The 144,179-nt window shown below is 36.5% G+C and overlaps 2 protein-coding genes across 2 annotated transcripts; one reads left to right on the top strand and one right to left on the bottom strand.

Annotated features, from left to right (window-relative positions):
• Positions 1-35,241: 35,241 nt before the first annotated feature.
• On the bottom strand, positions 35,242-96,563 carry LOC133522996 (spondin-2). The gene is made up of 8 exons (XM_061858490.1): positions 96,364-96,563; positions 68,633-68,895; positions 56,065-56,264; positions 46,597-46,701; positions 45,746-45,925; positions 42,583-42,803; positions 41,395-41,579; positions 35,242-38,456 (listed from the first exon to the last, which is right to left on the bottom strand). Exons 2-8 carry the CDS (start codon positions 68,820-68,822, stop codon positions 38,254-38,256), a joined length of 1,284 nt encoding a protein of 427 aa, XP_061714474.1. The 5' UTR covers positions 68,823-68,895; positions 96,364-96,563; the 3' UTR covers positions 35,242-38,253.
• A 3,495-nt stretch (positions 96,564-100,058) lies between these two features.
• LOC133523128 (uncharacterized protein K02A2.6-like) lies at positions 100,059-103,898 on the top strand. Its single transcript, XM_061858639.1, has one exon. It carries the CDS (start codon positions 100,059-100,061, stop codon positions 103,896-103,898), a length of 3,840 nt encoding a protein of 1,279 aa, XP_061714623.1.
• The last annotated feature ends 40,281 nt before the right edge of the window (positions 103,899-144,179 follow it).

Here is a 144,179-nt window from a genome sequence, read left to right as displayed (position 1 = left end):
CCAAATGTACGTTATTAAATATTTGGCATTCAAAATTATCAATTAAAAGTCAATTCTGTCAGCCAAGCTAAGGTACCTACCTACTCAAAATTTGAATCACATTACTTTTTTGTCTCTCTTGTAGATAAAATGCAACTTTCTCATCAGTTTTTGAACAATCAAGAGAGCCTTTCCGAGCTGGTGCCGTGAAAAATATTTTTGGAATTTACAGACCGATTCGAACTTTAAGATAAGTCAAAAATTTCCTAAAGATACGATATGGATTGGATATGTCAGTATCAAAAGTGACGTTTTTGTTTAAAGAAACATCACTTTTGACAGCGTCGAGCAAGCTTCGGAAGGTAGCTCGGTTGTTTGACCGGTATTCCAGAATTTCCGCTATGCGAGTTAGAGTCTCGTTCAAGGCATTCCTTTTCTCTCAAGACGAAAGTGGACGACGGCTCGAAACCACCTATACATACAAACGTAGTCCCCATTTTCCTTCTCATTATCATTATATAAAATATTTTATGCAATTTGATATATATTAAACATAGCTATGATAGCTAAAATCGTTAAAAATCGAAAACACCTAACCAAGGGATCGTTAGGTTTTTTAGATTTTTAACGACTTTTAAAACGTCACTTTTGACACTGACATATCCAATCCATATAGTTTCTTTAGCAAATTTTAATATTCTTAGTTTGAATCAGGGGCCTACCGCGAAAACCGTAATTCGCAAATCGCGGGGATCTTTCTCTTTTACTCTCAGTAAAACGAAATTAGAGTGACAGGGAAAAATGCCCGCAATTGATGAACCTGGATTTTCGCGGTTAAAGCCCAGACCGGTTGTCTTGTAAAGATGTTTGTGATCTCGACCGCACTAAACGTCAGAAAGTCAGACAGTGCCGATGACCGCTACATCCACAATGTGTTCTAGGCCGTATGTCTGATTCGAAAAATATCACACGAATGTGGAATGTTTAATAACAAGCTTTTATTTGACATTATTATTGAATTCACGGTACTTTTTCTATGAAATTTCCATTTCAGGAGTAAAGCGTTTCCACTAACTAAATTTTCAATCACTTTGATTTTGAAGACGATACCTAAAGCATAAACCTATAAACGTAGTATTTCATTGTGTCAATAATATAAAAAGTAATGGGGAATGGAAAATATTTAGAAGTGAAAAACATCTTCTTTTTGTATGGACGAGTTGGAGAAAGAAAACCACGTGGTTTTCATTCCTCTAAAAACGTATTTAATACGCTGTTTTCTTGAAGGTTTGAAGGTAGTATTTTAAGAGTTTATTTGTATAAGCTAGGAGCCATCGGTAGGTAATATCTAATTAGGTTTTTACAGCGTGGGCGAAGAAAAGCAATTACTCTGTAGTAAAAGAACGAATCGTTCTGCGCCCTTTCGTAGTTCTGAGATTTAAGGTTATACGGCTCTATTTTTAGATCTACTTACATATGACTCGGTCATCTAAATCGGTTCAGCAGTTTTACCGAAAAAAGGTAACATACAGATACAATATAATATAATACAAAATATTCTTCATTGCTCACTAATATGAAAAATAACATGACATACTCCAAAAATTATCGTAGCCGTACCGTTCTTATCGCTAAACGGCAATCTCTTTCAGACAACCTTAAGGTAGTGGAGACAAGGCAAAAAAAAAACAAGTGATGTGAGTAGATGATGCAGTGAGTGATAGAAGTTGAGAAATAATAATGCAAAATTATACACATACAACAACAAATAGTATAAACTACATACTCTATAAGACATATATAACACATTTCCGAATATATAAAATTACCACAATGCGTCGAACAATAAAATAACATTATGGGAGTGACAAAGTGCACACAGCCTTTACAAAATCACTTCAATGCGAATGGAGATACTCGTACCTACAGACGAAGTATTCCACACCTTAATAGAAACTATAATGACAACGTTAACACCATCTATTTTACAATATTTAGGGATTTAATATTTTTGAGCCTTAATATTGCATTAGCATTAAGTTCATTAATATTTTACATATCATTGTGGTTTCATTGGGTGGCTATCTTAGGTGGTTGGTATTGGTTGGTTGGTTGGTCGTATTGGTTTTTATATTTATGGATGAATTGCATGTTTGTGCCCAAACTTCTATGAATTATGGATTATCCACTTTCAATTAAATACATTATGGGAATAAATGTAATAAACTCGCTAGCAGTTTAGACTCTCCCATAGACACTGGAATAATCTGCATGTAATTAATTATTAGGCAGAATTTTAACCATTATTAATATTTATTTTGTGATTATATGTAACGCTAAAATGTACCTTTTTATTTGTATAGGATTTAAATTTAATTTTAATATTTTTTTTTTTTAAATTTACGTTATTTTAATCATTTTATTGTAATATGGATCATTTGTTATCTGTAATAAAGAATTGAATTGATTTGAATTAAACGTAACATGTAGTAAGAAAAATGAAAAAACTTAAATAAATATATAAAAACAGTATCTCTAAATAACATTCAGTGAAATTTAATGTACCTAACATTCTTATGGTTGCTAAACTAGCTTGGTAAAATCCATATTATTAGGGACGTTAATTTTGATGTAAAGCGTTGAATAGGACTTTGAATAGAGTTATTAGAATGGAACATGGCCCTTTCAACAGGAACCCGTACCTATTAGAATTGATTATCAAGCGCATGGTTTCACACGAACCAAGGTAAATGAGATCTAAGGTTGCGCATATTTATTATGGATCGGGATGTCACGTTATATAAGCTGGAATACAATCGGAGCTTAATGGTTTTGGAATTGAGTAGTGGCTCATTTGTGAGCGGAGCGTAATACTTTGTTAACCATTGTCCAAAGAGGGTCCTATTCGGTTAGCTTTTGGAATGCAGATGAGTCGAACTTTGAATCAAACTGGTGTTAAACCATGACCTCGAATTTTCTAACAATCATGATATTAATCATGAAATCATCCCGATGAATCATCTTCTTCTTCCTCGCTTTTTCGCGGCATTTTGGCACCTGGGGTCCGCTTGACAACTAATCCCAAGATTTAGCGTAGGCACTAGTTTTTACGAAAGCGACTACCTTCCAACCCAGAGGGTAAACTAGGCCTTGTTGGGATTAGTCAGGTTTCCTCACGATGTTTTCCTTCACCGAAAAAGCGACTGGTAAATATCAAATGATTTTGAACCCGCAACCTCCGGATTGCAAGTCGCACGCTCTTACTATCTGCCAACTGGAATCGTTATGGAAACCCATACGAGAAATACTAGAACTAGTATTATACTAGTTCACTAACTATGAAATCGTATGGGTTTCCATAACGGTTCCAGTTGGCCCCAAAAATTGGCTCCCCTGAGCGTTCGACTCAAATACAATGGGTAAGCGATAGAATAAAAGTACCTTTGCGTCATTGAAATGTCATGATGATGAGCTATTTTGGTACATTATTGTGTCGAATTGTACCGTTAAAACTAAAAATAAAGGTTTTATCAAAAACGTTCCAGAAAACGGACGCATTTTCTGTTGTTTTAACATGCCTATAATGCTTAGAACGCACTGCGATTAATTTCTTGCGTTTTCAGTCTACGAGTAATATCTTGCGATTTCAATCTTGTAAGTGCGTGCGCTTATGAAGAATGCTGTATGTTACACTTTTTGCGGTTCTGAAACCGCATGAAATTAATCGCGGTACATCCTAAACCTAAGGGACTAGAAAGCGTATAATGATTGTATTAACAGGAAATGATTTTAATCTGAAATAAGTAGTTATGGATATGATCTGTTATAGATATAATCTGCTATTACATCTGCTAATCAGTATACGCCTCTAGCAAGAGATTAGAAGAAAAGACGCATTACGTATACTCAAAAATTTTTGGCCATCTCATTTACTTACCTAGGTACTATTTATACCTGTCGACCCGAATGTATAAGATAATACTTAAGTATTTCTTAAGGATTGTATGATGCTCATTACAACGTATGACACTTTGTTTTCATATTGCCCACATTGTGATTTTAAATCTCTTTGATAAAAATTGTGTGTGTAAAAATGCACTAGACTAGCCAGGATGTAGGTTAATTGGTTTGGCCGCCACTAAACGTAAGTGCATCTCTCATCGAGTTAACGAACTTTTTAATTCATCTTCCATTGGATATGTGTGAAGTGCCTGGTAGGGAAATTGAAAAATTAAAAGCGGCGAAGTGCGAGTCGGACTCTAATTTATGACGTATTAAAAAAAAAAACTACTTACCAGATCTCGTTCAAACCAATTTTTGGTGGGAGTTTGCATGGTTATGTACATCATATATTTTTTTTAGTTTTATAATTCTCTTATCTTAGAAGTTACACGGGGGGGGGGGGGGGGGCACACATTTTATCACTTTGGAAGTGTCTCTCGCGCAAACTATTCAGTTTAGAAAAAAATGATATTAGAAACCTCAATATGGTTCAAATTAAAGTTTTCGGGTTGTATTGTTGAATAATACATTTTAAATTTAGAATTCTCATTTCCATACTCTTTATAACTGTGTGTGGAAATTCGCCGCAGCTCTCTAAATGGCGGGACCTTCTTATACGTATAGTTGCTAGCAGAGGAAAGTAACCGCATCTGCATAGAACTTACCGCATTAATACGCTGGCTTAGCAGAGATGATCTTTCTCATCTTAGCGTTTGTAGCGGTTGCACCCTCAGCTACTGCTTTTTAGTATTAAATTTTCATTTAGAATTCCAGAAAAACGGCAGGAAGCCAAAAAGTAGTTCTTAAGTAAATGGAAAGTAGTTATTTGTAGCACTAGGCGTATTTGACCAACTAATATACACTATAACAACGTTGTACTGCTACGTGCTAACTATTTATTTAGGTTATTTATTTAGTCACCTGCAATTATTTACGGGCTCAATTTATTGGTCATAATGAGTAACTTTTACTTTGAGACGAATCCCGAAATCGCGAAAAAAGTTTTGGTAGTTTCATACATTTTGGCTGACCCTGACTGTTTCTAAGGGAGAATAATTTTTTTTCGCGATTTCTGGTTTGTTTCCGTAGTAAACGTTGCTCAGTATAACCTATATATTCAGTCCGTAAATTATTGCAACATCCTGTAATTACTTTTAAAACAAAAATAAAAACATTTAATAATAGTTGTTGTAAGGAAAATATTAATTCTAAAAACATCAAACAAAATAAAATTCAATCCAAACGAACGTACATTAAATATGTATGATTCAAAATCGTTATTTCAATATCAATTCTACCAGCCATCTCAACATTTGCATCGAATTACTTTGCCACTCTTGTGGTTAATATTAAAATGCAACTTTCTCATCATGTTTTGAACAATCAAGAGAGCCTTTACGAGTAGCTCGTAACAGCAGCTGGTTTGGTGAAAAATATTTTTTTTTGTTTTCTAAGTTGTATAAAGGGTTATTTTGCTCGCCGCACGTTGTGTCAAAAAATAATATTGTTTTCCAAATCACATAACATGGCTTTTTCTAGAAACCAACCATAACAACACAATTATAAACAACATTATCATAATGATTTATTAATCCTATACACAAAGTAACTACAGTTCAAACATATTTTGCCTATATTTCAAGGATTCAATTTCCGTCTTGTCAAAAAAATGTTATGAGGGAAGACTGCATAGTATAGAGTAAAACAAATGAAGCAGGTAAGATTTGCTTATAATAAATTCATTATTCAGGTACCGCGGCCCAGTCTATTTATCACTTTCGGATAAATGAGCATTCGGGCGTTGGCGTCGCTTCCCCTACGAAGTTAGTACAGGAGCGAGTTTGTCATTCTCAAGCGGATTTTTTTATGTACCTTGATAACTCAAAAAGCCTGTTGTAATGGTGGTATATCTTTAAAGTGTTTATAACTCTACAACACTTTTTAGACATGAATTAATAAAAGTAAAACTTAATATTGGTGGGCATGGTCGTTTTTAAGAACATGTCAGGGTAATCGATGAATTAATTTTATCTTTTGATAATATTCACAATGACTTATAAATCTATTATTTGTACCTATTTTATTTAGTCAAACCAAACTTACGAGCTGATTTTCCCTAAAAGTGTTGTACCTACTTAAGAGGGAAGAATAGCTTTGCGATCCCAACGAAATAACTGTACTTTTTCTATGAAATTCCATTTTGGTAGAAAACGGTTTACATTAACTAAATCTTAACAAATCACTTAGATTTTAAAATCGATCACTTCAGAATAATATATTCCAATAATATATTATAAGTTTCGTTTTAAAAAAAACCTATAAACATAGTTTTTTTATTGTGGTAATAGGGAGAATGGGAAATATTTAGAAGTGGAAAAACATTTTCTCTTTTTGTATGGATGAGTGGTATTCTTCCCTCTTAATAATGTACTGGCATTTTTCAAAAGTTAACTCACCTACAAACTTGTATTAGATTAGATATTGTATAGTTTTATCTAATTTTAGAATCTCAGAGATTCTAAATTAAATAAAACAAACATCATATTATTCCTTTTTTTATGTAATAGGCCGTAAACGAGCAGACGAGCCGCCTGATGGGAAGCAGTCATCGCCGCCCATGGACATAAGCAACATCGGAGGAGCCATTTATGCGTTGCCAACCTTTGAGAACCCTAAATACCTGCTTCTTGAAGAACCCCATGTCATAGCGCAAGGGGAACACCTCAGAAGGTAGCTCATTCCACAACTTGCACGTTCTGGGCAAAAACGAGCAAGATGCCCGCTTGTTCTTGGTTTGCCACGTGTCGAGAAAGTGAGGATGAATTTTGTTTCTTTGGCGGGAGGTGCGGTGATAAAAACGCGACGGTGGCACCAATTCAAAAAGTTCTTCAGAACATTCCCCATTGTACAGACGGTAGAACAGGCACAGAGAGCCAACGTCTCTCCGAAAACTGAGAGGTTCCAAACCGACTGTGAGATCGGGGTCACCAACAATACGAACTGGACGACGTTGTACCTCTTCCGATTATTAGCATTCATTCTATTTCTTACACTTTTGACTACATTTGGTTCAATTCAGTAGTTAGTGCGAAATGAGTCAAATTTCCCATTCACTCCCACTGAAATTGGCGGCGCGGCGTTATGGGCGGCGGTAATTTGATCGGCCAATTTTAGCCTAATTGGCGGCCGGCGAGAGAAATACAATCATAGCCGCAGGGGAGCAAAAGTAGTAACGAGCTCTAGTAATGCGTAGCCACTGTAGCATCTATTTTCATGTAAAATGTTGTCAAGACGAAACGATAAGGCTCGCACTCAAAAAGTTATCAGATCTCTTGTAGAGCCAAGCTTCTAACTCTACAAGCCCTAATTTCACAAGTTCTATACTTTAGTCAAAATATGTGGCGTTTCGTTACTACAAGAAGTATTGTACAATAAAAAATAAGTTTTTGGCAAAAATTTAATTATTGGTACAAGCTTTTATCGCTCACTGTACTTTTTTTCCACAGGCAACTAATACTCATCGAGACAATTCTAAAAACCCCAAACACAATTAGGTTGCGTTGTTTTATTACAGAGTTCATATCAGCTTGATGGTACCATAATATTGCATTGTCACACGATTTACATATGTATTGTTATTTTCAGCTTAATCGGAAACCGGGAAGTGGGTCAAATTTAACTTTCAAGATTCCAGGACATACAAAGCAAGTAACAAAAATACATACACGTGAAGTTAAATAAAAGTTTGTAAAAAGCTTGTAATAATAATGAATAGGGAATACATTTTTCACCTTACGTCAATGTGACTATAGCGAAACGGCAAAGTCATATAATTTGATTTAGCCATTGTATTTCTGTACATGAAACAACTCCCGTGCTACAGAAGTGTGATGTGTAGCTGCACGCTATCAGTCAGCTAGCGTGATACCACTAGATGATACAAACACGGCCAGGCTCAATCGATAAGTCGTTAGCGGCTACGACTCCAAATACCAATATTCGGTTAAGTACCTATTGTCGATGGACGACGATAACGTCAATTTCGATCAATTCTAAAGGCCTAAAATTTGTATGCTTCTGAAAAAATGACTTTAAGAAAACAAGCAAAATCCTGTAGCGATAACGCTGGTACAGTCTGATTTCGAATGTAATCTATCGATACTGAAATAAGTGTATAAACGTTGAAGTTCAGAAACAATGAGTGAACAACTACATACTAGATGACACAATGTAGGAGAAAGGCCCTCAGCTATCTAATTAATATTATGTTAGGAAACAGAGAAGCACCAGTAAGGAAATGGTCCTGGAGAGAGATATGAATAGTCTTCTGGATCATTGCTTACCGCTGTAATGGGCCGTGCGTTAAGTACGGAATTAAGCTGTTCATAGGTGAGGAGACTTTTACCTACGACACGTTTAAGGTGGTGGTTCGCACTCTTGACTCCGCTTTCCTATATACCGCCAAATACCGGACTATAGCTAGGAATAAAATGAAATTGTATGCCCGTTTGAGCTACGAATGAGGTCACAGTTTGTTTATGGGTTTGAGAAGCATGCAGGCGATACAACTCAGCTAATTGATTCCTTGCACCCTTGAATGTAGATGCATTATCACAAAAGACCTCGCTGGGCATGTTACGACGCGCTATGAAGCGTTTGAAGCAAGCGAGAAAGCACTCGGTCGTTAAATCACTACAGACTAGAGCTCAAGATGAAACATATGAACAGAGCTATGTACCCCTCTCCAATGACTATATTCTCGAACTATTTTTGACTCCTTCACTGTTTTTTTTAATATTACTTTATGTCATATTTTATATTTCCTATTTCAATCAAGTGCGAGTAGTTCGAAAAAATCGGACAGCTAAAATAGAAGATGTTGATGTCAACTTTAGCCAGTATTTCTCCAGGAAAAAGGTTTCGTCGGGAATCTTCGGGTTTTATCGGGGACAGGTTTGAAATTGTCGATCATGTTATTTATGCAAATTATTATAGTAAATGTATCATGGCATTAAAATAGTGTTTTTTGATGTGCGTTAGATAATATATATATATATAGTAAAATAAACATATGAATTTTAAAGGACATTAGCCCGTATAACCAACGTGCTAATCGTTCACGGTAGTGTAGCCTAGTCGTCTCTCTATCACTCTTCCAAATTAGTGCGACATAGACAGTGACGTGACAGTTTCGTTTACTACGGAGCGTTACCGATTGGCATGTTGGCTACGCGGGCTATTGGTAAAAGTTAACAAAAACTCGACAGATTGCGCATTAGGTACATTACAAGTTATAAATTGTTTTAAATTAATTTTAAAACATATTTAAAACGGGGTTTCGGTACATCACGAATTTATATTGTTACCTTTATTTCCAACGTTTCAACGCAGGGTTTCGCCAGAATAAATTCACGGTAGACCTGGGTTTAAATATGTTTTAGAATGTGTTCAAAACGGGAAAGTTTTGAATCCCAAATCAATTTTATTTAAAATGTGTAGGTACTTTATTGTTTAGTAATTTATCTCTGTAGCCCGAAGCAATGAGTTGAAACCTTATAAACGTGAAAGTGTATCAAAATTTTCCATATTTGTTATTAAAATTACGATAGAATTTGATTTCATCAGGGATTTGACTTATTTAATTTTATAAATTTCATCAAAATTGTAATTTGTTTTATAAATATTACTTCTCTAAAGATTTAGACAAACACAATTGTTATACCAAATAACAACTTTCAGATGAAGTCGCAAATATTTTATTCGTAAATTATATTTATATCATAGAATGTCTACCTCCAATGAATAAGTACTGTAGAATGATTTCACGTCGTTGGCACATAAAAGTGTAAGCATGGCGGCTATACTTCGCACAAAATCAAGCAAAATGTTTAAATGTGTTTACTAAGCTATATCCCAAGTCACACACTACATTTCTATCACCTCAATTTTCCCGTATTTCACAGGCGAGTACACCCGCGGGCAAACGCAAGCGGCCGACACAACGAGGTCACGTAAGTCATATCTGAACCAGTCAACTGTACGCCATCACCGAGTCTATCTCTGAGACGGATATTATGTACAGCGGTGTATATAGTGTGGGTGTATTGAGATTTATTGGAAAGAGCGTGGGTGGGTTAGGTATATAGCCGGTGCCAGAGTTTAAATATGACGTGTAGGTTAATTGTGATACCAGTAGCAGTAGTTTCATATTTTTATAAATTTACCCCAGGGGCCAAAATCGAGCCTTATTAGTCACTCGAACCCGCCGTCAAAATGCCGTTTCCATACAATCGAACTTACGCTCTCATTAAATAAATAAATACTATGAACATTATCACATAAATTGACTAAGTCCCACAGTAAACTCAATAAAAAAATAACATGCTTAAATTACATGAAACTTGGCATTAACATTTACGTGGTATTAGTTTTCGTTGCTAAATATTGTTATCTAAAGAAATTAGAGTGAGTAGAATTTCTGTGTGTAAAATTTCTACTCGTTCTTATTTATTTATGCCTATTACAATGGGGAATTTTATGCAAAACTCTGAGTTGGGGGCGCCACTAGCACAAACTGTAAACAAACCGCCTTGATGTATCAATGTCATATTGTTTAAGGTACAGTATATTATAAGTTATGGTTTACGGTTTGTGCTAAGTGCTGCCTCTGGCGGCAGAATATTGCAGTATTACCAGGGAGGCGAAACTGATCCTTTCCGGCAATCTCGGCCCCGTTCGGCTCAGCATTGCTCCGAGGAATTATTAGGGTTGGCACCACTTGAAGCCCCTTTGCGTGCACAACCACAGATAAAATAATTACTTGAATTTATATAGCCCTAAATAGCCGAAAGGGATAGTGCCATACATTAGAAAGGGATATCATGATTCGTCCCTGAATCACTGTCAAACTTCGGTTTTGTAGGAAGTTTCTTTTCTGTACGGTAGTACTATTACTTATTCTTTGGTATTACTCTCTGTTTCTCAACGAAAACTATTACCAGACATATAGGTAGGTACATGTTACTTGAATGTTTATGTCAAATTATGTTATTGTTTCAAAATGAAAGCATAACTTCAACAAAATGGCGGCGCGGCGGCTAGGTTCATGTGAATTTTAAAAGGTTAAGAAAATACATCATTGATAACATGTTCCACTATATAAAGACGCACTAGTACGAAAAATATTGTAACTATATTTACTGTACAAAATTACGTTACAGCCTTAAGTAAGAATCACCCTTCTTCAACCCTCTCGATACCTTGAGGCGCAATTCGTCATAATTACCATTTATTCCGCTTTTGTAAGGCGCGTTAATAAGTAATTAATTATGATTTAGGGCCCGAGTGAATTATTCGCGAGTAAAACTAGTGATTAATTATTTTCAAAGTAATTAGCTACGTGGAAATGAATCGAGTTCATTAAAATTTGACTATAAGCAAAGAAAAGTGAGTAATGGTGTTTTGGCATGAAAATAAAACCTTTTTTTACTCGTATAGACAGTTCTTATTTTTCATAAAAATTAATTGAGTTGGGAACACAATTTTATCAGCAGTTACACGCGAAGAAATTTTGTACCTAAGATGGACTACTTACCTACCTAATATTTGTACTTATGAACTCATGTAATCATTATAATGAAATAAACGTATTTGTATTTGTAAGAAATTTGTCACTCAATTTGATTAAGTCAGGTAAACGAATTCTCGTAAATGCCACACATCGATCTAACATATGTAACAGTTATTAAATTTGTTAGATTAACGCACGAAATCCAACAAGGAACGTTGATTTGTGTGGGACGTGTGAGTATACAAAAATACGCTATTTATTTGGTATGTAAGTAAATGAATCTTATGAAAGCAAATCGGAAAGCTCGTTTATAAAATCGATTATTTCTTCCTTCCAATGTATGTGCGTAATAACTACTCACAGACATAAGTACTAACCAAATGGAAAACGCTCTAATACTAAAATAAAATGGAAAGTAACCTTCCGTGGTTCAAGATGAAAAACATAACATATTTTTCCTTTTAAGTACATACTTATATAGTCGATTGAAAGGTTGTTCATATGCGCCATATACATAATTTCAGGCAAACGACTGTCCACGATTTTGCCTCCATATATCTCCTAGCATTACGCGTCAAAGGAATATCAGCTTAACCGTTGACAAACGAACTCAGACTGTTTTGAAACGATTTAAAGTAGAATTTAGAATGCTCGTGGAGGTCTCAGGTGTAGTCCGCAGTGAAAGGAAATGATAATGAACCGGTTTCTTTCAGTCTGTATGGGGACGTCTCTGGTGAATACGGTGAATTAAACAGGGCTCAATTTGAACGCACTTGTTAGTGTTGATTAGTGTGTGTCTAATGAGAAGGTTCTGTTTTGATTTGGGCACTAGTTTTCCAGTCCATGTTTATTAAGCTTGAGTAAAATACACCCAAATTGTGCGTGTAGGTATTGAGTTTGCGCAAATAAATGTTAAGCAAATTAAATTGTATCTCTTTTCGTTCATTGGAATTCAATAGTTATAAACAATTCTTTGAATTATATTAGATATAGATTAGTTAATTCTGATGTATTTATGGTAATAGAAACCTACATAATCTTGGATCTCTTAGAAGTTGTAATCTAATTTCAGGACTCAACGATCAAACGCGAAACCTAAAATAACAAAAATACATCGGTAAGTGAACAGGACTAATATTTTCAAGAACCCAAATACTGTAAACTTTATTATACTTACTTATACAATCCAATATTTTTATTTCACTCGTAATGGTTTTTTTATATTTAGTCACCTGCAATAATTTACGGCCTGAATATATAGGTCATACTGAGCAACTTTTACTATAGGACCAACCCCGAAAACGCAAAAAAAAATGTACACTCCCATAAAAAATGTCAAGGTCAGACAGCCAAAATGTATGAATCAGCAATTTTTTTTTACGATTTCGGGGTAGGTCCCATAGTAAAGGTTGCTCATTACGACTTATATATTCACTCCATAAATTATTGCAGGTGACTAAATAACCATCCTGTATGTATATTTGTTAAAGTCTAATAATGTTATATATCTATTGGCAGATCCAAAATATGTACTTATAGCTAATGATATACTTACGTACAAATGTGTTTGCCAGAGATCATTCTCATCCCTAGCTATAATAATAAATTCATTTATTCACGACCAACTTGGATCATTTTGTTAGTGACAATTTTATCTTAAATTTAATGTTAGTGTATACTTACCTAAGTATTTATTATAGCCCGCTATATACTACAGATCGTGTTAAATACGTAGATTTTCTCAATAAATCAGTTTATCAGTTTATTGAAAATCCGCTTAGGTTTTCCCCCCTTCGGCCGCGTACGCAACCAGAGCTTCGTAACCAGATGCGATCGAAAACTATTTCTGCCTTGTACGAAACCGGTTGCGATCAAAAACTAATTTCGTCTTACCCGTAACCAGTTACGATCGAACACTTCTCGTTCTTATACGAAACCAATGTCTGGGCCATCTAGCTATAGGTTTCTTTTTCAAATATTTTGTCATGATACTCATGATAATTTCTTATCCTGAATGTCAGTGCTCCATGTCTCTTAAGCCAGTGTCTTTTAAGGAACAAGGTTACATTGTATTTGCCACCAAAGTATTTGAATATTATCAACTGGTACAATTTTTGTGTTCTGATTTTTGACTGATGATATAACGTGTACAGTACTTATACTGTATAACAAGGTGTATAAATATAATCTTAGCTGACTTTATCAACGGTCGAAAGGTTTCGTACAACAAAGAAAAGTGTTCGATCGTAACTGATAACTAGTAAGACGGAATTAGTTTTTGATCGCAACCGGTTTCGCACAAGGCAGAAATAGTTTTCGATCGCATCTGGTTACGTGAAAATGTTTTATTAATTTATTATAATGAAACAGGAAAATATTAAATAAAATGTATACGCGAATAAGTTCATAGTTAGCATAGGTAATTTTAAGTACTTATATAATTAAGTATAAACTAAAAACAATAATAACCAATCCTTCGGAAAATGTCTGTTCCAAAGAGATAGAACTAAAGTAATCCCATAAGGAAAACTAGGTGCGGAGGATAAAAATATTTTAATTTTCTTAAGTCTACGAGTATTTCCACATTAGGATTATCAAAATATTTTTAATTCAAGTTGAACTCATTCTAACAAAATTTAAACTCTGTTTAACATATTCAACTTCATGATAATTTTCATTACCCGCGCCTCCACTCGTGTCTCATGAATATCTCGACATTATCTTACTTAGCACAGGTAAAACGAAACAAATGACTACCTCCACCAACAACTAAAAGATAATTTATAATGGCAAATCCGCTTCAAATTTCAAAACGGGCAAAAAGATCCTCAAGGACCCGTCACGAAACAACGGGACGGACATTTCCATACAAAAGCTGCGAGTTTTGTTCGCGGGGACATAAATCTTGGAGCTGACAGCCCTCCAGGTGTGCCCCGCGCTGAATACAAATGATAATGAACACGCTGGATACTGCCGCATTTAAGTTTAAAACGCTTCGTTGTTTTACGTCGTTTTATCAGGTGCATTAATAAAGTTTATATAGGCACGTGTTAAAACTCGTAGCCGGGCACCCGGGCAGTGAGACGTTCTGGAAACTGGAGATTGTCGTCATTATTTGAATCAAATCCTGGACCAATGCCTTTCTCGGGACTTATGTAAGAAATCTTATTTATTGTTTAAAACATACACCGAAGACCGAAGCAATTGAAAGGTGTGCGTGAAGGCCTCAATTCTCATTGGGCTACTATTTATAGTCTAAATTCTGAAACCTCTTATGAGAAGAGGCCTGTGTCCATCACTGGGACGTACGACGATGACGCATGATAAACGAATTGATTACCCTACTTTTAAATTGGCATCTTTGAAATTATACTGTTACGTATACGTTCTCGTTAATATATATGCAGAATTATAGAGTTATACAAATAATTTAAGTTAAATAGTTTTTTTTAAATATAGCACTATTAATACCTTTAGAAAACTGGGCACAATATTCATAAGAACTTTAATGAACAGCACATAAAACCGCCGCGTTTTTTCACCTTTTGCGTAAGCGCACTTTTCCTGTTTATATTAATGTTTTCGGGAAACAGAATATATCCTAATGAAGGACTGCGCGCCGCATGCAGATGAGCACGTGAACTTGAACGTATGATGGATTTTTGTAGGTTTATTTGGAAAAGGTACAAAGTGCTAAATGATTACAAAGGAATTTGAGATCTTTTGTGTAAAATACCGAAATCGTCATGTATGTCTTGGTGTTGATGTTGTTTGAATTGAATGCGCTATTGTGGTGTCTTTTTGGAATACTAATACTTTGAGGATTTTGATTTTTTATTCATTTTTATTCTAGAGTTTAACGGTATCCAAAATCAGAAAGTATAGTTTAGAAATCAATTCCCAACTAAATTTCAATAAATACTTTAATTAGTTTGAGACTTTATATTTTTTAAATTTATTATTGTAAAGTTGTTGAATAAAGATGATCTTTTCTTTCCAGCGAAGACAGGTTAAATGCATTTTTGCATTTAGTAACTGTAAAACTGTACACCAAAATGTACCGTTGGCGTTCAATTATAAAGAAGTTGCAACTGCGATGGCGATGTAATACGTCTCTCGGTCCTTCGAATACTGATGTGGGAACATTTTTAGCACAACTTTTTAAAGGCTTTCTCTCTACAGATTCCATAACAATAATTCATGATTGCCGTGTTAACATGATACAAAGACTTATGGACACCAACACGACAGCCAAAACCAAACATATAAACAACTCCTTTAGACAGGTGTACAAACTTAAAATGTGCAGCTCTTCCAAGCAAAACCAAGCCAAAATGACCCTTGGGCACCAGTCATAGAGTAGTACCATTTGTTTATGGGCTGTAGAAAACAATACTTGATGGAAGGTAAGCCTTTTTGATTTGTGGCCATGAACAAGACGCCATATTTTATGGTTTCCTGAAGAACACAAAAGAATAATGTTGCACATAAAGTATCTAGGCTCACATTTTGCCCTATTTTTAGCCCATTGAAATGCAGGTTGAGGATACTATATATTCACTGAAGCTGTAGTTAACACTTTTGTTCAGTTTGTATCTTTTTACTTAATGCGTACCATTAACCGAATAACTTTGTCTTTTTTTTCGAATAGCACGTTGCTGAGCTTAAACAAATGCTGTACCTTTTAGTCAAAAACGTACTTACTTATATAGTACTCTGTCAAAAATGGAATTACAAAGTAGGTACTTTACCAGCCAAAATATTTTTGTGGCTACCACCAGTTCGGCACTGACATAAAGGCTATCGAGAACGGAACTTACTTTCTATGCATCTCGCTCCTACTCGCATATAAGTGCGAGCGAGATGTATAAAAAGTAAATTACGTTCTCGATACTGTATATGTCACTTTTGACACTGTCAGTGACTCATGGTACGGGTATAGGTGTTACCTTATTGAATATTAAAAACACTAATTAACCTAGATCTTGTGGTTGTAGGTAGATATAAATCCATTGTCTACATCTTTTACTTAAAAAAATTGCATTGTGAAGGAAAAATGTTAAATCATATATGTAATTAATACAATGATCACAAAAAGAGTTTCATGGTAGCAATTGTATTACTCGTACTATTATATAATTAAATTTGAGGTACCCAATAGGTTGAATACTACCTACAAGGATGACACAAACATCAGAAAATTTACTGTAAAACTATAATGTCTTAAGTTGTGAAGAAAATACTGGATACAAAACCGTTTTAAACCTAATGGCACATTTGAAACTCGAGTGCTATGTATAAGGCGCCGAAGTCACGAGCGGTGACCGGTTTCGCGAAAGCTTCCGTTCCACGATCGGCATTATTCATGCTCCCGCCATGAATGAATGAATGAATGAAAACTTCCGCTCACTCGGGTACATGAGCGAAGTTCGCCTTGCACAGGGCGAACATGTTTTCATAATGCTTCTAATTCAGGGTCTTGTTTTTGTGGCTCAATTGAATCAAGTAATTCTTTAAGAACAATAGCTTGATCTTAATTCAGTTATCATCTAAAAGTTAAGATGACAATTGAATTAAAATATATAACTAATAGTTTTATGTTTTATGCATGTTTGACGTAACGTAATAACGTTTTAGCATATTTTTCACTGCACCCACACACTTAGCAAATTTCTGTTTGGCCCATTGGTTGACTGGTAGAGAATGCCTCAAGGCATTCAGTCCGCCTATTGTACGTTATAATTGTATTTGTGCAATAAAGTTTAAAATAATAAAATAACAATATTTTATTTGCAGCGAAAGTAAAGAGATTGTAAGATTTTATAAAAGGTACCATGTCAGATGCGGCCGTTTGGGTTTAGGTAGAGATAAAACGTCGGTGCGAATAATAAAATCGCTATGTATTTTTGAGCTACTTTTCAGGAGACAAAAAAAACTATTTAATTTCCTGATTGTGATAAATTTGTTACGCCTGTATTTTTATTGTAACAGATCAATGGTTTTTACATAATACTCTTGAATAAAATAAACAGTTTTTTTGTAAAATTTTAAAATATCAATTAATAACCAAAATTCTGCTACATAGCGACTTAAATTTGGTTCACTTAAAATCGCCATGTGTGTAGTTTACACATAGCGATTTGTTCCCAAATTTATGAAGTACAAAAGATGATACATAGCGGATTTTGAAATAAAATGATTTGGTTTCTTTATTTGTTTATTATATATTTTAATGTACTTTAGTTAGTAATAACATGTCAACGTGTTTTACTTAACAGGTAATAATAGTCTAATTATAGAAATTTAATTAGTAAAGACTTCATGCACTAAATTTATGACCTCCACGGAAAAAGCACATTATTTTTTTACGTATAAAATAATTACGTGTGTAAAGTCAACATTGAACATTAATTAACGTCACAGTCAAATTTTAACATTAATCGTATGAAACATTAAGATTGTCGTAAAAGTGGTGATAATCTTTGTGCATATACATTTTTAATGATTGCAAGCTATTATACTTCGCTGGATCAATTTTTGGACGATTATCGTATAATGGTACTGATTCATTAGCTTCATTTTGTTGAGGTCTTCGTTGTGGTAAGAGCTTGAATATGTCGGTGTGTCGCAGTTTATATTTGACAACGCCATCCTTATACAATAGGCTTCTTAGGTCGAGCACTGTTGGATCACCAGTTCGCTTACCAGGTCGGATACTTAAAAAATTACCTGGCACAGTTTCGTAATTTTTAAAGAATGTGTAATCTAAATAATTTATTATATAAGGTTGAGTCGGTCTTGCCTGCCCCATTCGAGTTATGTAGTCAGTAGGTGCATAAATTGGAGGCTTAAATTGACTTTCCAATGTTGAATGGACACTGTCAACTTCCATCATGGTGTGACCTTTCTCCAATATGAGTTGTTCAATCTCAATACTTAACCCTTTATAAGGCACAGGGAATATTCTTCCCACCAAACGTTTGAGTGTTTTTTTCTGAAACTATTGCACCGATCGGTTTTTTATCTATGGCAACAATATTTGTGGACATCCCCTTAAAATTGGTATACGACTTTAGAACGGTCGTTATATGTTTTTTTTAGTCTGTGGCGGTTAAATAAGCTGAAATATTAGACAGTGCACTGCTCAAAACTTTGTTTCTGTTCTGGGACGAACAACCATCAGATATAAGGTAAACTTTTTTATAAGCAGTGCAGTGCTCTTTTAGAAAATGTACAATACAGCTTGTTATGTTAACGGTCACGCCGCCTTCTCCCTCATGCCATACATATAAATAAACATTTTTATCATTTTTAACATAGAATGTGTAGTTGTGTATTGCTAGTTTCTGTTTATAATATTGCTCAGACACTAGGAGTTTGGGGCAGAGAAGGACACTTTGCATGTCCATCGTGACCACGAGAACCGTTGAAGATACTTCATTTGCTGCATTTTCTTTAGCTTCTCTGGCTTCATTTTTTTTTATTATGTGTAAATCGTAGGTTTCTTCGGATACATTGCCTTCTTTATAGCCTACGCATGTGTCACACTGATCTTTCCTTGGTTTAAAAATAGAAATTTTGTTATCCTCTAGTTTCTCAATAAATAATTTACGTGTGACAGCTCTCAAATTATTCTCTTTACACCACTGCGTGTATAAGCTATGCATATGGGTCTTAGAGTGGAAATTATCTTCAACATATGTCCTACTACTGTCTCTTCTACAATAATGACTAGGTACAACAGGCACTTGTTCTAACCACAAGTCCACTGATCTAGATTTTGGAACTTTAGGAGTTGATGTTGAAACAATACATCTATCAATTTTACGTATCTTAGAGGTACTTGGGGTGGAATCGGCAGCGCTAATACTCGTAGTTCTAATCCATTCCTGAAACACATCGTTCTTTAAATCCAAGGTAGCTAAAAAGAATAACTTGCAAACTCTTATTTTGGTTCCAGTTTGATTCGGCAAAAAGCAATCGAAGCCATACATCTTTTTTGGGCTTGTATTCTCTTCAGTTGTATCGAGTCGTCGTTTTAACGTTTTTCGAATTTGTACCAAGCCATTTATGTACGATTTTTTAGCTTCCCACGATGGTAGTTGCCAAAAATATTGAAAAATATCGCTTCGAATTTCGTCACTAATAGTCGCGCAAAGAAAACTTCGATCTGATTTTTGTTCCGTCCCATGTATGCAAGGCTTTTCTGATATGGTACGATTATGCCTAACAACATCAGTACTGTATACTCTTGATGTAGATGGATCTCGCTGTCTTTTAGAACCCTTGTACGGTAGTCCAAGAAGTCGCAATTGTTGATTTTCTTTAATTTTCGATGGAAGAGTCGACGGATCTACAATTTTACTGACCGCTTGCTCTACGCCAATTTCATCAAAATTACTATTAATTTTATGGTTCAATATAAACGTGACATTTTTTTCGACAATAGGGTCTTCAGAAATATTTCTTTCAGAACAACTTGCCTGTTCATTTTGATTAAATGTGCTGACTATTGTTTCGATGGTTGGTGTATCTAACACATGATTTATGTCCATATCGCTATTGTGATTGTTAAGTAGCATAGAAGTCAGTGTAGGATTATTTAGAGAGTTATGCTCAAGCCAAGCAGCTGGTACACTTAAATCACTTTGGTTTGTAACATTTTTTTCCTGATCACTCGGTGTATAAAATGACTGGTCACGGTCTTTGATGTTTACGATCTTCTGCGTGGACTGAAAAGATATGTCTGTAAGAGTCTCACCATTAGGACCCTTAATTAAATCATTCAAAGCTTTGTTCGGTGACGTTTCATAAACTCGCACAGGGCGAACAGGACTAGACAAAATGTCCATGCTATAGTCATCAGAAAATAGAATATTTGAGTCACAAACGTATTCATCCCTTTTATTGCTTCCTGATGTGCTATAACCTTCATTTAAAATCGATTTTTCTTTATTTAATGCATTGATCTCACATAATGCAACTAATTTTTTTCCTCTAAGAAATTGGTTCGACGCTATGTCTAGAAACATAAATTTTATATTATTGCTCCTTATATGTAATATAATAACAAGTGTAAAAAAGAAAAAGTGCAATAAAGATACCTAACTAGTGCAATATAGTTCAATTATTAAAAAGCGGGTACGTAGGTGATTTGGTTCTGCCTTAGTGCAACTAAACTAAAATATGTAATGATGATAATTTAAAATTATGGGTCGTATTAATGGACTTTAGATCGATTATTAGTCACCTTCTGTTATTAATGCAATTTGGCGTAAGTTTCGGGACAATGACACATCGATTTAAAATATCGATGTTATTACATCGATTAAGTATTTTAAATCTATGCAATAACAGAAAGTAAACACATCATCAAAATAATACTTAACTGTTTCCATATCTACCCGCTTAATAGGTAGGAGGTACCTAGTATGTAACAACATTAACTCAAAGATAAATTTACTACAAAATAACTGCATTTTCTCACGAATAAATAAATACAGATATAGAAATGAAATTGTATTAACAAATACTTACTTATTTGATCCAATCCAGCAATTTTAGCACTATTTATGTTTTTTTGTTAATGATTAGGGTCAATGTCGGGTAATCCACACCACAAACATTCGCCATGTGCAACATTATGGCCATCGCCCTTAACGGAATACAAGGCTTTTAATTTCGCTATGTGTTAAAAACCACATAGCTATTTTTTTCTCGCAAATGTTGTTCTGTGTGCACATAGCGGAATTCGTTATTTTCAAAACTAATAAAGATATCAAAAAAATTGTTTTGTGGGTCGACGGGGAATTAAAAAAGGAATCAAAATATGCAAAAATCAAAAAACCGTAAAAAAACACATAGCGATTTTTTTATTCGCACCGACGCATTTAATGCAAAGGTGCGTTCCCATCGCTGACTAAGCATAGCTGAATCTAAGACCAAGGTAAACCAGTGCAAGTGCGGCTGCCGCGAACTTAATGCGGGCGTTGTAAGACTTGTAAGTAGCTGTTAATTTTCTTGATATAATGTATGACGGTCGCTTCCGCATTACTGCTGCGATGACGTTCGATCTGACACTCATTTAATTAAGGCAAATAACAGATACAACGGTCACTCATTTAATCAATTCATTTGCTGCATCAACGCTGCCGATGACATGATGATGACAGATGCTACCACAAGTAACTTGACTCTTATCATACATTATTTAAGTTTTGATTGGCGTTTCCTATCAACGATTGTCATCTTGGCTAGGACCCCAACACTTCACGTCTTCGTTTATATATGACGTATACTTGTCATGGATATAGAGGTTATATTGCGCTGGTTTGTGCGAGAGTTTGACTTTCCGCACTCATACCATACTCATACAACTAAAGGGGAACTGCAGAAAGGAATGCAAAGTCTGTACAAGTTATGACGTTTCCTCCCGATTAGGGCGCCCCGGTAATAACGTGATAAAGGAAAGGGGAAGTTTAGGGGAAGCGTTATAAATTAAACATAACCCATTTGATGCAGGCAAATGGGTTTGCAGATCGTTCTTTGTTTGGATGATAATTTACTCAATTGCGTGAGGTATTAGATTAGTATACATAGCTTATATACAGTCATAATCAAAAGTAGCGGATCAGTATCTGCCATTCTGTAGCAGCTTAACAGACAGATAAGTCTCTATATGTAGAAAAAAAAAGCTATAATATGTAGATCATTTTGAATTAGAACTGTAGAGATTTATCACTATTTGGAAAAGTATTCTGGGGTTGCAGATACTTTTGGTGCATTTTTTCATCTGCCACAATTGATGCTGACTGTACCTAACATGAAATCAGATGACTTTTAAGTAAGTGCATATAGTAAACACCCCTATAATGAAACAGGCACCAGTAATAGGATGGTATAGACAAATGCTGTAAAATAAGTATTTATCATCCGTTTTTAAACACTGGCAGCATTTTACCATAAACAAAAGCCATAGAGGTGCTTAAGTTTGATGTTTTATTGATTTTTATTTATTTTAAAATTAATGGCGCCATACATTCCATGACTGGAGCAAAAAAAACAGAGTTTTTATTTGTTAATAATATTGAAACCAGTTGCAGTATCTTTCATTAAATACATTCAAAACATAAAGGACGAATAGGACATTAAACTTTTAATGCATAATGTCGTAGAAATTTTGCAGGAGCCGAGAAAATATCAAAATACTCAACATTTTCTCTTAAATGTCCCATGACTGGTGCCGTTAACATAGGCACTTTTACTTTTTGCAGCAATCACACCTTCCACGAATCGTCTTTCCATGATCTTAAAATACACATTCGTAATTTTATAAAAGAAATAATAAAATAATAGAAAACTACCGACTTCACAAAACACATTGAAATTATATTAATATTTAAAAAATACAATAGGCAGATAGGTATCCCAAGACCTACTAGCGGACTTCACCGAATAGCACCATTTAAATACAACTACTTTGTTTTAAGATGAAAATAGTAAAAAACAATCGCTATAAGTATGCTTATAAGATTTGAGGAGTTCCCTCAATTCCTCTTGTTCAATAATTTTAACATGGTTGAGTGATTCGAGTGTTAAGATTGTTATAATAATAATAAATAAATAACGGTCGGCAACGCGCATCGAACACCGTGCATGCTACGGTGAACACTTTCCATCAGCCGGGCCGCATGCTTGTTTGCCACCAACGTGGTATTGAAAATAATTGAATGGAAATCAATGTCAATTAGCTGGCCCTCAACCACATTACCTTTTCAAGACGTCAGCCTCTCTTAACGGCCATATTAATTATTCACGATAAATAAACATCCGAAACTCGGATTTCAGAGATCCACGTATTATTTATTAATTAAAGGACCGCTATCAATGTTTATGACAGTAAAATGGTTTCATTCAATCTGAGACACGTAAGCTGATTCAGTTGTAACAATTTGATATTGGTGTTCATCTTGTTTTGAAACGACTTTGAGTTATGTCACGCGCACCAATAAGTGCGAGCGAGATCGAATACGAGAAAAGAGACAATCCCTCCTCCCCCGGGTCTCCTGGACACATTTAGTGACTATAATAGGTGTATTTAGCGTGAGTCGCTAGCAGCAACATTCCTCCTTTAAGCTTTTCTCGGCTCTATTCGGCTCAGCATTGCTCCGAACAATTATTAGGGTTGGCTCAATTAGACGTTCCTATGCGTGCACGACTACAGGTAAGACTTGAATTTTGCCAACCCTAAATGACCGAAAGGGATAGTGCCATACTAATGTAAGGGACAGCATAATTCGTCCCTGAATTGCTGTCAAACTTCGGTTTTGTAGGAAGTGTCATTTCTGTACGGTAGTACTATTATTTGTGATGGTCCATATCAAGATGATATCATGTCTTAGCGGCGCTCCAATACTAACGCAGTACTACGATTGATGTGGACGTTCACATTTATTGTGGGCTCTAGCGCTGATCTAGGTCGTATCAAAATAAGACGAAAACAATATAAAATGTTAATAACGAATCGGATTCAACATTTTGGCTCTGTCGGTCCTTGATTAATTCCCAATGAGTCTCCCTAAGATATCCGAGGTGGAATCTTTGTCCATTGTTGTTTTGTGGATAGCCGGGTCTAATTGGGGTACTGGAAATGGAAATGTCAACAAAACGCTACGGAGTGAATTTGTAGCTTTAGTAATTTAATACTAAGTATAAATTAATACTATAATTATTTTGCGTTGCCCCCTTGTTTGTTAATATTTTATAGCTCGCAATTTCGTTTACGCAATAACGCATAATTTTAATTAAATTAAATCTTTTGCCCTTATAAGATAATCTCTTTTTAAAACTATTCATTTTGATTATCCATTCAATAAGTTTGATTTTTAAAATACAGTTAGGCACCATGTAATGTACTATTATTTCGTTGGTACCTTTAATATTTTTCTTACTCCTCTACTTGTTATCTGTCATTTATACATTCATTAACATGAATATAAGAACATACATAAAAGGTTTCAAGAAAAGTCTATATTGTCTATTCCTCATAACAGCACTTGTGCTTTAAAATCGCTATAACTTTACTGCGATTAATGGCTACCAACCTAAAAAAATCAAAACTAATACAGTTTAAAACTGCATGGCTGCCAACTTACAAAATATTCATTTGGTTGCATAGTAGAAACAATTGCTTCATAAGTCAGAACCACGCATCTGACAACCGTAATATAGCAACACCCATAGACTACGAAGACCGCTTAGCGTTGCTTGTAAGTGGCCAAAATCGATAAAAAAGCTGTCCAAAAATTTAATTAAGCAAGGAGCAAGTACCAGGGCCTCATTAGTTGCGAGAAGGTGTCGCTGACCAGCCGGGCCGCGGCGGGCCGGGCGCGTAAGGTATGCTCGCGTATCTTAGCTACATACTTTTGCTTTGTTTACCTAAATTAAGATTTATTTTTGTTGACTCGTAGGATAAGTGTATGCAACATTGTATAAGTAGATCAAAAAATTCTCGTGGCGTATTCCTTTTGACCCTTCTTATACAATGGTTGCATAAAATACTATTATACATTCTTAATAAGGTACCAGTGTTTTTCGCAACTAAGACGAACCTAGCAACATAATAATTCATGAAAATCAGTTCAGGCATTAAGTTATGAAGAAACATAGGACAAGAACAACATATAAGGATAAAACGGGTAATTATTGTTGGGCATTTTTCGGGAATTTAAGTACTTAAAAGTCATAATTTCAAAGAAGTTTGACGTTTAAAATAACACTTGCACTGTCTCTGAAAATCGCTGTCAACTTATCTTGGTCTAGAGGGTTTATGATATGTGTGTAGATAAACATTTCTCTCTAGAGGAGAAATTCAATAACTCATATTAGTAATTAACTAAAATGTAAACATCACTGAATATATTATTATCGTGAACTAAAATATTGGAAACGGTTAACCGTGTCATAATTGCTTCTACGAATTAATATTATATTAAAATTGCCATTCTATATTAATGTAATTGGATAAGGCCATTATGTGGTCGATTTTAATCGCTGTCCGAACGTAAGTGCACTTTTTACATCTGAATTAAGCTATTAAGTATATAAATAATGTAATTGCTTCCTGAATAATATATGCAATTTTATTACGTTGATGCATGGAAGTAAAATAGCCAAGTTTGCGTGAAAATACATATTTTATAGTTTTGTTTGACAGTTCGTGGGATGGCCGATTGATACTTTAAAATTAACGAATCAGACGTGGCACAGTACAGTCGCCATCAGATATATCGGAGCGGCCGAGGTGCTCAAAAATATCTGAACACGCACTCTAATACCTTGACAATAGAGGCATGTTCAGATATTTGTGAGCACCTTGGCCGCTCCGAAATATCTGATGGCGACTGTACCTCTATATAATATTGTTATTTGATGATACCCCCACCCCACCTTGTTCTTACAGGGTCAACCAGGGTATGACTCCTTACAGTTGCGAAGGTCGCTCTCCTTAGCCAAGTTTATATTAGCAATCTTTAGAAATAAAATTGATAGTATAAAACTTGTCGAAGTCTGTGTGCGCCTGTTTGTACCTAACCAATACACCCGCGCGCGACGGCACCCGCTGCTGGCGGGGGGCGCGGCGCGCACGCAGGCGTACGCGCAAGCGCCGGTCGCGCGCGCTCACGCACTGCTCAACTCCCTGCTCGAGGCGCAGCCACAGTGCGATTTGTTTTAGTACGGTCGCCAAATCTCAAAAGCCCTCTAGAAACACGATTTAATTGACTCGGCTCGGCCTTACCCACAACCGGTATCAATGTGTTCGGACAGTTCTCCTGATCACCGTACATGCGGTAGTAAAGCGGAAAAATGGTGGAGGGGATAGTAATGACGTCACAAAGATGGCGGCCGGACCTATTCTTTTTGGCGGTGTATCTCGTAAACCACTTAACCGATTTTAATCATCGAGGTGTCAAATAATAGCTTATATTATGGAGATTATTTCCTTTTCTACAAACATTCACGTGAAACCTATAGGAAAAAAAATAATCACAAAAAACAGTTTTTTTATAAAATTATTATTTTTTATTTTGTAAAAATCTCCGTAAATATTAGCATTTCGCAAATTTTGTTTAATATAAAACATATTGCTTCATTATCAAGGAATATAATGAGCCTTAAAACATACAGATCGAGTAATAAACAATGAAGCTACACTCATTTATTTGCGCATGGGTAACGATAACTGGCTTTTACCGGTCGAAACTGTGGTGACTGTTACGATACGTATTGAATGGAATTTATAGAGTATCGGTTTTAATTACTGAAATTATAATTAAAATACACAATAATGTTACCTTACTTCGACGTTTAGTCTCTTTTTTCGTCTTAATCATAGGTAGGTACATATTTCTTTTTACTTAAAAATTTTATACAGGGTGAACTTTTAACCAAGCCGCTCCGAGGCCAGATTTAATTGACTCAGCTCGGCCTTACCCACAACCGGTATCAATGTGTTCGGGCGTTTCTCCTGATCACCGTACATGCGGTAGTAAAGCGGAAAAATGGTGGGAGGGGATAGTAATGACGTCACAAAGATGGCGTCCGGACCTATTCTTTTTGGCGGTGTATCTCGAAAACCACTTAACCGATTGTATTCATCGAGGTGTCAACTAATAGCTTATATTATGGAGATTATTTCCTTTTTACAAACATTTACGTGAAACCTATAGGAAAATAATAATCACAAAAAACATTTTTTTTTATACATTTGGTTGGTAGGTTTGTCTTATGTTTTAAAGCAGTAAAATCTTTCAAGTCGAAACACAGTATAAATATACATTTTGTTGTCTAATCTAAAAGTATGATGTTCATTGTTTAAGACTGATTAGTGATTACTGAATTAAATAACATGCTATTTGTTATTTTTGTTTTATTTTTTAAATCAGGTATTAATTTATTCACTATGTAACACTATACAGGCAAAATGTGTATCATAGTTGGTCTGTAAGTACTTACTACTTGTGTCGAATATAGGTATAAGATGAAATTTTAACCACCAGCCATACTCTGTGCAGTGACTTTACAGGTCATACTGAACAACTTTTATTATGGGACTAATGCCGAATCACGCAAGAAAATTTGGATCTGGAATGACACCCACTGGCTGTGCCCTACCACACAAAGCGAGATGACATTCACAATGCCCATACCTCTCTTTTGGACGTAGTTTAAGGACGTACCCGGGTCCATGACGCATGCTCGCCACACCGCTGCTTAAAATAAGCTGACGCACCGTAAATTGAACTGCGTAAAAATCGCAAAAAATATTACACGGAGATCTTATGGCAGACACCGTACCGGTGACGTAAAAGACGCAACTGTTTTGCGAACAAAAAAGATTCGCGTGAAGCACGTCACTGCGATTCCGTACCGTCACCGTTTTTTAAACAGCGATGTGGGGAGCATGCGTCAAAAACGGTACGCATACGACGCGTCACTGCGATTCCGTATCGTGACCGTTTTTTAAGCTGCGGTCTGGTCGCACCTTGTATTGTATTGTATTGTATTGTATTCGGGCGATTTTTCCGCAACTCGACGACTTGCGCCTATTTTGCGTGATATGTTGGGGGTGGGCTAGTCCTGCCAGCCCAGCTCCTCGAGGAATCCTATCAAACCTTTGATGTTGAGTAGGACCTCGGGGAGGTCTCTCGGAGATCCGAGATGTTTAGCCCTGTATGGAGTCACTCCGCTGCATTCCAGCACCACGTGAGAGGCTGTTTCTTCTGTCTCCATGCAACCTCGGCACAGGGGACTGTCTGTGACACCTGTTGTGAAAAGATGTTTGTTAAATAGTCCATGACCTGTTATGACACTGGTTACCATACTCAGTCGGACCTTCCCTAGTTGCAGGAGCGCCCTTGTGAGTTTTCCGTTGATGCCAGGCATGGCTTCTTTTGCCTGTCTGCATCCAGTCTGGTTCAGCCAGTGTTCTGTGTGTAGTTTCCCTGTACGTGCCAGCAGCATTGAGCGTACCTTGCTAAATGGTATCGGAAGAATCGGTTCCGGACCAATCGCCCCCGCATTCGATCCTTGCCTGGCAAGCTCGTCCGCAGCATCGTTACCTCGGGATCCACTGTGTCCCTTGATCCATTGTAGGGTGATCTTGTTATTATGACATACCTCCATTAGTCGTTCGTGGCATTCGTGTATAAGTTTGGATGTAACTATATGGCTATTTAGAGCCATTAAGACTGCTCTACTGTCGGAGAGTATGCGGATGGAGGATCCTACTACCTTCCTTGCAGTGATGGCAGCCGCCGCGTTTATGATGCCCATGCACTCAGCTTGGAATACCGAGTTATGGGCTCCTAGCAGAGTGGTGATCGACATGTTCAGGTCTTCTGAGAAGGTTCCAGAGCCCGATCCGCTGTCTGTTTTGGACCCATCAGTGAAGATTCTCAGCTCCCGGGGATTGAGTCCTTCATGATTGTCGTCCTCATATAACTGTATTTTGTACCTTTTATCGAAGATAGCTTGTTTGTGAATCCGGTCCGTGCCTGACCTAAGCACTGGAAATTCGTCATACACCTTTTCCAGGCATTTTGTGTGAAGAGCTCACTGTGATGTTAGACCATATCTTGAGGGTTCGCAACCTTACCACTGAGAGACTGGCCTCTTGCTGTAAGTGTAGGTGCAGCGGTGGAAGGTTTAGCATGACCTCCATGGCTGCAGTCGGGGTAGACCTCGTGCAGCCAGTGGTGGCCGCGCATGCGAGCCTTTGAAGTCTTTGTAGTTTGTCTCGTACGTTGCCTAGGTTTGTTCTTGGCCACCAAACCAGAGCACCGTAACAGAGTAAGGGGCGGATTATCGTCTTATAGAGCCAGAGGGTAATTTTCGGGCTGAGTCCCCACCTCTTACCAATCATCCTTCTGCACTGCCAGAAGACAACTCCCGCCTTGTCTATCCGTTTGTTGATGTGGTTGTTCCAATTGAGTTTATTGTCGAGAGTTAGTCCTAAGTACTTAACTTCATCGGACAGCTGTAGCTCAGTTTGGAAAAGTGTTGGTCTGGTAAAGTTGGTCGCACCTTTATATGGGACAGTCAAAATTTTTTTCGCGATTTCGGAATTGGGCCCATAGTAAAAGTTGTTAAGTATGACCTATAAAGTCGCTGCGCAGAGTATGACTGGTGGTTAAAAGTTCACCCTGTATAAAATTTTTAAGTAAAAATTAATATGTTCCTACCTATGATTAAGACGAAAAAAGAGACTAAACGTCGAAGTAAGGTAACATTATTGTGTCTGGTTTTTATAATTTCAGTAATTAAAACCGATACTCTATAAATTCCATTCAATACGTATCGTAACAGTCACCACAGTTTCGACCGGTAAAAGCCAGTTATCGTTACCCATGCGCAAATAAATGAGTGTAGCTTCATTGTTTATTACTCGATCTGTATGTTTTAAGGCTCATTATATTCCTTGATAATGAATCAATATGTTTTATATTAAACAAAATTTGCGAAATGCTAATATTTACGGAGATTTTTACAAAATAAAAAATAATAATTTTATAAAAAAACTGTTTTTTGTGATTATTTTTTTTCCTATAGGTTTCACGTAAATGTTTGTAGAAAAGGAAATAATCTCCATAATATAAGCTATTATTTGACACCTCGATGATTAAAATCGGTTAAGTGGTTTTCGAGATACACCGCCAAAAAGAATAGGTCCGGCCGCCATCTTTGTGACGTCATTACTATCCCCTCCACCATTTTTCCGCTTTACTACCGCATGTACGGTGATCAGGAGAACTGTCCGAACACATTGATACCGGTTGTGGGTAAGGCCGAGCTGAGTCAATTAAATCTGGCCTCTGAGCGGCTTGGCGACCGTACTATTTGTGAGTGCGATGGGGCGAGTGATAATGGAATGCAAGAGGATATTAGAAAGAGAGATGCCTGAGAGTACTATACCGTTATGAATTCCTGTGTTTTAGCTGCTCATGTGTTATTCCTTTATAATGTTAATGCTTTATGTTGTTAATGTATTCCAATTTTAGCCGCTTTGGCATTAGAGAGAAATCATAAAGAATGAATAGGACATTCAACTTTTAACGCATAAAGCGGTAGAAATGTTACAGGTGTCGGTGAAATATCAATAATACTCCAATAGCACATCCGACCCCACTAACTTTAGACCGATATCAGTGTTACCAACATTCAGCAAAATTTTTGAAAAAATAGTTTTGAGTCAGTTATTGAAACATTTTAACATTAATAATCTAATGCACAACAAACAATTTGGTTGTACACGGGGTCGCTCAACAACCGACGCTGGTGTTAAGCTAATTAAACAGATCTTCGATGCCTGGGAGGAGTCACAGGATGCTTTAGGTATCTTCTGTGACTTATCTAAGGCCTTCGATTGCGTCTGTCATGAAACATTGATTAGGAAACTGCACTATTATGAAGTAAGAGGCTCGGCACTGAATTTAATAAAGTCTTACTTACACGGTAGAATACAAAGGGTTGATGTGAGTGGACAGCGATCACCGGGGTCATTGGTCTCTATGGATGTACCGCAGGGATCAATATTGGGGCCGTTCCTGTTCCTTATCTACATTAATGACCTGCCTTACCTTGTAAAGACCCACCATGACATAGTATTGTTTGCAGACGATACCTCACTTATTTTCAAAGTCAAACGACAGCAACAAGCTTGCAGTGATGTAAACAATGCTATTTCTAAAGTAGTAAATTGGTTTAATGTTAATAATTTATTGTTAAATGAGAAAAAGACTAAGTGCATTAAGTTTGTTCCAAGTCACATAAGGAATGAGCAAACAAGTGTCATTGTCAAGGATGAGGAATTGGAACTAGTAGATAGCACAGTTTTTCTTGGTTTAACTTTAGATTCTAAACTACAATGGGGTCCCGATATTGCTAATCTCTCGAATAGACTGAGTTCTGCAGCTTTTGCAGTGAGCAAGATCCGTCAGTTAACAGACGTGAAAACAGCTCGATTAGTTTACTTTAGTTACTTTCATAGCATTATGTCATATGGTATTTTACTATGGGGCAGTGCTTTAGAGATAAATACCATTTTTGTTCTGCAGAAGAGGGCTATTCGTGCAATATATAAAATGTACCATAGAGACACACTTAGAGATAAGTTTAAGGACATTAACATAATGACAGTGCACTGTCAATATATTTATGAGAATATTCTGTACGTACATAAAAACATTGCCAGTTATAAGAAAAACTGTGAAATACATAATATTAATACTAGAAATAAGCTCGCAGTACCCTTCACTAGGCTCCATAAAATTAAGAAATCATTCATGGGTAATTGTGTAAGATTTTACAATAAACTTCCTAATATTATAACTGAATTGTCTGTTAGTAAATTTAAAAATTATGTAAAATGTAAGCTTATCTCTAAAGCCTATTATAGCACACAAGACTACATGAATGATGAAACACCGTGGGATTAAGTGTGATTGTAAAGAATGAATTATTTATTGTTATGTTTTTAATGATGAAATATGGATGAAATTGATAATTCAATGTATATATGCCGTATTTTTTGACATTTAGATTTTATTCTAGAAAGGTTCTAGACTAGTATTTTTATACAATTTTGATGTTTGACGATCCTTTTGTGAAATTCTTATTATTAAGTTTACCATATCTATAATAGTTCAATGTTTTTTTTAGAACAATAATAACTGCATCAATAAATTGCTCTGATATTTAGATTAAGATGATATTTGTACAATTTGACGATTTAAAAGTGCTTGTTGCTAGGCCTATTTGAATAAAGAATATTTTGACTTTGACTTTGACTTTGAAAAATGCTGTTCATAAATTCTACGTTTCTATTCGTTTCACTCCACTTTATTGAAATTTAATTAAACCTTATTTATTATTCAATATGATTATAAATGCATGACGCATTTTAGATAAATTATGAATCATTGCTGCGCAAATTTTTTTATTTTGGCCGAAAGTGTGATTTGTCTTGATTGCATGCATACTTAAGTACATATTTTGCAGCAGTTTAAATTAAAAGTTCAATAAACCTAGTTTTTCTTGTGTTCATGTTATTAGTAAGTAGAACAAACATAATTATGGCATTTACATAACAGTGAATGGGATATATATCACTATCACTACACCTTTTAAAACAAAGTGCCCCGCTGCGTCTGTCTATGTATATGTATGTTCGCGATAAACTCAGAAACTACTAAACCGATTTTCATGCAGTTTTCACCAAACAACAGAGTGATGTTTGATGCCTCAAGGTTTAAGTGTATAATTTGTTTGTTTAACGCGTGCGAAGCCGGGAGGGTCGCTAGTTAATAATATAAAGTATCTTTGAATACCATTGATATTTTTATAAAGCTAATATCTAACTCGTACGTTTTCACGTATAATAAATATATCCGTACCCCTAGTGTAAATAAATTCGATTTTGAAACGTGACGTACGCGTTTGCGTTTAGTCTCATTTTGTATTGGATTTAGAAAGAGCGCGCCAAGCGGGACGTTTTGGAAACTCAAAATCCTATACAAAATGACACTTAACGCAAACGCGTACGTCACGTTTCGCTGTCGAAAATATTTACACTAGGGGTACTGAAGTCTCAGTATATAGTTAGGTACTTATCCGTTTAAAGTTAGGAACTTAGGTGCCTGTCACTCCATTGCTTGTAACTTTACATTCCATGCGATTTGAAACAATTTTATTACAGTACATCGCGAATAAATTCAAATGGCTGCTGTCAGAAAGGGTTGTTTAATGTCGCAACTTTTCTTTTCCCTAATAGCACTCCGCATAATTCTCACTTCTGAGCGATTCTAATATAAACGACCTTTTGTAGAACGAATGACAGTGACACAACTGGAGGAAATTAAAGATTCTATCTACGTAACGAACTCGAGTTGGCAGAGCATTAAACAAGACACAACTTGGAGATTTGAAACGTGCATGCCATTTTGAAGGCTGGGCTCACATTTTAGAGTTTATATTCGTGTAGAGATTAAAGAAAGGCTTGAAAGTATAAAGTTTGACTACGTACGATTGAACGAAGTCGTAAAGACTCGGGTGAATTGAGCGGTCAGGGAACGAGCGGTCTATTGAGAAGAGGATTTTATCTCTTAGTCATCTCTTATGTCAACTTTTAAGAAGTTATTTAGGAGGCAGTTTATAATACATTAAATAGGCACTATTTTATTCTAAATTACATAAAATACAATTTGGAAGTATTTAGGAATGTGTGTTTTATGTGTTTTTTTTTCTTTTCTAATTTCTAACAATAAAATAGGGATTCAAACTTTAGATTAACTTTAAACAAATATACAATACCTTGAGAATGCTTAAAATTTTCAAGGCTTGGTGTTTCTCGTTTTGTGATTATAGCTACCGTAACGGCTATCTTTACGCATTATTTACCCCTGAACAATACGTTTTCGTAGATCATTACATTTTTATCACCCATTTCCTTCTAAAGAAAACCGGCAAGCCGCGCCCCGCGAGCTCGAGTTTGGCAACGTAATTATCCAACCTAATTTTCCTCAGTGGCTCCGAGCGAAGTAGGTGTATCACTGACCTTATTCTACAAGGAGATTATTTTGTCATTTTACCTGAGATTGTTTTTGTAAGACTTTTAAATGAGTACTGCCTGCTGCTTGATAGGTATTAATTTCACATTTATAAGAAGTTTTTCGGAAAACTATTTTTTTATTGCATGTTTCTGGGCTTTATTCTTAATTTTACAGATAAATTGATATCAGTTTTGCAGCTAGATGTCAGCAAATGTCATTCCAGGTCTAGAGCAGAGCTTAACTGGGCAAGTACCTCCGCCTTATAGAAAACCACAGCCAAATAACAATAGACTTTACCTAAGTGTTGTGTACCTTTCGGTGAGTACGGTTGCCAGAGCTCAACGAGGTGCGGAGTGTTAGGGTCGGCAACGCGCATGTAACACCTCTGGAGTTGCAGGCATCCATAGGCTACGGGGACTACTTACCATCAGGCGGACCGTATGCTCCTTTGCCACCGACGTAGATAAGTGACTCAACAATGGCACGTATTTGTAGCTGTTAATATAAATAATTGCTATAATTTAGCTAAAGTTATGGCACAGCTAAAAAATCAGCGGCAAGTAAGCATACTTTGTAATTATAATCCGTAATACCTACTTTACTATAAACCAAGCCAACATGACAATCGAACATCGACAAACGCCACACAAAAGTAAACATATCGGTATAACAGAGCCCCTAGTGTAAATTTATTCGATTTCGAAACGTGATGTATGCGTTTGCGTTAAGTCTCATTTAGTATGGGATTTAGACACAGCGCGCCAAGCGGAACGTTTTGGAAACTCAAAATCCCATACAAAATGAGACTTAACGCAAACGCGTACGTCACGTTACGCGATTGAATAAACTTACACTAGGGGTACAGATGCTGCGAAAAGTCACGTGATTATTTCCTTACATTATTTTTATGCTTCGATTGGCGTTTTCTATCAACGATTATCATTTTGGCTAGGACTTTACTACCACCTGATTACAATGGTATGTATGGGACATCGGAGATTTTCATTATCTGATAATTGTATAATCATCTTATCACAGGCTAAATGTGTGAACTAAATGTATGTCCAAATAAAACTCGATTCATGTTATTTAAGATTTTATTATTGAAATGAGAATAATTTACATTGTAAAAAATACACGGACTCCAATAGTTATTACACTAAGGTTAACATTTTAGCTTTAATTTTTGGCTCTATTTTACAATCTTCACTATAAATTAAATATAATTTCTGAATAATCTAGAATTCTTTGACATTACAAGGTATTTTTGAGTAATTTCTAAACTAGAATTGTGTATCAACTCACATATTAGTGACTTCGTGCTAAAGTATTGCCCTAAGCTGAAGTGAAATATAATAAAACCGGGTCAAAAAAAAAACGCCTCTCTTTGTCGCGTTGCGGAGTTCGAAATGTATTGAAGCCACTGCGTTACGAATAACTCACGCTTGAATAGTCCGGGTCCGGGCCCCTACCGGGAAAATCGAAGTTCGTCAATTGCCGGCATTTTCTCTGTCACTCTAATTACGTCTTAGTAAGAGTAAAAGGAAAAGATCCCCGCAATTTGAGTATTTCGGTTTTCGCGGTAGGCCCCCTGGGCAGAGGCGTCCAACACTGCATAGAAAACGAAGTGTCAGAAGCCTCGGCCCGGGCCCGGACCATACCAACGTGATTCATCCTTTAACTACAACAATGGGTAAAATACAACCATTGAAAGTTGACATTGCAGTTCTTTAACCATGATACTGGTGCCTGCAGTATTTTTTGTATATATTAGTGTCACTTCAACTTTTTTATCATGTCAATATCAGTCCTGGGCCAAATAATAACTCGTATTTTTTCTGTAAGTAAGAACAGAAGCAGTAGGTACATATGCAAAACATCAAAACGCTAAGTTTATAAATAGATTCGGCCATAACTCTATCCATTCTAATCCAATGATACGGTGTATGAGCGTTTGGGCGTCATGAATTTACCGGACTAACGTTAATTCCCGGCTGAAAACCACTTTAAATTTTATCTCTCGGTGCAGTACGAGTACAAGTCTGATATCTCATCAAAACTATGCAATTACAAGCATAAATTACTACTACCATCAGCATCTATTTACCACGACTTCATATAAATAATTTATATGGCGTTGCGGTAATTAGACCGCTCTCTTAGAATTGCTGACGTTTTTAGTTTAAATTATATAAATATAAACGAACCATTCAATTTTATCTCGTTTATTTTTATGTTTTTATCCAAGAAACGGCAGCCAGCTGTTACTCAGGATGTTCGAACAAACAAGACATATTTATCATTCATGGTCGAGATGGATTAGATTCTCGAAAACTTTACCAGAATTTGCCCGGATACATTGGAAACATTTGTACGGACGAAATCGAAATATGTGAGTTGACTTCAAACAAAAGTTCCTCTCGAATTTAAGCCTAGATTTTTCTTTGGCATTTGAAAGCGACTACGCTGTTTTGGAATCGATTCGGATATGTTCTAACATTAAAATAATGGATTCTTAGTTTAAAGCATGCATTGCAAAAGGTGCAATTTACAAAAACAGACATAGATTTTAAAGGTACCAAAATATAGAACCACGCAGAAGGCATTGCTGATCTATACATATATTAATCTAAGTACAGACTTAACTAATACGAGTATCATTGACGCTTGCACCAAACCATCTGTGTGTAATGTCATTTCTTAACAATTCAAAAAACTACTCGAAAATAAGCAATAAGTACCTATCAGAACTTCTCTCTCAAATAAATTTTCATCGTTTAACGGTCGTTGGATGAAATTCAAAAGTTAATTATTTGTTTAAGAATTCAGAGTTTCTGTTTTTTTTTAGTAAAATGAGTTAGTGCAAGAAACGTCAATTTCTTTAATTAATATTTATTAAATAAAAACTGCATCTTTGGAGCTATTTCCCTTCCCTGAACCCAGTAGATCACTATCATATTTATTATTGAGTTGCTGTCACGAGTGAAACACTTAAGTAAACGATATGTTTATTTTATTATTTAACCCCCAGTGTATATTGTCAGGATACCTTAATAAAAATATGAAATCGTTACAGCTAAAGACAGAATTAACTTAAAAATGTTTAAAGTTTATTTATAAGTCTAGCATAAGACACGATATTATTTTGTACTAGAGCTGAAAATGTAGGTACGTAATGTTTCCGGAAGAAAATGAACATATCCAGATAGAAAATAGATTAAAAGAAATACTATATTTAATCATTCTTATGATATATATTTTCTGAAACTTAAGTGAAACTTATTTCTGACTCTGCTTATCCTTAACTTCACTTACCCTAACAATAATTGACAAATAAATGAAAATGATTTATACGAAGCTTTATGTAGGTACAGCGAAAAAAATGATACCTCTATCTAATTTCGAACATCGACAGTCTCTTACTAAGTATTTTATACAAGTCATTTTTAATTTATTTTTACATCTTTCGAATTTACACTGAGGTGAAAACATCGAATGAAGTAAGAAGTGAAACTGAATAGAAAACAATCTCTTTGGACGGACAGACACAGACATAAAAAACTAATAGGTACACAAGGGGAAAGTCTGACTAAACAAACGTACTTACAATGCAAGTATAGGTTTTTACTAGACAGAATAAAGTCTCAAAGAACTGGTATAAACTTTTATCTATCATTGTGATTTAATATTTTTAGCATTATGTTTGCCAACAAGAGCGACGTCTATAGCACCTCAAGACAGATAATTTTCAGAGACTAACATCTTAAAAAAAATATAGTGATAGTTTTGATGCGGGCGCTGACTGCAGCTGTATGCCTAAGGGAGTCTAGACAGCGCTGCGGCTGACGTCGTTATATCCGTATATATGTTATGCCTCACCCACGTACGTGCATTACGACTAAATATAACGTTATCCATTCATGTTATTATATAATAAACAGCGATCATATAAGCGAATGTTGAGTTTCTGCACGTTTTAATTTAAGTTGCATTCAAATTTCGTCTCTAAAAAAATCTACTCGTACCACGGGCCGTTACATTCTATAGACGTCGGTGCCATAAACTAATAGACAATCTGCATCAAAACAAACAAAATTACGTGAGATTTTTCCGCCAGTCGTCAGTGTTGGTGCAGTTGGTGAAGCACCACCGGGACTGCGCGGTAGGCGGGCAGGGCGCGCCGCCGGGTCGCTGGCGGCGCAGGACGCGGCGCGTGCGGTGCGCCGAGCCCACGCAGCCTCCGTCCGTGCGGCAAGAGCTCCACTCGCCCCAATCCGACACCCGGCAGTCCAGCAGCTCTGAATGGAAACATAAGTATTTGAAGCACGTAAGGATGTAATAGTACATTACTATAGAGGACGGGAAACGAAGGGTTGCAGGCCAACTAGATATAGACGGCGAATAGGGATACGCAGCCGGCAACCCCGTTTCTCGCCGAGAATTGAATAGTGCTTATGGCGTTTTTTTTTTGAAGGTTTTCCTGTTCATTTCTAGTCAGGTAAAAAAAGGTTGGCTATTAAAATAAGGCAAATGATTGAAATCTGAAAGGCCTGTGAAAGGGATTCGAGCTTTTTAATCTTGTTACGAAACGGTTATGGATATGATCTTTGTTATTCATCACTGTATTATATGATATGATGTTTATTGGTAAATATTTACAAGTCATTTTATATACAATTATCTTATGATAGATTTTACATTGGATGTCTATTACATTATTTATTTACTATACTCATGTATTAATAACTTTCGACTCGTATAGCATTACAAATATTACAATACATAGTAAGATAACGAGATATTATTATATTCCTATATAGTTTAGTAGGTACACGATTGAGCCAATGACCCGTGGCCATCGAAAAACTCGTCAATGGTATAGCAAGCCATTTCTAGTAGTATAGCTTTTAGTTTGCGGACAAATATTGCATCGCTAGAAGCTTGCTTTATTTCATCGTCCAGTATGTTGTACAGTCTGATTCCCATTACATGCATAGACTTCCTAGTTTTCACGAGGCGACACGCGGGCACGACCAACTGATTACGCCTGCGCGTAACGCTACCTCGGAGTTGGCTATGAGTAGGGATCTAATCAAGATTTTGTCTCACGTATTTGCATACTTCTATTATGTACACACTAGGTAACGTAAGTATTTTACATTTTTTAAACAGTTCTTTAGCCGGATGGTCGAGTGGTTTTCTAGTCATAATGCGGAGGGCACGCTTTTGTAATTTAAATAGCCTCTCACGGTCCGCAGCAGTACCCCATAGATCTACACCGTAGATTAATATAGAATGGAAGTAACCATAGTAGGCCTTCCTTAGGTTTTCCTCAGAAAGACTGTTATTATAATGGTATATCATGGACTATTAGATATTTAGAATACATATTTAGATTTACCATCAACAGCATAATCAATGCCGCCTTGTGAACGTTAAATATATTGTAAAATGTACTGTATGCCTAACCGTGAACCTAACATAACCGGTTCCAGAATGGACAGCAATCTTTCAGTATCAGATAACGTTTAACAAAATACCTCTATACTTTAGTATGAATTTTATGAAATGATTTTTTCGTCTGAAAATATCATTTCATAAAATATATACTATAGAAGTAAGTAGGTAGATAGGAATCACAATAAATTTGTGAAATGAATCGGCTTGGCGATTGAAGTGGAATTCACATATCAATTCGATACTAAAACGTGCATACACAATTTAAAATGGACTACATTTGTTTCGTAAATAGATGGCAAGTGAGTAGCATTTGGTAGACGATGTTAAAATACGCAACAATTTGTTACGTTTGCTGACAGTCGTGTTAACACTGCTGGAACACATGTTATTGTCTGCTCGCGTATACATATGTAGTTGTTTTAATGGTTACACAATTCTACTATACTGTGAACGGAATGGTTTATGGAAATAAAAACTATTCCAATTCGTCGTGAGTATGGATACATTATCAAATCAACTTTGAACAGTAATCGTCATTTTTTATTCCCTACCAAATAATTTTCACGCGGCGCGGTTAAAGTTTATTTATGAATATAAAGTGTAGGTACATTTTTGCTATTGCCAAAAATATTGAAAGAAAAAACGAAACTATATTTGTTTAACCATCGTCTAGATTTTAAATAACCCACATATAATATTGGACTAATCTGTAAGCCTAAACAAAAAAGGTTTCGTAATTCTAACTCGTGTTTTCTCATTTTTCCTCGCGTTAAGCCAGTCTGAGGTTGCGGTCGATGAGGGGTAGACCGCCAATTGGCAAGAATTGTAAAGCACTTGTTTTATTTAAAGCTGCTTTTTTTTAAATGTTGTAACAATACATCGACACTTTAAATGAATCTCTTTGAAATAAAGTTTAGTTTTTTTTATGATACAGGAGGTACGAGCAGACGGATCACCTGATGGTAAGCGATTACCGCCGCCCATGGACACCCTGCAACACCAAAGGGGTTGCAAGTGCGTTGCCGGCCTTAATTGGTTTGATTAATATCTGCAAAACGTAAACTTTAAAACTAGCTACTTATTAACGTTGACGAAATAAATTATCCTGCTCATATTAAAAAAAAAGATTTCTAATTTGTATAAATGAAGTACCTACTTTTCATAAAGACATTATGCAGAGAGTAATCTTAAATCCTTGCACCTATTTTTGTGCACCCATGAAATTTAATCGGCGGCTGGAGCCGTATTCAAGATCTTTATGGGCAAATGCATATCAAAAAGTACAAATGCATCAGGATGAAACATGCAACGATAAGTTACGTCATTATTTGAGGTTCGATTAGCGTTTTCTATAAATGATTGGTACTTGACCTTACTATGGCACCAGCCCAGGTGTCCCATACATTGGTCAAAACAACTGTATGGAAATCGGCGTCAGGGGTGAGCCGTGGCCTGCTGGTAAACGTACTTACTAGCTCTTTTTCGCTTCCTCCGCTCAGCCTGATGTAACTCGCTGACTGAGTATGGCTCTTTCGTTGAAGATCTTACTAGCTCTTTTTCGCTTCCTCCGCTCAGCCTGATGAAACTCGCTGGCTGAGTATGGCTCTTTCGTTGAAGTTCTTACTAGCTCTTTTTCGCTTCCTCCGCTCAGCCTGATGAAACTCGCTGGCTGAGTATGGCTCTTTCGTTGAAGTTCTTATTAGCTCTTTTTCGCTTCCTCCGCTCAGCCTGATGTAACTCGCTGGCTGAGTATGGCTCTTTCGTTGAAGTACTTACTAGCTCTTTTTCGCTTCCTCCGCTCGGCCGGGTCGGTATTGTCGGCGCGCAGCTTGCGCCGCCGCCGCGCCCGATACCGGCGCGCTAGACTGCGGAGTGCCGATCTCTCGCTGGCGGTCGGGCCTGATGTGGGCAATTCGTTGGCTGAGCGCGGCTCTTCCGTTGTACTTGTTGTGGTATTAACCCTGAGAAAATCGTTATAGTGTATAGCAAAAAATATCGAAAAGATCAAATTTTACCGACTATTATTTTGGTTTGAGTTTGACGAATTGAAGTGAAAGTTTAAGATGCACCATGAAAGCTATTCATGTTAAGAAAAGAAAGGCCTAATTATCACCATAGCAACTGTCTTATTACATTTTAAGACATATGTTAGGGTGTTGTCTCAACTTTTAGGCCAATCATTAAAAAGTTCGATCCTTTCGTGGCTTAAAGGATGACTAACGTTGGAACGGCCGGGGTATAATAGAAAGCATCACGCAATCACCGAACACCCGTCATAGGAAACGAAGTATCGGATGCCCCGGCCCGAACCCGGGCCGTTCTGACGTGAGCCATTCTTTATCTTCGCACGATTCTTCCTTTTAAAAACTTACAAAAATTAAGATTCGGTAAATATTACCAGGCGTAGTTTTACCGTCACATTCTGAATAGATTTTAGGAATTTGTTACTCACTCTCCACCTATTTTTCTATGGACAACGCTGTTTCCCTCAAGAACGACGACGCTGTTTTCGCATAAATAATTAAAGTTAGATACTTTAATGTTCTAGGCGCTCGTACTTTCCTCTCCACCTATTCTGTTTTTTATTTTATTTATCTTCCGAAATAAAGTCTGGCCCATTGTTTTTAGGATTCCGTACCCAAAAGGTAAAACGGGACCCTATTACTAATACTCCGCTGTCCGTCCGTCCGTCCGTCCGTCCATCTGTCACCAGACTGTATCTCATGAACCGTGATAGTTAGGCTGTTGAAACTTTCAGTTTTGTTGCCGCTATAACAACAAATACTAAAAAGTATGAAACCCTCGTTGGTCGAGTTCGACTCGCACTTATCCGGTTTTTTTTTTTATTTCTTTCGCCAAACATAGTGTTTATTCGCCAAACACAGTGCTACGAGTATGGACAACGCTCTGTTGACATCAAGTGCGTCGATGCTGTGTATTTATTAGCCAAAAAGAGGCACTTACAGAAAATAATAGGAGTACGCTCCATCTGGTGTCGTCATTGCGCCTTCAGAATAAATTCTAGGCGCCTGTTCTTCTCTCTCTACCTCCTCTGCTATGGACAACGCTCTGTTCCCGTCAAGAACGTCGATGCTGTTATGGCTGAGCTTGTCCAGTTGGATCACGTCGTATCGTCGGTCGTCGCTGTCGCGGTGGAACACCTCCGACAGTTCGTATTCGCGGAGCTGTGGAAGAAAGTATTCATGAGCTTTTACTTTTCATTGCTTTTTAGGGTTGTGTAGCCAGAATGGCAAAAACGGAATCCTTATTGTTTCGTTTTGTCTGTCGGTCTGTCCATGCGTCTATTACCCCAGTTTTAGGTCTGAAAAGCGTGACCTAGAAAGACAGATAATCTTGGGTCAAATGGATGGCAAGCGTGCGCAAGGAAGAGCACCCACGAGATGGTCTGATGCTGTGAAGAGGGTGGTTGCTGGCAACATGCAATACGTGTCCCATATGGCTTACTTATGACCGCACAATATGGAGACGAAGCATACATGGTCACGATCCTCAGCAGTGAGGGACCGAGGAAGAAGAAGAAGAACATAGTAACTTGTGAGCGGCTACTTAGTTAAGGTAAGTTAGATTTGAAATATATATGTATTTATTTATATTTATTGTATTTTATTAAATACCTGTTGTTGTGTGTTTGTACCTACAATGAAATGGCACAACTACCTATAAAAGCAGGTAATCGGTAGTACCTACCATTTATTTTAGTCCATAAAATATCTACAGCATAAAATTCAACTATTAGAATACTGTGCAATTAGCCTATGCTAATTAAGTATTTAAGCGTGAGATGAAATACTTTTGGTCTTCATTGGTTGCAAAAATATTTCAAACAAAATATTAAATTACTCCAATTTAATTTTCTGCATTTAAGAGTGATGCGCACAACATTGAAGCGAACTAAGGATAAATTACCTGAGCACAGTAGCCGACTGTAATCTAACTCTTAGCAATTCAGTTTGTTCACGAGACCAAAGCTCCTTTGTCTCCAAAGAAAATTAAAAATAAAAACAAAACAAATGTTATTAGGTTAACAGTAGTATAATTTGAAACAGTACGTCAGTAGCAGCCATCGGTACGAGTAAGGCGAAGACTTAACGTTACAAATTACGCAATTTGTATCTGTCTAACGCAGGGCTAATGTGTTGTCAGCTGTATTGCGGAACTCCACTCCTAACGGAACCGGGATGTTAACGAAAAAATATTTTAGCATAAGTTTTTACAATTAATCAATCTTGCTTTAGATAAGCGCTGGACACAGAACAAAAACAATAAAACATATTTATTGTTTAAGACAAATGTGGACGACCGCGCGAAATCGCCTTTCCATTCATTTCATTTCATTTCGTTTATTCATAACAATGTACATTGTGATGAATTTTACATACTTAAACTAATACTTACCTATTAACTACTAATGACTAAGCCATGATTCGAAATTGATGACATTCAAACATAGTCACATTTTCCTCTCTGTTAATATCCACATTATAAATATTTTGAAACAATTTAAAGGAGTCGTATGATGTTATTTAATTTTTTTTAATTTCATATACAAGATTTAAATGTATGGAGTTAGTTTTTTTGCTCCTAATTTTTATAATAATAAAAAATACCTAAAAAAGTCAAACGAGGGGGCATATCTATGGTTAATATACATCAAATTATGGAAAAATATGGCAATATCCCGAAAAGAAAATGGAGACTACATTTGTACGGAGAAGCTGTCGTCCCCTTTCCTCTTAAGTAAGGTAGTTAATTTAAATGTCAAAACATCGTAGTAGATAATGAAGTATTGTCTTATTTCATCATTAATACTCAAACCTTAATATGAATGTTATCTACAAATTAAAAGTTGCCATATGCAGATCAGCTAGATCTAGATTGAAACATTTTTTATGCCATCATTTTTGTTTTAAGCGTTAACTGTTAAAAGGTAGAATTAAAAAAATTGGATTTTGGATATAAAATATATTGCTGTTTGAATTTCATGAAATCATACAGTGAATTTTACGGACTCTTGTACGTTTTTTTAGGATACTCGTGTTTTACTGCAGGATTACTGACGATGAATTTTTATAGTCGAGCGTAATAAAGGCTTTATATTTTAAAACTTTTGGGCCCAATCCCTTAGGTATAAAAAAATAGGTACCCTATACATAAATCCAGGGTTAATCGAACTAATCTTACGTTAAGTCTAATTTACTGTTGTTTTATATGTTTAAATTATATCAATTGTTTGTTTTAGATTTATTTATTTATAACAAAAAGAAAAATAGATATTCATTTTAAAACGGTATTTTAAAAACATTCGAATAGGTAATCTTAGAACGAGGTAGAAGAAACCTGCAAGGATAAGGCTGAGACGCTAACCGTTTGCAAGCGATACATGAGAATGTTCTTTGCTTATTACGTAATGATGTTACTATTATCGTTTGTCTTCTTACACTCAGACATTTGAGAAACGACGCAGATCTTACAGCATTGATATAAACGCTCGCATTGCTTATGTCAAAATTGTAATAAATTACGGGATGTTTATAAGTACTTGACATTTAGAGAGAGGTAAATTAAACAAATGACAAATGAATGGAATTACACACATCAGGTAAAATAATATGGAATTTAAGAATTCAAAATTTACCTATAATGGCGCATGCCGTTTAATGTTTATACCAACTAATATTAATTTAAAGACTAAGGAGAAGTAGCACTAAAGAACTAGGTTTTGCACGTATATTTTGTTTCTTAATTCGAATATATTTTTGTGTGAACTTTCGGGGTAATTCAATTCTTACATTTATGATTCACTTCCACCACTTTTTTACTGATCTGATTAAAAGCATCAAACATTAATAGCTATGCCAATAAAAAAAGCCATAATTAGATTACCTAAAAAAAATTACCTACTTTGTTAACATTTTATAATATGCCTGCAATCGGCGCCGTTTTAAGAAAGTGAGACACTAAGTACGCCATCTAATCAGAACAATGACTTTTGTAAGTAATCTCTTAGGATAAATACGAGTAGAATAAGCCCCCGGTCGGGTTTGAGAGGTGTGCGACGTAATCCTTGTAATCATGAACGCGTGAGTTGTTGTTAGCCGAACCGTACCTTAATGAACTGGAACGTGGCTATAGGCGGTAGTCTCCTCAGGTGCGGGTAGAAGAAGGACCCAGCAGGATGTGACGGGTACTTGGAGGTGATGCGGTAAGCGACTCCTTGCGGAGCCGTCGGCCAGTTGGGCGCTGTGAACGTGAACCCGTTGTCTGTGCCGGCGTCTAGTGGGTCCACCTGAGAGAAAAAATGTTAAGTAGTGTACATAAATATATATATATATATATATATATATATGCTCCTGACCGTTTTCGGCCACGGCGACTGCTTCAACTCCTTTTTTGGCGTTCATGTGCTCTCGTGTGGCTGACGTAGCCGATCTTGTTGGCAAAGACCCGTGCGCACAACGGGCACGAGAGGACACCAGTACATAAATAGTATATTATCATCACGATTGCCTACTGCTGGACATAGACCGCTTCCAGGGCGCGCCACAAAACATACTTTACCTAACGCTTAACGTATTTAGGTGTCCTTTCAACGGCCTTCTTATTAGCCTAGTCCTAGTCGGTACTAGTTCTGCCTATGCAGCTGGAAATCCCAGGTTCAAATTTCAAATATTTGTTACTGAGTTGTGGAAGTTTTCTTTGTACTTAAACATTTACAAATATATAATGTTACACACACTGACCCGAAATCATAGTAAGTCTAGTACTAGTAGAATAAGCTTCACTATAAATGTTGCAAAATAATATTTAGAAACCATCCGGTTCCATTTATGGTATCTAATATGAGGTTTTCCTTAGAATCTCTCAATTTGATCGCGATTTCATATAGGCGATAGGAGGCAGTCCATCAGTAGACGTCTTTTGTTGACAAACTTTTACGTAACTAGAGAATTATAATACCTCTATCGTAATACTGTCCAGCCAGTTGCCGTCCACACAGAGGTCGAAGCTGTCCACCCCCACGAACCAGTCGGGGGAGGGGATCATCCTAGCCATTACGGATACCTGAAACAAGTTTGATGTTATTATGTGCTAGCTAAGGTCCTTGGTATGTTGGAAAATTCATTGGCAGCCGCTTTCATAGGAACTATTTTTTTTTCTTCACATTATGTGTGAAAAAAAGTATCAAAAAAAGATCATGAATAATTAGATATAAGATATAATAAACAGCTTTCTCCTATAATGTCCGCCCGTCTTCCGTTATTATAAATTTGAAATAGACAGCAGTTTGAAAATGAATAGTACAATGTTAAAGAAGTATACACGGCCCAATTCGAAGAATGATACAGACACGTTTAAGATCTTGAAATGATCTTTAAAAGATCGACATATCAAAATTGACGTTTATTTCGATTCCGCTGTGATGTGTGTTTCCGCATGAGTACAATCTGGGTCTCTTCAAGGCTAGGGTAAATAGGTATCTCATAGGTAAGCGTGCTCTACCGTAAACCGCATCATCACTTACCATCAGGTGAGATCGTGGTCAAACGCCTGCCTATCATTATAAAATCCTAATAAGATCGATCTACGATATTTCTAACGTCAAAGTGACATTGGTTGCCCGAATCGAGCTCCTGCTGTCAATTATTCGACATAGAAACGATATCTAAATGAAAACTTATCTAAACCAGAACTTATCGTTATCGTATCTCATTCTTCGAATCGGGCCGACAGTATTGGTATTGAAAGTAGATATAGCCACACAATAAAAGTGAAGCCAATATGTTAATTGTTCACAACACAATAACTCGATATTATGCGTGGGCGTTTGTTTTCAGATTGATTTACAGAGTAGCCCAAAAATACGTCAACTTTTTTTACTGCGGCATATTCTTAATCATTTGAACGTTTGCGTTTGTGTATCAAAGCTAAATGAGAATATTTTTAAGATAATACGTTTTGTTAAAAGACGTATAAGTAACAAAAATGATCGTAAAAAATTGTCATCGAATTTTTGAACCAACCTAAAATTCTACATGTTTTTATTCCGCAGCAAAGCGTAATCTCTTTCCAATTAAATAAAAAAATGTCAGACGTAATTATGTTCACCCGGTTTTGCTAGTACAATTGAAACAAATCGCATCACACATCAAGCGCGCAGGTGAGCCGTGGTTTAGACAGTCGGTAATTAATATGTCCGAGGCAGGCTCGTCCTACCCGAGCCTCTGAACCTTTGGAACTCACGATTGTAATATAACCAACCAGGGTTGGCAAAATTATATACCATAGGGAACCCTATCTTTATCGTTGGTGCCCAATTTTGTCCAAGTAAAATAATAATTTTAACAAGAAATATTTATCCATTCAATTCACAATAAATAGAGCTACGTTATAGAAATAATAATGTTGGTTACGATCTTTGCCATCCGTTCCTAACTTCTCATAATATGATAAATAATAAATGTTGAATGCACTCATGAATCGTATGATACGATCTACAGTGAAATTATGATTCAATACGAATTAAGGGTATGTATTTTTGCTATCACTTATTTTCAATTAACGGCAACATTGGGGTTTGAGTATAACAATTAATTATATCTAGGAAACCAATGATGAGCGCTAAACTCCGATCATTCTGTTCCCTTCAGCACAGTATTAATTCCATCTATCAGAAACATTATTGTTTATTCGTTGAACAGATGATGTTCTTAAAATTAAGTAAGTACAATCATGGATCTTTCTAGGGCGTAACAAAATAAAGATACTCGTAGATGTCTACTTACCTACTTAATTCTGTACTTAAGTACACACAAGTGTTAACACAGAAAAAAAGGAATAACCTATACAAAGTAAACCAAATACAGTGCGTATCTTGTTATGTCAAAGTAAACCAAATACAGGGCGTATGTATGTTTTATGTATTTAATTAAATCAATGGGCATTTAAATGGCATTTTTATTACTTGGAATATTTTTATAAATTTAAATTTAAAATGATCAAATCATACGGATATAATAAAAGCGAATATATTTAACAAAATAAAATAAAATAAACTTCAGCCCTCGGAAATTACCTATAAATATCATAGAGTAATAAGTAAGCATAGAGTGCTCACACCATACATCAGTTTTTTTACCAAAATGCTTATTATTTGCGTAAGTAGTCAACATCTATCGTTAAGTAACGGATTTATCAGTATTGTTATTTGACAATAGATCGAACGAAAAGTCTAACGCTGAACAATTTTCAACGAATATTTTACTTGTAATATTAGTTTTAAATTGTTTAGCAATACACTTGTAGTCAGTAGTGACACTCGTGATATCTAGTGACAATTCCGCTACTTGACGCTTGATGTCAACTACGAAAATAATAAGCGATTCGGTAAGAAATTTGATGTATGGAGTGAGCACTCTGTACTTACTTATTTCTCTATGGCTAGATACAATAGTATTCGTAAAAGCATTGGCATAATTAATTCGCTCACATGCTATTATACTCATTTCGAAATATATGTGTTGGTAAATATGTCTGCCTTTGATATGTAATGCTATAAGTATATACATATGTATTTTCCTGAACATGATTTATTTTTATATCACAAAAATTCACGATACCTACTGATCAGATTTTATGTGCGCGTTAAAAGCACACGTATTTTACTCGAAATTCAGGAATTGAAATGATGAAATATTTTTTAATTTATGTAGAGAGTAAAAATGAAATAAAAGCAGTGTTTTTACTAGTTTTGATACGTATTTGCAATAATAAAATATTTTCGAGGAAAACAAATATATTCGATGGTTGATAAATAACTGCAAAACCTACTTATATTTAACTTTAGGTAGGCCAAGTTAATATAGGTTTTTATTTATAACTTATTCAAGAGATTACTAAAATAAATTTTTATTACTTTTACAATTTGAAAGCTAAGTATGTTGTACATAAATTCTTCAAAGGAAATGAAAATTCATTAAATTCTTTTCACATTTCATTTTAAATCTCCTTTTCTAATCCACTTCCCGTTCCGGCACACGCGCCTAATCAGTCCTCCCCTGAGGATGCTCCTTACGGTGCCTTCGTCAAATTACCCCTCACATTACATTCATTTCGCATAATTAAAATAGAATTGACAAATTTCCGCAGGGACCTATTTCTTATAATTCCTTTCACAAATTTTAAAACAACATTTAAAAAAAAAATTAAGATTTTACGTGTACTACACCTTATAAAACTAAATCGCCGCCGCGTCTGTCCGTGTAAACGTATGTTAGGGATAAACTCAAAAACTACTAAACGGATTTTCATGTGGTTTTCACCAATCAATAGAGTGATTCTAGAGAAAGGTCTAGGTGTATAAGTTATTTGTGTAATATGTAAAGTAAGAATAATATTAAGTTTTTTTTTTCATTATACTTTCATTTTCTCCTGAAAGTCTTAAACACGACAGATAGGATACTCTTTTAGGCCAGCTTGAACGTACAGTCAAGTGTAAAAATATAGCTCTTATGTCGGCCAATTAAAAGCTATGGAACATAATTTTTAATTAAGTTGCGTGGACCCATAATTTTACACTTGACTATACACTTGAGTGCACACTTAAGTTATCGTGCATCTCGCTCGTACTTGTCCATACATGTATCGGCGCGGGCGAGATAAACGATAACTAAGTAACAAGATTCAAATATCATTCTGATGTCAGTGTGCGTTCGATTGACCTATTTATTGCTCACCTCAGTAAAAGATTCGGCTTCCGGAAAACTATAGATTAAACATTGTGGTATAAAACAACTGCTCACTCGTTATTGTTACAAGCTGTTGTTTAACTTACCCTGTTAGATATATGTTTGTATGTATGTTATTAGTGTTGGTAAAATTTTGGAAGCTAAATTTGAACTGCTGCCCGATTTCTGATTCAGTTGAAATTTTGTACACATACGTAAATCGGACGACAATGCAATATTATGATGACATAAAGCTGATCTAAGGATGGAGACAGAAGCTGGCCATGGGAACTCCGTGATAAAACAACGCTAATTAGTTGCCTGTGATAAGAAAAGTTCCGCCTGCGATAAAAGCTTGTACCAAAAATGATTTTTTTGCCAAAAACTTATTCCTGTTGGATTAATTATTGGAGATATTTTAATATTCCTTCTTCTAAATTACATTTTAATATTTCCAACGACATAAAACTAATTTCATTATAATACAAAATTAATTCAGCAGTTTGTGTCATTTCTTGAAAAACAATTACTCGGATTAAATCCTTTATTCTTCGTCGAGAACTTTGTCCTACTTGAAGATAAAAACAAATCGCGGTCCCGCCGGACATCCGTCACCTCCCACAATCCTAACCAGGGAGTTATTCCGATCGCCTACCAATCATAAGCGACCTAAAGGGGCTCAGGAGAACCTGTATACTCGTAAATGTCCTCTTCGGTTTATACAGTTAATACTTCTAGGTTAAATCGACGGCCTCTCTTTCATCATAATCATCATTCTATCAGCCATAAGATACTCACTGCTGCACATAGGCCTCTCGTGGGGATCTCCACAACGCCTGGTCGTGCGCTGCCCAAATCCTCGACTTTTTGTGATCTTAGCCACATCGTCGGACTATCTTGTTACGTGTCTTTTCCAGCTGTGTTTTTCGGTTCGCGGTCGCCACTCAAGAGCCTTTCTGCTCTATTGGCCATTGCTCCTACCAACAATGAGTCCCACCACTTAAGTCTGGCAATTCTCTACAACCTTGTCTACTATGTCAACAACCTTGGTTCTCATACGGATCTCCTCATTTCTCATTCGATCTTACAGAGAAACCCCGAACATAGCTCACTCTATTGCCCCTTGAATGATTATGCAGCTTTTTTATGAGACTCATAGAGACACACACTAGTTGAAACCCTTCGTCTTAAGAGACTGCAGTATTTTAGACAAAAAACGTTATAGCTTCCCGAGCGCTGTCCATCCGCTTTTGATTCGATGAGCGACTTTTCCTGAAAGTTGGAGTTACTAGCTGGACAACTTGTCGCAAAGGTATATGCAATTATAGTTGTTGTGAGATTCTACTGAGGTCACTGAGCACTTTGCTAAGGTCTTCCAAAGTCTCAGCCATGACTACGATTGGAGAGAGACAAATTAGAGGTAGCTAATGTACTCACTGTTTATGTCTTTCAAAGTGACAATGAACAATTTGGGGGATATGGTATCCCCTGACACACACCCCATCTTAGTAGTTAGGCCCCCGCTAACATACCTAGTACATAGCTAGGCTTAATAGGCACTTTTGCATATTCGTGTGATAAAGAGGCAGATAACGTAACTTTCAATTTTCGGGTTTCGTGGTATTGCACTCGTTATTGCAGACCTCAATATTAAACACGTTAGTGCTACCTGGACGCTACTTATATACACAATCGGTGGTCTTCTCGCTAAAAAAAAACTACACAATAACACTTACACTGGTTTAATTAAGTTAGCGTGCTGATTGAGCTTAGTGAACACTGTCCAGACTTTAGTATAAGTAGGTTCCAACTGTCGCCCCAACTTCCGATACTGTTGTTTGCGTATTATGGAAGTTTGCGGAATTATTCGAGTTCTTGTTTACCAAGTCGTTGTCTCTAACACCGAGGTGTGCCCGTATAGGTTAAGTGGTAAGTGTGAACTCCCAGATTATTATGTGTTATTTGGGAAAGTTTTAATTAGTCTAGCGTCTTAACTAGGTTTAAATATAATCTTGGGCTGTATTCTGTATACGAGTTCTAGCTCTGATCCTTATTATTTGGTCTTTATTATTCCACAACTTGGACAGTTTTAAAAGTATACATCTTTAAACAAGCCAAATTAAATTTCGTTAGACTTGTGTCTAGTAAGGCACAGAAAAATGGTCCAAAATACTACTTAGGCGGAGTAGGTCACTTTCTGAGAGGTCACTTTCGAATCAGATCACGTTCCGAGAATGTCATTTTTAGAGGACGTCACATTCTGAGTTTGTCATTATCTCGAAAATAACTTCCTAAGATAGTGACCTACTCCACCTTAATCAAAAATAGGGTAAGATCGAGGACACAATTTTATAATCTGGATTGAACCTATCCTTCAACGAGTTAACTTTGTTTGTAGATGGACATAATAAAAGAGCAGTTAATACCTATAATTCAATATACCCCAGTAATAACTTAATGAGATATTAAGAACGAGTGAGATATAGAATATAGAGTTCTTTCGTTTTTTTCCTTGCTGCAAATATACCTACATCAAAATATTCCAGTTCGCAGTCAGTCCTTTTAGTTAGCCTAATGATCATTCCCGGTTTGAAGCTAAGCGAAGCATTATGTTTACCCGAAAGCCCAAAATCCATTTAGATCGGCCCTACTCACGGACAGAATATGTCCGTCAAACTCGGTCCGAAGGCCAGTGATCATTTTGCTTACTAGTTGGATATAAAATGACTTACGTTTAAATACAACATCAGTAAAAAAATATTGAAACGTAATAAATATATTGTCTCGATAAAGAGTACCATTTTGAACCATTTGGCGTTGAAGGTCCACGGGGTGCCAGCGCGTACAAGTTTTGCAAAAATCGCGAATCGTCTGGTTGAAGTAACTGGTAACCGACAGCGCTTGGTGGCGGCTTCCTCGCACAACGTATCAGTTTTGCGATACAACGAGGAAATGCCGCCAGTCTCCTTGGTACAACTAGTGTCTCAAGGGCCTATTTTAGATTTAAGCTAGTTATAGTAATGCTCTGTATATATCAATTATGTATATTGCTATTTTAGACGAATCAAGAACTTGCATACTCTTTTCGTTACATTGCGGTGTTTGGTCAATTGAGTGAATTCACTACTCTGTATTTAGCAATGTACTGAATATTTCATGTAAGTTCTTGAACAGTTTAAATGGTGTTTAACACCACTACAACTCGTTATGAGTTTGCGATCGCTGGATTCAAGTACATCAACGTTGCTTTTTTTTTTAAGCCTGTTTGAGTGTCCGGAGTGGGCAAAGGCCTCTCCTCTTGATTTCCACGATTCCCGATTTGGTGTTTCCTTTGGCCAGTTGTTCAGGAAGCTGTCCAGGTCATCCCGCCATCTCCGCCTGGGCCTGCCCCGTCCACGTCCCTCCACCGGCATCCACTTGGTGGCTATGCTAGCTCACCTCTCTGGGTGCACGCGTTAGACGTGACCGGCCCAGTCCCATTTTAGCCTAGCGGTTTTCTCGCCTACGTCAGCAATGCGGGTTTTTGAACGCAGCGTGGTGTTTATTATCCGATCCGTTAGTTTAACACCTAGAATGCTACGCTCCATAGCGCGTTGGCAAACCTCCAGTTTGGACTTCTGAATCTCTGTGAGTGACCAAGCTTGGGCCCCGTACATCAACGTTGCTTGCCTAACTTAAAAAAAAAAAACATTTAAAAAAAAAAGCTGCACTCTATTATAATTTTATGAAATCTGCTGAGAACTACAGCTGGTGGCGTAGTACTAAACAAGTGTTTAGATGCCTGAGAGCGCTTAATTATGTGAGGGTTATTGAGTTTGCTCCATAATAAACAATATCAATACGTCTCAGATACATAAATGTATTTTCTGATACGGATAAATCAATCTCAGTAGTCTGTAGTTACCGATAGTTATTGGTAATCACATCAGATGTGGTTTCGCTGTGGAAGATAGATCTGATATGTACGGTGAAGCGGCAAATACGCAAGCCTATCCAGAGATAGTACTTCGTAGATCCGAGAACAAGATACCTATATAAATATTGATACATATTATTATTTTGTTTATCATTCAATATGAATACCTATTTCATTTTATGAAGGTAATGAACGCATCGATGGGCAGATGGGCACGTATGACGCGCAAACTCGAAAACCCTAGAGAGCGGAAAAAGAATGTACTAGGTGTGAAGGGCCGACATAATTTGTGGCGTTCGGCTTTTAATATTATTTAAGAATAAATAAATACTCAAAATAAATACTTGTACATCATACAATTATTCAGTCTTACAACTCGATGCCATTAACGTTCTTGTAATAAGTAAACTGCTAACGTTCAATTTAAACACACGACATTTGCCGCCATCGCTATTGTCGTTAATTGTCAACGAACCGAATTGGACAGATAAAGACCGCGATAAAACCGCAAGTATTTAAGAAACAGTACGTTTACTTTTCCGCAATAAGTAGGTATTTATTTATTTATTATTATTATTATTATTTTATTTGATACACTAGCAGCTCTTGGAGCTGATGCGTGTATATCGCAGCACTTGTGTTTATTTAGCACTTTTTAATGTAGATTATGTAGATTATCGTTTAGGTTCATTATATTTATGCGCTGTTTCGTTAGCTTAATCAGTTACGACACTGGAAAATGTGTCAGGTTATGTGAGGTAAGAAAAATATAGGTACTATATGCGGGGCATAAGATAAACAACTTGGAAATTGTATACAATTTCTTCTCTTGCCACACCATCTAAGATGAAATTTTGAATAAAAAAGACAACCATAATTGTAACAGCGACTAGTGTGTCAGTTCGTAAAGTTGTAACATATTTGTTTGATATTGTTCATTACATTTATCACGGCCGCAAAATACTCATTAACTCCCGTTTAGCGGTATTTTTAGGCATTACAATACCTACTGCAGTTAGTCTTTAATACTATTCTTCACTCACCCAATTAGTCAGGGTATTCCCTTTGTTTAAAGTCAAAATACTGCGGATAATACATTGATTATAATAAAACCTCCCTCTTTATTACAAATTTGAATCGATACTTTTTTACTCGACAACAACAGTTTGACGTATCGTAATTGTTGTTTGCTCCCGAGGGCTTTAATTAGTGGCGAAATACGATATTTCCAGGCATTGTGGAAGGCTTTGTGTTGTAAGTACCAACGTTGGTTAAATTGGGGAGTTATTGGCGTGCGAAAGTTTCGTTTTATTGTTCTGTATTTTGGGGATGTTTTGTTAACGGATTCAGATTTTACTTTGAAATTTATGTAGTTGTTATCTGTCTGTATTTTATAAGCTACTTTTAATGACGCCGTAAAAGGAGGCAAAATGGATCGTGTTTCTTACACGATATTGCGTATATATACTTGTAGAGAAACTCGACCCAAGCTACATAGATTTATATGTTATAATACCAAGCAAGGAGAATTTGAGTAAATTCTAAATTCCCAATTGTTCTAGGTATATTTGAAGAACGAAAAATATTAGGTACAATACTGTAACTAAATTGGCAATATCTACTACCAACCTTTGATAAACTTTGCGTTTGATAATGTCAGAAATTACCTAAAATAGTTTAGTACCTATAGGTAAGCGCCGAGCCAAGCGCATCTGCGCGCGTGACTTGACCTCTGGTCTACGTTTACACTTAAGTGGAGGTATTCGGTTGAATGACGTCACTTACCCTTGAGTGGTTCCCATCAACAAAGAATTCAGCCTCCGTCCGGCCTGCGCCCTGCATGACAGCGGGCGCGCCGAACACATCCATCGTGCCCGGTGCTGAACCGAGCGCGTCAGGGCGCCCGGACTCCGCGAATTGACGGACTGGGGACGAGACCCGGCGGCCAAGACGGAACAACACGTATGAGCGGTCATGGGAAACGCCTGGAACAAGACAAAAATTATGTGAGTTCATACAAAGAAGTAATCAGTACAGAACTTTTTCATCAAGAATTTATAACCTATGATTACCTAACTGCACCGCTAAACTTGTTAGGAGCATGTTGTTGTTAGGGACAATACAATTGAAAATGAGTTGGGGTAACAGATACGAAAGAAAAGTCACGTGATTATATCATTGACGCCCCCTGGCCCTGGTCTCTATATTCAATGAGATATTAAATATAAATATTACATTTATACGTTAGAAACGAGTGTACTCTAACTATACATCGGGTATAGAACAAAATAAACAAAATAAGATTGTTAATTTAGCTATGTCCAATCTTCTTCTAACATAAGCACCAAAGTTACGGGTAACTGTAACCAATCAAAATTGACAAAGGATATTTGGATACATAGTTAAAAGTAAGGATGCACTCAAATACGTAAATAGAAATCACCAACCCCTGCACAGTAAACAAAATGTGATTTCTAAAAGAACTTTCCCTATTGGATCTCTTTTGAGAAAGACGGAATGAAAAAGCAATAAAAACTTTACGCTGACAGCAATTCGTCCACGACTATTCGCTGAGCTGTGGGTAAGTACGTACTAACCGGTTTAGGGTTCAGTTCAAGAACCCAGATTTAAAGTTCACATAAAGCGTCCAACCTGTTCCGGCAGCAGGATTACGTATATATCATAAATGACTATAAATGATATATTGTTAAGTGCATGACTTTAATTACAATTGCGTTTTGAACTTACAATTCTCTAGGGGACCATTTTTAGAATGGTATTAGATAATTTTAGTTCCCAAATTGGACAATCGTAAGGGTTTCTGCTGAACAGTATTTACTTTAATACAATATTGGACTAATATAAGACTATACTATCCGCAAAACTATCTGGCCGGTCAGGTCATAATGCCATCTCTTTCACTCTTGGTTGGTCTTAACAAGGGTAAAGGAGATAGCATTATGATCTCAGTGGCTAGTTAGTTTTGCGGCAAGTATAATATTATTGTTATTATTCCGATCGGAAATTCTTGACCTATATTAGGGCTCCTCTACACGATGCTCCATCATACTGGCCCATTAAGATGGGCCAGCGTATAGAGGGTAGTAGTCTCGAATGGCTTATGGCGCGGAGGAATGGCGATGGAATGGCCAATTGGCCACGCTGTGAGTTGTTCCTCCGCATATTAAAGGTAGTGGACCAGCGATGGTGCTTACGCATCTACACGTGGCCCATTCCATAGTACGTGCTCTCAACCATTGCGTCTAGCGCTGGGCCATCGTGTAGGAGCCATAATCATCGCATGGCCATCTCGCTGGTCCAGCGCTGGGTCGTCGTGTAGAGCAGCCATTAAACAAATAAGCAGTCCAGTACAGCTACCACCAGTTTGACACTGACATATTCGCTACCGAGCGAGATGTATAGAAAATAAGTTCTACAAACTTATTTTCTATACATCTCGCTGGCACTAATATGCGAGTACCAACGAGATGCATAGAAAGTAAGGTACATTCACGCTAGGGTTTATATCATTGCCAAGTTTGTAGTAGCTGTATTTATGCTATGTATAACTTTATTAAAACTTAACTTGCCAAAATACACGTAGGTATGAATATAAAATTAAAGCTAAATTGCGTTGGGCTTACCGCTTGCTTGTTTTTTTATAGTTTTCCGAGGTTTAATTAAATTTTTCCAAGCGCTATAAAAATCTCTCTTAGCTGTATTATCAGGGGCTCTGTCTCGGTTACGCTTTAATTACGGCCTTAATTCTGGTTTTATCAGTATTTTTGTATTATGAAAGTTTAACGAAGGTAATTGTATGTTATCTTAACCTTAAAGCAACAATATTGGCCAAGTAAATAAATAGATAAAAATGAAATTTCAACATCTCACTTCCAACAACTAAGAAGACTTTTAAATCTGTCATCTACACAATTTGTGCCATGTTAAATATAATTTATTACTTATTTACGTACAAATGTAGTAAGTAAAGTGTTCAAAATGAGGCCGAACGTACGACATTAGTCATCATACGTAAGGGAATCCTAGTCGCAGATATTAATACTATATTTACGTAACGATGAATCAACGGCTAGTGAACCCAGCCCGCTGCCAATTGGCAGTCGCACGCGCACTTGGGATAAACAATACGCGAATTAATCTAGAACGACACACGCCACTTCACACTTCAGGGACTTGCGCTGTTTTACAACTAGTTGCAAGACTTGTTTGAATAATTTATTTGTGCGCAGTGACAGGTGCAATGAAGCGGGCTTTAGGAGGAAATTAATTCTTGGTAAGTGGGATTTGGGGACTTTAATTAATTTGGCTTAATTTCCATTGAATAATTCTTTATAAATAATTGTGTTATTCTGGTGAGAGTCGCGTGTTTCTGTTATAACAAGTATACAAAATTGTGTTTTTTTTTTAAATCATTCTGCCTATTGTATTTAATTTATATTTTTTTACATATTCTGTCGTAGCCGTCCTTGGTTTAGCTTTATTAGTAAGAATTTTACATTTCCAGGAGATCGTACAAGCAGATACGTGCAAAAATTTTTTTGACAAGCTTATTACCTGCCGGCCTAGCCAAGGTGACAACCAACAAGGTGGCACAAGGTGAAGGTGAAACGCTTTGTGTCTCTCTCTATCGCTATTCCATACTAGTGCGACAGTGACACTGTGGCAGTTGCGTTTCGCTACGGAGCGTAAGCGATTTGCATGTTGGCTACGCGGGCAACGTAGAATTGAATCGCTAAATAGTACTCAGTAAAGTTGACCCCCAATACTATTCAAGAATAATTTAAGTTTTTTAATAGGTACCTAATTAATAAGTTCTTTTAGTTTAAGGAGAGATATTTTTAAAAAAGCCCTGATTATTTTAGGAACATTTCTTTAATTTTTCCACCTAAATTAAGTTTATTTTTCAGCGTGAATATGTTTGTTGCTCCCAATATACTAAAGTAATTTATCTTTATGCGGAACTGGCAACCTAATTGTATTTATTTTTGGTGAACTGAGTCATCCTTGGCCTATTAACAAATTGTAATTAAATCTTGAAATCAATTACTTAACTTAATACTTATACTGTTTTGTACGGTGTATGTATTTAAGCACTTTATTGTCTATAAGAAAGGTGGTAATTACAATAAAAACAAAATACAACGCGTCTCTACTCTCTGGACATTGACCGAGATCCCGAGTAAAGTTCCTTCTCAAGATTGTTCTAAGATGGTTTACGTTTAATTATGGCTTAAAAATTCAAATAAATCGTCAATAAATAGGAGCATATTTTCATTTCATTACATTTATTTATTTCTTTAACAATAATATATTGTGTTAGAAAACTTACGAACTAATTACATAATTATAATTTAATTAAACTAAGTAGTGAGTGGACATGTCAGCAAATAAATAAATTTTCTATGATTAAATTAAACAATTAATTCATAAGTGAAATGTAAAAATGAAATAAAATAATGTCAAAATAAAATAATAAGTTAAAAATTCAAAATTTGTAGTAATTACAATTAACAATTAAATAATATATAATATAAGTCGTTCACAATGACGATAAGATTAAAGTGATACTAGTGTCATGATGACATACTCTTTAATTACCGTGGACCCGGGTACGTCCTTAAACTACGCGCCTACGTCCAAAAGAGAGGTATGGGCATTGTGAATGTCATCTCGCTTTGTGTGGTAGGGCGCAGGCAGTGGATGTCATTCCAGATCTAGAGCAGAGCCCAACTGGAGAAGTACCTCCACCTTACAGAAAACAGCAGCCAAATAACCTAGACCCTACTCATAGTGTTGTGTTCCTGCCAGTGAGTAAGGTTGCCAGAGCTCAACGAGGGGGGGCGGGTTTTGGGTCGGCAACGCGCAAGTAACTCCTCCGGAGTTGCAGGCGTACATAGGCTACGGAGGCTGCTTACCATCAGGCGGGCCGTATGCTTGTTTGCCACCGACGTAGTATAAAAAAACCGTGTATCTAACATACAGGCTGTTCCGAAGTATTAAATCGTTAATCATTAATTTCTCCATTAATACTGTGGCGTTTGGAATGAGACTTTGTTCATAAGTTAGAAATACCCTAATCGAGCTTTGGGGCGTATATTGAATCTCTGGCTAAATCTGCAGCTAGACGATTAGGCGTCCTTTCTAAGGTCAATCGGTACTTCACACCGGGGCAACTTCTTCAGCTTTACATAGCTCAAGGCCGGTCGTGTATGGAGTATTGCAGCCACCTTTGGGATGGATCCGCTAAGTATCAGCTAGATTCTATAGACAAATGCGCTAGGAAGCTTATTGGGGACTTGAGATTAGTAGAGGCTAGACTGCAGAGCCTAGAACACCGAAGAAAGGTAGCCTGTTTATCGGTATTCTACAGGATACATTTCGGGGAGTGTGCGATGGGACTACATAATCTTATCCCCCCATCTCCGTTCTGCTACCGTGGGACTAGACGCGGACTTGCGTTTCACCCTTATGTCGTTACTTTACCACTAATTTGCACTAAACGCTACGCGTCCAGATTTATCATGACAATGGCTAAGGAGTGGAATTCACTTCCTGCAAATCTATTCCCAGTCCACTATAACTTGGATCTTCTTAAATCGAGAGTAAATAGACATCTTTTAGGTAAGCATGTACAATCCTAGACTGCATGGGCACTTTCCATCAGGTGAGATTGTGGACAAATGCTTACCTTTTCGTAATAAAAAAATAAAATAAAAAATCGACACGTCCTATTCATCTATGTCCAGAGGGTAGAGACACGTTGTATATGCAAATATAAAAATATCATTCATTTAAAGATAATACGAGAAGCGCTGGTGGCCTAGCGGTAAGAGCGTGCGGCTTGCAATCCGGAGGTCACGGGTTCAAACCCCGGCTCGTACCAATGAGTTTTTCGGAATGTACGAAATATCATTTGATATTTACCAGTCGCTTTTCGGTGAAGGAAAACATCGTGAGGAAACCGGACTAATCCCAACAAGGCCTAGTTTACCGTCTGGGTTGGAAGGTCAGATGGCAGGCGCTTTCGTAAAAACTAGTGCCTACGCCAAATCTTGGCATGAGTTGTTAAGCGGATCCTAGGCTCCCATAAGCCGTGACAAAATGCCGGGACATCGCGAGGAAACAGAAGGAGATTGAAAGATTATACGATGTAAAAAATTTAATCCACTCCGTCATAAACCAGAAACGCTTTCTCATGTTCTTAATGAAGGATATTGTACCTAAGACCTATTAACTAGAACAGTGGTGGACAAAATACGGCCCGCGGGACAGCAGCTATGGCCCGCCGCTGGTCCTTCGAAATTATAAGTATATGGCTCGCGACATAACGGTTTCAAATCAAAATGCATCTATTCTGCAGTTCTGGCCCTCTTCGGATTTTTTTTAATTTTCTGGCCCTCATGAAGAAAGTTTGCTCACCACTGAACTACGCTTGCATTGATATTGAATGCTTAAATTAACTAAATACTTACAAATACAATATTCTCGCTAATAATTCATATAAAAATTTGTAATAGATTTTACTATAATTATTACTACCTATCTATAGACGACACTTTCGAGAGTACGCTATTCACTCATATGAACGTTATGTTACATACAAAACTACAATAATAATCATAATTATTGTACTTAAGAATTATTCAATATTTCATTACCATCCATTAAAACCACTTAAGCCATTAAAGTGTTTACATGGCCATTTTAAGTAGGCCGACAAACAAGGCAAACCTATATTTACTTTCGGCCCTAGGGTGTTTTTACGGGGAGGGAAATTTCGTTGTAGCAGAAAATAGGTTAGTCATTTATTTACGCATACCGTGTAATTACCTACTTACACCAATTTGAAGGAGTGTTAAATATGTACACCGGCCATATTTGTAAAAAATGTAATTATTATAATATAATTAATAAGTAACAAGAATAAATTCCAATAAATATAAATTAGTTAGTAGTTTATGTTAGTTTTTTTTTTATGTAACTACTACAGTTGTATATACATCGAAGAATACAGGGGCCCATTTCTCGATCGGTATTAGTTTAATATTATGTATTAGTATGTTGCTATGGTAACCCACACGACTTGACAGTTCGTGAAATAATAATATTAGTCTAACACCATTCGAGAAATGGGCCCCAGGTAATCGATATATTTTATTTCAGTAATACAGAGTTTCCCTTTGAAATGTGATACAGAATACCTAATTAAGTATTCATTTGAAATCATTTAGAACATAAATAGAGCTACATTCCAAATTACAGTTTTCTTTATCATTGGGACTCTTATAATTACGCCTATGTTCCGTGTAAAATTAAATTATTCTGAATTTCGAATACTTGGTATAATGTTAACTAATTTTCTGTGAAAAGTAGGTACATTATTATAACAATAACACATATTATAACTAAATGCCATATTTTAGTTTTCTAGGAACTAATAACAGATGTTATATTTAGCTATCTTATCCGTTGAGTTATACATTTAGTTTTTAAAAAGCTTTACTAAGGAGAATGTCATGTATAATGTATAGGAGTAGTATACTCCGCGAATTTCAGGTCAAATAGACTACTAGTTTACTTAAACCATAATTATAATGTTACGAAAAACGTCAGGAAATAGTGTACCTATAAGCCTTGATATAACTATTTATCATACTCCTAACCGTGTGAAAATGATCTAATTTCGTGAGAGAACACAGTGTAGTACAAGTTCGTCGCAATTTTAATTAAGACAAGCCTTCGAGCACTACAAGGGGTCTATTTAACTTCACAACACACCAGGGATGGCGGGACATACCCTTGTATATCCCAGGGACATATCCTCAGTATATCAGCAGTAATTAGGACGGGCCACCTTAAACTAATGGTCGTGTTTTTCCTTGCACTCCCCTAATTTTCTTTTTCCGCTGGAAAAACTTGGATCTATGTCAGGACGGTAATTTATTTAGTAATCTAGAACGTTCTTGTTTTCCGACTTTTATAGTGAGATGCTCACGTAAGTTTTTATTTTGTTAGGAACAGTAATTACGATACGCTATACGAGTATGAGTACCCATAGATGTGTGCCTACAATTATACAAACTGAATACAGTTCTTTAAGCTACTAAAATTTTCTTCCAATTTTGCAACTACTGCTTTCACTCCTTGGAAGTCCATATTGCAGATTATTTGGCACACGTTCTAGGTACATTCGGCAAACGCGTCCAGTCACTCAAACCAATTTCACTTAAGGTCGGTTGCTGTTGGTAACCAGTTGATGGGTGTTCCCACATTCACATTATTATCATTGTTGGTCCTTTGCAAATAAAATAAAGTAGGTATGCAGTTGTAAGTTGTTCTTGTCGATGCAGCTCAAAAAGAATCGTCTAGTCCGCCATAGTACTAAGGCCTTAAGGCCATAGCAAATTTCTAATACTCTGTTTATAATATTACTGTCGTAGTAAAACTTGGTAGTCGTAGTAAAATAATAATATACTTAGTTGTCAAAAATTACCAAAACATAAAAATATAAGTGCTAACCTAAACAAGGTTTAGGTACACGGTTTATGATTTAAAAATCGAATAGAATTTTCCTGTATGTATGAACTGATGACTAAATGGAAACAAAATAATTTTCAAAGTTCCAAATTTTAGTTCAATTTCAACCTCCATAGTAGGTCATGCGTACAAAAATACCACAAAAACAATAACACGGGTTACAAGCCGTTAACCGCACGGAAATATATTCCAGAGTCATAATTACACGGTCTTATTTGAGTGTAATTAATTGGAAGTTCCGTATAAGGCACTGGGTACTTTTTGCGCAGGAATTAATCCACTAATTAGCTACAAAGTTACCACAGTACTCAATACGAAACGTAGTTATTTAATAAAATAATAATTTTGGCCTCAAAGAGACCCGGGAAAATCTTAGAGTTAAACAGATTTCGCAACTTCAAAGCTTTAATTCGATTTTATGGGATTTTCGACTAAAAGATCTTTTAGTGTTTACCTTTTACATTTAATTTTATTAGCTACGGCTTTTGCAGCGAGTTTGGAATATTTCTTAATATTATTCTGTGATAAGCTAAGTGATAAATTATGTAGAGTCTCAGAGCAAATACAAAATATATAAAAATCGGATTCTATTGCTGTTCTATCTATAAAACCTTTTATGACGGAGGTTGACAATTTCTTTGGTTTTTTTAGTAATTGAGACCATTTACAATAAAAAAATATAATACCTTTAATAGCTTTTGCTTTATAATAGGGGTAAGTTGTTCAATTTAAGATGGGCAGTTAACAGTAAAAAATCTACACTTTGGAGAATATTCGAGTATGAACCATATATGTTTCTAATAGGCATGATATTGTAAAGGTATTTTTGTAAGCACGTTTACCTATATATTATACAATTATTGCATACTTTATTCAGAATAAGTTTTGTTTACAAATTGAAAGTTAGAATGACCGAATTATGTGTTGCAATAAAGTACGTATGTATGAGCCTTACCAGTTTTATGTAGGTAAAACTGGCTATTAGCCGCTTAAAATAATAAATGTCATGCTTTTTGTCAAAATCTACCCTTCAATGGCTCCTTAAGCCAGTTGAGAGTAGATGAAAACATTACGTGAACAAATAATGTAGGTTAAAGTCAGGTCGTTCAGTCAAAGATCCAGGCGGTTTTTGGCATTTGGTTGTTTAACCAATAAATATTATAACTACCCGAAATTGTACAAATTGTTTGTTTACTTTCATTTAAATACCTAAAGATACAGAGCATAGTTTAATATACAGTTTAAATGTACGTAAATCTATTTTGCAGATGCAGTAGTTCGTAATCATCCGAGACTAAGTCCACAGAACCAAATCTGTCCTCCTACTCCGAAACTTGAAATTGCCCCGTGTAACCTAATAGAGCTGTCTCAAAGGCTTCCGGCAATGTCGATAGTTTTGTCTCCATGTACATCCCTTCACAACGCTTCCCGTCATATAATAGTGTTGTGACAGCGTCGTATTTCCTGTCGCTATCGATAAGTGAAGCTATTTTAACGCCTGCCGCTGGCACGGCGCCAAACCGAACGACTTAGGCAGCGTGTGGAAATTAATCGTCTATTCTGAGATTTTTGTAGCTTTGAAGTTATTTATGAATGGAGCGTATTTGTATTGGTTTATCTTAAACTGTATAATGGGCATAGCGGTTATTTTTACTACGATTAGTTTAAGTATGTGGCCACGTATTTTTAAATTACAATGGTAGATCAAAAGATTAGATAGTGGTGCGATGCTACTACACTTTTACGAGTGTTTTTATAGTTTGTACAACAAGCTTTTTACAATATTGCAGCACAACAAAGCTTAATATTTACGATTATTTTAACTACTTAAGATTTTACAGAATAGCTTTACTGAACCAAAATAAAAACAGTAGTGTGTAAACAAAATATAAAATGATTGCGAAAGTACGGGTAAACTATGATGAGCTATAAGCAAACAAGGCAAGCTTTGTATAAGCTTGCCTGATAGTAAGTAGTAAGGAGTAGTAACAATTGCATGTATTGCTATAAATTTGTCCAAAAGATTGTATCTCAAGACCGCATGACAAATATAGATCGTGTTATTCACGAAGACGCGTGCCTTGACTCGTATTGTCATATTACTGAAGGTTAGATTTGACAAATCTGCACGTCATCGTGGATGACACGAACTATAAAAGCAAAAAACAGCATTGAAGCACCCAGACGGAAACTACAAAGGAGTGTCCATAAGGTATATTAGTCTCTCTCGTAATTGCAACTGAATGCATTTTGTACGCAGTTAATCAAGACGAGCCGCTCTGGTCGCTGCAAAATGAATCATAGCGGCATCGGCATTGAATCATATCCTATAGTTTATTCAGAAGCTTCTCGGAATAACTCTGCAATGAATATCAAATCGGACGCAATATTTTTATAAATGTAATTGAATGAAGGATGATTTGTACATCATTAAATTTTGTACTTGTTAGTTCAAATAATATTTTGAAATGATAGTAAGTCAGCATCAGTAGTAGTAGATTGAAATAACGCACTAAAAGAATCTGTCACCCTGGAATACTTTCCAAATAAAGGTATGTATCTACAGTTCGCGTTCAAAATTGTATGTTACAGTGTAATCCTTCTATATGTACAGATATATTGTATCTTTCTGTTAAGCTATTAGAGATATACAAGATATATTTGACGCGTAGTATGATCCGCTACTTTTGATGCTGACTGTACCTACAACGGTTGTAGTGAAAAATAAGTGGTGCCATAAAGTGTAAACTTGCAGCATTCGCAGTGTTGGTAACTGAAATGTTATCCTCGACAAATCTGTCTACTATTATATTTAAATGTATGTGATTCTATATGTAATACAAGTCTGAGGAGGGGAACTGAACGGGAACATGACAACGCTAGCCGTAGAATAAAAGGAAGTGTGTCTGTCCGGATGTTCTCCTCTGCAGGTCGCATTTCTCAACTGATCCTCGTGAATGTTTGTGAGCAGGTTCGGTAGATAAATATAATTTCTCCTTCGTTTCGTTTTTTTTTAAATGTTCAAAGCTGCAAAAAATTGCATAAAGGATTCAAGTGCCTGGTGGCACTGGCTTATGCAATTATAGCACTTAAAACTATTGTGAGTTCGCTGTGATAATAACTCAAAGTATTATCTATCTTTACATTTTTAAGCTTATGTAGATTATTGCGATGTATACAGCTCACAATGTCACTAGTTGTATTAGTTTTCAATTATCACTGGATAAATATCTAATGTAAGTTAGTTTTACAGTTAAGTAAGACATATGAGTGATCGTTAAAGTATACAAGAAATTAAAAAAAAAAACTTGAACAATTATTTTAATTTGTTCCGAACAAGTGAGAGAAGCAACAAGAAGCTTTTAAGAATGTAAATTTGGGCAATAAATTTCATTGGTTGTTAGTTATTTCGACCGAATTCACACAATTGAGAAAATTTATGTATCAACTCAAAACTTTGAAGCATCCTAAATCTGCAAATGAATGGGTAATTTGCAATTACGAGTAGGTATAATCTTTTTTATTTTACCTTCATAAAATTTTCAGTTTCTTAGGTGTAATAATCGGATCAGTCGGAGTAATTGGTTATTCCTTTTAATTTGATAATTAATTACTGTTTATCATTTCGTAAATTAAAATTTTCAGTAAATTGTTGAGGGTAACATTATTATTCAAAGCTTTTATATTTTCATTACGTACAGTAAAACATTCTTTATACATTTTGGGTAGACGAATAAATACACTTTTCTCAAAATAAAATTATTACAACTGTATCTATCTAGCCTAGTTCGAAGGTATTGGGCCGGTCCTAATGGATATGTTTAAATTTTGGATCATTTAGATAAATAACTATGTTTACAGTACATATGGGGCTACTTTATAGCACTAGTGCGAGAAGTAGCATATTACGTTACTGTGTCGAACATTTAAAGGGCCATATGTACTGTAAAACGTTGTACGATACATGTGCGAATAGGTAATTCGCAACTCGTGTCGATTTAAAACACTCCCTTCGGTCGTGTTTTAATTTATCGCCACTCGTTTCGAATTTCCTATTTTTCGCACTTGTATCGTAATGTACTATTATTCTTGTGTAAAAGACACAATATAATTGTAATCAGTATTTATACTTTGTGAAAACATTAATTTATAAAAAGAAAATCGATTTTCAGCCGCAAGGTTGAATAATTGTAATATATAAATGTTATTTTTATGTGGTGATTCATAATTCATGATCAGAAAATCGTATTTTTTAACCTGTACCTTTAGCATAAACACTTCCACGTAAGAATATTAAAAAATCTGTAAACGTATTTTGTTATATTTTTTTTTTAACTCACACTTACCGAGGCTTATGGTTACCCTACTTGTTATTGTGACTTAGAACTGTCACGGACTCGTAGCATTATGATGGAGTTATTCAATTTAATCTTTTTGTATTTACTGCCTGGAAACGTTTAGTTGCTTATTTATTTAATATTACGTTGTTTACATTACAATTAAGTCACGTGATTAGTAGGGTGATGATGCATGTTGATAAGAAGGGATAGTTTTTAATTAGTTAATAATTAAAGAGCTAATTAATTGGCATTTGAATAAGCGCTTCGCTTAATATTAAGGGAGCTTTATCGGGAAATATAGTGACTGTTCACGATTTAAAAATTACTCTGTATTATGGATTAAACAAAGTATAGGCAATTCCGTATAACGTTGAGAACGTGTCTTTCAATTACCTGTATGGGATATGCCTAGGCAATTAGCAGTGCATTAAATTGAATAAAGAATCTGTACTCACCATAAACCCTGGACCACTGTGCCGGTGGCCGCCAATCCGGATAATGTTTCGGAAACTTTTCCCTCGTCCAGTACGTATGCAGCACCATCCGGTACACGGTCATCTTGTCCGGGTTACACGTGTCACTGTCGGCCGGCTGCAGTGCCGCCGCGAGCGCGGGCAGCACTAGCAACATCAACAACCGGGCCATTTTATCGATACGGATATCGACACACGCACAACACTAGTCTGTGTTCATTGTCACAATATTATGACGGTTGTACCTGAAACAATGGAACACGCTTGTTAAAATGGGAATTCTGTGTGAAGTTTGAGTCTCAGTGCAGAGACAAGGAATATGAGGTACCTAAATAAAGATAAAACTTTAGCTCGTGTCAAAAGTATAGCGTATTTTGGGATTTTATTTAATTTGTTTCTAATAAAACTCCGATTTCATTTTCTTTCTTTAAGTCTGCGCGAAGCTAAACGTTGCTATTTTACAACTGCACAAAAGGAACGAAAACTGGAAAGATCAAACAAAGTCGAATTTTTCCCTCTATATTGTTTGCACTTATGAGAAAGTACACTACCTAACGCACTAAGCAGTTATAGGTAATACATTTTTAGAACAAATTTCCGTTTAACGAAAAAGTAACTTAAGAAAGATTTGTACATAATACAATCCTTTTGTAAAAAGATAATTTGAACTAATGACAGAATCTCTAGAAAGAAAATCTCTCCAAGAACACTGGAAACTACTTAGAGCGAGCCAGGGAGATCCACGCGACTGAGCCAGACGATAATAGACTTTACAGTTAAAACCTTAAGGACGTAGGCGAATATTTTTGCTCGTGGTCGTACTACAGATAAATGAGATAACTTTCTACAAATAGATGGAATAGGTACAAAGGTTCGCATTCAACACTAAAATAAAAACAGTTGCATATAAAATATGATACCATTCTTTTAGACGCACCCTTTAATTGCATGGCACGCTATTTTATTCTACAACAAACCATGAGGACAATTCTGATTTAAAAATTTGTTATAGTTTTGATATGCCCTTGACGATCGTCTTGGTGATTGGTGCGTGCGTTTCAATCATGAGCGATCTTCAGATCAAAACAGTCACAGATTGATATATCAAAATCGGCCTCCTTGTCAGATCATTTTTAAATATATAAAGTATTCATTTTTTAAAAACTAAAGCAAGACGAGGACGCGTGCATATTTCGCACGCAAGAAAGGCTAAAGTTGGACTACCTGACCATTTAACCAATCCCCTCCGTCGAAAACCTCGGCCAATGGTCATACTCACGTGACTCACGTGATATTTATGTATGGACTAACGTTTATCTGACATTTGGTTAATTGTTCTAAGACCTGAACTAATATCATATAGTAACTATGTTCATATAAATGGTAGTTCTGTTGTAAATGCTTCCTAATGCGAGATCTAGTGTGAGTGTAATCAGGTCATTTACTGCCACACCTACTTGCAATAATGTGAAATTGTACAGAATGGTCTCTAATGAATTCATGTCATTACGGGACATTGAGTCAAAACGCGCTTACTATAATGTCCAGAATTCTAAGTTTTATCCGTGATGGACACGGAATGTCCAACCTTTTAATAGTTTGTCAATTACCTCGTAATAGACCAATTTGTTGCTAACGTCGATACAGAATTGGTTAATTGGCTAGTACTTTACGGCATGCTATTACGCAGTCTGTTATGCAATTATTAGTTTCTTTTACAGTTATTTAGGGAGGAGCATAATTTGTTTTCATTGAGTTATTTTTGTTTCCTGTACCCCTAGTGTAAATAAATTCGATTTCGAAACGTGACGTCCGCGTTTGCGTTTAGTCTCATTTTGTATGTGATTTAGAAAGAGCGCGCCAAGCGGGACGTTTTGGAAACTCAAAATCCTATACAAAATGACACTTAACGCAAACGCGTTCGTCACGTTATGATGTCGATCAAACTTACACTAGGGGTACTGGTTTGAAAAATTCGCGAGCTTTAATTTTAATGGTAAGTTTAGTATTTATTTTGGTAGTTACTAAAAATTGATTTTGGAAGTTTGCGGTCTGGATTTTTTTTTTTAAATTTCTCTATTTTTTTGTGGCTAATGTATTGGGATACATTACTCGTTTTCTATTTATTTCTTGTAAAGTTTAAAATCCTATCGTACACATACATCAACGTATCATCATCTCAATTAACCTAATATGATAGGTATATTATGCCTAATCGTAATGTAAAGCAACATTATGATCGTGACTGTTTGCGATCTACTGGCATGAAGTATTTAGCTAATATGTTAAAGACCTGCATTTATTTCACAAAGACGTATCCATATTAGTGCTCAACTTAATCATCTTCCTCGCGTTGTCCCGGCATTTTTGCCACGACTCATGGGAGCCTGGGTCCGCTTGGCAACTAATCCCAAGAATTGGCGTAGGCTCTAGTTTTCACGAAAGTGACTGCCATCTGACCTTACAACCCAGAAGGTAAACTAAGCCTTATTGGGATTTTCCTTACGAAGTTTTCCTTCACCGAAAAGCGACTGGTAAATATCAAATGACATTTCGTACATAAGTTCCGAAAAACTCATTGGTATGAGCCAGGGTTTGAACCCGCAAACTCCGGATTGAAAGTCGCACGCTCTTACCGCTAGGCCACCAGCGCCTTTCTTACCGCTAGGCCACCAGCGCTCTTCTTACCGCTAGATCACCAGCGCTCTTAGTGCTCAACTTAATATCTTTATAATATTAGTAGCTCATATTTATTATTCACAAAGTAGTAGTTTTAGTAGCTTGAAATTAACTAAAATTAAACTAATAGCTTCATAGTTTGAATCAACGTTCACCAAGTCAAAGACGATGTGGTGTTAACGTACTAGCATGTCCAAAAATACCAAACCATTGAGTTTTTTACATTTTTATATATTTTTCTTGGCATAGAAAGTACAAATCTATCAACTTTTAATTATACGTCATAAATGACTAAATATTTTATAGTAACGATACAATGTTCGCGATTCGAATATATCATCTTGAAATAGATAAGTTCAATGCCCGACGTGACATGGTTCCTCAGTCGTATGGATTCAGAGGACACATTGAGCTTTCTAGGGCATTATAAACTGGTAAGAAAATATAATATGATTGATGAGATGACGTAAACAGAACTTTACTATATATTTTCCTACTATGTATTAATATTAAAATGCGAAACTGACTATGTGATGACTCTTTAAGCTAAAATTGCTAAGCCGATTTAAATGAAATTTAAATTTGGAATGAAGATAGGTCTTTAGCATGAGTCCTTACATGTAGATTAGTTTTTATCACGGAAGTCATTATTCTAAATGGGAGAAGAAGCGAGTGAATTTTAAATTTTATACTGTGATTTTTCTAAATTCGAATAAAAAACTCAAGCCGTATGGCCGTAGTCCTGAAAATAAGGGCGCTTTCTTACAGTCCAGTAAATTTTACATAAAACATAAATGCCATAAAACAAATGGCACCTGAAACCTTCATTTCAAAAAACCGAGGCACTCAACATAAGGGCAATAAATATCACGAGATGAGCCGCCCTAAAGGGTCATCCCTGGACCTCGGTACCCGGGACCATAAAAGCGCAAGTGACTTTGTGTGACTCAAAGAAAAGGGACCTAATTGTGACAGGATCGTAAACCATTATTAACGACGCTCTAAAATAAATAAAAAGGTGCGAGATTTCGTGGAGACAAAATGCTAAAGTGAGAAAATGTATAAAAATATTATATAGCTAAGCGAGTAACTAATCGTCCATTAACTCTAATATTAGTATTTCTTTATTTAAGTTTCTACTGTTTTTGGATCATTTATAATTTGAATATAAATATCAAGTATAAAAATAGTATAAAATACATGTGCCGCTGGCGGCGGGGCAGGGCCCATGGCTGCCATGCCAGTGGTCAGATCCGCACAAAGAGTAGCTCTGCTGACGTGTTAGATGCACCGTGTGGCCTTCGTTATAATAGTAATATCACAATCCTCATGCAATCCTCATGATTCATAGGGTGACAAGGGAGAAGAAGAGATGCCCCGTGGTTTTGTATCGCATCGCATTACTGTGGCCTCCGGTTCCTTTTTGCAAACAATACAATATGTACTCTTTATATATAAGCCGTTTCACTTTAAAGCTAATAAAAAGAGGTTATATATTTTTTCAACGGTGAGGCGCTTAAGCCCGTTCCGTTCTGCAGCAATATTTTTCCAATATTTCCGGAAACTGCTGACGTCACGGCATGGGGGTTTTTAATCCTATTCACCCTTTTTGAACTATGTGTTTATACGTGAACGGCTTACGCTAATGGAAAACGGTAGGGTTAAAGGAATATCAAACAAGTCAATGCTGAAAAAAATTGCATTTTCGCTTCATAAAAAGTAACATTGTTTGGATTTCGTTCACTTCTGCAGGCCAACGGACGGTTGCATGTGTTACGGTTGTATGTGATGATATCAGCGTAGGTTGAATGAACAAATACTTACTAACCTTAACCTAACCTTAATAAAGGTAATGTTAGGATGGAAAGGTTTGTGGCATTACTGACGCGATTTGAACGTTCAATTTGTCACTCATTTTATCAAGTAAATTGATAACGACAGCGCTGGCGTCTATGTCGCAACAATAGTGCAACTGTAGTCCCCATCCGAACGCAACCAAAGGTGAAATTTGGGATGTCCATTGCAGCTGCATTACTGTTGCGACTTTACTTTTATTTGTTACTATTATTTGTTGTTGTTGTGTGTGAAGTTCCGGCAGTTCCGCGGCCGGCTCCCTAATTCTGTGTATTTCGTTTTAAGATATTTATCTATGGGCCAATAATGTAAAGATTTTCATCAGGTGTCGATATTGCCGTTGTCTGTCTATTTCCTTGGTAAAATGAGTGACGTTCGCCGCCGCATTACTGCCACAATTATGACATTCAACCAGTCGCACATTATATTAAGAAAATTGACGGATACAGTGCCCGCGTCGAGGCCGCAGCAGTAATGTTACGAGTACAACAGTAAACAGTAATGCAGCTGCAGTTGCCATCCCAACGTCATCTTAAAGGTGATAGCATCCGCTAGACGCCATTCATGACAATCACCTTTTTTCCATACAGTTTATTCTTGTATATTGTGATATCGGGATGCTCCAATGGTCCAACGGTAATTAATTAATACCAATATGAAGACTGTTTAACTATTATTTATTGTAATAAATGATGTATGTACTTCCTACTAGTGCAATGTCTATATCCTAAGAGATGGGTGGAACAGAGCAGACAGCATTTAGTTACCACATATATTATCTTGCAGATATTTCTCTCGTATCTTGAAAATAAATAATATTAGCCTATTTTGAAATCGAAACCACCACCAACCCAAACACAGTTGAAATGGTGTTTTTATGACAACGTCAGTCGAACGGCCAACTGCAGGGTGGGTATTTTATCTCTGCAGCACACTGTACATTTATAAGCCGAGATTTCTTAAGTCGTAACTTCTCGATTGCGGATTAGAACTAGTAAGGAACTTACCTAACCGATAACTTAAGTAATTACATTTCTAATTGACCGCATATTAATACGAAAATTTGAATAAAATGCAAATATTATTCATGTCATTTCTGTCTGGACTGCAAATACAATATCAAGAAATAGCAAACACTAAAGTAGCATTCACTATTGTGAACTCTCGGGCCATATCCTGAAGTGAAACTATCTACTATTATATACGTAGAACTACAGAAAAAACTGCCACTTTATTCCGACTACGAAAAAAGAAAGTATTAAACCAAACAAAGCTTCGGCAGCCAAGATTTCTAGCGGGCGTAACTTTTCAATGAAATCTGGGGGCCTATCCTGAAAGCAATAAGCTGTAATCACCCCTGAATGCGTTACAAGGCACCATTCAATTTAAACGTTAGAACTTCGAAACGAGCGCGCGAGCGTGACCGGGCTTTAAAATCGGAAGTCGATCGGAAGTTGGAGAAAAATTAGGAAAATAAAGATTTTATCAATAATTCCTATGCGTTTTATACAGATATAGTTGCTTGCGGTAGCTTCAGGTTATAAACTTTTTTGATTAAGCTTTCACAAGCTTTTATTTAACTTGCCCTGTTAGTATCTTCTTCTTAGTCGTATACTCTTGTCAGAGTAGTCGTGGTCATTGCGGTCGTTGTACGGCTTTTTTCGCTGTTTCCCGCCATGCTGCATTGACATTAAAATTTGTATATTTGACATATTATGTAATTTGCATGACAATGCAATATTGGAGCATGGAGCTGATCTGATGATGGAAACCGAAGGTGGCCATGATAACTCTGGGATACTGAGTGTATTTGGGGTTGTTAGACTTGTCTCGATGAGTTTTAGTTGCTTGTGTAAACAAAACTACAGTCAGCGATAAAGGCTTATTTTGCAAAAAACTTATTTTTCAAACATGGTTCCTTCGAACACATAGAAAAACATGTGTTCGTATGGAAACATTAAGCGTTTGGATTTCAGACTAGGGAGTGCTGCCGGTACTGGTTTTCTATACCTACAAATACAGTACCGGAACCGGGAATTCCCGGTTCTCGCCATACAAACTCTGTACCAGGAGCAATCCCTATTTCAGACCAACTCCCCAAAGAATTGGCTTGCTCTGAAAAACGGACCATTTTTTTTTATTGGCCTATACGTTTTGGATAACTTCGATGTATAGGCATATTTTATTAACATACAACATAAAATGATGGCAAAAAACTATCGTGACTGTTACATATGTATTTGTCAATAAACTACGAGTATTTATGCTATCTCAGTCGGTATGAAAGTGCAGAATGCACCCGCAAGTAGAGGTAGTGCGACATAAATCACATAAAAGACAGAATTTGTGAATAACACTTAAATCTTCATTAAAATTCTTGATGGATTTGTGATATACGTGTATTAGTGAAAAAAAAAACTGTATACTTGAAGGTGGATTTAGAAAGTTCAATTAATCCAACCAACCCTTTTTCAAAAAGAGCACGAACCTTCATTTATCTTTCTTAATAAAATCATCAAATTTTCGCCACCAATATTTGTTTTGCCCCTATTTTATGATCCCATAAACCCCAGTTCCCCTCGCTATTGCCAAGTTGCCCCGCGCTCCCCCTTTGTTTTAAACGCCCGCGGTTACCGATAACACTATTATATGTCAAGAATCAGTATTTGTATTGCAAAATCCCTGCATAAGAGCTTAATGTGTTTATCACAAATATTTGTTTCTTACAAATTCTAATATTTTAAGGGTGTTTTCTATGTATTTATCCTTTTATGTATATATATTGTCGCCTATTACCCAAAGTGCAAGTTTTGGTAAACTGCGGCAAACCATGTTTGTATAGCCCGTAACTGTTTACAACCAAGCTTTCAATATTTGTCTTTGTATTAGGTATAAATAGGGAGTGATTTATACAACTCATCGACCTCTAAGAAATAAAATTGTCAACAAAATAACGGAGAGGGACAAATGATGTTCAACGGTTTGTTAGATATGACAAACATTCATGACTAAGGCTTAGAACGCACTGCGATTAGTTTCTTGTGGTTTCAGTGTTGCAAGTGCGTACGCTTGTGAAGCATGCCGAACGTTACACCTTTTGCGGTTCTGGAACCGGAAGATATTAATCGCAGTCAGTGCGTTCTAGTTCTAAGCCTTACGCCATATTTATTTGCAGTGACAGCAACTACGTATATTTAGTAGGTATTTTTTTATAGTAGGTATTTATACCACGTCGGTGGCAAACAAACTTACGGCCCACCTGATGGTAAGCAGTCACCATAGCTCATGGACGGCTCTAACTCTTGGAGTGTATATGATTATAAATCAATTTAGTTATGTTTTGACGAAATTAATAACGTCGCATTAATCAAAGACAGACAAGTCATAACATAGACATCAGTACCCCTAGTTTAAATATTTTCGACAGCGAAACGTGACGTACGCGTTTGCGTTAAGTGTCATTTTGTATGAGATTTTTGACTTTCCAAAACGTCCCGCTTGGCGTGCTGTTCAAAAACCCATACAAAATGAGACTTAACGCAAACGCGTACGTCACGTTTCGCTATCGACTAAATTTACACTAGGGGTACAGAATAATGCAGGTTTCATTAAATTAATAGTTTTCCACCTCTTATCAAAATGTTATACTACTGATTGTTTAATTATATACATTATGATGTAAAAATAATAATTTCATAGCTTATGCAACATATTATTCCAACAGTGTATACGAAAGAAATGCGATGCCAGCTTACTTCTTTTCCTTTTTTCTTAATAATTATTTGTAAATAACCCTAAACTTTTAAATTAAAAGCAACCTAAACAACCTGATAAATCTGCCATCCAACTTAAATAATCCAGACGCAATATTCAAAATTGCTCAGTAAATATTCCCGGCATATTAAAATACTAGCGCCAAGTTACGATGCCAAGTTTGAGATACAGTGTCTAATGAAGATTTAATAATTCAAAATGTTCCCAAACTGCGGGGATGTAAGTTTACGGCGAACTTTAAAATGTTAATTGATTCGGCTATTAAGTAAGCTGTTTTAAGAATTTATACGTTTCGCTGGATATACATTTTAAAGTTTCAACCTTTAATATTTTAAGTGTAGCTTATTTTGACCGGAGATGGCACAGGTGGTGGTTGCAGTATTGTCGTTTTTGAAGAGTCTTCTGATTATATTAACAAGTATTAATTTGATCTGGATTTTTTATGGATATGATCTGACAGTGCTATAAGTGACATTTCTGGTTGAAGAAATGTAAGTAAATAAGTAAGTAAACATTTTATTGTATGAGAGAAATAAATATTGATTACATCAAATAGAAAATAATTGTGTAGTCAAAGGCGAACTTATCAAATTCATCTTCATGGAGAGATTTGTCATCCTGCTGGACACAAACCTCTTCGCGCAAACAGAAAATATTATGCTTATAATATTTTATACATAAGATCCAAACAAACTCATTGGTACGAATCAAGATTCGAACCTAAGGGCGACGTCTAATTTAAAAGTCGCAAACTTGAACCCACGCGACCGTGACATTAGTCACTGGCTTAAAAAGTGTCGAGTAATTAAAGCAAAGTCAGTTTTGGCGCCAGCCAAAATTCTGTTAATTATATTTAAGCGAGCAATATGTGGCTTTCCATTAGAGAAGGGTCCTTATGCTTCATGTCCAATAAGGATTGTTCTATAAAAAACTTCCGTTGGAATTTAAGAAAAAATGGCAAATATTAGAATTAGTTTATGTTATTATTATCATGCTGTCAAAAACGTTTAAGAACTGCGCGCCGAGAGACATGTAACGATAATTTACATCCCTAAAACCACATCAACACACAAAAAGCATACAAAGTTGCTAATAGAGCGTAAGCTAGTTTTAATACTGGCCACTAATTGAGACAGATAACGTCAACCTTTTCAATCACCACCAATTTATACCTTACGCCAATCAACAAAAGGCTCAAATTGATTTTTCAAATTTGTCCATTGTACGATAAAATCGTTCATACTCCGATCATTTATCTTAATTATCGAGGGAACAATGTAAAATCGAAATGGTCGGCTGGTGTGGGGAAAAATACCTATTGTTTGGTCTACACGGCAATGCTTTCACAGAATTGACAGCCAATTCGTCGAAATAATGGACTCTTACGATTTTCGATTGTTTAGTTCAGTCGAAAGGATAAAGGAAAAATCAGAATAAATGTTCTGTACCAATTTGTATATTATTTAATTGTAGTTATTAAACACCTCTGCTCTATTGTTTTGCTTAGTTTAAATCCATAAGTCCGTTATAATTAATTTAGCTTAAATACAAAAAAATATATGCAGCAAACTAACAACTAAAGATGTCTGTGACATATCTCGTACTGATCAGTGTCTTTTCACAACAAGCTTTTTTAGTTACATAAACAATAAATACAATTTCACGTTATCATATAAAAATACAAAGGTGTTTCGTATTACTATAACTTAAATCTAAAATAGGCCCTTGAGGCATTATACAAAATACATAAGCTGCTAATATCGTTATTTGTTCATGTAAAAGTACGCTTTCTTAAGTATTGTAGACTATGAGATACTGCTGAAGTCTAAATAAATAGATAAACACTTTTAATTTTTGAAACCAGATTTTTAGTAATTTTCTATTATGACGTTATTTGGGATTAAGGCTTAGGGGATTCAATAAATATATTAAAATAAAATAAAAACTCGTCTAGTGTATCTTCCACATCGTAAATAATATGGGTCTCTATTGTTTCCCATAAAGTTTTAAGACATAATGTATTGTTTGTCCGCATTTTCGTTAGCCATAATTTGGTTTTTTCAGGATTGCCATAAAACAAACCTAACCTATATATAGGATAACCTAAGGAAATTCCTGAAAAATTAACGGATTCAGAGTTATGACTAATGATAATATGACTATCATTACAATATGACTTTCAATAATTATGCGAAACAAAGGGATCTGAAATAATATACTTAGTTAAAAATGACATCGTAAAATATAAACAAACAGCTTACTATCTCTGCATAATATAAGAATCTCATTAACGTTTACTACTGAAAGAAACTTTTGTCAACATCTGAGGTATGACCTTGCTACAAATCGACTTTGTATTATGATCTGTGTCTGAGTTATTATGTTATGACACTACGAGAAACTGCTGGCACCAAAATAACGTTGACATTCCAATAGTTTTAATGTAACTGCCACGCATAAAACTATTATCCAATGCAGAAAAATAAATATATTTTTTGATCTAAAAGCCTACATAATTATACTCACGCATCCTACATACAGCAGGCACGCATCCTTCATGCAGGCTTACATAGGCTACGGAGACTGCTTACCATCAGGCGGGCCGTTTGCTTGTTTGCCACCGACGTAGTATAAAAAAATAATCATAAAAGCTGCAATGCAAATCGTTAAACTAAAAATATTGTAAAAATTGATATCAGGTTAAATCATGCCCAATTAAATAAAGCAGTCGAGTTTCAATGCCAACGATAAAACTTTTCTAACTATCGGTTTTGCTCTGACTTTTTGCATTTAACGAAAAAGTTAAAACCCATTTTCTGCCTGCAACTTTTAACTCGATTTAACACCAAAAAAGAACATGTACGAGCCCGTTCCGTCGATTTCCACGACAAAACAATCTATTAGTTCATACGAGAGTCGCCCGATAAATTTATCTGGAGCTTCGGCTGTCTGTTGTCGCCGAGCGATGACCCATTTTGCGTCTATTCTAAGATATCGACCGAGAGATCGCTCGGCGCGAGGTGTAGAGCGTAAAAATTCTACGCAAAGTGTGACTTTTCCGTGAAATGGACTGATTAATGCACACAATCACGCCCATTTGCTGGAACATGGGAAATATACAGATACCGGATTTCAATTTTATCTGATCCTCACATTACTATTTTTAATTTATAATTTTTTACCTTACTACTTATTTATTTTGTATTCAATTGTAGTAATATTGTAGGTAATTGTCGCTGGTTTTTTTAAAAATTTATTATGTCACTTTTTCAATACCAAGTCCAAGCATCTGTATTTTTAAAATGTTCCCTGTTTTTTTCTTGGAATTATATTTTTGTACATAATAATACATAATAATAATAATAAAGCTTATATACACCCCACTGCTGGGCACGGCCTCCTCTCATGCGCGAGAGGGCTTGGGCTATAGACCTCACGCTGTCTCAATGTGAGTTGGGGACTTCAAATACTGCTTTGAATTTCTTCGCGGATGTATGCAGGTTTCCTCACGATATTTTTCTTCAGCGAAAAGCTAGTAGTGAATATCTAATAATATTCCGCACATAAGTTCCGAAAAACTAGCGACCTCCAGATTAAAAGTCAGACATCATATCCCTAGTGGGCACCACCGCTAAATATAATAATTATGATAAAAATGCTCTAAGAAAAACATACCAAGTTTTTTAACAAAGTGGACCAAAAAGTCCAAATTCAACTTAATTTAAAAACCAATGTCATTTACCAACGAATTCTAAATTGTCTTTCAGAACTTTGTCGTGAAACTTTGGCACTAAAGGGTAAAAGTACATTTATTTTGTTTCAAAGAAACTAAAAACTTAAGTAGTTACTAAGTGTTCTCGAGTACAAATACGATTTTAATTATGTTATTATTCAAAGTTTTCTCATAATGCAAAGCAATTTAAAATTGTTTCTAGTTTTTTTGTAATGCTTAACGCATTGTAATAAAATAACATGTAAGCTCTTTCCGCCTATTTATCCGAAGCCGGCGGGCCGAAGGCTCAAGGCTTGCGAAGACCGAAGGCCGAGCTCCGCGTAGGGCCGAAGGCCCGAAGCGTCACCTGAGGGGCAGGCTAGCGGGGAAGTTGGAGCTTAAACATGAACCAATAGTAAAAGTGTCTTGACAAGCTCACGCCGGGTCTGCGGCCATGTTTTAAAATATACTTAGGTATTTGTATTTGAACTGTTCTGAAATAACTAAAAATAAATATTTATTAAAGTTTGTTCGGAAAGAGAAGAGTCGTGGAATATATTGGGCATTCCATGACTCTTTTCTTTCCGCACAAACTCTAGCATAGTTTCAATCAAGGTCGCTACACATCTAACTTCCTTACGTCAGCGTCGTATCCAATCAATGTCTTCACTGACATTTCATTTTAAGTATCTCACAAATGAAAATCCGTGCTCGCTGACTCGTAACTGCGAATTGTAGACGCTTTCGCTCAATCCGATCGAGTGCATGTAGTAGTGCCGCATTGTTTGTGGGTTCAGTGCTCTTGATTTACATAGTTTTATCTGTTGCTTCATAAAATACTCGCGTTTTTTATAGCGTTTAAAAGATTTTTGTTTATAATAAGCGTAAGTCAAAAAATGAATTTGGTCGTGTGAATCCCCTATGGTGAAAAAGGGATTTTACTTTTTTACAGCACACTGGTTTGATACCGGTTAATTTTGACTCATTTTTACGAAGACTTTATTAGGTTAGTTGACTAAATGTTACCATCAACAATACATACAGATGTTTTAGATAAATTAAAAACACCTTCTCACTCGTACAGTTGACCTCTACCCGCATTCAAAGTAGTAGTAACAGTTAGTATGGAGGTAGTTAAGTGTATCGTAGAATACCTAGTACCTACTTTCTTTCAAGGAATTTGCACGGGGGACGCATGCATAGTATAGCTTTTATCTTCAAATATAAATCCTTAAACAAAGCTATACAGTATCTTCACAAAAAGTCACTATTCACATGGCTTTGCTAGCGGGTGTCCGTAAATATTACGAGTAAATAACGTTTTAGAAGTATGAAAGGCCTTTACAGTGTCAAAAGCGAGCCACGAATAAATCTTCGCAGATGTTCCGCGCGGAGCAAAACAAAAGCGACTCGCGGTGTGAATCATTACTTTCTAATAAACATTTTATGTCTTACAATTATCTTTTACAGTGAACTTGTTTTTGTTAAAAAATACACATAAAAAAACTGGTCTATTAGGATAATTTAAGATTCGTAGTGCGAGGTTCTAAAAAAAGAGTTGCAGAAAAATGAATGTTAAACCTACATCGGTCCTGCCCGAGCTTCCTTGGTCATTGAAATTTTGTGTATAATTGGCTATATAAACATTTATCTCCAGTTCTCTTGATGTACCTTTATTTTTCAGCCATTTTCTCGACTCTCAGACCACAACCGCCGTCCACACTCGTCTTTGCAGAGAAACTCTCACCTTGCAGAATAATGCTTTCACGTCGCCACTCCACTCACGGAAACCTCTCTCAGTTTTAAAGCGGCATTTATTAAATGCTTTGACGAGGCATTACGGCTAAACGTGTTGAATTTTAAGTTATAAAGTGTGGGTTTGACGAAAAAATACAGTGTTGTGACCCAGTTTTAGTGCCAAATGTGTCAGCCTAATTTAATTGACTTAATAAACATTTAGTTGTATCACAACTTCGTTACATTTTTTTTATGAATGGCTTTTACTTCTTACAAATTTTATCAAGAAAGTTTCTGCCAATGGTAGAATCTACCTGAAGTTGTAGAATTTTGACTCGTGAGAAAAGAATGTTCGGTGTTACTTGGGGGATGGCGGGATAATTACGAACACCTAGGGGTGTTTTGGAATAAATCAAAACATAGTATTTGTTAGTTAACTGTAATACTTTTTTCTGAAAGGTAGATTATCGTACTTTAAACAGTATAAATTTATCTTTATTTAATCATTTTTTTATAACAAAAACAAAACCTCCTAGTGTTCGTGTTTACCCGACACCTGTAATCACGAATACCTAATGGGACGGTTAAGATCGTTCACAACACAATTGACCCAGACTAAGCTAAAAATGAGATTAGCCAAGTGAAGACGATTACCCGTCTGTACACTTTTTATGGATCCATTTTAAACAAACGTAAAACTGAGAATTACTTCTTTAAAGTAGAGAATTGAAGTAAAATGGAGAAGTACTTTTAATTTAAATATATATATGTTTGGCCCCGCCCTATGTAATTCGTAATTGAATCCTCAACTACTAATTATTTATGAAAATAAATGTCGTATTAGAGCTATTACTTTATAAGTTACCATGTGTCTATTTATGGGAAAATTGCAACGAAAGTAAGCAAATATTTGAATTAGTTTTAATTTGAATTCTGTGCACCCGTAATGCTCCGCTAGTCGCTTGGCAGTAGTGATGGCGTCATTTCTACGATGACGATGAGTGAGATCATGTTATTTTTCTCTTTTCATAGTGAAACGGCTGCGTTCACGATTATCCAGCGTTCATGATTACCCGGCCTTCCCTTCGCCTTGAAATCTAGGGGTTTTTACAATTAAAAAACAATATTTCTCATGCCCGACGTGCGGGCGGACCTAACCGCACCTATTGACATGCACAATTTTGAAGGATGACTGAAGCATGTCGTGCTAAATTGTGATTTCCAGAACGATAGCTGTAACTTTAACCTATTATTAGCATTAGTTATTTAAATATACTTACAGACGCCATACGTCCTATTGCTCATTACTCAGAGATGGATTGGGAACTTTATACGCCTTTGAATTCCTTGGCAGCTGTGTGCACTGTCCAGGTTTTCTCACTATGTTATCCCGAGAAGCTCTGGTAAATATCAAATGACAGTTCAACAAAATTTTAAATGTAGTTATACCGTGCTAATTACTAAGGTGGCATCAAAAAGTGTAACGCTTACATGATAATCCTTCGACATATCTGCCAAGATTTCAAACCAATAAAATTTATCATGTATACTGTGTTTATTCGAAAGTCGCCTGAAGGAGCTCGGTTTGTATCGATATTCGATCAAATACCTGGATTTGTAAATAATATGTTTCTTCATATCCAATAAATATTATGACTTTTTAACCATGCTACTGCCTACATTACATTATACCCATGTGTATGGGTGTATATAAGTATGTACCTACCTACCTATTTGAAATGAAATGTTGACATGAAACAACCAGAAGCAATGATTATACATACATTATGATACAAGTGTGCTAAGTTGGTCATCAGTCATCACACACGAGGCGATATTGTGCGCGCGAGCTGTAAGCGAGCGCGCAATAAGAAAGCCGATGTGGGTAATGACCAATGCACACGCGTTTCATACGACGTTTTTCAACACACTTGCGGGGAAAAAACAAAACTAATAAATCAGATTTTTTTGTCAAAACAGTAAAGGTACCTACAATTTTCAAAATGGTAGCTTACAGTTTTAACATCGAATAATTGCACCAAAGCGTGCTGGGCTTGTAGGCACTTATTCGCCAGTTCATTGGAATAAGCTACCAACACGTTTTCCAAGAAAGACTGGGCGTTTTTGCTGATTTTCCATTGAATAAAAGTTTCATATGCCGCCAATTATTTTTCACCCGATTTTGATGGTAAAAAGCTATCGTTCTCGGCTCTTGGCTTTTTTATTTTTATGACAAATACGGAAAATTGCTGGCGCGTTATTCTTTTTACGCACGATTCCAATGCGCGCGCAAGACAAAAACGCGCACGAATTCGACAAACACTCAAACAGCCAATAAAAAAATGTAAAAAAGCTAATATTTTCGTATTTCTTTTCGACGGATGGAGATCAAATCGATAAAATGTTATGTTTATTCATTAATGTAATTTACGAGATAATTTAATCTATAAATTATGTTTGGTGTGATTAAACCTCTTTGAACTAACATTTGAAACCTATTAGTTGATTAGAAAAAAAAATGTATTACTCGACCAAATTAAGAAGGCTCCGTTTCCATGCATATTATTTGCAATCAATTGCCTTCTTAACTCAGTCGGATAATATAATGAAAAAGCCCAAGTGTTATAATATACTGAAAAAGCACGCGTGTTTAATATCTAAGATTATGAGCCAAAAATCGGTGGAATAAAAACGTCGTTTTGAGCAAGTGTGTTGAAAACACTTTTTACAGTACATCTGGTGCTACTTTACCGCACTAGTGTGTCGAAAAACGTTGTACGATACGTGTTCGAATATGTAATATCCTATTTTTGGCACTTATATCGTAATATACTATTAATATACTTATGATTTCCTTCTCTGATGAATGTCACAAATTAACTAAAGCATTAACTTAAAGGCTTCACGAACCATTTCCAACAACTGAATCGCCAAAAAATTATACAACTAAACTAACAAACTGCTTTGGCTCATCGATCCAAAAAGAATCTTGGCCTCCGAAACGAAAGAACGCCACCTGTCCCGATCCAGCGCGGTTTCCTGCCATGAATTGGCATTTAGCCGACGCAGGTCCGCCTCCACGACATCACACCAGCAGTACCTGGGGCGCCCGATCGTTTGACGGCCGGTTGGTCGCCCCAAGTTGGTCGCCGCTTCCTTGACTGCCTGATCCTCCCCATTCTGAGTAGGTGACCGAGCCAGCGAAGTCTGTGGGATTTAGTTACGCCGATGATATTGGGCTCAGCCACCAACTCCTCGATCTCGGCATTTTCCCGGATCCTTCAGGAGCCATCGTCAGGTCTCAGGATCTTCCTGAGAACTTTTGTTTCCGCTATCAGGAGCTGACTTTCCATTTTTTTTTTAATTAAAATTAACGTTTCGCGATTTCTCCAAAAAACTTGTGCACGCTGGGACCCCATGGACCTAGAATTTCAACGCCAAATGGTACAAAATGGTACTCTCTACCGAGGCTCTTATTTTTATTACGTTTCAAAATTTCTGCGCTTTCCGCCGCCGCTGCGCCCGCTTTTACATTAGTCCGTTGAAGGTGGGACGGTGCCAGTGTGTCTATGCAGGTAGAATACCACACTAATATTCGTCCCAAGCTCCAAGGAACCAAGGGCACCCCACCAGGCCTCTTGCCATCAGTCCTATAATGCCAGTCGGCTCAAGAAGAGCAGGCACATTGATGGTGGCAAGATATCGATGTCATTATGCGACGCATGTCTTGAAAAACGACCTGCACTTTTTTGAGAAGATGGATTATCTGGCCCAGTCGGTCCACGTCCGTGCCACAAGAGCATATATGTGTCGTACATACCGAAACCCTGAGTCGCAAACCGGTCGCCAGTCTTGAGGAGGTCGGATCCAAGAAAGTACTAGTATTAGGTGAAGGAAATATAATTAACAGCCTACTCACATAATTTGACGATAATCGGTTGACAAATACGACCCTTGGAAAAGAACATCCGGACTGACAGCCGGGCAGCCATAAAAAGCATTTTTACCCAATCTGAAAGAAAGATCTCGTCTTCACTCGGTCACCAAATGTAAACTAAAGTTTCCAACATTACAATTATACTTACATGCAATATTTAAACCAACCGAAATCTAAAACATAACCATGACTACGAGTAGGTACATTATCCTCCCACACTAAGTAAAAAGATAAGACAAAAACGTAACCCTAAATTGATATTTCCTCAAGCGCTTCAAGCCATTCGCTGGGATACGTTTTACAACCAAAGTCACTTTCAATTTCCAGCAAACAGCGCTTTATGGCTGTGCTTAGCCGTGACTAGCATAACGCTCATACACTGAAGGGATTGACGCAACCTTGGTATATTCTGTTGAGTAAATAAAATGCTGCCGCTACCTTATACCTCTTTGTTACATATGAAATATGGTTAAGAACTGTACCTATATCACACAAAAAGATTATTTTTAAATAACATTTTTGTTTTAGGATTAGTTGAGCATATAAGTCTAAGGTTTTTATACGCAAATCATATTTCGAATCGAGGGAAGATTAGCTTTTTGAATGTAACGAAATAACGGTACTTTTTCTATGAAATTCCATTTTGGAAGTAAACGTTTTCCACTAACTAATTCTTGACAAATCACTTTGATTTTGATGTCGATCGCTTCAGCGTAATATATTCTAGGTTAATAGGTTTCGCATCAAAAAATGTTTTGCTAATTTGAAAAAAAAAAAACATGGAGAATGGAACATATTTAGAAGTGCAAAAACGTTTTCTTTTTTTATGTGTACATTTTTGATTGATTGACAGACTCGTAAAATAACATAGCTGAACTTCCAGATTGCAACATGCGGAGCCATGAGCGCAGCTCAGCATATTATATTTTTAGGGTTCCGTACCAAAAAGGTAAAAAAGGAACCCTAAAAGACTGTCCGTCCGTCCGTCTGTCTGTCTGTCACATCGCTAAATATCTCGATAACCACATAATGTGTCGATTTGAGATTTGGCATATGTATAAACAACGCTAACCCGGACACATTGAAAGTATTTTTTTTATTAACTATGGAAAATGCCCAATATGTGTATCTCGATAAGGATTGTCGTGGAGGAAAATGCATATTTTATGCGGTAGTTTTAATAGAACCTTATGTATATTTTACTCTATACTCCTAATAAATAAAATAAAATATAAAGGGGAGCAAAATTTCAAAGTCTAGAGACTAGGTCTAGTGCGGTATTATTTGAAAGAGCTCAAATTGTACATTCCAAAACATTTTGTTATGACCAGACTTTGTAACTTTTCATTTAATAAAAAAAAAAAAAACATGTCCGAATTCAGCTTGCAATTTAACCAACTTTACGTGTGTTTATTACACTTGATATTTCTATAAGATTACATTAAAGACACTCTTTTTCAAATCAAAGAACAATTTTGGAAATCGGTTCACATGATAAAGAATTAAACTCTAAAACCATTGCATCGCGCAAATTAGGTAGACAATTTGCCGATAGATGGCGTTGTACACAGTTATACTTAGTATAGGTACTTCTGATCAAAAGTCTTTCGCCTTTATAGTTGTTACACGAGATCATTGAAAGTTTGTACGGAACCCTCGGTGCGCGATTAAAACGAACTCTCACTTGACCGCTTTTTTTAACTATTTGCATTGGGCTCTGGCTTTCAAAAATGTTATCAATGCCTAGTCGTACCTTCAAAGATTTCAAGTGGATACTAATTGATCCTTCAAATATCGGATATCCGATTCAGCCACCCACAGAAAACAACAATATTATACAGGAGTGTTCAAGTATTTTTTTTTTCCAATACTAAAGCGCTATGATTGTACAATGTCATATTATACTCGTATGTGAATGAGCGCGGCACGCTGATATTGAATTAAATCGGTATTATAACATTAATTAAACATATTTGAATAGAACAAGCCTCATAAAAATATTTAATCGTTGCCTGTTTATCATCATAATCATCATGATTTATTTCATGCAAAAAACCATGGTTATGAAGGGTGTTACTTAAAAATTTTGGTACATGGTCACCCTGCAAGGGCGTAGCATTGTCTTAAAAGCTAGTTTAAAGCTAAAGTACATTTATACAACAAAAAAAATATTTAAATCTATAGTTGCAGTGGAAATATCTATTGTAAAATTTGACAAACGGGGCTCTTTACTAAAATCAATACATCGTCAGCGTTAAGATACATATTATAATAAGCTACTTATACGAGTACGTATATCAATTGATTGTCCCATGTTCATTGTTCAGTATGACAATAATTATTAAGTAGTACAATCCTGTGAAATATAATGTAATCATCCGAAAACATTTTACTTTGGTGGATAGTTGGTAGTAAACAGCTGTTTTCAAATCAATAATACTGTTTTAAGTTTTAGGTATTGTTTCAATTTACATTTAATTTAACGTTTCAATATATTCATTATATTCTATCGAGTTTATTCGACGCCCCTGTGCTGCTCACATATTCGAAACGGTTTGCCGCTTTCAAGGCGCTAGTATAGGAATATTTTCAGATTTATCACTATACAAGAAAATACCAACCTCAAACTTGGCGATAAAATGAAGAAACATTAAAGTTTATTTAAGTATTATTGTGACTTGAATTAATTTTATTTGTGTCTTGTTTTAGAAAGTGATGTATCCGTTTTAGTATTTAATTTGAGCGTTGTTAACTTTTGTCATTTTTATGTAGAGATGGTGAAGCGTTGGTGGCCTAGCGGTAAGAGCATGCTACTTTCAATACAGAGGTCGCGGGTTCAAACCCCGTCTCGTACCAATGAGTTTTTCGGAACTTATGTACGAAATATTATTTACCTCTCGCTCTTCGGTGAAGGAAAACATCGCGAGGAAACCGGACTAATCCCAATAAGGCCTAGTTTACCATCTGGGTTGGAAGGTCAGATGGCAGTCAAGATGGCGAGTGAATTTATATCAATTCCAAAGAATACATTTTTATGTTTTCCAAATTAATTTGGTTCGTAAAAATACTATTTAGGTGACATTTTCCAATTTTTTTTTTGGTCGAAGTATTGAAGTGGTGTGTTGGTGGTGGGCTCGCTGCTATTTAGCAACAGTTATCGCACTTTTTCTAACACCTAAGCGAATATGGTCAAAGATAATTTGAAATAGAGGTGGATTGTCAAAGTAAACTTTGTAGCTACAGTAAATTTACTGCCATCTTTCGACACATGATAAAAACTTTTAGAAAGTCATTAGACTGTTGTGTTAAATTTGTTAAATATCAAAAAGTGGCGCCATCTACTAGAGCATAGACCAAAGGTATAGCCCCATCGCTCGAAAATATGGCTAACTAATGTTACACTGTTTATATCAACCCGGTGAAGCCGGGGAGCACTTAGCTAGAACCAAAGGAATATTCTATATATTACAGTATTAAATCATCAATGCTAAATATACATTTTTAGAACCTAGAATAAGCAAACATTTTATCGCCATAAAATCATTCTTTCACATAACTGACGTCTCTGAAAGTGCAATTCCGGAGCGATTTAAAATTCCATCGGAGCGTTAGAGAAGTGGAAATATGATAATAACGTTACTGTAAATCAGCACGAGATAAGCTAATGGATGTTCGGAGTTCTAATGTGCTACGGAATGGATGGAATTTAAAAGGTAGTTTGTTATACCTTATCTATGAGATGCTAATTTCTTTACTTAAATAATAAAACACTATATTTCTAGTAAAAAAGATAAAGTTAACATGGGTAGACTCAAGGAAGGAACAGCAACTGAAAAAAAAATTGCCGGGTACAATGGCTCACTCAACCTAATTCCAACACGAGAGAGGCTATTTCTTTCCCTGCTAATACAACAGAAACATTCAGTAATCGAACAAATTCAAATGGAAGAGCAATGGTTATTCTAACACGTATGTATACAGTGTATAGCGATATTTGGGCGACTGAGTACTGTTTACTGAGTACTGTTTGCGTTAAGTCACTGTTCCCGCCTTAACCCTAAGTGTGGCTGCGGGAGTAATGTAACTGGCCTTCATACCATACCTGATTTCACATTGATAAGTGTGTAGTGGGAGTTCATACATTTAACCACTGAACGCAAGTATCAAATGTACCTATAGATTCGCATTAAACAGTAATCAATATGATAGCAATGTGAAGGCCAGCTACAATTAGTAACCAGCCACACTTGCCAGTATTGTGGTAAAAGGACTTCAGAAAAAGAGAACTAATTTATTTGGCCGGAATGCCTAAGTCGATGAAGATTGAGTGACCTAAAACCGCACAACACGTAGCACAAAGCAATATCGCGTGGTTGCAATAAGTACGGAAAATCGCGGGGGCAGCGTAGTAACACTACCTACTAGCAAGAATTCTAAATTTTGACTTAAAAAACATTCCATGATACAAAGGGCAGCTCACAATTACCCCGTAGTTACAAATCATCTTTTCCTCCCTCGTAACACGATGCATGCTGGTTCTTAGAATTATCATGCGTGGCGAGTTTATCAAAGAAGTAAATTGAACGTGACACTAAATTCATTTCCGCTATGTCAGGTCTCCATAATGGAGCGCAAATTTCGCTGCACTCCCTGCCGCTAGGGTTGGGTCGTTCCGGGTTTTCCGTGAAATGAAACGTATCCGGTTTTTTTATCGAGATACTTTGTCCGAAAATTTTAAGATGTTAATTTTATGCCACAATCAAATGATAGTGGTTTTTAAAATGAAGCGAATACTAGAAACACACAACAGCTCCGTCTTTAGAGTTGCGTTGTAATTAAATGATTGTAACTGAAAAGTGAATGAAAATTGAAAGGAATGTAACGGAGAAATCTTAGAAACAGTTATATTTTGTAAGTTGAGCTGCAATATTTCGCGCTATCTTCGCGTTCGTTACATTATAAGAAACATTTTATAAACGGTTACAGAAAAATAACGCGGCTCTACCTGCCACGGGCATAAAAAGGCAAAGCGTATACCTACCTTCATTTCCAATCACATTCGAATAGGATTTTAAATCGACAGACAAAGGGGACGTTTCGGGCTTTTTGAGCGAGTTCTTTTGAAACTGGCAAAAGGATTTAATGTCTCCGCACTCAGGAGGATTTTGTCAGTGCTTTGTAAATGTTAGCTAGCTGTTAAAGCAACTAATACGACACTCGTTCGTAGGTTATTTTACAAATTATTTACAAAATTGAGGATTAACCACATTTTGTTGAATAACAAGCAAATATTACACGATTTAAGCATAGGTACTTTTCAGTTCTAAATGAACTGTTCACAAAAGAAGTGAGCTGCGAAATTGCGTGGAGAAATTATGAATGAATTCATTGATAAAGTCGCCATAAACTTTTACGGCTGGTGGTACAAGTTAGGTTACTGCGGAAACACTGCCTTGAGTTACGGCGTTGTCGCTTCTAAAAATAAACGAAACAATATATATATATATATACTATAAGGAGGTACCTGCGTGCAATGTAAAACTGAGAAGAAACAAAAAGAAAGCAATTGTAGGCTCCATTCCGACCCCAGCTAATATGGCTCCACGGGCAAGATACGCGAATAAGTCATGTTCAATGTGCTGGCAGTAAATTACGCCGCAGCAAATGTCAGCTCACTGCCAAATTGCGCAGCCAGGCAGAGCCCGAAGTGCAACTAACCTGCAGGCATCTATTGCAATTCCAATCTTACCACGCTGGAATTGAGTCGAAAATGCCTTTGTTTTGTCGTAGTGGAAATTACACAATTTCGGAACCACTAATATCCTTATGAGCAACTTTCAATCTAATTTCAATGTCTATTTCAGTAAAATGGTGTTGTTTTGCTAACTCTAAATTAAGGAATTTTTGAATATTTTTCTAAACTATTCATTTCAAAATATAGTCAGCTAAACTGATATTAAGAAGTACATATACTCAAACATGAGGCTGTAAAATGCTCCCTTCCGAGGTTTTCCCGAGGGTCTACAGTATTTTTTTCTTCAACAAGGAGTGTACCGATTTTTAAATGCCCGTTAACGTGCATATAACACCTCTGAAGTGGACCATAGGCTACGGTGACTCACCATCAGGTGGGCCGTAAGTTTGTATGCCACCTTCGTGGTATAAAAAAAAAACATATTTTATATCTCAACCAATGAATAAGGAAAAAAATATACCTACCTATTCTTTGGAGTATCTTTGCTCCTACCTAGTTTACTTAGGGACTTTAAAGTTACCCTTGTAAATAAATAGGCGCACATCAAAAAAGAGAATAGATCCTACGTGTTGCCAACGAATCAATTCTAAATTTATATTCATTTTGGTTTACCTGAGTATAAAAATTGGAGCAAATTACCCACAGGGGAGCAAAGTAGGAAAATTTTACGGTGCTATATTAGTAGGTTTTTTCCGCTGAATGGATTGTTGTTGAATATAAACTCATTTTCGTACAATTTTTAATCATCATAAAAATAAACATTACGCCCATCTATGACCTTTTTCATTACGAACGTACTATCCTTTATTCGAAATACTGTGATTAAACATATACCTTTGCGTGGTTGGGAGTGGATCGTCAAATTAAAAATCCAACTTCACTATCAGTGTTGGAATCAAGTCATTTAAATGTGCGTTTTAGACCTACGTTTGGAACTTGTTCCTATCGAGCAAAAGTTGTTTAAGGGTCATTCTACTTTTTACTGCAGGTTTTTACGGTTTCAAAGAATCTTGAAATTTTTATATTCGTAATGCGTTTTAACTTACACTAGCTACTTAAAAATTATAAGCACAGAATAGGCTTCAATATTTGACCCTTGGCTTTTTTTATTTTTAGTATTTATAGTCTGGAGTATGCAAATATACAACTTTGTTACCGTTCTCGCTCTTTTACTTTTATTTTTTATTATTTAGGGATCCATAATACTTATAATAGTGAAAAAAAGCAAATCATACTTTACTCTGCTTGCTGAACACAACTTAAATAAAAATTGTAATTAGATCGAGGTCTACAGCTCACAAAGCAACTATTTTTTTCGATTTTCTTTCTTTTTCGCGAATAACGAAAAGGTACAGTCAGCGTCAAATACTTTGTAGCAGTCAAAGTGGCCAAATAGTTCGGTACACCATACTAAATATATGGTGTACCGAACTATTTGGCTACTTTGGTTGCTACAAAGTATTTGACGCTGACTGTACAAACGGCGAACTTAATACTATACATCATTCTCTACCAGTCAAGAGTAGCTGCAGTGAGATGCGTAATTAAATAATGCAATTATGAGTCATTTATAACGGAAGCTTATCGCACCCTTGGCCACCATTGTTATCGGCGCAATATTACATTCATAAGAATTGGCAGATATCATGTCAATGACATTGAGGCGTATTTACGTCGTAAAATATACTTATCAATTTATTATAAATATCTGTTAGACGCATTCACACTCACGTTTGTATGCGGGCGACACCGATATTTTAATCGAGTTGATATCATATTTTAGGATTCTGAATATTATTGGCCCAAGTCCACGGTTGCGCTGTATTAGTCATAAATGAAGTAATAAATGAAGATTTCATCGTCGAAACGGACTGTTAGGTATTATTCGTTAAAAACATGATGATATTATTTCTTGACATTACAAGGAAGAATAGCTTTTTGAATCTAATGAAATAAGGGTACTTTTTCTATGAAATTCCATTTCGACAGAAAACATTTTCCACTAACTAAATCTTGACAAATCAGCGTAATTTATTCTATAGGTTTATAGATTTCGCTTTTTTTTATATATTTTTTTGCTAATTTTTAATAAAAGGAAAACCTATAAACTTAGTTTTTCATTGTTACAGTAATATACAAAAAAAAATCATGGAGAATGGAACATATATAGAAGTGGAAAAACGTTTTTTCTTTTTGTATGGACGATCATGTTCTATCCTCTTAATATATTTGTTTCCAGAACTCAAATTATATAGTAAAATTACTGCTAGAAAATATAAATTGATAATAAAACTTGAAGATTAAGGGCTAAAAATACGTGAGTGTAATCCGTAGAATTATTGTAATTAATGGCCAGTTGCACAAATAACAATTAGCAAATTGATCAACGTCCCTCAGCAGTGAACTATAAAAATTGCCAAACAATAAAATTAAGCTAAAGCTGTTTACGCATTGATTAGTGTATACTGTGAGTTAATACATTTGTTATTGGCGGTAATAGGCACATGTATTAACACGCACCAAACACTAGTCAATGTGTAAATAAAAACCTAACACTTTAACTTTAACATGTGGCATTTTTCTAATCGACCGAGTGTTAAATAAAAGTGATTTTAAAACATATAAGTAAGTAGGCGATTAAATAAAACCTCAACATCAAACACATTGATTGTGGAATACCCCACAAAAAAAAAACAGTACAAAGACGAGAACGCAGAACAGTAACCCATTTTATCTCATAATAAAAGTGCTATACAGAATCGACGATGAAAGAATAATGAAAATAACAATATGAAGGAGGTATAATAATAAAATAAAATGTGGGTTGCGTCTACGGCGTAGCGATGAGGTTAACAAGTGCTACGCGGGAGCTACGAGATTCGGTTCAATGATTCTACATAACTAATTTTACAGGTGTAACCAAGAAATGCAAATATTTAGGTATTTTATGAATCAATTTCCCTTTTGTTTTTTTTTTTTAGAATTAGAACGTACCTAGCTTTTGGGGTAAAATAAAGTGTGAATGTTCTTCAAAGATTGGTAACGCGCATGTCGCACCCCATTAATATGTATTTTAATAGTTACAGTTATCCGTGGGCTCATCACCGTGCGCTAATTTGCCACTGACGTTTTATAGAAAAGAGAGAGAAAAAACACTGGACGTCTTTACAAATAAGTGGGTCGAAGATAAAAATCTACGAGCGGCAAAATATTCCAACACATTTATTGTTATGTAGATAGATAAATACAAGACAAAATGAGAGATACAGAAAATGAAGAAATAAAAAATATATAATCCTGAGAGTTTCTTTGCTTAAAAAAGGTAAGTGAATAATAAAAAAGTATTACAGCTCTTTGGAGTTCGGGAAGGATATTTATTCTACAGGTTAACTAAGAGATGAAGACATTAAATGTTTATTACAGAACTTTCGGCTTGTTACCATGATAAAGAAGCTCAAGAAAGAAACCAGCAAATACAGAAATACAGTAAAGTACCTTTACAGTACATATGGTGCTACTTTACCGCACTAGTGCGAAAATTAGCATATTACGTTACTGTGTCGAACATTTAAAGAGCCATATGTACTGTAAAACGTTGTACGATACATGTGCGAAAAGGTAATTCGCAACTCGTGTCGATTTAAAACACTCCCTTCGGTCGTGTTTTAATTTATCGTCACTTGTTTCGAATTTCCTATTTTTCGCACTTGTATCGTAATGTACTAATATGTAATTGAGTAAGTAATATAAAAGGATTTAAAATGTATAACAAATTTATTCTCGTACTACGTGCAAAAAAATAACGATACTTACCCTATCATTCATTTACTAGAGTAACTTCCAAATGAATGAATGTAAGCACACATTTCTCATGAAATATTTATAATTTGTTTGTATTATTATGTTTACTTCAACTTTATTGCTATACTCGTAATGGCGAGAACGACAACAGTACTGCCTTTGGCCTACGATTGTTTGTTTACTTCTTGATACAACGAGAATAATAAGCTTACTACCGTACGGATATCCAAGTATTTTATACGCTCTGCTGATCCAGTACACATTTGTAGTAAAAATATAATTATAAAAAAAAAAAACATTGTCACATGTTACATACCTCCGATGCGCGCTAAAATTATCAACGCAAACCGAACGCAATTAGCAGGATTAAATAACCAAAGAGCAAATTAAATTAACATAACAGCAAACGTAACGCACAAAATCGTCTGCCTTATCTACCTGAAATTGCCACTGAAAATACTCACCGGGCATCGCTACATGTTCTTTGAAATCCTAGCGCACAAAGTTTAATTAGAAACCACAGGAACACCTCTGAGGAGTCGTTAAGAGCGTTTCATCAATTTTTCATTAAGGTCCTTAAAAACGCGGATGAAACGTGTCGAGACGGGTAACAGCACAGCGAGCCACGTCCGTCCCGTGCGAGCCGGCGGCTGAAACTGGGCGCTTGTCGTGTTCCATATCCCGATTGGGAGAGCGGGACGATTTGCGGGAAAGGGACGGCACAGGTGCGCAGGAAAGAATTAGATGTTTATGTGGCTACGTGTAATGGGATAACAGGAGCGTGTGCTTTTTTTCCTAGTTTCGAGAGGCGCTTGGACGTGCTCACTGGCTATGAAGTCCTGGTATATTAGAGGAGTAAATTTGAAAATGTACACGTATTTACCATTCTATCTAGTTATTATAATTATATTTTCCGGTTGTGTATTTATGTTTCATAAGCACACAGTAAATAGAAAGTAATTCATGAGTATTATTTGTTTCCTTACGAGTAATTAATGAATTTTTAGGTTATTGAGATTGAAACGTCTTAAAGACATATTTGGTTATGATTACTTATTTGAAAGAATATAATTATGGATGTAGTTTGAACGCTAGCAGACACCTTTATCTTCACTTGTTCGTGTAATGACAACAATAATTGCTGAGATATGTACACTTCCACTTTAATTGTCACAAAGCATGTAAGTTGTGGTTGAATAAAGATTTTATCTATATATCTATCTATCTATCTATCACTTGCAGTTTTCACAAAAACGGTTGAAAACAAACTCTGTTTTTAAATAGATTTTTTTTATGTAGCGTGTACAGTTTTTTTAATCGCTAATTTTCTTAAGTAAAATAGCAATAATTTCTAGTTCCACACATATATTTTGTGTACTTTAAAAGTTCAATTTTTCCATATGGACCCATTTGTATTCTCATACTGTATACTCTTACCTATATGCGGCGATAAAATTTACATATAATAAACATACTTAAGAGCAATGAAAACAGGTCATATGAAGAAAATTTTGCACACAAAGTGATCCGTTTTCAACGGGGCTGAGTGCATAATAAAGCTCATTCTTTATGCCCATTCCGATCACGTATGTCCCAAAATTTACACTTTTAATATAAAATTTAAAACTGTTTTACGACAACTACGGCCGAGTATAATTCGTTTCATCGAAATTCAATTTGAAACTCTCCTTCTGGATAAGGCAACGCTGCAGGACTATAAATTTGGCAAATTCAATAAAAGAAACTCAATTGTAATATAAAAGATGCGAATTGGATTGGATTCACCTGACCCAGCGTTAATATTCGCAGCGGAGTAAGGACATACGAGTATAGAGAGTGTATTTTGCAAATTGAAATGACGTGTAGGTTTCAATGCTAAGAAATGATTTTAATAGTACATTACAATACACAAATTACAGTACAGTAGTATTACGTATAATTATCGTCGCTTGGGATCCGTAGCACAAACTTTGCTTAGTTTGGGGCTAATTCGATCTGTGTAAGATTTACCGAAGCGAAGCGAATTACCTATTCGCACATGTATCGTACGTTTAACAGTACCAAAATAAGGACCTTTATGTTTTCGACATAGTTACTTAATGTGCTAATTACTAGTGCGGTAAAGTAACCTTATGTACTCTAAAACCTTTTATTTTCATTCCACCTTAACCAACAGAATGCAATCATTTTTTGAATTTATTTCTAGCAGCAATTGATTGCGCACATAGTCATTACTCATTACTTATGACAGTTGTGACGTCATGTTACTAAATGCGACGTTTTGAATAAAAACAAAATAAAGATACATGGCATGCTGAATTGAATTGCTTATTTAAAAAGAAAAAATAAAGGGATGTTTTTTTACTAAAACATACGAAAGTTAATTCATTGAACTTAAACTACAGTTATACCAATACAAATCTGCAACGATTTTAATAGCACACGCAGTGCAAGTGTTATTAAAAACGTCAAACTTCTATGAAATGATGACGTGTAAATAACACTTGTACTGCGTGCGCTACCAAAATCGTTGCAGACTTGTCTTGGTCTGATTCTAATAGTAACCATCAGAATATTTATGTAATCTAATCAAAAATACACGCTGTATTATGTAAGAGTATTCTAGTTATTTTTACTTAACCTAAAAATAATTGTACTCGATTAACTTAATGAGAAAACCAGCCGCATGGAATGTGCAAAATAAATGGAAATAGCGAAGTTTCCAACTAAAATGTAAAATATTTTTGAAACAGGTCAAGCAGTAGGTACATTCTAATTATTTGTATTACCAATCCTGACGTAGTAAATATTAAAAAAAAGTAATGGTTCTATAAAAAAATTTGCTATATGATATTTTGATTTGAATTTTTTTTGATGTTCTTTTTTGTTCTCGATAGTTTTAATTTATAATTCAGGCATGATTTCTTACACAACAAAAATATTAAGGTTAAAATTTTGAAAAACAATTTTATTTGTATTATAAGGGACTTAATGTCATACGGCATTCGCTGCATTTCTGCCACATAAAAAAAAAGTCCGACACATTTTTAAAAAAATTTGACACATTATAAAAATATTTCAATTGCCAACGATTTTGGGTTGTTTCATCTTAATTGATCCAGTAGGCAGATAAATACCGTCAACGTCGGCGTTTCGGGTGCGGGGATATTTTACACTAGCAAAAAAGGTAAAAAACAGAAGCTATTTTTACATTGCTAAGCACATTTTGGAGCTTACTTTTGGTCACTTTCCACTGAAAAATGCATAAAAAAACGAGATAATTCCCGCAGCCAAATCCCAGGGTATGATCATTACCCTCCCTGTCGTCGTTGCAGACAGTAGAAAGGAGACAGGAGCGATCCTGATAAATATTGATGTGTGCTATAACAGCGGGCGGACGCTGGCAAATTAGAAACGGGCGGCAGGATTGGATCTACCTTCTAGTTAAGAATGATTCACTCTGGCATGGTTTCGATGTGCTCTGCATTGATGGCCTAGCGGTTAGGCTTCTAAATGAAGGTATTGTGTTTGAACTCCTGCTCGCTCAAAATATAATATAAAATTTGCCACGTTATATTTCAACGAAGGAATACACCTTGAAAAGAGTAACTTTATCCTAATAAGTCTTAGTTTCTTAGGAAGGTGATAGCTTTTTTTAACCTATACCTGAGCCAATTCTCTTTCTTAAATTGTAGAAATTTACTCAGAGTATCCTTAAAATGCAATCAATCCTTAAAATACAATTCGAGTCACAAAAATTAAATTACTAAACAGTTACACGAATATCTCGATACAGTGATCCAGCTTTAACACAAGGAATAGTCTCTTAAAATATGCCAATGCTATTGAAGCCGAGTTAAAGTTTCTGCTATTTCCAAAACTCGCGAGAAACAATGACTATCTCTTAATAGTTCGATGCGCAATACAGTTTGATAGCTTGCTTCACTTCTGGCTTGCCGAGGTGGCGTTGAAAGCTGAAATAGCATTGCTTGCTTTTGTGTTAATATTATAATTGTTATGTATTTAGATAGGTACTTGCAGGATTGAATTGTAATGACAGCTGAAGGTAGTTTGGAAATAAATGAGTTTTGCTTCTGACCTCAATGGCGTTGTATCTTTTATTGGCGACTATGGTAAATTAATGTAATTTGTGTGCAAAATGAACAGTAATCTTTCAAATGTGGTGCTTCTCGGACAATTCAACCCAAAAACTGACAAGTGGTGTGATTATAAGGAACAATTATTATGTGCATTGGACGTGGCGGGCGTAGCGCAGGACCCGGCTCGGGCGCGCTCGTTGTTTCTGTCCCAGTGTGGCAAGGACACTTATTCGCTCATTGCATCACTTCTGGTCCCGCAGAGGCCAACAAGTGCTTCATTTGAGGACATTATCCGTGTTTTGGATCAGTTTTTTGAGCCGGAAGTAAATGAAATTTTACAAGCGGGAAAGTTTCATAAACGCATACAATTACAACAAGAGAGCGTGCAAGAGTTCATCGGCGCGATAAGTTTACTCGGTGCTAAATGTAACTTTGCCGATCTTAAGCGACAGTTGAGAGATAGACTAGTACTGGGGGTGCGCGACGAGCGCCTGCGCCGCGAATTGTTGAAGACCAAGGACCTCACGTATACGGGGGCCGTTCAGTATTGTCTTAACTACCAGGCGACGTTCCCAGACTTGTACCCTGAAGCGCGTGCTAGTACATCTAAGCAAACTCCACATAACGAAAGTGACCAGATGGAAATTGATAAAATACAGTCAATAGTGAATTGCAAACATTGTGCCCGGGTTCACAAACCGAATGAGCGGTGCCCTTTCAGTAAGGCTCAGTGTTATTATTGTAAGCGACATGGGCATATTGCTTCGGCTTGCAATAAGAAACTAGGTAAGGTCCATCTGACTGATGACAAGTGTTCATGCGACTCCAACTCTGACCAGGAAGACATGATGAATGGAATTTATGTCTGCGCGGAGGATTACTGTGAACCGATTAGAGCAAATGTGGATATTAATGGAACCAAATTATTAATGGAAATAGACTCCGGAGCCTCGAGATCTATAATATCCGAGGAGACATTTAAAAAGTTGTGGTTCAACCCGCCCCCATTAAATACCACAAATGTGAAACTAGTTACGTGGAGCCGTGCCCCTTTAAGAGTTTTAGGGTTGTTACACGTACGAGTAGTTTTAGGCGACAAGGAGGCTCAATGTGAACTGTTGGTGGTCGCGGGCTGCGGACCGAGCTTGCTCGGTAGGAACTGGTTTAAGAAGCTGGGGCTGCAAGTGGATGGCGTGGGCTGGTCAGAAGAGGAAGTAGCTGAATGGAAGAATAAATACCCAGATTTGTTTATGGAGGGTTTGGGAGAGTACACCGGGCCACCAGTGTCACTGCATGTGCGACCCGGGACCGCGCCACGATTCATGAAAGCGAGACCTGTACCATTCCCACTAAAACAGCAAGTGGAGGATGAGCTGCGTCAGATGATTAAGGACGGTGTATTAACACCAATCAAATATTCAAAGTGGGCAACTCCCTTAAGAATTGTTAAGAAAGATAATGGATCTTTGCGTATCTGTGGAGACTATCGTTCTACGGTTAACGCATCAATAGATGCTGACTCATACCCGCTCCCTACATCGACAGAGGCATTCGTGAAGCTTAGCGGGGGAAGCATATTTAGCAAATTGGACTTGAAGCAGGCGTACACCCAGCTCAAGGTGGACGATGATACCGCGACGCTGCTAACACTAAATACACCCATTGGACTAATGAAGGTGAATCGTTTAGCTTACGGGGTGAGCGCTGCGCCGGGCATCTTCCAGAGGCTTATGTCTACCACCCTGGCAGACATGGAAGGAGTCGCGTGTCTTCTAGACGATGTGGCCGTCACAGGGAGAAATATGGAAGAGCATAACCAGAGATTGAACGCAGTACTGAAAAAGCTGCAAGATCTGGGTTTTCGACTAAACGTTAATAAATGCGTGTTTGCTTCACGGAGTATCACCTTTTTGGGCCATATGCTGGACGCCGAGGGGCTTCATCCGACACCGGACAAAGTAGAAGAGATTCAGGGTAAACCAGCGCCCACAAATAAAGAGACATTAAGAGCATTTTTGGGACTATACACGTACTACGAGAAATTCTTGCCTGACAAAGCAACATTGCTTGAACCATTGTACCGGTTGCTGGAAGGGAAATCACCGTGGACTTGGGGTGAGAAGGAACAAGCTGCGTTTAATAAAGCTAAGAATCTTTTGTCGTCGGATTGTACATTAGTCGGATATGACCTAAATAAAGATTTGTTACTGGTTTGCGACTCGTCAGATTATGGTTTGGGAGCCGCGTTGGTCCACATCATGGAAGATGGATCCGAACGTCCAGTGATGATGGCGTCTCGGACATTACAACCACATGAGAGACGCTACGGGCAAATTGACAAAGAAGCCCTCGCGATAATGTTCGGCCTAACTAAGTATCATCAATTCCTGGCCGGACGGAAATTTTGCATCATCACTGACCACAAACCCTTAGTTGGTCTGTTCAACCCAGAGAAACCAATTCCTGACCAAATATCGCCTAGAATGTTACGGTGGTCGCTAAAACTTAACGGGTACAGTTATTCTATCAAATATCGGCCAGGCAAGTTGATTGGCAATGCGGACGCTTTAAGCAGGTGGACAGAACCGGAGACGTCTTCTGTAAACCCAAATGTAGACTGTCTAGGCGAGGTACTTTTGCTAGAAGAGCAACCACTGGGATGGAACCTGGATGTAAAAGCAATTGCTGAAGAAACCAAGAAAGATCAGATGCTACAGAAGGTGCTATTTAACGTACTCCATGGGTGGCCGCGCTCCAATACAGATCCTGAAATGCAACCATATTGGATCCGCAGAGATGCTCTTTCACACAATAAAGATTGTTTATTGTGGTGTAACAGAGTCGTCATACCTACTTCGCTCCACAAAAAGGTACTTAAATTGCTACATGCTCCACATGCCGGGATTGTACAGACCAAAGCATACGCTAGAGGGTACCTTTGGTGGGCTGGCATGGACAAGGATATCGAGAAGGTGGTGGCTGAGTGCGAGGACTGCCAGTCTGTGAGAAACAACCCACCTAAAGATCCGCAAATATGGATAATGCCGGACAAACCTTGGAGTCGAGTCCATATCGATTTTGCTGGTCCCTTCCAGGGAAAAACCTTCTTGCTATTAATCGATTCTTACAGCAAGTGGATAGAGGCAGAAATTGTTGCATCTATGAGCTCGGATACTATAATTACAATTTTGAGACGCATCTTTGCCTCACAAGGTTTGCCGGATGTCTTGGTGTCCGACAACGGCAGGACATTTACGTCCGAAGATTTCAATTCATTTTTGAGGAGGAACCATATCAGGCACATATTTACTCCGCCCTACCACCCAGCGACCAATGGCCAAATAGAAAGGGCTGTGCAGACATTTAAAAATAAATTGAAGAAAATGGCTGCCACAAACATGCCTTGGAGTGAAAAACTGGCGAAAGCTTTATACGCTTTGCGTACCGTCCCTAACAGCTCTACCAATAAAACACCAGCGGAAATGCTTAATGGACGCAAATATAGAACAGCCATATCAAGTTTGCACCCGGAGAGCACACCGAGCCGTGCCGAACAACAGCTAGAACAGGCAGCGCAGCGGCCGTGCGTGCGTGCATTCCATCTGCATCAACCTGTGCTCGTGCGAATGTACACGCCAGGAACTAAGTGGGCAAAAGGCGAGATTGAGGCAATAGAGGGACCCAGTACTTATGTGGTAAGAACGGAAGATGGAGAGCTGCATCGTCGTCATGCTGATCAAATCATAGCTCGAGCATTGAGACAGCCGGTGGAAGCTCCTACTGGGGACCAACAACCGCTTGAATTTGGATCTCAGTCGACAACAGAAGAAGATCCTCCTATTGAAATACCACCGCCAGAGTTATGGCCCGACATCATAGGAATACCTAATGATTATTAATTGTATAATGATTTTGTAATTAATAGTGTTGATTTAGACTTGTTGATTATGGTGGAAAGGTATGTTATGTATTTAGATAGGTACTTGCAGGATTGAATTGTAATGACAGCTGAAGGTAGTTTGGAAATAAATGAGTTTTGCTTCTGACCTCAATGGCGTTGTATCTTTTAATAATATTGGTAAGTGAAACTGTCAGTAGTATATTTTGATAAGACAAAGTTATTATTATTATTATTTAGAGCCTGTCGTGTCCCACTGCTGGGCAAAGGCCTCCCCCCAATCTCTCCACTGGTCTCTGTCGAGTGCTATGTCTGGCCACTCCTTCAAGAAGGAGTCCAGTTCATCCCGCCATCGCCGGTGAGGTCTGCCAGATCCCCGATTCGAGTTTTCGGGCTCCCACTCTGTAGTGACTTTGCCCCACAACTCATTCGGCATTCGGCAGACGTGACCAGCCCAATCCCATTTTAGCTTGGCCGCTTTCCGAGCTACATCGATGATTTGTGTCTTGGAGCGCAGCGTGGTGTTTCGGACTCGATCCACCAATTTGACACCTAATATGCTACGCTCCATAGCTCGTTGGCAAACTCCGAGTTTGGACTTCTGAGCTTTAGTCAAAGACCAAGTCTGTGCCCCGTAGGTTAGAACTGGGAGTATGCACATGTCCATGAGCTTCCGTTTGAGATATATCGGAAGATTACCTTTCATCAGGTGTTTCATGGACCAATAGCTCCTCCAGGCGTTTTCAATCCGTCTTTCGACCTCTTTTACCTGACGCGCCTGGAAGGAGACTAATTGGCCCAAATAAATATACTCATGGACATATGCAATGTGTTCTCCATTTATCTCTATCCTACGTGGTTTGTTGTTAGTCATAAGTTTGGTCTTTGACATATTCATCTTCAGTCCAATTTCGAGGCTTGCGATGCTTAGTTCTTCAAGCATTTGTTGTAGCTCGGAAGCAGTTGAAGAGAAAATGACAATGTCGTCAGCGAACCGCAGATTAGTTAATCTGCGATTTCCGACGACAAGCCCCTTCTCTCCCCAACTTGGCGCAAGTTTTTTGAAGACTTGTTCCAGAGTGCTTGTAAAAAGTTTCGGCGATAGCGGGTCTCCTTGCTTAACTCCTCTCTCTATTTTGAAGGACGGGCCAGAAGATTGCAGTTTGATGGTGGCGGTACTATTTCTATATATAGTGCTCAGGAGTTTTATGTAAGATGGATCTATTTCTTGATTGAATAGGGCAGTGAATATGGAGGCGTGGGTGATACTGTCAAAAGCTTTAGAATAATCTATGAAGGCGATGTAAAGTGGAAGTTTGTGTTCTTGGCATTTACAAAGTTATTCATATAAAACATAAATGGAGTTAAAAACCGGCTTTAATTTTATTCAAGTTCAAACAAGCGATGGAAGTTGTTGGATATAAATAAATATATTTTTTAAACATAATATTAATCCACATTTATACGCTAAATAGGTACATTCTACAAAAAATGGACAAAATATAAAGCAAAAAAAAATAATTTATTTTTATAGCAAATTATAAATGGTCGATATATTATTCATTATTTATGTACCCGCTCTTCATACTGAATTCGTAAATACTTTACTATTTCCACTATATGGCTATTTGAAGAAACACAAACGAAAATAACATCAGCTACCATTTCTTGTTTGTCAGTCTAAAACACGCGACACTCGAATCAACCGTAAAAACTGAACTGTCCCAATTACGTTCTAATGGCTATTCTTAATACCAACATCACAATCATAATTAAATCGATCTATTACCTCAAACAATCCTTTGTGAACTTCAATTAAACGTTTTCGAGAGGTTATGAATAAATGTTCCGGGGAAAAAGTAAATTAGCATCAAAAAGGTCGCATCACACGGACCATTTCGTTCTCATTGTAGCTAACACTGTTTATGCGTGCAATAAAAACGCCCGGCACGTTTACGCTTTGTATTAATATGTATGAATTTGAGCGTTTTTAAGGTTTCGAATATTTATTGGATGTGGCGAGTTATTGGCAAAGGTTACACTATCAATATCTTCGTGATACTGGAGATTTTCGAACATCAAAAATCTCAACTTGGTCTAGATTACAGTGAAACCTGGATAAGTGAGACATTGAGGGACGAGGAAAATTGTCTCACTTAAAGAGTTATTCCACTTATCCAGGGTCTCAGTTAGCCAACTAACTAACTAACTAACTGCTTTGGCTCAGCGATCCAAAAAGAATCTTGGCCTCCGAAACGAGAGAACGCCACCTGTCCCGATTCAGCGCGGTTTCCTGCCATGAATTGAGGCGGTAAAGGTCCTCGAGCAGGAAGCAACCAAGATAGGTCTCAGGATCAATCAAGCAAAAACCGTATACCTTACATGAAACGGTACAAAAACACGCGAGTTCGCCGTGACAGCCTTCATGTGGAGGGTTCCGTCTATCAGGGTGTTGACAAGTTCCGCTCAGTTAGCCAGGTATAAATAAATTGTATGTATCATTTACAGAGAGTTCTATTAATAGAGATGAGAATAGAGGTTATTTCAGTTATAGAGGTGATTAATAAGGTATTTTGTAAACATTATGTATGAGTTGTAATCTTTAATATTTATTAAGGTAAAATAATCAATTTCCTTTAGAACATCGAGAGGTTTTAAAAAGTCTGCTTATCTTTTTTTGCGAATTTATTTAGAATAATTCTATACAACTGTACTTATACATACAACTTATAAAGGATGGTTTTGTTCTCTTTGATTATAAACTGAGGTGTTACACTATCAACTTTTAATATAAACTCAACTCGAAAATGCAAAAAAAAAATTGTATGCTGCATCATAAATTACAACGAATCATATGGGGATTACCTATGGAATGGCTGAATCAGCTGAATTCAACTGAAAGTTTGGTCCCCCTAACTCATTTCATTAAACATATTTTTGCCCAAGAGTATCGACACTTTTATTCTCATGATATTTTTTCCCAAATAGAGGTCCCTGACTATCACCACCTTATAGATAATGATTATTATCAGAAGATTGTTATTATAATCATATTACAATATTGAAATCGCAAATTAGATTATCATATTATGTTCATTCACTTTCACAATCAGCAGGGAAGCTAATAGACGTTAGCTATGTATCAACGAAGATAATTTGAAATAGAGGTGTATTGTCAAAGAAAACTTTGTAGCGACAGTAAATTTACTGCAATCTGTCGACACATTATCAAAACTTTTAGAACGCCATTAGACTTTGATCCTTATTCGTTCACTGATATGTGTTAAATTTGTTTAATACTCGTACCTAAATGTGGCGCCATCTAAAAGATCAAAGGCCAAAGGTATAGCGATATCGTTTCGAGCGATGGCGCCATAACCTTTAGATTGTGCCCGGTAAGATGGCGTTCAACACTTCAAAGTCAAATGGTGAAAGCGAAAGATGGCAGTAAATATACGTAGCTACAAAGTTTTATCTGACAATACACCTCTATTTCAAATTCTCTTTGATGTATCAAGTACCTACATGTACCTAAATAACTCATAAACTAATGCCAGAAGTTCTATGCTGTTACACAAATTGATACATTCCAGTTTGTCAACCATTATGGTCAGCTTATTGTCGAAATTCCGATAGCCACCTTAGTTCACCAGAATTCAACACATTGCATCTCTATTCAGTCAACCGTCATACATTCAACGTCTATAGACTTCCTTCGTCATACAGTGAATGAGGGTTACAGTGTGCAGCAGTGCATTCAATATTCAATCGAAACCTTCCTAAGCTAAATGTAAATGGAACAGGACCAACCACATTATTTAGGTGCCTTTAGGTCAAGAGGACGATTTCGAGATACGTGATCTTTCTTATTCAGAGACAATTAATTAAAAAAAAGGTGACCCTACTCTTAATTCATTTTTATTAAAGTTGCAGATATACATCATAAGATGCAAGAAGGCTGATTACACTGGTATGGCCATGTAATGCGCAGAGACGCGATGCAACCTGACGAGAAGAGTGATGGATACGGACGAGGGCAAGAGAGGCAGAGGTCGCCAGCCAACTGGACTAGAATCATCTCCAAGGATATGACGGAGGCCTAAAGCCAGCAAGGACTAGTAAGGCCTTTTGGCCAACCTCAAATAAGAAATGCGCTAGGAGAATTATGATGTCCCTGCTCTAATCAAATTGGCCCCAAAGACTCGCATGAAACTGATGACTTTCAATAACCACAGTCTGATTAAAATATTAGCCATAAGAATCGACGACAAAACATATTAGTAATATGCCACAAACAAAAGTTGACAAAATATGAAGCCCTCAATCGTTCTGTCTAAACGCGCCTCCATACCTGACCTCGCAATCACATTAGTGCAAGTACTGGTCATAAATCCGACGCAATTACTTTCCGAATTACTTGGGCCTTATACTTATGCATGAGACGCACGAAGGGCCGATATCGTTCGTTGTTTATGGCCGTGATTACTCTCAGAAAAGTAATTAGGCCTTTATGGCCTTTACTAAGTTACCAATTCAGTGTTTTTATTAGTATTGTGATTTGTAGAATTCGTGTTTTCTCGTTGATATGGAACTCAAGTTTTGTTAAGATGCACACATTAATTATAAAACGAAAACGGAAAATAAGCATATTTATGGAATATCATTAAAAATGTCCATAAGTAGTCAAACTCTGATTGGGATCGGTTCATGTTCTGTATCAATCAAAGTAAACAAAACGTATACATTAATTTTACGAAAACTTTCATCAAATATTTTTATTTGAATTCCTAGCATTAAAGAAATAAGAGCCTACATTCTTTAAAATAAAATTCCAACAAGAGACGAAATAATCCAACTGCATTATTATTGAAAGTTCTATCTCGGTGCAGTGTTTCAATTCTGCATGGTTATTATCTATAAAAGAATGCAATTGCATATGCAAATGAAGGAACAAGAAAAAACCAACGTGCAAATATGTTGCGATTGTTTTCTTTTACAATGGCTCTTTGATGATACGTGCATGCACTACAAAAAGCGATAAGTAAGTAAAATGAATCATAACACATTTTTACTACTGGGTAAAATTTACTTTGGATTTTTTTTCCTTTTCCTGTCTTTATTAACAGGAAAGCTGCAAAATTTCTGCCACTTTAATATTCAAACTAGCTTTATGTGCTTGTCTTTTTGTTGTACGTTTATTCATACTTTAGTAGTTTTTAGATGAGTATAACATTTTATTGCTTAATTACACAAGTAAAATATACAGAAATAAAATTGTCAAATAATAAAATTATTAAACACCTACCTAACCTATATCTAAAATTATTGTAAATTTGCATTATTCATAATTTTCATTTTAAATATCCAATGTAGCTTAAGCGGATCGGAAGTTTATAAACAGATCCCGAAAAATCGAAATTAGAATTTTACTTTTTACATAAAAGTTATTCTTCCTCGATAAAGCAATTGTAGCAATTCAGCCCAACAATGCGATAAAAGCCAAGTTGTTTTATTCTAATTGCGATACCTGTTGGAATGGCTTATAGCCTCTCAATCGAAGATATTTCTACAGAATTGCCTTGGGCCGTTCAAATAATTGGGAAAACGATCATTACATAATCCCCAGGTCGCATTACAGCCACCGTCATTAGCTAATTAGGCAGGTCGAACACGATGCGATGTAGTGACGAAGAATGAAGAGCAAATACAGTAAATTATATGAATATAGATTAAATTTGACGTTCAAATATTAGATGAAACTATCAGAAGTTAATTCAGTTACATATTAAAAATTGAAAGATGAATTACTACACTACTGTGCTAACAATTGAACACAATAGTAGAAGATATATATTATCAGTGGAATAAAAACTAAAAATGTCAATAAAAGTTCAAAGGTCCTCAGTTGAATCGGTAGTGACCAGCGATTGATAATAAACAGTAGTGACGGACAACAAGTACAAGAAATCGATAAACATGAGATAGACATATTAGGTACAGTCACGTCTCAAAATGTCGATACAGACAAAGCAGCAAAAATATGTAAACACTACCTTAATATATGGACAATAAGGTCGTGTATACATATTTTTGGCACTTTCTCCATATCGATATTTTCAGTCGTGGCCGTACTTATATGAAACGGAATTTTTCAACTTTGGCGACAGTTTGGCGATAGTGATTATTATTCCACGGTTACGGATTTGTAGCTTCAATTAAGTCAACGCCTTATTCTTTATTTAAACCTAGCTAGCAGTTCTACATCCATGCGCTAACAGCGCTAGGGCACTTCAGCTAAAATCTCAGTAGATTTTCAAGCGGTCGAAAAGGATGTCGTTATTCAGAGCGGCATTCGATCGTTGTGATATTTCTATTTGATCTCGACATGACTCGTCGTACTTTTATATTATAATTGGAGTGAGCAAGATATCTTGAGACTTAACTTGAGAACTAACATAACTTTGCTTACTCGACATTCACATAATATTTCATTTCAATAGATTGCCGAGTATTCGTTACTTAGTTTATTGATGTAAAGTAGATTGGTACTTTAATGATATTAAAATTAAGGTTAACACTAGACCCTACTCATAGTGTTGTGTTCCTGCCGGTGAGTAAGGTTGCCAGAGCTCAACGAGGTGGGGCGGGTTTAGGGTCGGCAACGCGCATGTAACTCCTCTGGAGTTGCAGGCGTACATAGGCTACGGAGACTGCTTACCATCAGGTGGGCCGTATGCTTGTTTGCCACTGACGTAGTATAAAAAAAAAAGAAGACATTAGGAACATTGGTTTGCGTTTTGCACACGATCACTGCCTGCCTGCGTTCCATGACCGAGGCATTAGACTCGTCTGTTCTATGCACGATGAGTAGAATGCCACAACCGCACTCGATAAACTTACTCCTCGCTCCTTAGGGGGCCTAGTTTTAGTCACAAAACCTACTCGTAAACTGGAGTGTGTAACTGTGTAAGCATGGAGTACCGTGGTGCGGTCGGTGTGCTATATACTGTCGGGAGTTTGGTTTTAACATAGCAAATTTGTCTTTCAGTTCTTTACAGTTTGGCTGTTGTTTTCATATCGTATGAACTATAAATTGTCAGGTCATTGACATTGAAAGGATACAAAGTTACAAATAGCGGTGACGCCGGTAACATAAAAGTAAACAGGTAGACAAATTGATATAGCGACGTATAATAATAATAATTGATATAGTTTGTAACGTTTTGGTTTTTACTATTTTGGCTTTGGAACCATAAAATATTATATTTTTAATGTTATAGTCACCAGCAACATGCTGAGATGAGGCAATTTCGTCTCACTTTATTCTTTCTATGTTGTTATAATGTGTAATTTGTCGCGTTTGTGTTTATGAATAAATTATATTCTATTCTATTCGAAACTTACTACTTAAAAGGGCTCCAGACTACAGTCACGCAAAATCAGAGAGCTTTTGAATATATACATATAATGATATTGTTTTAATGATGTCTGCTCAACAAAGAGACACAGCCGTAGGCATAGCCGTACGCTTGGCAGACTTATGTAACATGCATTGTCTTTAAGAAGAGAATAACGTGAAAATAACAACTTGAACAAGAAAACGCAACTTTAAACAAATATTAGCGACTAAAAACCCAAAAGCCTTAAAAAAAGATTCAAGAAAATAGCGTACTCCAATCATAAAGGCCGGCAATGCACTTACAACCCCTCTGGTGTTGCAGGTGTCCATGGGCGGCGGTAATCGCTTACCATCAGGTGATCCGTCTGCTCGTTTGCCTCCTGTACCATAAAAGAAAATCAATTAGTATCCAGGCGCCCTAAAGCGCAGATATCAGTTAACGAATTAAACTATTCCCTGAACAAACGCAGACAAAGTAAACACGCCTACCAGTTTCATTTAATTAGCGTTACCTGGCAACTGATTCAGCTTGAAATTCCTTTACGTGGCGGGAAGGGGACCTTTGACTCTGACATTACAAGCGATTCATTACGTATTACGTACATTTGGGAGCCGTATACAGGGATGTATGTAGAAACACAAATGTTTCAGCTATGAATAACCATGGTTATGGACCATAACAATACAGTATAGGTATTATCCTTATATAATTTATTAAATTTGAAACGGATGTGACATAAAACATAATATGGTCAGGGGTGACTTCAAACTTCAATAATATGTACACATGTAATCGCAAAAATTGTAAGCTCGAATCGGCCAGCTAGAGCTTCAACTATTTATTGGTTAAGGTGTCCCCTTACCATAAGGTGGGTCGTGTGTTTGTTCGTAACTTTTATACAAAAAATATACATTGATATATTGTGACACTGCCTCACAAGCACACAATAAAAGCGATTTTATCAGTACATACTCGTATCACTGGCCATGACAGAACAAATATACATATATGTACCAATGATCTAAGAGCTAGTCGCAGAAATGGTGATTTACTATATTTTTTACTATGGTGGGTGGCTGTCAGAGTGTGGTTGCAAAAGATTGGCAAATAAAACTATATGCTTATTTTCGTGACTGATGACGATAGTGCTAAAAAGTTTATGATTTTAGCAGTCTAGTTATCAGACTACGTGTCAAAAGTATCTACCATTCTCTAATAGCTTAACAAAAGAACATTAAATTCAGCATAACAAACCAAATAGTTTGGAACGCCAAATGTAGAGATGAAAAGTATTCCACGATGATAGATACTTTTGGCGCGCTGTTTCATTCACTACTGCAAATGCAGATTGTAAATTTTATTTAAAGGTTGGTGTGTAGGTCTTTTTGTAATATCATATACTATGTTCCACCGTAACGATGAAGGTACTGAGCCAATATTTATGAAAATGTCAATCGATTCATCTTCATGGCCCAGGAAATGTAGGTTACAGTTTACAGTAAAGTGGTTTATAGGCCTGCTTTCTCAACCTCCACCAATGAATAACTGCTAAACGCCCGGATCGAGTTATATAAAATAGAAAATTAACTTAACATTTCGTTGCTCTAAAAATGGCATGGGAATTGAGAACCTTTTAACGGAGCTAGCTCTCCGTCTACAACGTAAAATTTAAACGATTGATCAATTTCCCGATAACAGAAAGCGATACGTTACATGTCGAGTGATAAAATCAGCAAATTTTTATAATCGAACGCTGATGGGAGTTTCCTGTTGCAATGCGTGCGCCCGAATTTATGGAGTTATTTTTCATTTAAAACAAAAAGGTATGTTTTATTTGCCGAATGGATAACGATTTCATTTCGATACAGCAGACGGGCTGATATCTGATGACGATCAAAAAGTAGTCAGTCGTAGTAGTTTATGGATAAAATTTATAACTATGATATTTTTTTTAATTTACGCTCTTGAAAAATTTACAAATTAAATTAGAGCGAAATTATTTTACGAGCAGTGTCATTGTATCACTGTGTTGAAATACAGCAAGATAGTATTTTTCGAATCGTTATAATATAAAGACGTATTTTATACTATCTACACCTAACAGAAAAACATGGGGGAAATATTTGCCGTCTAATTTGCGAAATAATTCAAAACTAACAAGAAAACGGCGTTATTGTGGCGTATGCAAATACGGGCAATCTTATACCGAACCGTCGCAGAAGTGCACTGTGGGGCCATAATACTTTTACAACGTAGAATATTAGGTAAGGTGTTATCTAGGTAGGGCAAACCTTATTCGATTAGTAACACAAAGATATAATACTAAATAAATAAGCTCAATAAGGCTTGTGTTGTGGGTACTATAGTCCGTTTTTTTAGTATTAGAAAGAAGGTAGGCGATTTTGACGTGTCTTTTTATTGAAAGGCACTTTTGAATAATAAGTCACAGCAAATATGTAACAATTATAAATCATATACAATCTTATTTTTTTGCTTTCATAAGTAATAGGTACTGATTTTTAAAAAGAGTTTTTCTATCAAAAGACATATCAAGATTGTTTACCTTTTTACTAATGTACGTGGGTACTAGAAAACATCCATAACCGGGCAGAAATATTTTCGACAAACACCCAAATAAATGCTCTTACCAGGCTTCGAACCTGGGACATCCTGCTTCGTAGGTAAGGTAAGGTCACAACTGATTGGTCAGGAGGTCGTTAGTTATTCGGCGATAGGTAGTTTCAAAACGTGTAATAGAGGATTTATTTATTATTTACAAGTAGGTATTTCAAATCCTTATTTATTACCCATTTGAATTTACAATATAAAGCGGAACTTTCATGATAACATATAGGAAAAAGGGTCCCAAGTTACTTATTAGAGTAGCCAAGGTTTGTATTTAAAAGGTTCCATTCGGATTGCGGTTGCAGCATGTCTGTTACTTTTGCAATTTTGATGTAGGTCATGTCACTGCCAATCTCCTTGATAAAATGAGCAAAGGATCGGTCTAATATCAACCGATTTGGCAAGAAAATGCGTTAAAATGAATGGTTTTATGACTTTATTTTTCATAAAACGTTGATTTTCTTTATGACGTTCAGTCCTTTTTAACATTTATGTTCCTAGTTTACATTTACAAAATTATTTTAGCAAGAATGCTTAAATGTCTAAAACTCCGTATATGGCAATTTTGGTGTTAGAATTAAATAAACAATAATCTTTCATAAGTTAAATAAATCCAGGTAAGTATAATTTTGTCCATAAGCATTACTGCAGCTAACACACCACTGTGCAGACGACAATCTCTGAGATTGCATTCGGATGTCCCGAGTTATACTCGTGCAAAATATTGCACTAGAATAGTTATTTGAATGCAAAAAGCAAGTGGAGCTTTGTCTTTGTGCCATGTCTCTATCCCATGATATGCAATGTGCATCTTTGAAATGCATTAGGTATGCTTCGGGTTTCTTTATTTTGACTGCACGGTGTAGACTAAGAACTCACGTGCTGTGTGCTATTTTTCTAGTCGATATGCTATTAAAATTCATCACTTTGAAAGTGTTGTTTGAAATGGAATACTCTTTAAAAACTTGAAATTTGAAGCATTCATTCTTCAAAAACTGCAAAATTTCTCTGATTAAGGATTAATAAACAGCCTTAAGGTATAAATAAAAACTTAAAATGAAATCTAGAAACAAATAAAGTGTCATCAGTGAACTTACGGAATAGAACTAATAAACTTTTGTAAGTTAAGTTTCAAAAATTAAGACATTCAATAAAAACTATTTGCATAACTAATAAAATTATTCGTGTTCTTAACTAGCTTCTATAACAAAATTATCATTTGATGTAGATAATGTTTCTGCAATAAGTAGGGCCGGTAACGCACATAGCGCTAATAGTGTTGCGGGTGTCCATGGGCGATGGTAATTGCTTACCATCAGGCGATTCGCCTACTCGTTTCATTAATTATGGAATATTTTGTTTGTAAATTGTAAATAGCATTTATAGGTAGTAAATTTTGTAAATAGTACAGATCTTAGTATTAGTTATTAATTAATCACGGAAGAGCGGTGCCTCCCAACACAGGCAATATTGCTTACCGGGAGACACCATCCCCTAAATTATATGAACTGTATTTCATGAAATAAAGAATTTTGTATTTGTATTTGTATTAAAAACCGCTCACCAAAAGAAAAAGAGGCACGCTTATGTTTAACAATGGGTATGACAAAGATGAATGGAATGCCAAAATTAGTCAATAATAGCAGATTTCTTTGTAGGTAAAGAATTAATAAAGCAGTATTTTTTGTGCTCCTTATGTGAGTTTAACCAATCTATAGTTATATAAAATCATTGCGTTTTAAGAGAAACAGTTCTCAGTTCTACGAGTATAATATTTCTAAAGGGCAATATCTAAATGGAAAAATTCTTCATACTCACCCTTTTCTAGTTTCCAGAACATTTGTAATACATTTCGCTGCGCAGAAAAGTAACAAAGGGTACTTTACTCACTTTTGCAATCGCCACCGTAAGGTATACCCAATTCGAGTTCAGCAGTCATCGAGCCGTTGAACCCTTCCATTTCACTCCCCCTGGCTCCGTAATGTGTTTAGGGTTCCGTTGTTTTTCTATAACAGGACATTTATGAGATCTGAGAAAAATGTCGCAAAAACTTAACGGTAACCCATAGTAGTTCACATAGCTTGGGTACGGAGACAAAACAATTTGGCATTTTAAGGTTAGAAGTTATATAGAGATGACAGCTGTCACCCGTACTGCGTTTTCTTTGTATTATCTATTGTAGCAAAAATGCTACATAATCAACATCTGTCGGTTTATTTTTAAACTTCTTCTTCTAGTTGTCAGCTGGCTCAGTTCTCTTTCTGTTGTCTCTCTATGCGGTTTCATAATTCAGGCGTTGATGGTTAGATGGCGCTTTTAGCAAAAAAAAAAGAAAAAGAAAGCGCCGACCTTTTTTCGTATAATTCCTGGCCGTTTCTAATAAATTAAGTGCTTATTTGCGCTTATTTTGAATTTAAATTTTTATGGAATATTCGAAAAAGAGAAGATTGAAGTTGTTTTTCGGCAGATGGTTTGGTGAATTTGGAGTGGAGAAATCGTTTGTGTTCCCGGGTCGTTTTAAACCAGTTTTGCAATTTATAGCCAGTTTAATAGTTAACACGAAGTCTTTTTAAGTGCGCATAAATCCACGGGTTCCTGGTAACAGTTGACTACCAAAGGCGCGCGTAAATCGGCGTTCGAAGAGGAGAGGCCTCTCATAAACAGTTGGTCTCCAAAGCCGTGCGCAGGTCGGCGCTAAGCAGTGGTGAAGTGAAGAAACCTCATCGTTATCGCCCGGTCTGTTGCCATACGCGCTAGCCAGGAAGCGACAGGTCTCCAAAACCGTGCGCAGGTCGGCGCTAAGCAGTGGTGAAGTGAAGAAATCTCATCGTTATCGCCCGGTCTGCTGCCATACGTGCTCGCCAGAAAGCGAGTAAGGCTACCTCGTCGGCTTGTTTAAAGTCGCCAACTTGTGCGCCATCCATTCTACACAAGTAAACCTGAATCCAGCTGCCGGTACCTTGGCGTGTGCCACATTCATCCCCTTTACCCTGTTTCCACTGAAATATTTTTGTTTTTAAATTTTAACGTCAGTTCCAATTATTTCTTGTGTATTTTTGTGTTATATTTTTAATTTATCCATTTGCTAAAGTTCTGTGATCCGCCATACTAAATTTTCCTAAAAATTCTAAAAGCCTCTTTTGTCGGGCTGTTTAATTAACCGGTTAAAAATTTAGGTATCATGCGCCATCGTATCAACCCTCATAGTCCATAATTATTCATCACATTAATTCATTTTTTCTCTAAATTTTCAGCCGTATTTTTTTTTATTTTCCTTGCAGTTTTACCCCTCCTTTCCCCTTATGCGGAAGGCAGACTTTTAGTTCTACTATTTTAAAGTGATTTTATAAATTTTGTAAATTTTAATTTTTTATACAGGGTGAAAACAAACTTTGATTTTTTTTGAAAAAAATGTTTTAAAAATTATACGTAATCTGCAAAAGTTCTTGTTTTACTGCAAATTGGCGCCCGAATTAAGGTAAAGAATCCTGGATTTTATTTTTTTTTTCTTATTGAAATTAAATATAATTTTTTTGATTTTTTTTTTTTTGTATTTGTGAGACGGTGACCGTAGACCGGTCGCGATTCTTTTAACCTTCGTTTTTTATTTTCAGCCCGCTATCTCCCTACAAATACGACCCAGTTTTTTTGTACTACGCGCTCTGGATTTCTTCGTATTCGAGCCTTGATATATAATTGTTTACGTTATTAAAATTTATTCTGCGATATTTACCATTTAAAAAAAAAAAAATTCTCTTAACCTCATATGCCTTTTACTCACTTTCCCATAACATATCCCGAGAACTTTATTTAGTAGTTAGAATCCTGTGGTTAGAGCCCGTAGACGTTAGGGAACTTACAGGTAAGTCAGACGTAGATTTTATTATTTTATTATCGTTCTTGATCCTTTGAACGTTGAGGTGTGAATTTTGAATTTTTTTCTGAAACTGAATTAGTTTTCGAATTCGAACTTTGGATTTTAGTTTTAAGGTCGATTTATTGTAATTTTCCACCATGTCACATTTGAGTGATGAATGGTCAATTGCTGAGACGCCTCTTACATACTCGTCTTTAAACGCGCACCAGCCGAGGATTTTAGATCCAATGACCAATGATGAGGAACAGTTTTTTGACTCTGAACCACGATGCCAGGCAGTGCATGAGCAAGAAAATGTCCCGCCTTTTCCTTTTAAAGATTATTCACTTACGAAATGGAATTTGAGTTTTTCCGGCGACACCTGTGTTCGCGATTTTTTCTTTCGAGTTGAAGAAGAAGGCATGGCGCGTAACGTCAATCCTACATATGTTGTCAGGCGTTTCCATGAATTGTTGTCAGGTAGTGCTTTGAAATACTACAGGGCGATCAGACATCCGGGTCTTACTTATGCTGAATTGAAGTCTGCATTCGTTAAAACTTTCGACGTAGCCGACTATGATTTCAAGGTCGAGAGTCAACTCCGCGCTTTATCACAGAAGGCCAACCAGTCGGTGGTTGATTTTGTTATTCAGGCACGCGATTTAAACGCAAAGCTTCGTACACCGGTCTCCGAAGCCAACTTATTTAACATTATAAAATATGGAATGAATCCTAGATATCATCCTTGTCTTGCAACTAACGTGGTTAGGGATATTGATGGTTTGTTAGAAGTCGCGAAAAATTTTGAAGCCTTCCAAGGTCCACGTCCAGCACGTTTGGCTATTGCACCGATTAGTGCTCAAGTGGTAGAACAACCCAGTACTTTAGTGTGTATGAAGTGTGATGCAACCGGTCATAATTACCGTAATTGTCCTTTCGTTTCAGGGGCAGTGTGCTTCAAGTGCAAGCGTGTTGGAGCAATTACCCGCGATTGTCCTAATTGTAATCCTGGTCCGTCAAAAAACTAATTGGTGGCGCACTGAGAGGTCCATCGGTGTCGCCTGTATATATTAATAATTCCCCGGATAATAGACTTTTTATTGATGTTATAGTTGCTGGCTCCCCGGTAAATGCTCTTTTGGATTCTGGTGCTCAGGTTTCACTAATTGATATTTCTCTCCTGTCGAAGCTCGGTATAGCTTTCCGCGAGGATATTCGGCCTTATGTTGTCTCCGCCGACAATTCTCCTATTGAAATTTTAGGCGGTTTGGATATCCCTATATTTTTTAGTGGCATTCGCGTTATGCACCCCTGTCTAGTGAGCAGTAATCTTCCTACTGCATTTATTTTAGGGATTGAGTTTTGGAATTCTTTTGGTCTTATAGACATTTTAAAGAAGGCGTTTAATGATGGTTTGTCTGGCAAGCTTTATGTCGCTTCACATCATGTTCCTGCTGCAGTCCCACAAGTCGTAGGTCAGGTTCGCTATGTCCACCCCCGTACGGTGCTTACACCCGATCAGGAATCAAAGCTACAATCTGTTATTAACGAGTTCGAGGGGATTTCTTCTGATAAAGCTGGTTTAGGTTGTACATCGTGGCTTTCGCATAAGATTGAGACTGTTGGTTCACCTATTCGCCAACGTTACTATCCCTTGTCTCCTGTCAAGCTTAAGGTTCTCAATGAAGAAATTGACAAGATGTTAGAGTTAGGGGTCATTCGTCCATCGCGATCACCTTGGGCTTCTCCAGTGGTGATGGTTACCAAAAAGGATGGTAGTGTCAGGTTTTGCGTGGACAGCAGGAAGTTGAACAGCGTTACCATCAGGGATTCATATCCTCTCCCACGCGTCCAGGACATCCTTGACAACCTACGAGGTGCTAGATATCTAACTTCGCTGGATTTTAGGAGTGCCTTTTGGCAAATTCCATTAGCTGATAAAGCCAGTTGTGAGAAAACTGCCTTTATTGTACCGCAAAGGGGTCTTTTTGAGTTCGTTCGCCTTCCGTTTGGTTTAACCAATGCTGCATCCGAGATGCAGAGGCTCACTGACATGATTGTCAATTTCGAATATACCCCTGAGTCTGACGATTTTATCTTTGGTTATGTAGATGATTTGATTTTGGTGTCCCGTGACTTTGTTAGTCATATGCGGCTTATTCGTAAGGTTCGTGATAGGTTGAAGGAGGCTGGTCTTACGGTTAATTTGGAAAAGTGTGAGTTTTGTAAATCTGAATTGAAGTATCTCGGCTACATTGTCAACGAGCGTGGTCTTCAAACTGATCCGAAGAAATTAGAAGCTATTAGGGATTACCCTACTCCTTCTTCTGCCAAGTCTCTACGTGCTTTCATTGGTATGTGTTCATATTATCGCCGTTTCGTGGATGGTTTTTCTTCGATTATTGCTCCTCTCACGGCACTTATCGGAAAGAGGAAGGGACGTGACCCCATCGATTGGAACGATAGTGCTGGTGAAGCTTTTTCTAAATTAAAGGATGCCTTGATGAACTCTCCGTTGATGGCCTGTCCAGATTTTTCGAAACCTTTCATCCTCCAGTGTGACGCTAGCCAGGTTGGTCTGGGGTCTGTCTTGGCTCAAGAGATTGATGGCGTCGAACATCCAATTGCTTATTACTCCCGTTTATTTACTAAGGCTGAACGTGGATATGGGACAACCGAGCATGAGCTTCTCGCTGTTATTGATTCCATCAAGCATTTCCGTGGGTATCTCGATGGAATGAAGTTTAAGATCGTTACTGATCACATTGCTCTTAAATGGTTGATCACTCTTGATAATCCTACTGGACGTTTGGCTCGTTGGGCGACTTTGATTTCCCAATATAATTTTGAAATTGAGCATAAGAAGGGTGTTCTTAATGTTGTTCCTGACGCCTTGTCCCGCGCTCAAGTTGGGCTTATTTCTTTCGCGCGTGGTGTGGATCCTTCTGGTGATCCTTGGTACGAACGTATTTACCAGGGAGTTTTGGACAATCCTCAGATGTTTACTGCGTTTGCTCTTCGGGATGGTGTCTTAATGCGCAGGGTCTCTATTGAAAACCCTTTAGCACCTAATCCTTGGCGTATAGTTCTTCCTGCTTCAAGGACTAGAGAGGCGGTTGCTGAAATTCATAATGGGTTTCCTAATGTTCATCCTGGTGTTATGAAGACGTATTTAAAAGCTCGTGATGTATATTATTGGCCAAATATGTACCGTGATGTTACCAAGTTCCTTTCCGAATGTCAGGTCTGCAAGTCTTTTAAAATTGCAAATTCACAACCCCGTGGTCTTCGTTTGTTCCCTCGTCCTGTTGCTGCTCCAATGGATCTTTTTTCCATTGACTTAATTGGTCCATTACCTGTTAGCCGTAGTGGTTTTCGTTATATTTTGACTATGGTTGACGTTTTTACCAAATTTGTTTGGTTGGTTTCGTTAAAGTCGGTGAATGCGAGATCTATATCGATGGCTTTAGAATCGGAGGTTATTTTGCGGTACGGTGTTCCTACTAACATTCTCTGTGACAACGCTACTGTTTTTCATAGTCGTCAATTTCTGGATTTCTTAACGAGCTACAATATTCCGGGTCCGTGTTATACCCCATATTATTCGCCACAAGCGAATGTTGTGGAGAGATATAACCAGGTCGTGATTACTACTTTAAGCATTCTAGTTGAAAATGATCAACGCAGTTGGTCATGTCATTTACATCGGGTCGCTCTCTATTTGAATTCGTGTATAAATTTGGCTACTGCCTACACACCGAATTTTTTAATGTACGGCCGTGAGTTGTCAATGATTCGAGAGCGTGTTGAGAATCAGGTTGTGGACCAAGATGTGGGACTCAGCCGGATGGAACGTGCTTCGAATCTTCAGACGCTTCGAGAGGTATATGATAAAGTTTCTGATTCGATGGCTTTGGCCTTTCATCGTAACGCCGCCAAGTTCAATACGAATCGTTCTTCGCCCAGAATCGTTGTTGACCAAATCGTTTGGTGCAGGAATTTCCAGCGTGGTTCTGCCGACCCTATTCGGGGCGGTAAATTCGCTCCACGTTTCGTTCGGTGCCGAGTGGTTAGAAGAGTGTCCCCGCAGGTATACATTTTGGCTGATACCGATTCCGAGCATATCGGTACCTATCATATTAAAGATATTTTGAAATAGTTTCTTCTTTTGGCCCGTTCACCTAAATTATTCTCAAAATTCTAAAATGCGCTTTAGTTCGCCCTATTGGTAACCCTTACTTGGTTCGTTTCTTATCGTTCTTTTTAGTATTTTCGTTTGAGCGTTTCCTTGCTCCTTTTTTCCGGATTTGACTTTTTCTACCGTTGGTGCTTAAGGCCCCGGTTATCTTTCTCGGTTTATGACAGTCTGGCTATGTAATTTGATGACTCGGTGTAAGGGATCAAGATCTGTAGCCAGGTGCAGTTTCTGTCCTATCCCGGCCGTTGCGTTTTGGACCGCGTGACGCGTTGGTTGGCCTCGTGTCATCTCGTTAATCTATTAGGTTAGTCTTTTGGGGTAATGTTAATAATTGTCTGAGGTTGGTTTTATTGGAATTTTATTGAGGGTTCTCTTGTTATATTATTTTGGGCTTAGCATTAGGTTGTTTTTTTGTTTAGGGTTAGTCTTCTTGTTTGTTTGTCTCTTTGTTTGGTAGGGGGGTGCTGTAGCAAAAATGCTACATAATCAACATCTGTCGGTTTATTTTTAAACTTCTTCTTCTAGTTGTCAGCTGGCTCAGTTCTCTTTCTGTTGTCTCTCTATGCGGTTTCATAATTCAGGCGTTGATGGTTAGATGGCGCTTTTAGCAAAAAAAAAAGAAAAAGAAAGCGCCGACCTTTTTTCGTATAATTCCTGGCCGTTTCTAATAAATTAAGTGCTTATTTGCGCTTATTTTGAATTTAAATTTTTATGGAATATTCGAAAAAGAGAAGATTGAAGTTGTTTTTCGGCAGATGGTTTGGTGAATTTGGAGTGGAGAAGTCGTTTGTGTTCCCGGGTCGTTTTAAACCAGTTTTGCAATTTATAGCCAGTTTAATAGTTAACACGAAGTCTTTTTAAGTGCGCATAAATCCACGGGTTCCTGGTAATAGTTGACTACCAAAGGCGCGCGTAAATCGGCGTTTGAAGAGGAGAGGCCTCTCATAAACAGTTGGTCTCCAAAGCCGTGCGCAGGTCGGCGCTAAGCAGTGGTGAAGTGAAGAAACCTCATCGTTATCGCCCGGTCTGTTGCCATACGCGCTAGCCAGGAAGCGACAGGTCTCCAAAACCGTGCGCAGGTCGGCGCTAAGCAGTGGTGAAGTGAAGAAATCTCATCGTTATCGCCCGGTCTGCTGCCATACGTGCTCGCCAGAAAGCGAGTAAGGCTACCTCGTCGGCTTGTTTAAAGTCGCCAACTTGTGCGCCATCCATTCTACACAAGTAAACCTGAATCCAGCTGCCGGTACCTTGGCGTGTGCCACATTCATCCCCTTTACCCTGTTTCCACTGAAATATTTTTGTTTTTAAATTTTAACGTCAGTTCCAATTATTTCTTGTGTATTTTTGTGTTATATTTTTAATTTATCCATTTGCTAAAGTTCTGTGATCCGCCATACTAAATTTTCCTAAAAATTCTAAAAGCCTCTTTTGTCGGGCTGTTTAATTAACCGGTTAAAAATTTAGGTATCATGCGCCATCGTATCAACCCTCATAGTCCATAATTATTCATCACATTAATTCATTTTTTCTCTAAATTTTCAGCCGTATTTTTTTTTATTTTCCTTGCAGTTTTACCCCTCCTTTCCCCTTATGCGGAAGGCAGACTTTTAGTTCTACTATTTTAAAGTGATTTTATAAATTTTGTAAATTTTAATTTTTTATACAGGGTGAAAACAAACTTTGATTTTTTTGAAAAAAATGTTTTAAAAATTATACGTAATCTGCAAAAGTTCTTGTTTTACTGCACTATCTATTATACATATGATCAACTATATTCGTAAAAAATCTTTGTCAACGTGTTTTTGGGGCAGCCTGTAAATCAATAACATAACAAATAAAGTTAGAATTTTTAAAGTTTAAAATCATCTCTATTAGAATAATCATAGGACCCTGTACATAGCTCGCTCTTGACCGCTTTTATCTCTAACTCTGGATTAGAATTGTTCGTCTAAAAAGTTTCAACATTGGGTATTCCTCTTACAGATGAACTGTTCGGTTGTTTTGACGTTTGACATGTTTTAATTAAAACGCTCGATTACACAAAGTCACTGAATTCATCGATTTTTATATCTAGGAATTAATGTATGAATAATGTATGAAAATATGACTATTTCTGTATCCAATTTATACAAACACTGTTTAAAACTTTTGTTTAAGTTCGATGACTTTATTTAAGGTCACATTTAAATGACGGGTGCATTATGTTGTTAGAATTGTTAGATACTTCAACTAAAACAGTGTATCTACCTGAACGAATTATCGAGCGCCGACCTATAATTCAATAAATGAACGTCTTTCTTGGTTTCGTAGTAGCAGACGCGATCGGCGACCGCCAATGCTCAGTCCCAGGTGTCGGCGCTGCAAAAATAAATTAATTTAGCCACGTCTGCAAGCCGCCGAGAACTTCTTAAATTCGTTAAGACGTTTATAAAATCGAGAGGTTATTGATTTATCGAGACTTGAGACAAATGAAAGGTATATTTGAGTGTTTTTAGAGGCCAAAAGCGTCTGGATACTAATCAATATAGTTATTGAAAAGGTACATATTTAAAAAAGTTTTAAGATGAAAGTATGGAAATTAGGCGAATTTGCAAAAAAAGAATTGAATTTTGGAATGGGCAATTTTGTCTTTTCTTTAAATAATAGAAGTTAACACAATCAAAAACAAGGAAAACTGGTTACATTCTATGAATGTCCATATTATAAAGTTACAAATGTTCCTTGCTTTTACGTGTATTTAATTATTTAAAGTTTAATTCTTTAATGGATTCAGTTCGAAGATTTGTTTTGAGAGGGAATACTTAATATAAGAAACAAGATTTCTTGGATCTGGTACTTAGATATTTCCTGTTACTGGAGATTAAACACGAGATCGGAGTGAAAGTTTGATAAAATTCAAGTTTTGTTGTGAATCTAAGAGTACTATACTTTTAATTATAACCTTAACTGATCAAAAACAGGGCAATAATTGGCTACTTGATAGTTTTTTGTAAATAATGTCAATCGATCTTGATTTTCCTGAGGATCATGAAACATGACTATATAGGATTCATGGCATTTAAGCAACACAAAGGTCAGAAATGAGAGTTAAAGTCTGACGATTCGAACTTTAATATACGTCAAATATTTGCTAAAGCTACCATATGGCTTAAATATTATCTAATCCATATAATATTTGACGTAAATGAAAGTTCTAATCGGGCCGTGTATTTAATTATTTGAGAGCTATAATTGGGTAGAAAATGAGAAATGAGCCATCTATAATTATAAAAAAGTGGAATTAAATGTCAATTTCAAAAGTGACGTTTCTTCAATCCGAAACGTCACTTTTGACATTGACATATCCAATACATATCGTTTCATTAGGAAATTTTTGACGTATCTTAAAGTTCAAATTGTCTGACATGCACCAGCTTAATTTATACACCAACATTACCATAGAGATTGAGAGACGTACCCTTTAGGCTGCCAAGTCAGCTCCTTTGTTGTCCCATTAACGTGTTCCACTCAAATTACCAACACTTAGAGCGCCGTACATACACCGAATGCAAATTTGAAGACATTTGCTCGCCACTTAGAGTGGTTGTACAGATCTTGTAGTAAATACACGATGTCGTAGAAATTGTTTGTATAGTGCTAATTATTCGCCATCGATAACTAAAATAATTACGGTATAATCATTGTTGCATCACACTTTATCTAGGTTTTTATATGCACAAAGGTGAGCGAATAATAGCTACAAATCAACTGTTACACAAATGAAGCAGGAAAGAAAAATATTATTATACATATTAGGTAAGTAATTAGGTATGGTCATAGTCACTAGACGTCGGTAAAATCCAAACCAGAAGGCAAGAGATCCGGGGTTAGAATTCCCGATAGGGTATTCATTTCTGTGATGAACTTGAATATATGCTCTTCCTTGGGTCTTAAAATATCTCCATACCAAATTTCATGTAAACCAGTTCAGCGGTTTAAACGTGAAAACGTTATAGACAGACAGACAGGGCCGGATTAGTATCATATTTACAATATTAAAAGGATTAGTACCATTTATTATATTCGTATTTTTTACGGCCCGCCTGATGGTAAGCAGTCTCCGTAGCCAACCCCGCCTACCACCGCCTGAGGTGTTATATATGCGTTGCCGACCCTAACAACTCCCGTTGAGCTCCGGCAACCTTACACACCGGCAGGAACACAACACTATGAGTAGGGTCTAGTGTTATTTGGCTGCGGTTTTTTAGAAGTACCTCCTCCAGTTGGGCTCTGCTCTATATCTGGAATAACATCCGCTTTGCAGTGCCGTACCACACAATTAATATAATATGGATTTATTTATGTATACTACACAAAATTAACAACCACAAGTGGCCACAATCATCTTACTCGTAAATTCAGCTTCTATAGTTTTCACTGAAATAAACAGAGCGTTTTCTAAAAGAATCCAACGAAATATTTATAAAATTCCACTGTAGCGAATTCCATCTAATGCAGTTCATGCTCTCAAGGGAACCCTTAAGTCGCGGTCCTTTCACTCAGACCGTACAAGAAGCAACTGAAAACAGAATACTACCGTTCAAAACTAAAAGGGTACAAATGTATAGGTTAAGGGGGATTATAAAACCTTTCTCGACTCGTGAAGTTTATGCCCTAAGGCTATAGTGAACGATTGAAAAATTCGATGACTCGAGCGGTTTCTTGTTAGATTGCGATAAGTTATCTTTACGAGACGTGTTCGAATCCTGTCTGAAGGATGCTTTTGTATTTATTTTTGATAAAATAAAAAACTTAGGTATATTTGTAGGGTATAATAGAAGATTAGAGATTATAAAATAATCAAGAACGCTGATAAACGTAGCTTTCCATAAATTGTATTTTATAAGATGGGTATAGAAATGCTCCGAATACCCTGGACTGCACGCCGAACTAACATATCCATATTCGCCCAGCTCAAATTGGAAAAGGAGTCTAGACTATCCACCATCTGTCTTCAACGAGTACTGAGATACTCCGATCACATAGCTAAGACTGGCAACTTGGAGAGACTTGTGGCGATGGGAAATGTGGACGGCAGACGGCTTTGAGGACCAAGTCCAACGAGATTGTGCGACCAAATATCCGCCCAGATGGACATCACACTAAGCAACGCTTTGCACAAAGTATCTGACAGGGCGAAGGAGAGCTGCCATAAGGAAAATTAGCAAGTGGAGTTACGATCCTCATCAGTGAGGGACCGACTTAGAAGAAAAAGATAGGAATGCAGGTCTGGTGCTCTAGTATACACTTTTCTATACAGTTATTATGGCGACTTGGATACTTAAGTTGAGGCACTATACTGCACATAGGTTGTGAGATAGATCCATACCCTACTTTCTAATATATCCTCTGCAAACTTTAATAATATTGAACGATACTGGTTGCAACCGGATTTAGTTACACTCAGGGCCCTGTCTACGATTGCATAGGTATAAATTAATCTTCAAATTTCAGTGCACTCAAGTAATGCCAGCGTATGTTTTCGTTACAGCTCGTATCAATTTAAACCCCTTTATTTATAAACTACGGTTTTGATTTAGTTAAATTATGTTTTATCCCTTTCTTATAAATACATAAGTCAAAATGATAGATAAAGACAAAGCAAATTCAGGCCAGTAACTTCATGAAAATAAATTGCTTATAAGACTCGGAGTCCCGGTAGGCCGTCGGAATGTTTCCGAAATTGCGAAATTTACTAACATTTCTGAAACTTTTCATATATTTTTATTAGAATTGAAATTTTCCATTTCCAAAATGAAAGTTTCTTTTGTTTTCTGTGAAATTTTCGAGAACTTTAAAAAAAAAAAACTTTCTGCAACTTGCACACTTTTGAGGACTCCCCATTTAAATTTTCAAGGTGTACGAAGTACGAACGAGCACTGATAAGGCTAAGTAGCCGAGATATCTCAGAGTCGGGATAAGACCTGAAGCGAAGGCCTTATTTAAACTAAACTAACTTAACATTAATTTAACTAGAACGTTTTTTCTAGGCTTATTCGCACCTTTATTTTTGTTATTTTAGTTCACCAGGGGATACAAGGAGATGATATGGCCCAAATTGTACGTAAGTAAAACAGAAATCCAGCACCGAAGATGAGAATATGATTATTATTAATATTTGTACATTACTGTAACTCATTTAAAGTGTGATATGAGTGTGAGTGAGTAAGATTTATGTTCTCTTGAATAAAGTGAAAAGTCATATAGAAAAATTACTTAGGAAATAATATCAGCCGTTTATGCTTTGTTGTAATATCACTTTTGTATGATGGGGAAACACAAAACTGAGAAAAGCGTTAATATTTGCCAACCTATCTAAAACAAACTCACCAACACCTACAGCCATTCCATTTATCACAAAAAGCCAACTTGACACCGCAACTCAAGCGTTTGCTATCGCATTATCCTATTGTTTCAATCGAAAAGTTAGAAATACTATCTTCCCTCCTTAGACATACAGATAAAATTCCAATCAAACATAAAACCGTCACATGAGCTTGTGAATGATATCTCCGCATTCCTTTTTCAAACCATCAATATCAAACGCTTGAAAATCGCAATCAATTCGCAATATCGGATTAGGTACAGCGATTTAAATTTAAATTTCGAACATCGCAAACGCGAGTGACTTTCGCAAGGTCTTTTTAATTTGTGACCGTCCATTAGAAATTCATCTTTAGTGACAAGAAATACGATTCACTTTTGAATTCTTTTATAGGTAACGATAGCATTAAGTTTAAGTTTTCTCGGAATGCGAATGGATTAAAAATCAACGGCGGGGATAGTTTCGGGTAATTAATCTTGTGAGTTGTCCGAGCGGTGTCCGCTGTTAGGCGAGTCCGGGACTGTCCTGGCTGCGCCGTAAATCTTGGACGCTCGGGTCCTGTCCGGTATCGCACGCGTGCAAACAGTGAGCTATTTTTAAGACTTATAAATTCTTGTTTTTTGGTGTCCTTTACAAATGGCCGTCTTTGAAAGACAACCTTTTAAACGTAATGTACATACGCCCTATTTACATAGCCAGAATATTTTTCAACGGACAGGTGTTTTAGAGTTATTGCTACAGATTTTTGGTGATAGAGCAATTGCGTGATTCAAAGGTCACACTTTTGCACTTACCGTTAAGTACAACTGATACCGCCGAGGTTGGAACGTATTATTAACCCCAACACACCTTAAGGCCCCGTAGATTCAGGTTCTTCTCTCACTCTCACTGAGCGTGCCTGGGATCGCGGATATCATGTTTTTGATTTAAATTTCTTGTAAGTTTTAACAAAAAAAGTTAGTTCGATCAAATATAATATTGCTCATTTTTAGAAGCAACTTACATATTTTTGCACAAAAGGCAAAAATTGGTACAAATTTTTAGGGTGCGTTTAGAGTTAGATCCTGTTCTTGATTTTTCAAATTGATGAAATTACTAGAGAAAGGCAAATTATTTTTCAAAACGTGGGCAATAATTTTAACTTTGGCATAAAACATCATTATCAATCACAGACTACGGCATAGCATAAAATCTAATATTTTGAATACATACGCCCCGATTCGAACTTTGATATCGGCATTTGTGTTTGTTAGAAAGAGACACAATATTACGGAAAACCAGCTGCAGTGTCTCCACGTCCAGCCAAAAGAAATTCTTTCCGCACTACAGTGCCCAAGATTTACAGCGAACGCGGACTGTCCCGCTGATTCATTACGCAGTTGCCACGTTTCTTTAAGCCATTTTGTATAATTAAGTTTAAATGCTCCTTTTAGGTCATCGTGCGAATGTTGGAGGTTTTAGTAATGTTATTAAAATAAAATCATTTTCGTGATTTAAATATGACTGTAATAGTACATTACGATACAAGGGTGATAAGTAGAAAATTCATAACGAGTGGCGATAAATTAAAACACGACCGAAGGGAGTGTTTTAAATCAACACGATGTGCGACCTTTTCGCACGTGTATTGTACAAGGTTTTACAGTACATGTAGCCCCTTAAATGTTTAAAAATGAATGAATTGAATGAATGAATTTAAATGTTTATGGTTAAATACATTCTCGCATGGAGTTAAATTACCTTTATATTTATTGTTTGCCATGAACAGACAAATTTTTTCTGGTTAACAACTGCAAAATCATAAACTAAAATGAGCATAAACATAAAAATCTGAAGTTAAAAGCCAAGTGAATATACTATATGTTATCATTAGTATAGGGCCACATGCAGGTTATTCACTTTTACTGTGATTAAAAATGAAAAAATAAATGAAAAAGTTTATTAGGTTAAATACGTCAACAGTTTGAAAAACATTGGATTTGGATCCTCCTTTTAAGTAAATATATACCTGTATCAGGAGAATCCGCTCTTTCTATTGTACCTGATTAGAAAGAGCGGATTACAAATATTCATTAAATTTGGTTGTGTGAGTGTGTGATTGATATGTACTTTAGTATAAGTAGTTCGGTGTCATTATAATAAGCTATCAATATTACACTTTGAATAATATTAATGAGCAAAACACAAAGGAATTAATCATGAGGGTAACTAGAGGTTAAGAGGCTAGGGTCAAGATGGTGCTCGAAACGGAAACCCTTCGCATTTACACCTCACGCCAAAAAACTGATGTCTCCTGTGCTGCCCCCTACACTTCATGTACGCTCCCTATACTTGCAGTTGATACCCGAATGTCGCCTTAATTATATTTTTTCGGAAAGTCTATCCTGCTATCAATATTTTTATTATTTTATAAGGTTTTTTTATTCTTATTTTTCTAGCTTTTTAGTCTGCCTACAAATTCGTTTTAAACAAAAAAAATTTAAAGTACTTTTCTGACATATATTTTTTAATGTTTTCTGAATACATAAAACGTGATTAAATACGTTATTCTACTTAGGCTATTTTCACTAGTCGACCATTATTTATGTTGTCACAACAACACAATTCGTTTGACACCGTTGTCACCTTCGCTTGACGTCACGGAATCGCCTGTCGATGCGGATAAGCAAACGGAAATGTGGACGGCGGAAACTCGTTGATTCGTTTTATTTTACAGGATTGCTAGCGTGGAAGCATTTTATAAGCTTTTATTTATTTCATCTGTAATTTTACTTCTTGCTAGGTTACAAAATGAAGACAGAACGGAAATAAGAAGAATAAGAAGGGATTTTAACAGTGTGATAAAATTACTTGAGTTTCCCTCGTGGGACGGGGCCGCTTTATATTCTCTCTTCTTCTTACTCACTAATTCAAGTAAGTCGGTGTCCACTCACAACAAAATAAAATGCATAAGGCCCGTCAGAAGGGATTGTATTTCAACTTTAAAATAAAATTAAGAGCAGGCACGATGTATCGGCCATGATTGGTTCCTGTCAAGTAGTATTATTTCAATCTAGATAATAACTGACCCGGGTACGTCCTTAAACTACGTCCAAAGGAGAGTTATGGGCATTGTGAATGTCATCTTGCTTTGTGTGGTAAGGTAAGGCACACCATAGCGGATGTCATTCCAGATCTAGAGCACAGCCCAATTGGGGAAGTACCTCCTTACAGAAAACTGCAGCCAAATAACACTAGACCCTAAGGCAGTGTCTTACCTGAGCGAATAACTCGCGAACGCGAAGCGGCGCGGCGCGGGTGAATTCAATCCTTTGATACCTATGGAAGTGTCCTACGTGGGCGATCTCCGAATGCCATCAGGCGGTTCGTATGCTTGTTTGCTACCAGCGTATTATAAAAAAAACTGAATGCCGTTTCGAATGGCGGATATCCGGTAATTCCTAAACAAACAATAAACTGTGGAATAAAAGAGACAAAGAGAATATATTAACCCACTTAGCCCGACCAGGTGGTATAACACCGCTTTATTTTATTTGATAGTGATGCTATATCATAAAATCATTTTTAAGTTTTAGTGTTATCTGGGTTAGTTCTAGTATTAATAGTACATTACGATACTGATATGTCTGTCTCAAAACGTGACGTTATCGGTTGAAGAAATCCGATCGATACTAATCTGTCACTTTAACACTGACAGATACTCATATCGGATCAAATAACAAAAATGGACTTCCGGTTCAAACGCCATCTTGATAGTTAGCCTCGTGATTCATTCCTTTTTTAGGGTTCCGTAGTCAACTAGGAACCCTTATAGTTTCGCCATGTCCGTCTGTCTGTCTGTCTGTCTGTCTGTCCGAGGCTTTGCTCCGTGGTCGTTAGCGCTAGAAAGCTGAAATTTGGCATGGATATATAAATCAATAAAGCCGACAAAGTCGTACAATAAAATCTAAAAATTTAAACTTTTTAAGGTACCTCCCCTACACGTAAATTGGGGGTGAAATTTTTTTTTTTGCTTCAACCCTACAATGTGGGGTATCGTTGGAAAGGTCTTCCAAAACCAATAAGGGTCTTCACCAAACATTTTTTGATAAAGTGAATATATTCGGAGATAATCGCTCCGAAAGAAAAAAAATGTGTCCCCCACCCTTCTAACTTTTGAACCATAAGTCCAAAAAATATGAAAGAAATGGAAGTAGAGCTTAAGAAATACATTAAATGAAAACTATAGCGGACATGATCAGTTTAGCTGTTTTTGAGTTATCGCAAAAAGTTTCCCCTTCATAGTAAAAAGACTTACTTACTTTAATTAGGTACTGATTATGCAAATTTGCCTATTTGTTTAACTCGGGTGAAAGGTACCGTTTCATCCCTTGGGTAACAATTAACTATACTTTAAGCTCCAGTTTAGCTTATTGTGACGGAAGAGTAACTACGGAACCCTACACTGAGCGTGGCCCGACATGCTCTTGTTTTTTTTTCTATTTTTTTATTATAATATTGTTTAAAGTGTAATATCGATAGCTTATTATACAGTAAACTAAGTGGTAGTGTGAAGGGAATGGAGAATTAATCTTGAAACGCGTTTAACCACCATTTTGGAGTCAACGGCCGGCAGTCCTCGTGCTACTTCTAAGGTCCAGCTATCGCGTTATAAGAGCTAATAAAATCACCGTTCACTAACTTGTATTAACCGTACAATTTTAGTCGTATTTAAAGCTCATAATACCTTGATACTGGCGAAATAGTCTCACTGGACTGAAGCCATAATTTTAAAAGAATAAATGAAATAACTAAAACTCGAATTGGCCTGTTAGTCCTTACGCGCATGGCATACTGCATCTGATTCGCATGTCGATCCGAAGTTTGAGCGAGACAACGCTACGCGCGTATTATAGCGACATCCCGCTCGCACGTGCGAATTAGACGCAGGGTGCCATGCGTCAAGCACCCTGGCTGATGCGTCCAACAGTTAGAGGCAGCATCAAGCCGAAAGGGCTTACTACGCGTTGGCTTCGGCTATACGCACACTAACAAACACCATTTGTTCCAGTCGTCTAGAATATCCTGATTGCTCTATGTATGGGAAATATAACAATTCCCAATTTGGGTATGCCCAATTCGAACTTATAGATGCGTCAAAAATTTCCTTAATATACGATATGGATGGGATATGTCAGTGTCAAAAGTGACGTTTTTGTTTGAACTTTTCACACTGACATATCTGATCCATATTGTAGGCATCTTAGCAAATGTTTAACGTATCTTAAAGTTCGAATCGGGCCATGACCAGACACGTTGTCGTTTTGCCTCTACGAAGCATTTTCGCTACATACCGGGAAACTCATGTTATCCGCTATGACGTAACGCTATGACCATAGCTCCGCGGTGACACATTCACTTAATAGAAGTTTGTTATTAAAATAACACTTGCACAATCTGTGCTATCAAAATCACTACCGAGTTAGTTTGGTCTGACTCTAACACGAAAATTGTTGTGACGTTACTTTTCATGAAGCTCAATCGTTTTCATAAGTGAAGCTATCCTGTTAAATTAATATTTGATATTATGAGGATGTTTTCGTACCTTTGTTTGTATTTTCCCGTGACGCACTTTGTTCCAGTGAAGGAAGTTGATGACTCACCCTTATAGATAAGCCCAGTTTTATTAGGGCCCATTGTGACGCGACTAAGGGCACATTCACATTAGGCTAGGCGGCCGGTCTTGAACTTGAATACGACTGCACCATCCATTTCTGATATATTAATGATGACTTTAAATAATTGGGCAATAGAGCAGTAATAAAATACGACAAAATTGTTAAACTGGGAAAATTGGAGCCGCAGGGCCCGCAAGACAAGCGTCATAACAAAAGAAATTTGTCCGCCTCACCTCAAGAAGCGGCGAGTACTAGCACGGCCCGCACTACACAAACTCAACCAGTAAAAAAGAACAAAAGAGACATGAACTCGTTTGTTATTCGAGATCCTAATATAAACAATGCCCTAAGTTTTCAAAACAAGCACGGACAACAGAATATAGATAAATAGCAATTAACAGCGCCCCCCCAAAAAAAACAGAAGTTAAACACACATTTCAAAAATAATCTCCCAACACGGCTGGTCACCGCGGGAGAGTTCGACCAAAACCCCCCAAAGAAAGTAATTTTCAACATTTGCACTTACAACGTAAGGTCACTATCGACAGAAGAGAAGCTCATAGAGCTTAAAACGGCATTACAAAACATCAAACACGATATAATAGGATTGAGCGAGGTCCGACGATTAGGAGAGAATATTATCGAAGACGAAGACTATATTTTCTACCATATAGGCAAAACCAAAGGCATGTATGGAGTGGGCTTTTTAATCAAGAAAAAATACAAGAACAACATAAAAACTTTTACAGGAATATCGGAAAGAGTCTGTGTACTCGAAATTCAGTTGGAAGACACACTATTCGCTATAATACAGGCCTATGCGCCTACTGAAAGCTCATCTCAAGAAGATATAGATAAATTCTACGGAGATATGGCGAAAGCTCATGACTCTACTTTTACTAAATATATAATCTCTATGGGCGATTTTAATGCACAAATTGGGACACCTAAAATACAAGAGCATTCAATTACCGGCCCTAATGGTTATGGCGATAGGAGCATTCGCGGCGAAAGACTTATTCAATACGCATTCGAGTACAATTTAAAAATAATTAATACCATGTTTAAACTAAAAGAATCAAATAGATGGACTTGGATCTCTCCCAACAAAAGCTCAAAGAATGAAATTGACTATATTCTAACCACAAAACCACACCTGTTTTCTAAATATGAGGTACTTTCGTCAGTCCCCTTCGGGTCTGACCACAGAATGCTTAGATCAACGGTAAACTTAAATACAATAAAAAAGAGCAGGCGCAGGTTTTCAAACACTTCATCAACGCTGAAATCATTAGAAGAGCGAGACAAATATACTAACAACCTAAGTAATTATATACCAGAACTGATATCGACCTGCAACAATTATAGCGCAAGTGAATATTGTCAGAAAATTACGCTCTCTATATCTAAAAGCTTACAGAGTACCGAACGACACAAAAAATGCAATATTTTATCACAAAGAGCTTTAGAACTTATGAAAGAAAGAAACACTCTACAAAACAAACCGAAACTGAACAAATCTGAAAAAGAAGAACTTAAAAGTTTGTATAAAGCTACTAACAAGGAAATAAAAAAATGCTATAGCTCTCACAGAATAGATACAATACAAAAGTACCTTGAAATATCAAGATCCGGCAAAAAAGCTTACAAGGAACTGAATAAATCGAAAATATGGATTCCGTCGCTACAACCAGGCTCTGTCGTATGTGAACCTCGAAGGGGAGTTTTAAAAACAGTAACGGAATTTTATGAAAAACTCTAGAGTCAACATGAGGCAATTGAACAAATAGAAGTTATTTCAAAAAGCACGAGTACCTCTTCAGTTCAGAAATTCACGGAATCTGAAGTTTTAAAACAAATAACAAAGCTCAAGTCAGAAAAAAGCTCAGGACCTGACGGGATCTCCAACGAAAGTATTAAATTTGCAAAGACTCTACTCTTAACACCTATAACGCTGCTGTGGAATAAAATACTGGATGAAGAAGTAGTTCCGCAGTCATGGACAGAATCGGAAATCGTACTGTTGTATAAAAAAGGCGATCCAAAGGATATTGGAAATTACCGTCCTATAAGTCTCATGTCCTGTCTTTACAAGTTATTTTCTTCAAGCCTTTTAGAAAGAATATCATCGGACATTGACAATCACCAACCGATAGAGCAAGCCGGTTTTAGGAGCGGATTTAGTACAGTGGACCACATTCAAGTAGTAGACCTAGTGATTGAAAAATACTTGGAATTTCGTGGACCACTGTATATAGCTTTCATTGATTACAAAAAAGCTTTCGACTCCATATCTCATTGCAGCATCTGGACGGCATTACGAACACAAAATATCAATGAAAAATATATAAATATTTTAAAATATATATATAGCAACAGTTCGAGCCGGGTGAGACTAGGCAGATTAGGCACAGAGTTTAAAATAAACAGAGGTGTGAGGCAAGGGGACCCGATTTCCCCTAAGCTCTTTATAGCCGTGCTACAACATATAATGGCGAACTTGCCATGGTCAAAACGAGGAATTAATATAAAGGGAAAAGTTTTAAGTAACTTAAGGTTCGCTGATGACATTATACTTTTTGCGGAAAGCCCATTACAATTAAGTACCATGATAAACGACCTTAATGAAGCCAGTATAAAAATTGGACTAGAAATGAACCTTGAAAAAACGAAAGTAATGACAAATTCACACAATGTACCAATTTTAGTAAATAATATACCTCTTGAGTTTGTCGAACCCTCCATACAAAAGGCAAAAATATTACGCGTCAAAACAATTTTCTTTTATTTTTTCTAATCAGACCACGTTACCAAATATGCCTTAAAAATAAAAATTAAATTAAATATATCTTAAAACGGATTCCCGCTATTTATGTTACATACCGTATGTTCCGTAAGTATTCATGCCAGCAAATTTCATGTAATTTTAGCTCGTCGTTATAAAATCAGAGCATAATTTCTATTGAATATGAGCAGTTTTTTGGCGACGAACTTGATGAACACTATTAAGGCTCGGGACTGATTTTTTCTTCATACTAAAAATACAGGTATTATTAGGTTGTTTTTCGTTCATTGGTTTATTATTTTCATTTTTAATGGAACAGGCACCAGTAATGGGATGGTATGGACAAATCCTGTAAAACAAGTTTTTACCATCAGTTTTTAATCGCTGGCAACATTTTACCATAAACAAGAGCCAAAGAGCAGTTTAAGTTTAATTTTTCATTGAACATTAAGTGCGCCATACATCCGATGACTGGAGCAAAAAACCAAAAGTAGTTTTAATTGGTTAATAATGTTGAAACATATTGCAGTAGCTTTCATTAAATACATAGAAAATATAGAGGACGAATTGGACATTCAACTTTTAAAGCATAAAGCGGTAAAAATACAGATATCGGTGAAATATCAAAAATACTCCAAATTTTCTCTTAAGAGGCTGTCAACACCCAATGTCATTGAAATTGATATTACTTAAACAGTTTTTTAAGAAAGACTATTAATTTTAGTCAAGTAAGAAAAATATATCTTCATATTAATTATATTTTCAATTATATTTCAAAGACCGTGGTTGTACTCGATACATGATTGAACGAAATCGGCTCGATAGAAAATAATTGCATAGATTGGTCTTAAAATCACAATTAAACGGTTTTATGTCTTTATTGTTTTGACTTATGGGTCTGCTATTGAGTAAAATATTACACTAATAATCCACTTTTTTTATTTAAATCTTTTTCTTATTATTCCCTTGCCCAGGCCCAGTAACATGCGACAGTGCTATCTCATTTACTCCGATACAAATAGATAGTGTGCGTGCTTTAGGTATTGACAGCCTCTTAAATGTTCCATGATTGGTGCCGTTAACATAGGACGTTTTACCTTACAGCATCATTTTTTAGGGTTCCGTAGTCAACTAAGGAACCCTTAGGTGCTGGGTGCTCGGACTATCGTCTCCCCCCCTACTGTTACCTTCATGGCTAAAGATGTCAAAGCCATCATAAAAAACATGCAGAGGGGTAAGTCTCCGGGACATGATGGCCTAAGTATTGAGCACCTCAGGTACGCCGGTGTACACGTGCCGCGCGTGCTGGCAATGTTTTTCACGCTATCTTCCCGATCAGCTCACACGCACCGTTGTGGTGCCGCTTGCGAAAAACAGAACTGGTGACCTTTCTGATCTTGGGAAGTTGTTTACCACATACTGTGGGACAAACTAGCCAAAACGGGAATACCTAAAGAATGCATAGATTTGTTAAAATATTGGTATAACAATCAGGTCAATCAGGTGAGATGGGATGGGGTGTATTCAGACGAATACAAACTACTATGTGGGGTTAGACAGGGGGGGCTAACATCTCCCACCTTGTTTAACCTTTATGTCAACGAGCTTATTGGGAGGCTTAGCAGGGAGCGTGTCGGATGCTATATTTGGGAAACATGTTTTAACAATATAAGTTACGCGGACGACATGGCGTTGCTGAGCCCCTCAGTAAGCGCGTTAAAAAAGTTGATCGCCATATGTGAGGGTTATGCTGAGCAGCATGGTCTTAGGTACAATTCAACCAAAAGTGAAATACTCATTTTTAAGGCTCCAAAGTATAATTCAAATCGAACTGTGCCTAGGATCATGCTGGGTGGAGTAACCCTCAAGGTGGTGGGCAGCTTTAGATATCTAGGGCATATGCTCACCGGAGATCTGAAGGATGATGTAGATCTGGAGCGGGAGAGGAGGGCTATGGCGGTAAGGGGCAATATGGTTGCCCGCAGATTTGCACGTTGTAACACACAAGTAAAGTTAACGCTCTTTAGGGCATACTGTCAAACTTTTTACACGTGCAGTCTGTGGGCAACATTTACACAAAGGGCCTATAACACGCTGAGAGTTCAGTACAACAACATTCTGAGGATGCTGTTGAAACTGCCGAAGCACTGTAGTGCTTCGGGCATGTTTGCAGAGGCGCGAATAGATGACTTTTACGCCATTAGGCGTAAAAGAATAGCGTCTCTGCTGAAGCGCGTGCGTGGCAGTAGCAAGCCTCCTGAGGACATTGTCCGAACGTGCCGATTGCCGCCTCACAAAGTACTGGGTTGAGGTGGTGATAGGCAGGGCCAAATAAACCATCTTGCCCCGTGGTCCTCTCTACACGCAGGGATGTATTGTAATAAATAGTTATAAGTGTTGGTGTATATGTGTTTTTATGTAAGTACTAATATAGGATGTAAGTTGTTTTGATTTACTAACAAAATATGGATCTGATGGTCTGAAATAAACAAATTTTAATTTTTTTAATTTAATTTTTATAGTTTCACCATGTCCGTCTGTCCGTCCGTCAACAGCTTTGCTCCGTGGCCATTAGTGATAGGAAGCTACAATTAAGCAAGTATACATAAATCAAGCATGGAGACAAAACGGTAAAATAATAACAAGAAAAACTTTTTTTTAGGGTACCGAGTACCTCCTATATACTTACAATGTTTTTTTTTTCGATTTTTTTCTTCGGTTTAATCCAATAGTGTGGTGGGGTATCGTTGAATTAAACGAATAAGGGTCTCCAACAACTATTTTTTGATAAACTGAATACTTTCTGAAATAATCGCTCCGAAAGAAAAAAAATATGTCCCCCGCCCTCTCACTTTTGAACCATGGATCCAAAATTATGGAAGAAATCGTAAAACAAAAGCGTAAAATAAATACTTTCAATGAAAACTATAGCAAACATGATCGGTACAGCCGTATTTGAATTCTTGGAAAAAGTTTCTTAGTAAAAATATTTCTTTGTAAATTTCGCTGCAAAGAAGCTGCGAAAACACATGAAGAAATTATGAATTAATTCCTTCACTATATATGCACTTTTACAGCTGATGGAACATGATAATAACCCCGTTTCGCTTATGCTGACAGTATGGTAACTACACTGAGCGTGGCCCGACACGCTCTTGGCCGATTTTTTGATCAAGACCTGTATTGAAAGCGCACAAATGTTGGTAACCTCATGCGATAAGGGCCAACCAGTTTTGAATCACGTAACTCAATACGACTCTTGTCAATCGATGTACATATTAAACATTTATTTTTATTTTTTTAAACTATAATCAATACTGTACAATCAAAATGAATAGTTCAATATTTTACTATGTATTTCAAAAACCCCATAATTTTTTTAGGTAGTAAATAAAACATGCTGACCTGCTTTTTTGATCTTGACAGTATTTTTTTGCATTATATTTTCTATAAACCTATGAAACATGTCTTTATAATTACAATCATATAGCAAGTCTCGAAAATCAAGTAAGTATTCAAGTAGTTTATTTTCTTTCATGTTGTACATATAAAAGTTTCAAAAATGAGCCCTATAAGAGCATGCCAATTCTTATAAGTAACTTAAGCTAAATGTTTTTTTTTTTACATTAGGTAACAACTTTAACCAAGCTTATTATACAAAATATTACATTTTGTACTCGTATATCGATATTTTCATGTGCATTTTTAAAGAAATGTATAAAATAAATAAATATTATAGGACATCATTACACAAATTGACTAAGTCCCACAGTAAGCTCAATAAGGCTTGTGTTGAGGGTACTTAGACAAAGACTTATACAATATATAAATATTTATAAATACTTAAATACATAGAAAACACCCATGACTCAGGAACAAATATTCATGCTCATCACACGAATAAATGCCCTTACTAGGATTTGAACCCGGGACCATCAGCTTCGTAGGCAGGGTCACTACCCACTAGGCCAAACCGGTCGTCAAACTAACTGCTGTATAACTGTCAATCATCAACAAGACTTAATTTACTCGAACACATATGTAAGTGAATTAAAAAAACCGGTCAAGTGCGAGTTCGTTTTACTCGAGCACCGAGGGTTCCGTACAAACTTAGCATTATCTCGTGTAACTATAAAGGCAAAAGACTGCTGAACAGAAGTAACAATACTAAGTATATTTGTGTACAGCGCCATCTATCGGCAAATTGTCTAACTAATTTGAGCAATGTAATGCACGTATGTTGGTTTTTCGAGGATAATTCTCTATCATGTGAACCGATTTCAAAAATTGATCTTTTATTTGATAAAAGGTGTATTTAATGTAGTCTCATAAAATTTTAGGTGTAATAAACACACGTTAAGTTGGTTAAATTGCAAACTGAATTCGGAAAGGATTTTTTGTTAATAAAAAAAGTTACCAAGGTACAGGTCTGATTAGATTTTTCCTGTAAAATTTATAGTAATGTTAATATTATGTAAAAAATTCATAATTTTTCGTCAGTAAACTTCGGAGATAAGGAGAGGGGGGGGGGACGGTATTTTTTTTTCATATTTTCATTCATAAATCATTTTTTTACCTATAAAAAAAAGAAAAAATGTTTTGGAATGAACAATTTGAGCTCTTTCAAATGATACCCCACTTGACCACCTAGTAACTAGACTTTGAAATTTTGCCCTCTCTTCATATTGGGCATTTTCCATACTTAATAATAATAAAATAATACTTTCAATGTGTCTGGGTTAGCGTTTTTCATAATTATTCCTAATTTCAAATCGATAGCTTAAGTGGGTCTCGAGATATTTAGCGATGTGACAGACAGACCGATAGACGGACGGACAGAGTCGCACCATAAGGGTTCCTTTTGTACCTTTTTGGTACGGAATTGGAGTTTGAAAACAGTAACCACCTTTAACCTTATCTACAATGTTGTGCTTTGCATTAGGTACAAAGTTTAATTAAGCGGTAAACTGTTACTATAATAAACGCGTTTGTCCCCAACGTAGACTTATGGTCCAAGTTCTAACCAACGCAACGGCGACCTCAATTGTGTACCTATGCTAATTACCTTTTGAAGAAAAACAATGTTTTTAGTTGCCTACTCATATCCGGAATGATTTCTCGACAACTTTAGGTACTTGTTAGTGTTTCGTACCTAACTTACTTCAAGGAAAAGATATGTGTTCACCCCCGTATCTGTACGCTTGTCATAGACGTTTGTTTGCAGGCATTTTTTGACGTTTTATACAGAAACAAACGATTCTCGCAATAAGTACTTCAGTGACTGACGAATAAAGGGGTGATGATTCCTGAGCATCCGAATACCCATTATCATGGCTTTTTATTTTTTTATAAATTCATACCATGAATAAATCATCATCATCATTTGTTTCAAGCATCATTAGTTCAATAGGGGTTGGCGCAGAATGTCTTTTGCTTCCATACCTCTAAGCTGTCTTTCGGCATCTCATTATTAACTTGATTTCTTTTCACACATCACAGTCTATCTACCATCAATAGATAAAAACCTGAAACCTAGAAGTCGGCTGAATAAAATGTTACTAGTAACTCGTATTTAGATCGGAACTTAAAGAGTGCTTAAATGACGATTGAAAAGAATGTAACTTTTGATTGCTTACTAGAGAGGGTAAACTTTAAAACTCAGAATCTTTTCACTTAGAAACATATCACTTCCATGCAGTTTCATTTTAGTTTTTTCTGACATTTCTGGGATCAAACACTGGCTGAAGTTTCGGATACTTTCTTGACCCTCTTGGATTTGACTTTGCCATCCCATTGTACAATCTTCTTGATTTCCATTTTCTCCAGAATTACTAGCACTAATTTCAAATACGTAATCATTTTGCTGTGAAAAGGTTAAAAGCTTCTCCCTTGAACGGCATTTCTCGGCCGCTTCAGTTATAAATCCTCCTCCACCTTGGGGTATAATTTACCCGGCACTTCGCTCAGCCAGGTTTGTGGCCGCAATAACTAACTAATTTTGCGACTTGGATCATGTTTCAATGTAGTCATAATCTTACATCTATATCTCTGTTTAAGTACACCCTTAATGTTTGTTTGTAAGCAGTTCACCTACTTGAGAGTTGAAAGATTGAGAATTCACAATTCAGATTATTACTTAGTTATCAGCTTTACGTTTGGCACGAATTAATAATGTTTTACTAATTGTACGTTAACAATTATTAATGAGATAAAACTACATGTAAGGTACAATTTTGATATGGTCATTAAGATTGACCAGGATATTTTGAGAAGGCAGGTACTCTATAAATAATAGTATAATAATATATTACATACTATAGCTTGTAGGTGCTAAATTTGGTAATAAACTTCAAAAACTACCTAGTGAATTTAGAATTTTGTTAGGGAACTGATACGGCACGAAACTTACATTAAAACTATGTATATAATTGAAGAGAGAATAAACATAAAAGGAGGAATAGAGTGAAATAACGAGAAATGAATTGAGGAGGATGACGATTACTCTACTGAGAAGAGCCAGGCTCTTTAAATTATGATAATAATGATGTTGATGTCACTTTTTTTTTTAAAAGCGTAAATGTACATTTTGTTTTTCCATGTGAGGTAGACGTCAGAATGTTTCAGACTATATCCGACCAAAAATTTACTTGACAACTTATTAATTAGCTATTCATATATAGTAAACATGACAAGTACGAGTAACATAACATTGTCAACAAGTTTGGTTTAACCACAGAGGAACTAGGTTAACATTTAGCAGACAGCTTTGCAAATAATTTGTACAGATACTAGGAAATTTGATCATACTCGTATTTGTTCATTCTTACAATACGATCAAGCCAAAGGTCAAGCGATGCATTACGAGTACAATGAGGCCGTTTGTGGAGTGACGAAGCTTTGTGAAACATTTCAGCTTCCGCGCGACAAGTTATTGAGTGCACCAGCCTGACAAAGGGAGGCTTTCTCGCCCTTCAATGGGAGCGATGTGGGCTCGTGCGGCGCTGAAAATTGCTGGAATACTGACATAGAAGCAAGCGGGTGGGGTAAGAAAAACGGTCACTTAGCTGACAAGTTATGTTATAAAGCAAGGACTTTTTAATATTTTTTTCTTAAAGTTTTGCCTTCTGTATGTATTTTGGTGTCTAATAATGGAAATTGTATTGTAATGAATTGTATTGTCGACTCTGTGAAAACCAGTAGGTACATTTCTGTTTTTAAGAACGCCAGACTAATCACTCAGAATATATTACTCTGCAAAAACAAAAACTGCCTCTAGAGACTTCTACCAGAAGTTCGGAAGATTGTATTGTTCTCGCATCTGTATTTATAGCGATTGACAACAATGTCTCAATAAACATATTTAAGCAATGTCGCTAATGTCTAAATCATGTGTAACA

The sequence above is a fragment of the Cydia pomonella genome, chromosome 11, assembly GCF_033807575.1.
Source record: "Cydia pomonella isolate Wapato2018A chromosome 11, ilCydPomo1, whole genome shotgun sequence".
NCBI classification, from domain to species: Eukaryota; Metazoa; Arthropoda; class Insecta; order Lepidoptera; family Tortricidae; genus Cydia; species Cydia pomonella.
This window is presented reverse-complemented; position numbering and strand designations above follow the sequence as displayed.

What these genes read in the sequence shown, in the direction of transcription:
- LOC133522996 (XM_061858490.1), bottom strand. Translation starts at nt 68,822, where the DNA reads ATGGCCCGGTTGTTGATGTTGCTAGTGCTGCCCGCGCTCGCGGCGGCA. An exon ending in ACAGTGGTCCAGGGTTTATG is followed by an intron (nt 56,265 to 68,632) that starts GTGAGTACAGAT and finishes GTCTTGTTCCAG; the next exon opens with GCGTTTCCCATGACCGCTCA. An exon ending in GCGTACTCCTATTATTTTCT is followed by an intron (nt 41,580 to 42,582) that starts GTAAGTGCCTCT and finishes CGATTTTCTCAG; the next exon opens with GGTTAATACCACAACAAGTA.
- LOC133523128 (XM_061858639.1), top strand. Translation starts at nt 100,059, where the DNA reads ATGAACAGTAATCTTTCAAATGTGGTGCTTCTCGGACAATTCAACCCA.